This window comes from Salvia hispanica, chromosome 4 (genome assembly GCF_023119035.1).
Source record: "Salvia hispanica cultivar TCC Black 2014 chromosome 4, UniMelb_Shisp_WGS_1.0, whole genome shotgun sequence".
Lineage (NCBI taxonomy): Eukaryota > Viridiplantae > Streptophyta > Magnoliopsida > Lamiales > Lamiaceae > Salvia > Salvia hispanica.
In genome coordinates, this window is record NC_062968.1 from 39,432,655 (window position 1) to 39,536,496 (window position 103,842).

At 35.4% G+C, this 103,842-nt stretch overlaps 10 protein-coding genes, 2 long non-coding RNA genes and 1 other non-coding gene across 14 annotated transcripts; 9 read left to right on the forward strand and 4 right to left on the reverse strand.

The window, feature by feature from the left end:
* The first annotated feature begins 14,434 nt into the window (after positions 1 to 14,434).
* LOC125223907 (importin subunit beta-1-like) lies at positions 14,435 to 18,071 on the forward strand. Its single transcript, XM_048127214.1, has 3 exons — positions 14,435 to 14,669; positions 15,178 to 17,601; positions 17,697 to 18,071. The coding sequence occupies exons 2-3, from the start codon at positions 15,182 to 15,184 to the stop codon at positions 17,899 to 17,901; spliced, it is 2,625 nt and encodes an 874-aa protein (XP_047983171.1). The 5' UTR covers positions 14,435 to 14,669; positions 15,178 to 15,181; the 3' UTR covers positions 17,902 to 18,071.
* Positions 18,072 to 22,912: 4,841 nt separating this feature from the next.
* Positions 22,913 to 24,313, forward strand: LOC125221040 (protein NODULATION SIGNALING PATHWAY 2-like). The gene has a single exon (XM_048123166.1). The coding sequence runs from the start codon at positions 22,913 to 22,915 to the stop codon at positions 24,311 to 24,313; it is 1,401 nt and encodes a 466-aa protein (XP_047979123.1).
* Positions 24,314 to 24,547: 234 nt separating this feature from the next.
* LOC125218122 (protein trichome birefringence-like 34) lies at positions 24,548 to 28,577 on the reverse strand. The gene is made up of 5 exons (XM_048119725.1): positions 28,166 to 28,577; positions 27,705 to 27,879; positions 26,321 to 26,517; positions 25,148 to 25,309; positions 24,548 to 25,007 (listed from the first exon to the last, which is right to left on the reverse strand). The coding sequence occupies exons 1-5, from the start codon at positions 28,558 to 28,560 to the stop codon at positions 24,665 to 24,667; spliced, it is 1,272 nt and encodes a 423-aa protein (XP_047975682.1). The 5' UTR covers positions 28,561 to 28,577; the 3' UTR covers positions 24,548 to 24,664.
* Positions 28,578 to 30,592: 2,015 nt separating this feature from the next.
* LOC125222320 (40S ribosomal protein S4-1) lies at positions 30,593 to 46,749 on the forward strand. 2 transcript variants are annotated; one of them, XM_048124852.1, is made up of 5 exons: positions 30,593 to 30,680; positions 45,437 to 45,514; positions 45,594 to 45,774; positions 45,846 to 45,943; positions 46,135 to 46,749. In XM_048124852.1, the coding sequence occupies exons 1-5, from the start codon at positions 30,678 to 30,680 to the stop codon at positions 46,564 to 46,566; spliced, it is 792 nt and encodes a 263-aa protein (XP_047980809.1). In that variant the 5' UTR covers positions 30,593 to 30,677; the 3' UTR covers positions 46,567 to 46,749. The 2 variants fall into 2 exon arrangements, with proteins under 2 accessions (XP_047980809.1, XP_047980808.1); XM_048124851.1 differs by lacking the exon at positions 30,593 to 30,680 and adding an exon at positions 44,646 to 44,780.
* On the forward strand, positions 31,161 to 31,828 carry LOC125222322 (40S ribosomal protein S4-1-like; the record flags this gene model as incomplete). The annotated part of the gene is made up of 1 exon (XM_048124854.1): positions 31,161 to 31,828. A coding segment is annotated over one exon (483 nt), but the record flags the coding sequence as incomplete, so codon positions are not given.
* Positions 33,419 to 36,974, forward strand: LOC125222324. Its single transcript, XR_007176531.1, has 4 exons — positions 33,419 to 33,839; positions 34,059 to 34,222; positions 34,342 to 36,493; positions 36,605 to 36,974. It is a non-coding gene; the product is annotated as an uncharacterized LOC125222324 (long non-coding RNA).
* LOC125222321 lies at positions 37,551 to 38,926 on the reverse strand. Its single transcript, XM_048124853.1, has 3 exons — positions 38,452 to 38,926; positions 38,196 to 38,310; positions 37,551 to 37,856 (listed from the first exon to the last, which is right to left on the reverse strand). Exons 1-3 carry the CDS (start codon positions 38,584 to 38,586, stop codon positions 37,804 to 37,806), a joined length of 303 nt encoding a protein of 100 aa, XP_047980810.1. The 5' UTR covers positions 38,587 to 38,926; the 3' UTR covers positions 37,551 to 37,803.
* LOC125222323 lies at positions 39,864 to 42,661 on the forward strand. The gene is made up of 3 exons (XR_007176530.1): positions 39,864 to 40,235; positions 41,674 to 41,736; positions 42,464 to 42,661. It is a non-coding gene; the product is annotated as an uncharacterized LOC125222323 (long non-coding RNA).
* Positions 46,750 to 47,663: 914 nt separating the features above from the next.
* Positions 47,664 to 49,761, reverse strand: LOC125218552 (ferritin-4, chloroplastic-like). The gene is made up of 8 exons (XM_048120237.1): positions 49,340 to 49,761; positions 48,862 to 48,945; positions 48,712 to 48,772; positions 48,513 to 48,600; positions 48,373 to 48,434; positions 48,192 to 48,257; positions 48,022 to 48,085; positions 47,664 to 47,934 (listed from the first exon to the last, which is right to left on the reverse strand). Exons 1-8 carry the CDS (start codon positions 49,642 to 49,644, stop codon positions 47,885 to 47,887), a joined length of 780 nt encoding a protein of 259 aa, XP_047976194.1. The 5' UTR covers positions 49,645 to 49,761; the 3' UTR covers positions 47,664 to 47,884.
* A 7,062-nt stretch (positions 49,762 to 56,823) lies between these two features.
* Positions 56,824 to 56,894, forward strand: TRNAG-GCC. The gene has a single exon. It is a non-coding gene; the product is annotated as a tRNA-Gly (tRNA).
* Positions 56,895 to 58,003: 1,109 nt separating this feature from the next.
* Positions 58,004 to 59,968, reverse strand: LOC125217640 (uncharacterized protein At5g01610-like). Its single transcript, XM_048119161.1, has 3 exons — positions 59,721 to 59,968; positions 58,820 to 58,874; positions 58,004 to 58,501 (listed from the first exon to the last, which is right to left on the reverse strand). The coding sequence occupies exons 1-3, from the start codon at positions 59,805 to 59,807 to the stop codon at positions 58,131 to 58,133; spliced, it is 513 nt and encodes a 170-aa protein (XP_047975118.1). The 5' UTR covers positions 59,808 to 59,968; the 3' UTR covers positions 58,004 to 58,130.
* A 15,080-nt stretch (positions 59,969 to 75,048) lies between these two features.
* On the forward strand, positions 75,049 to 75,946 carry LOC125218799 (abscisic acid receptor PYL4-like). The gene has a single exon (XM_048120572.1). The coding sequence runs from the start codon at positions 75,179 to 75,181 to the stop codon at positions 75,806 to 75,808; it is 630 nt and encodes a 209-aa protein (XP_047976529.1). The 5' UTR covers positions 75,049 to 75,178; the 3' UTR covers positions 75,809 to 75,946.
* Positions 75,947 to 87,477: 11,531 nt separating this feature from the next.
* On the forward strand, positions 87,478 to 90,093 carry LOC125221041 (protein trichome birefringence-like 34). The gene is made up of 5 exons (XM_048123167.1): positions 87,478 to 87,827; positions 88,953 to 89,127; positions 89,206 to 89,408; positions 89,479 to 89,640; positions 89,757 to 90,093. Exons 1-5 carry the CDS (start codon positions 87,478 to 87,480, stop codon positions 90,091 to 90,093), a joined length of 1,227 nt encoding a protein of 408 aa, XP_047979124.1.
* Positions 90,094 to 103,842: the final 13,749 nt, after the last annotated feature.

The following is a 103,842-nucleotide window of genomic DNA, read 5'->3' on the forward strand; positions in this document are numbered from 1 at the left end:
TTGGAATTAATAACATATTAATTAATTAAGTCCATAGCAAGCATAATAATTAATTAATGGATGTTTCTATCTTAAGCGCGGGAAATAAATATAATTTATCTGAAAATGAGAGAAAAACTGGTCGAATTTGGTTAGGGTTTAGTTTCTAGAGAGAGACAACAAAAGTAGAGAGAAGGGAGAGTAAATCAGATTTCGTCGATTTGGGATTATTGGAGAGAGAAAGACGACGGTTGCTTTTCTGATGAAAAGATGGTGCGGTTGCAGGCATGATGTAAGCAACCGTACAACTTCCATAAATATCGGCCAGATTTTGAATTTCAAAATATCTTTTTCCCTCCTTGACCCCTTCCTCCAGGCTTCCCTTGACTTCTCCCTTCAGGTTCTTCTCTAGCTGATTCCCTTGACCATGTCCTACATAAAAAAAAATGAAGGTTCCAGACTCCTAGGTCAAGGTTAGAGTATAAAATATCGGTTTCCTTCGGAGTCTGGTGCTTCGAAAATATTTTTGGATTTTCTAAGTTTGAAAAGTAATTAAACTATTTACACACTTTTTTAGAGTATTCCCGAGATTCCCTGGTTCAGTTTGTATTTTCAAAATTGTTAACCTACTACTTGACCCAGGAATTCATCGGGAATATCCCCTCGTCTGTTTAGGCGATAGTAGGGAGTGCATGTAGTGGAACTTCGTCCACAACACACAACTCGGAATTATCCCTATAGACTTTCACTCTATGACCATTGACAAGGAAAGGAACAGAGTTCGGAGCACTTCCCTGGATCTCCACTGCTCCGTTTGCTCGGATGCCGATGATGGTATATGGGCCGATCCATTTAGACTTCAATTTTCCTGGCATTAGCTTGAGCCGGGACTGGAAAAGGAGCACTTTCTGTCCCACATGAAGTTCCTTGACCCGGAGATTCTTATCATGCCATAACTTCGTCCTTTCTTTGTACCACATGGCAGACTCAAATGACTCCAGCCGAAGTTCCTCCAATTCTTGCAATTGTAACTTCCGCTCTTCTTCGCAAGCTATCGGTTTCATGTTCAGTTCTTTCACTGCCCAGTACGCCTTGTGCTCAATACCAACAGGTAAGTGACACATCTTGCCAAACACAAGTCTGTAAGGCGACATTCCAATAGGCGTTTTAAAAGCAGTTCTGTAAGCCCACAATGCGTCTCCGAGCCTCTTGCTCCAGTCCTTCCTTGACGGATTAACTGTTTTCTCCAATATCGCCTTGATCTCGCGATTAGAAATCTCCGCCTGGCCATTAGACTGAGGATGGTATGGAGTCGACACTCTATGGTGAACACCATATTTCTTCATCAAAGCCTCGATGGTGCGATTACAGAAATGAGTTCCCTGATCCGAGACGATGGCCCGAGGAACTCCATATCTGTTGAAAATATTGGCCTTCAAAAATTTTGCCACCTCCTTCGATTCGCATGTTGTGGTGGCCTTAGCTTCTATCCACTTAGACACATAGTCCACTGCAACCAATATATACGTGTTCCCACAAGACGATGGGAACGGTCCCATAAAGTCCATTCCCCACACATCAAAAATTTCGCACACGATCACCGGGACCTGAGGCATCTCGTCTCTCCTTGAAATTCCCCCCGTCTGCTGGCACCTCTCGCAACATTGGCAGAAATCAAAGGCATCCCTATTTAGCGTCGGCCAATAAAAACCGCTGTCCAAGACTTTCCTCGCTGTCTTCCTTGGTCCAAAGTGGCCTCCACATGCTAAGGTGTGGCAATGAATTAACACATCTCTTTGTTCCCATTCGGGAATGCAGCGTCTAATCACTTGATCTGAGCACATTTTCCACAGGTAAGGGTCGTCCCAAAAGTAATATTTAGCTTCACTTCTAATTTTCATCCTCTGGGCCCGGGAAACTTCGTCTGAACTTGGCATCTCTCCCGTGACCAAGTAGTTGGCTAAATCAGCAAACCACGGTTCTGCATTTAGTGTGCGCTTCCCCTTATCCGATTCCCCTAGACCGGTCAGAGCCAAAACTGCTTCCCAGTTAGGTGGTCTAGGAAATTTCTCCAGAAGGTACAAATGCTCCTCGGGGAAGGCATCGGGTATGGCCTCTTCTGTTTCCCCCTGATGTATTCTGCTCAAGTGATCAGCTACTCTATTCTCCGTTCCTCTTTTGTCTCTTACTTCCCAATCAAACTCCTGCAAGAGTAACACCCAACGGATTAATCTCGGCTTAGACTCTTTCTTAGACAGCAAGTACTTAATCGCCGCGTGATCCGTGAAGACTATAACCCTCGACCCAAGGAGATACGGTCGAAATTTTTCAAACGAGTATACGACCGCCAACATTTCCTTCTCCGTGGTGTCATAATTTTTCTGAGCCTGATTCAGCGTCTTGGAAGCATAGAAGATCACATAGCTTTTTCCATCAATTTTCTGTCCTAGGACAGCTCCCACAGCAAAATCGCTCGCATCACACATTATCTCGAAAGGATGGCTCCAGTCTGGTGCCCTGATAATTGGTGCTGATACTAACCTGTCCTTAAGCAACTGGAACGCCCTTTCGCATCCTTCGTCAAAGACGAATTCCACATCATTATGTAACAACCGAGTGAGTGGTTGCGCGATTTTTGCAAAATCCTTGATAAACCTCCTATAGAACCCTGCATGGCCTAGGAAGCCTCTCACCTCTTTTTGGTTCGTAGGGTATGGTAATTTTGATATCACATCCACCTTTGCTTTGTCTACTTGAATACCTCTCTCAGAAACCACGTGACCCAGGACAATGCCTTCAGTCACCATGAAATGGCATTTCTCGAAATTCAACACTAAATGCTTCTCTTGGCATCTCTGTAACACTAGATCAAGGCTGGCTAAACAAGTATCAAATGAGTTCCCATATACGGTGAAATCGTCCATGAATATCTCAATGCATACTTCCAACAGATCCGAGAAAATGCTCATCATACACCGTTGGAAAGTTCCCGGTGCATTACACAATCCAAACGGCATTCTTCGGTATGCATAGGTACCAAAGGGGCACGTGAATGTGGTTTTCCCTTGGTCCTCTGGATTAACGTAGATTTGGAAATAGCCGCTGTATCCATCAAGGAAACAAAAGTACTGTTTGCCAGCCAGTCTTTCCAGCATCTGATCAATGAAAGGTAGGGGAAAATGATCCTTCTTTGTGGCTTCGTTCAACTTCCTGTAGTCGATGCACATCCTCCATCCTGTCACTAGTCTGGTGGGTACCAACTCATTCTTTTCATTCTTAACAACCTGTATTCCAGATTTTTTTGGTACCATATGGACAGGACTGACCCACTCACTGTCAGGAATGGAGTAGATAATCCCTAGAGCAAGCAATTTTAACACCTCCTTTAGGACCTCCTCTCGCATGTTCGGGTTCAGTTTCCGTTGTGCATCTCGATGAGCCTTCGCACCTTCTTCTAAACGAATGTGGTGCATACAAAGATCCGGACTTATTCCCACCAAATCTGAGAGAGTCCATCCTATTGCTTTCTTGTTTCTTTTGATGACTTCTAATAACTCCTTCTCTTGCTCCTTGGTCAGGTTGTTGTTGACTATTACCGGAAATGTCTCATCCTCCTCCAAGTAAGCGTACTTGAGGCCTGGTGGAAGTGTCTTCAGCTCCTTTCTTGTTCCATTCGTCTCCTGGGGCAAGGGATTTTTGTCCGCAATTTCTGGTGATGCCTCCTTCCCAGACCCAGGAGATGTTTCCAGACTAGCCACGTGAGCTAATCCCTTAGATTTGGCTGACTCAGGACTTCTGCAGAATTCCATAATGGCCTCCGTGAGTTCTTCATCTGTCAATTCCGCTGTGTTCATTGCTGCACACCATCCTACAACTTCTCTGTCAATCGAATGACTCAACTCCGAGTTGTCGATTTGTTCCTGTATCAATTCCGTCTCAAGATACTCTTGGACTAAAGGGTTAATAACATCAATAGCATAGAGATTCTCAACATCTAAAGGCCTTTTCATCCCCTCATCTATGCTAAAGGTATACTTTTCCCCGTTATAGTCCAAGCAAATTGTTCCATCAAAGACATCGATAATGGTCTTAGCGGTACGCAAAAATGGTCTCCCTAAAAGTACCCCACTGGACTCAGCAGACTCATTATCATTCATCTTGATCACATAAAAATCAGCAGGATATAGAAAATCATGCACCTTGACTATAACATTTTCCAACACTCCTTCAGGGCAGATGCAAGTTCTATCTGCTAACTGGATCACTACCTTGGTAGCAACCATTCTCACCCCAGTCAACTTCTTATAGATCGAAAGCGGTAAAACATTTATTGACGCCCCTAGATCACACATAGCATGCTCGACCTTGATATCCCCTAGAGAGATGGGTAATGTGAACATACCTGGGTCGGTGCATTTTGAGGGCATCCTTCTCTTTTGTATCACAGCAGACACAGTCTCCCCGATCACAATCTTCCCATCTGGCTTGGTCTTCCCTGCAATAAACTCCTTGATAAACTTGCTGAAGGCAGGCATTTTAAGGGCTTGCAAGAATGGCAGGTTGATTTCCAACTTGCTAAAAATCTCCATGAGATCCTCTGTATCATCCTTTTTCTTCTTTGCTTCCCCTCGGTATGGAAATGGTTTTGCTCGCTTTACTGCATTTGTGGAAGTCCCAGCCTGGGTTTCATCAACTCCCTTGTTTCCTTCCTTGCTCACTCCTTCCGGTTCTTGGTCTAGGAAGAATGGGTCTCTCGGTCGAGGTAGGGATCCCCCTAAATCTCCCTTCTGGAGGTCATCTTGAACAAGGCTTTCCCTGGGTCTAGGGTTATCCCCTTGATGCATCTGGCCTTTTTGTCCTCCACTAACCTGCACGGGTACTTCCTCGTCAATCTCCACAGTCGGCCCTTCATAACCCCGCCCAGATCTCAAGGTGATTTGACTAATGTTTGCTCGGTCTGGCGGTTTGACGGTGGCGGGAAGTTTCCCTTCATTCCCTCGCATCTCATTCAAGGAAACTGCGATCTGGGACAGTTGCTTTGCCATCATGTCCATGGCGGCTTTATGTTCAGACTGAGCGTCTTGCAATTTGTGCACCACGTCATTATTGGAGTGTAGGTTACTCTGCATGAACTGCTGTGAATTCACTAGATCATGGACCATGTCGTCCAAACTCCTCTGTGGTCTGGAGTTAAATTGACCAGAATTTGGTCCTTGACCTTGGTTCTGACGATAGTTTTCTTGATGATTGTTGTATTGGTTGTTAGACCCTTGATTTCCCTGATGGTTGTTGTACTGGCTACCAGACCCTTGATTCCCTTGATGATTTGGTTGGGAATTCTGGTAGTTCCCTTGGTTATTTCTCTGATGAGGTGGCACATAGGAACTCCCTGGATTGTTCTGATTTTTGTTTCCCCAATTAGTATGGTCCTGATTCCTGTACCCCAGCTGCAATTTCCCCTCTTGACCTTTTCCTGACCAGTTGGACTGCCTCTCCGGAGGGTGTGCATAATTCGTGAGCTGAAGTGGGGGTGGCTGGCCTTGATCATGGTCAGTCCATCTAAAGTTTGGGTGAGTCCTCCATGGAGCGTCCCTCTGTCTTCCTTGGTTCCAACTTCCCATCGAATTTGCCTGAGCTTGACACTCCCCTTCGCAGGGCTGACTGTAGTATGGTTGAAGTTGCCTTTCCTCCTGACCAGGGGGTTTCTCAATTTCCACTGGAGCATGCGGATTGTATTTCTCAATTGCATTTAGCAAGGCCTTTTCCAGTTTATCGATCCTATCTTCCACCTTCTTGTCTTCTTGTTCCATCACTGCATTGGCTGATCCTCTCCTCAATATGCTTCGCGGGTTATCATAGGCCTTCTTCGCCTCGATCAGCCTTCCCAAGGTTTCCCGAGCTTCACTTGCCTTATTCTTGGTAAAATTTCCCCCGCTCGAGGAGTTCATCAAGTCCTTTGATTCAGGGTTTGCACCTTCGTAGAACAGATAGTAAGTCTCCGCTTCTATCATCCTGTGGTTCGGACAAGCATCCAGCAGCCCCTTGAAACGGGACCAATAAGAACTCAGAGACTCATCGTATTCTTGTTTGCACTCCTGAATCTCCTTCTTCAAGGCATTCGTCTTGTTGGATGGAAAAAAGTAATCCAGAAACTCTAGTTTAAAATCCTTCCACGTGTTGATCGAGTCCGGTGAGAGCCTTAGCAGCCAAGTGTTCGCCTCCCCTTTGAGAGCAAACGGAATTGCTCGAAGACGGTAGTCCTCCTCTGTTGCCTCGTTGGGTCGCTTTTGAATGTTGCATAGTTTACTGAACTCGTTCAAAAATTCATAGGGGCATTCGTTCCTACGCCCAGAGAAAGTGGGTAGAACTCCGAGTACATTCGTCTTGATATCGATCGACCTCCGTCGTGGGTTCGAGACTATAGCATGAGCGGGTTCACCGTCGAGATGTGCGGTGAGCGACCCTATTTCCGGATCGGGATCTAGCAGATGAGCCATATTCGGGTCTTCCTCCTCCTCGGTCTCGGAATGCTCTGGTTCTGTTGACGACTCCGGGTTCTCCTCTGTCGACGAATTCCACTCCTTTTCACTTTCTGACTCGAACGGGAATGGATCCTCCGTCCTCAATCCTGATCTGGTGGTGATGGTAGATGTAGATTCCTTGACTCGCCACTTGTATTGGCCACTCCCTGACCCAGATGAGCTTGCCCAACTTCCAGAATGGAAGCCTGCTTTCATAAACTGTCAAGGAGAAAGAAAATAACAGAAATTAAAATATTTACACCAAATCCTTAAACGCAATAACAATAAACGACATCCATCCCCGGCAAACGGCGCCATTTGAAAGGTTTGCTTTTTAATTGTTCACGGTGCGCACGGAAGGAAATAAACAGGTTCCCTTGGTCCAGCAAATCCACTAGATCACGCGGTCTAGGAACTCGTTGGTCGTAGGAATTCCTGGTCGTCGGACACACAGAGCACTTCTTTCAAAAAACCCTCAACCACTTTACTAAACCTAGTATAGGGAAGTAGGGATCGATCCCACAGAGAAGGATGCGTAATAATCATGTTCAAGGATTTGGACTTGTTTTTGGTGTTGGCTGCTGCCACGCATTTTTCTTGGGTTGAGGAAAACAAATTAAACTTGACTTGGGAATCTTAAAACTCCTACGCTAATAGCTAGACTTAGGCGAAGTAACAAGAGAACGTTGCAAGAAAATTAACTGCTCAATCACCAGATCTAAGAAAACTACTCTAATTACCTAAACCTAGGAAATAAACTGACTGTGGGGACCATGACTGAAAAAGCAGAGATCATCTTCTTCAACCAAATTGCGTAAAAAACTCATAAGAAAATCAACATGAACGAAATCAGAGCAGAGCAAACTAAATCTAAATCAAATTGATGCATAACAACGAAGAACTAAACGGATCTATAGATGTTAGACGAAGTAAAACAGGAAACAAGCAGAAAACTCAAATCCATCTAATAACTTCCTTTTCTCACTTCAGATCCAACCTCAGACGCTAAATCCACTCCGGATCCAAGCGTCCGACACAAACTCCAACCAACAGAAACACTTCATCACTTCAGATTTAAACAACAACCTCCAATCAGTCAATAAACCACAGATCTATCACCCAATTCCCAGATCGAGCACCACAACATCAAAATAAAACAGAGATCGACATAATACTTGTTAAAATAAACTCTCAGCAGCGAGATCTACGTAAATCAACTCAAAATATCACAACTAAACGCAAATCAACAAAAGCGAAAAGATAACGAGTATCATCAACAGCCAAGTCGACTCCCGAAAGTGATGTTCGACCGCAAAAGTGCAAAACAACTAAAATTAAAAGAGATTGTATCTTCGTCCACACGCGGACGGTGTTACAACTGAGAACTTCTAAAGAAATGAACCTTTCGTAACCCCGAACTACCCCAGATCTTCCATTCCCAAGTGTGTGTTATGTGTGTGAGCTAAAAGAGAGTGAAAAAGTGATATGATGTGCGTTGCATGCTCTTCTATATATAGGCGTTGGAGTGGGGCCCAACGAGGTATAGATAGACTTTGTTGCCCTCAGCTACTGACTCCCTCCGTCACGCCTTCTTTTCTTTTGAATTCTGCTCACTTAACTTCATTCCTTTGCTAGACCATCTCCTTCAGCATTTCCTCGATCTGGCGATTTTTTTCACACACCTGGCTTAGGAAACGTGTTAGACCCAGCAAATTATAACGCTTTTCACCATATAACCGATGCATGAAATTAGCCTTATCACCCATCATTCTATTAACACTACTTTTCACTTACTTTTTCTCCTTCTCTCTTACTTTTTTCTCTTCTCTCTTACTTTACCAATTCTACATAAAACTCGTGCCATACACCAATTACCCTTTTTTTTGTGGACGGTAGGAGTATTTGTTTTCCATTGTCTATGAATCTATTTACAGAAATATTAATATTTATTTTTTGTTTAACGCACGCTTGTTACGTGGACAGAATTGTCTATGAAAAAAATGGTGACACCTGACAAGATGTTATCCAACAATTAAAGGATGGACGGTCGAACTTGTGAAAGAAAGACAAAGAGCAGATTTTGGTCTGGGTCATAAGTATGACCGATATAAAAAGCAACTACATGAAGAGAATGATGAAGTTGATGAATCTGAGGGTGTAGAAGCTTTGAGAGCTTTGAAGATGAATGATCATGATGAAGAGAGGACAATAGGTGGAAGTCAAGAAAAGACTTTCATAGATGAATGGAAGGAAGCTGCCGGGATGTTAAAGCCTCAATATCGAAGATGGTTAAGGTCATGGAATCGGCACTGGTAAACTCATGAGCGTTAATACTCCCTCTGTCCCCAATTAATTGTCCATTTTTGCCATTTTTGTTCGTCCCCCATTAATTGTCCACTTTCACTTTTATACTATAAATGATAGTAGGTCTCACATTCCACTAACTCATTTCACTCACAATTTATTATAAAACTAATATATCAAAGTGGGATCCACATTCCACTAACCTTTTCAACTCACTTTCCTTTATATTTTTTAGAGTGAGCATGAAAGGTTCCTAACTTTTGCATTTGTAACACTGGTGACCCCTAACAAAAAAAAATATCACCACAGGGGTCTAACAAAATATACATTCACAAACCAGGTGTTTTTAGCCATTTTCGGACGAAAATGCCCAAATGACTTGAAGGACAATTTTGTCTAATAACCGTCAACCTACTCACCCACTCTACCTTGACTTCCAGAGCTTTGTCAAATCATACAGTGTAAGTGTCATATATCCTGTGATGTTGCATTTGAAGAGTTAATTTATCTCTCTCTTCAATTTATTTCTCTATTCAATTTATTTCTCTCTAGTTAATACCTCTTCACAACTCCACTAATCTCGATCTTCATCCCCACCCCAAATGAAAAAAAAAATCAAAAATCATGGCGGGGGAAACACGTTTCGCATGCAAGAATTTACCATGTGAGAATCTTTTGAGGTCACATTTAGTCTCATATAGCTGCGAATTCAGTTGTTTTTCAGGAGAAATTAGAGTGTTTCGAGAGGGGAAAATTGTTGAGTGAATCCAAGTTTGTAGAATTGGGACACGTTTTGAGGGAGAATTCCCAGAAGACGTGGCGGGCAGTGTGGCCGCCATTGGAGGAGGAGAAAGCTTGCAGTCGATGAAGGCATTGAGTGGGCACATGTCATGACACTCAGAAAAGGATAGAGGAAGAATGGTTAGTGTTTCTTGTACGAGTCACCATGAGAGAGAAAGAAAGGAAGATGAATTAACTCTATGTAAAATATGCAGTATTCTGGAGAATTGACCCTATGTAATCATTTGTAAAATTGAAAGAAATTTGGTTATTGACGATAAGAAAGAGGGAGTGTGAAGAAGAGGGGTTGACATGTCATGTCGCCTACAACTGTCACTCACACATATTCTGCCAAATTAAAAGTGCAATCAATTTTAAACATTTCTTAAATATATATTTATATAGAGTGAAACAATATTACTTTAAGTCACATCCTCTTGATGTGTAAGTGTGCCAGTACATGAAGCAGGCTGCATGGTAGGGGCGACGTCAGCATGGTGTCTGTGTTTGAAGAGAATGCCCTTTTAGGGGTTGAGGGTGTTATGGTCCGAAAAAACCTCATTCGTGATTGTATAATTTGTTAGACCCCTGTGGTGGGATTTTTTTTTGTTAGGCGTAACTGGTGTTACAAACTGAAAAGTTAGGGACCTTTCATGCAGTTCACTCTATTTTTTAAAACCCATGTCAAAACCAAAGTGGACAATTATTGGGGGACAGATGGAGTAGCTTTAAGGTCATTTTTGATACAACCAGAAATGCAAAGGGATTGAGAGAGGAAGGTGAGAAACAAGTTATAGAAAGTAGGAAAACAATGACACGGGCAATGAGCAATGATGAAATTTATGATCTTTAATGGATCAACATCATGCTTGAGCTAACTAAAGCCACTGAGAGGACATATATCCTGAATATGATAATAGTCCTAATAAGGATCAAAATTTGAATCGGGAAAAGGAAATGGAGAAGGAAAAAGATGATGAGGTGGAGAATGAACAAGAAATGAATAATGAAACAGCTGAGAAAGAAAATGAACAAGGGAAAGAAAAGGAAAAAGTTCCAGAGAAAGAAATTGAAAATGAAGAATACAAGGTAACTTTTAAATGATACGTTTAGTGGTTAAATGATTATTTATAGGGTTTAAATGATATAGGTTTGATAATGTTTTTTGGTTGTCTTGTTTTATTAAAAAAAAATACTTTCGCATCATAAAATGATTCTTTAAGGGGATAAAATGATAGTTTCAGATGATAAAAATGATACTTTTGCATGATAAAATGATAGTTTCAGATGATAAAATGATACTTTTGACTGATAAAATATATAAATGATAGTTTAAGTGGATAAAATGATAGTTACAGAGGATAAAATAATACTTTTGGTAGATAAAATGATACTTTTGGCTGATAAAATGATTCTTTATGTTCTTTGGGTGGATAAAACGATATTTTTACATTATTAAATGATAGTTTCAGATGGTAAAATGATACTTTTGTTTCATAAAATAATAGTTTTAGACTTTTGGCAGATAAAATTATACTTTTAGCTGATAAAATAATAGTTTTAGACTTCTCTTAATTTCCTGCTTTTCATCCAAATCTACTAGGTAAAAGATAACATTATTACAGTAGATACTATCATTTCTTAGAGTGAAAAATAGAACTTTTACAAATAAGGTTCGTGAATTGACATTCCTTTGATCTCTCACAACACAGTTAAAGAAATTCATGAACTGTACAAGATTTGCACGTGGCTTTGTGTAGTTTTTAGAAAAGCTATTCTCCGATCCAAACATCGATGTAGTCCTAAGAAACGACCTCATAGGAAAATCTCAAAAATAAGTAGGAACCCAAAATTCTCCATCTTCAAACATCAATGCAAACCGGTGCACGTCTTCTAATCCATACCGTTCCATTATATCAAACTGATCAGGCTCTAACAAATCGGACACATGCATTCAACTCTTTTTCTTCATTACCAAGCAAGGATTTGGGCAACTTATCAGACACCTTAACCATAATATACCACATACACCATCGGTGTCTTGTTTGTAAAACTACTCGTTGAATTGCAACTTTGATCCCCCAATCTTGATCAGTGGTAATCAATTTAGGTGCTAACCCCATACATCGAACAAAACAATCAAACAACCAAGAATAAGAGTCCCGACCTTCATTTGATAACAAGCAAGCTCCAAATGTAACTGGTCTGGAATGGTTATCTTTTCTAGTGAATGGAGCAAAAATCATGCAATACCTTAATAACATAACATAAAAATGAATTATATTTTCATACAGAGAGAAGTATCATTTTATCAGCCAAAAGTATCATCTGCAACCATTATGTGATTATGATACTCAACAAAATGATACACCTCATAACCTCTGCCCATACCATCAGAAAAATATCTCAAGTTGAGCTTAGCAAGACATTCACACCTAAACGACCGACACCTACGCTTCTTAACAGACACTTCAGTTGATTGAGATGCATGACCAGGTGTAAAATTCTTAGAGCCTTGTATGTTGCAAGTCAAATACTGCCACTTAATAGTACCATGAACTGATTTGTTGCCTAGTTTTCGAATGCCAAACCAACTGAACGAGCATAATGTTCATAGAAATCAACTACTTCTACTAATGTATTTAATTTCTTCAAAGCATCATCGCAAACAGGAATGTACATACCTATAAAGTAGTAAAAGTATTATTTTATCAACTCAAAGTATCATTTTATCAGCTAAAACTATCATTTTATGCACCAAAACTATCTTTTTATCAACCGCATGTATCATTTTATGAACCAAAAGTATAATTTTATCATTCAAAACATTTATTAATCGATCCATTCAATATCATTCAATATGAAAATATCATTATATCTTTTTGAAACTTGAGGTATAACACATAACCGATGATACATAATATGATTAAATGAGAATTTCAGTAAATTAGATATATAACCAATCGATCAGCTAATATTAATCTAAAATCAAATTCAATACATGAAGCAAAACAAACTCAATAAACTAAAATATGGATCAGCTAATATTAATCTAAAATCAAATTCAATACATGAAGCAAAACAAACTCAATAAACTAAAATATGAACACAATCAATAAGCTAAAATAATAGATAATGATTACAATACCTTCGAACAACAAAATAAGCAAATTATGACAGCAATTAAACAGGTGATCATTGAAAATAAGAACACAACATTGAAAACATTTTCCTGATCACAATTATGTATATATATAATTTAAAAATGAATCAAATCGGAAGAAAATCTGGAGCCAGAAGTATGGAATCAAAATATGCGAGAAATATAGAAACGAAATCTCTGAAAAAATTGAGAGAAAAAGGAATCGAACAGAAAGAGAGTGAAAGAATAGAGCGAAATTAAGATCATAAATGAAGTGCAATGACAGTTTTACCCTTTGCGCGTTTTTTATGAAGGAAAGTTACGTTTGAATATGGACCACACGATTGGAAAATACTCCCTCCATCCGTCATTAGGAGTCTCATTCATGGGCGACACGAGTTTTAAGAAATGTTAAAAAAAGTAGGTGGAAAAAAGTTAGTGGAATAGGGGTCCCACTTGTATATATTAGTTTTAAATTAAAAGTGAGTTGAATGAGTTAGTGGAAGGTGGGACCCTATTACCATTTATGGTAAAAGTGAACCGGGACTCTTATTCACGGACGGACTAAAATGGAAAAACAGGACTATTATTCGCGGACGGAGGGAGTATGTATGGTCCAGATTTGGTTATATGGTTATTATGTGATTTATGGGTTATTATATGCTCACATCTCTCTCTATTATAATAGAATTTAAAAGAAAAAATCTCCGGAAATCCTACTTTTAAATATTTTATGTACAAAATATAGGTGTACCGTACTGTACTTCAGTATACAGTAAAAATGCGGTATACCACAATAACGTTAAGGTAACAGTATCAAAAATTAATCATACCGAATTTTCAGTATACCGGATCGGTATGATATTTTGTATATCGCAGTTTTCGGTATAGTATACGCACCCTTAAATTCTCATTGACAAATGTTAATGTGAATTTATAATTTAATTGCAAGGTTTGAAATTTATAATAAATTACCAAAAATTAATTTGACAGTAGTTATGATTTAAAAAATAACTTCTCCAAAATAAAATTTTAAAAAAGGAAAACCACCCAAAATATCAAATATCGGATCCTGCGAATATATATACTAATCCAAAACTAGATTAGCTTTAAAAGGGCCCACCGATGAAATATTTGGCCCAATTAGCAACATTTTAGTCTTATTGTTTACTAAGTATCTCTTTAAATCGATGATAATTTAGATAGCAATCATATATCCTGAATCCCAACTACTTCGTACACTCACTCCAAGCTCTTCAAGATAAATTAAATCTCCAATTTAATGTTTACCAAAAAGATATTAGTGTTATTCAAATATTAAAAAAAAAATAAACTTTTATACATGCACATATTAAAGGACCCCAATATCTGATAGTACTTTATCTTATTCCTGAAATTATTGAGTGGTGAATATTTAAATAAAAAACTAGAAATATTATAAGAAATTGATGATCAACAGATCAAGTACAGCTTATATGACCACATAATTAATTAGGAAACACCATTATTATCAAATCAAAGCTTATGGTAAAGATTATGGCCCACAATAACATTTTGGACTCGGCCCAAATGTTTTTATTTGCAACTTTAAAGGAAAAAGCTGAGATCAAAATTTAGGGTTTTGACGTGTCGGTATCTCGGGCAGCTCGGGCAGATTTTGTGCCGTTACCCGTGTATTTATTTTTTCATTTTATTCCTCAAACTTCCCGTCCCGCTTCTTCTCTCTATTCGAATTTCTCTCCCTTTCTCTCTCTACACGCATTTCATTTTCAAACGCCAAATTTTTGCTTGCGAAATCTGATTCGTAGAAGTTATAGAATTACTATAATTCATACCTGGAGGAGATAATCTGATCTGTAATTTGTGTTGAAGAATCGTTAAAAGAATCAGTCTAGCTGTTTGATCTGAAATCGAAGTGATATTCAATTTGCTGTTTGATTGAGGTATTGTCCCTTCATTTCGTGTTTATTCAATTCAGATCTGAGGATATTTGGAGTTGATTTGGTTTAATTTTCTGCGTATCTACGCATTTAGTATCTGGCTTCGGTTTTTGTTTATTTCTGTTTTCGTGAGATTGTTGTATAGCCCTTGATCATTTTTTCAGTTAATGTACACAATATTTTATATGTTTTGTTTAATGAGAATGAACTCAATCAAGCTTTAGGTTCGTCTATAAGATATTTGATTGATTTGCTTATCGGTGTGTGAATTTAAATTTAGGTCAGGACTGAGTATGACTCGGATTTCACCTTTGCTTTTAAATGAAACCTTTTGAAGTTGTTTACAGTTTGATTCTTCGCATTGATCTCTCTTTGTGTCGATCTATTTACTGTGTCGAGTTTAATTGTATAACCTTCATATGTGATACATATTTTTATCTTTCATGGTTTCGCTCTTATTTATATGAACATTGTGATTTATTTTCCTTAACCTCCTAGCTCATTTGTGCAGAAAAATGGCGTTGGAGATTACCCAATATCTATTGGCTGCTCAATCTCCGGATGCAAAAATACGAAATGAGGCGGAGACCGCTCTTGGTCAGTTCCGTGAACAGAATTTGCCTGGGTTTCTGCTGTCTTTATCGGTTGAACTATCCAGCGATGGAAAGCCAACTGAATCGCGAAGACTTGCTGGTATTGTACTCAAGAACTCCTTGGATGCTAAAGAAGCAGCAACCAAAGGCAACCTCGCCCAACAGTGGGTGGCAATTGACATTTCCTTCAAGTCCCAGATCAAAAACTCTCTTTTGAACACTTTGGGATCATCTGTTAGGGAGGCTAGTCATACTGCTGCCCAAGTGATTGCTAAGATAGCTTCAATCGAAGTGCCAAAAAAGGAATGGCCGGAGCTTGTTGGATTGCTGCTTTCCAATATGACTCAACCAGATACGCCTGTATTGCTGAAGCAAGCAACCTTGGAGGCACTTGGTTACATATGTGAGGAGATTTCTGATGAAGATCTTGTGCAAGAAGAAGTAAATGCTGTTCTAACAGCTGTTATTCAAGGAATGAATGTCTCTGAACAAAACTCTGATGTTCGGCTGGCAGCAACCAGAGCATTGTATAATGCCCTCAATTTTGCTCGGACGAACTTTGGTAATGAGATAGAGAGAAACTATATAATGAAAGTGATATGTGATGCTGCATTGGCAAATGAGATAGAGATCAGAAAGGCTGCTTTTGAATGTCTCGTTTCCATTGCATCAACATATTATGAGATCCTTGAACCTTATATGCAGAAGATCTTTGAGCTAACGTCGAATGCAGTCAAAGCAGATGAGGAAGCTGTTGCCCTTCAAGCATTAGAGTTCTGGAGCTCTATATGTGATGAAGAATTGGACATTCAAGATAATGAGCTGCCTGAGAGCGGAAATTCTAATCCTCCACACTCTCAGTTTATTCAGAAGGCACTATCGACATTAGTTCCTATGCTGCTAGAAACTCTGCTCAAACAGGATGAGGACCAAGACCAAGAAGATGGGATATGGAATCTGGCCATGGCTGGCGGCACCTGTCTTGGTCTTGTTGCTAAGGTTGTTGGGGATCTAGTTGTCCCACTTGTAATGCCTTTTGTAGAGGCTAACATTTCAATGAGTGACTGGCGGTCTAGGGAAGCAGCCACATTTGCCTTTGGATCTATTCTTGATGGACCTACCATGGAGAAGTTGTTACCTATGGTGAATGCTGGTCTTGATTTCATGCTCAATGCAATGAAAGATGAAAACGGTCACGTTAAAGACACAACTGCATGGACTCTTAGTCGTATATTTGAGCTGATGCACCTGCCGGCATCTGGTTTCTCTGTTGTTACTCCTTCTAACTTCCAAAAAATTTTGGTTGTTTTGTTGGAGGGTTTGAAAGATGCTCCACATATCGCAGAGAAGGTTTGTGGAGCTATTTATTTTCTTGCTCTAGGATACGAGGATGCTGGGCCGACCTCTTCGCTGATGACTCCTTTTCTTCCTGATATCTTTAGCACCTTGATTGCCACAGCTGAACGTACAGATAGCAGTGACTCTAAGCTTAGGTCTTCGGCATATGAAGCCCTGAACCAGGTTGTTAGGTGCTCAAATCTTCCTGAAACATCCCAGATAATCTACAGACTTCTCCCTGCTATCATGTCAAAGTTGGAACAGACTATCAATCTACAAATTGTGTCATCTGATGACAGGGAAAAGCAAGGGGACTTGCAAGCCTCTCTTTGTGGTGTGCTTCAGGTCATCATTCAAAAACTAAGCAGTGCTGACGACACTAAACCCATAATACTTCAAGCAGCTGACCAGATCATGGTGCTTTTCCTCAACGTGTTTGCTTGCCGTAGCTCTACTGTACATGAAGAAGCTATGCTTGCCATTGGGGCACTGGCATATGCAACTGGGCCAGATTTTGAAAAGTACATGCAAGAATTCTACAAGGTTTTAGAGATGGGTTTGCAGAACTTTGAGGAATATCAAGTTTGTGCCATTTCGGTTGGGGTTGTTGGTGACATATGCCGTGCATTGGATGGCAAGATCTTGCCATATTGTGATGGGATCATGACGCATCTTCTCAAAGATCTCTCCAGCAGTGAACTTGACCGGTTGGTTAAACCTCCCATATTCTCCTGCTTCGGGGACATTGCTCTTGCAATTGGCGAACACTTTGAAAAATACGTTACCTATGCGGTGCCAATGATGCAAGGAGCCTCAGAACTCTGTGCTCGGATTGACACCAATGATGAGGATATGGTCGACTATGGCAACCAGCTCAGGCGCAGTATTTTCGAGGCTTATTCAGGCATTCTTCAGGGATTCAAGAATGCCAAAGCTGAGCTGATGCTTCCTCATGCTCCTCATCTTCTGCAGTTCATAGAACTGGTTGCAAAAGACCAGCAGAGGTATAATAATAATACTAATAATCAATCAATGGTTTTTTATATGTTTTCGAATATTCTTTCTTATATAGTCTGATGTGGTGTGTTCTGTACTTCAGAGATGAGAGTGTTACTAAGGCAGCAGTGGCTGTTCTTGGTGACCTGGCTGATGCACTGGGTTCAAACTTGAAGATGATGATCAAAGATAGTGCTTTCTGCACTGAATTGCTAGGAGAGTGCCTTGTGTCTGGTGATGATCAGTTAAAAGAAACGGCAACGTGGACTCAGGGGATGATCGGGCGAGCCTTTTCTGTCTGCGGTTAAGCTTTGTTTCTCAGTTCATTGCTTTGTTTGAGTTTCTTAATGGAACAAGTCCTGGTCTTCAAATATGTGGTTGATGAAATTCTTTTCATCTAATTATGAAAAACGTTGCTTATCATGTTTCTGTGGCCTTGTCATTATTCTTAATGATAATAAAGTTATGCTTTTTGCCATATTGTTGCTGCTTATTTTGTTGATTTATTTTATACTGCTGAATTGATTGAACTTCTTGTGTAGCAGATTAATAATTTTGAGCATATGAGAAACTGCAATTTGATTTTCGATCAGGTGTGGTGAAGGAAATTTATTCTACTTTTATGTGGCTTCTGTAATCAATCAGAAACAGCCAAATGCAATTCAGCAAATGTGAAAATTTTTACACAAAGTTCCTATGATCAATGACTAGCAATAGCTGCACAAATAATGAATTGTTTGTTCGGTTTGATTTATGCTAATACCGAGTAAGATTAATCCTAAATTTATCTGTGTGAATTAATCAACTATTATGACAATAGTTTCCGGAATTTGCTTATTCATACCTAGTCCATAAGAGCATCCACAATAGAAATAGGTCAGCCATAGACCAGCCACTCTCTCTCCCTGCTACATCAGCAGCACTAAAAATCCACCTACCACATCAGATAAAAAATAATTCAAAAACAACTACGTTTATGGAATTAAACACAAAATACGGAATTAAATTTACGACACATATACGGGAAAAATTCGTTAATTTTATTTAAATAAAAAAAAGTACATTAACTAAAAATCAAAAAAATTACATAATAAAAAAAAATCCGGGCTTCCACACACGAGCCACCGCCCCACTCTACTCCTCACTAATTTATTAAAAAAATACATTAAAAAATGTTAGTATGCCTTGAATCCGTTATAGTTTGCCGCTAGCCGATGCTATGACATGTTTCTGTTTTAGGTCTTAATTTTGTATTGGGCCTAGTTGTTGTTGTCCATCGCTAGATGTTGCTCTTGTACAGAAATTTAGTGAGAGAGAAAATCGCGTTTATATAGTTTTTCAAAAATTAAAAAAAAAAATAAAAAATAGCGCTAGCCGATCGCTGGCCGATCGGCACGCCACAATGGCGGCCAGCGCCATCAAATCGGCTAGCCCACGCCGATTTTTTCGCCGATTTTCGGCTGGCCGATCGCAATGGTTCGGCTAGCCGACCGGCTAGCGACGCGAATCGGCTAGCCGCCATTGTGGATGCTCTAATAAGAGTCATATTTGGTGTGGGCACGAGTTTTAAAAAATGTACTCCCTCCGTCCCATAGAAGTTGGCACACTTTCCTTTTTAGTCTGTCCCACAAATGTCACATTTCCCTTTTTGGAAAAAGTTTTCTCTCACATGAATATAAAAATTATATTTTCTCTCTCCATTTAACACACAAAACAAAACCTCCTAAAATCTCGTGCCATTTTCAAAGTATGCCAACTTCTCTGGGACGGATGGAGTAAAAAACATTGGGTTGGAAAAGTTAGTGGAATATGGAGTCCACATTTTTATATTTGTTTTATAATAGAATGTGAGTGAAGTGGGTTAGTGGAATCTGAAAGTGAAATTATTGTGGGACGGACCGAAATGATAAAATGTGACTATTTTTGTAGGACGGAGGGAGTACTCCTATAGTAGTATTGATTTTAATGATTGAAAATAAGAGTACGTGAATAGAGTGATGCTAAATGGTCATATTTTATGGCTGGCCATGATCAGATTTTTTAATAAAAAATTGGGTCAATTCTAACAAATTTAATGTGCCTGCATAGCTTTATTGATATAAATATCATGCCTCATATCTCTTATACCTTTATGTGGATGATCATAATGTGACTGATATGAATACCATGCCTCATGTCTATTTTCATAGTGAAATGTTGCCTTTCAACTCATATCTCCCTAACTATTCATATTTTAGCCCTAAAAGTCTTTCTTTTTTTCTTCGTTTTTAAATCTAAGTATTTTGATGTACAGTTGAACTTGAATCTGTTAGATAAGTGTTTTCATTATTATGTTTTCATTGAGTTTGAACCTCAGTAGATTTCTTGAAGGAATTATGTTTGAGGATCAAATCATACATGATAGTACTACATATAAATAAGGGTTAACATTGGGGTGAGAGGGGAATCAATAATTGCCAGCAAATCCCAATTTAGGCATCTAATTTCTTTGCAATTTGTAAACGTACACAAGTATAATTAATTTTGAGAAAATAAATTAATTACCTTCATTTTCATTTATATTCGGTCATAGAGAGTCGGCAAACATATTCCACGAAAGATTTCAACGGATATGGTGGGGTTTATTCAGACATATTATATTAGGAAACATTGAAGATTAGATGATTAACCTTCTTTGCTTCGATTTTTCTCTCTCTTTCTTTTTCCGTGTAAAACAAACATTATAAAATATTTAATTATTTATTGTTACAGTAGATATCGATCGATATCATTGATTTTTTTCTCTGAAATTACGAGCCTGCTTCCCCCTCACTAATATAATTGTAAAAGTGGTAATCCCTCCAAATTCCAATCCAACAAAAATAAGCTCTTAAATTTTTTTCTTCGTCCAAAATTTCTTTGAAATAATATACTTTTGTCAAGATTAAATTATGTATAACTAATTAAGCCTTATTTATCATGTGTTCCTATTTTTGAGGCTGCATTTTGTAGTTGTCACAAAAAGAGAATTATTTTTAATGATCACTTTCAATCTCAATTTCATGGACATTAAATTAAACATGTCTTCTATCATAAGCCTTAATGTTTAATATTTATCTATTTCATGAAAACTACGACTTCATCTTATTCTTCGACTGACACGCGTAAATATTGAGCCCAACACATATGTGTGTGTGAGTATGTTGTCTTATTAATATAGGTTTTTAATCGTTGTTGAAAATTAATGCAATTCCATTGAAAAGCCAGTTTTTGGAATGTTGGGTTTGTTTTATTAGTATTTTAATTTTATTGAAAGAAATCAACAGTATATACATGTCCATACTTATGTATGTATGAGTGCTATTTATCAATTGATATGAAATATAATGAAAATCACTTTATCCCAAGTGTCTTTATAAGTATTTTATATAGATTGTCTCGTCCAAATTTCGAAAATAACAGGCTTCCAATTGTGCAATTTTAATCAATTCTTACTTAATACTTGTTCCAAAATGAATGAGATGTTTTGGTTATGAGAAAAGGGGTAGTATTTTTTTGGGATTAAACACACAAAGAAGATCAGCATCACTTGCAAATATAAATGAAGATCGAAAAATTGTAGATAATGGAGGTTGAATTAATGAATCAAGATTTGCAAATTCATTTATCCAACAAATTAGTAAACTAAAACTAACGACAAATTAAAGGCTGTATTTCATATCTTATCTTATAGAGTGACATTTGGCATAGTAGCTTAAGAATGGGACAACGGATGGCTGATTATGTGAAAATTAATTATTAAAACCCCCTTTTTATCCATTAGCAATCAAATTCAGAATTTGCTTGATAAAATATATGGAGTACTACATTATAGTACATTTTAAATAAATATTAAAACTATATCAGAATTCTTAAATACTCAAGTTCCGATTAATTCCAATTTAGCAGTTACTACTATAAGGATGAAAAGGAATTAACATCTGTCGTTTCTTGTCAATTAGAATAGATTGTGAAAGTCTGATTTAGATGTACTGATTAGTTTCACTATGGTTCAAGCATGATCAAATTTTTTATATATAGTTCCATGCAAGAATTAATATACATAAATGTTAATCACAACCTTGTAAAAGATGCGACAGCTCATCACAAAAATCATCGTTTTTAATTTTTAAATTCCGAGAGATTAGCATATGAATTGGAGGGCTAGCTATTGATAAGAACGAATAAAATTGTAGTCCATATATGTACATTATTTTACTCAGATTAAATTTCCAAGTAATCACTAAAAGCACCACATCACATCTTTTAATTATTCAATACTCCTAATCCTATATTAATTATTGGCCTAAAAAATATGTTTCAGTATATTTACTACATGTTATCATGTTCTGGTCCTCTGGTCAGGCCATTCAACTTCAATAACATATTTTCTCAGAATGAAAATGGTTATCAAAATTATATGGTTAATTAAAAGTGAAATCATTACAGAAACAATTCAACTGTGGTTCTGAAATTACAAAAATGGATTAAAATAGTATTACCTCTGTCCCATGATAAGAGTCTCATTTTGCCATTTCAGTCAATCCCACAATAAGAGTCCTATTTCACTTTTACCATAAATGGTAAGTAAGTCTCACGTTCTACTGACTCACTTCACTCAAATTTTATTATAGCACTAATATAAAAAAAAGCGGACCTCATATTCCACTAATTTTTTCAACCCACTATTTTTTACATTTCTTAAAACACACGTCTACACCAAATGTTACTCCTAGTATGAGACGGAGATTATATTTTATTGGCAATGAACCTTTAAACATCATTGTTACATAATTCCCTGTTAGTATAAAATTTCCGAAACTATTTGTAAGCAACATAAAACCAGAATAAATTGCTCTAATCCTGTCTTATCTGATTGACTACTAATTACAAAAGATATAATAATGGTAGGCATTTCTGATCATTTTCATGTCTACTTGTGATTTAACTGTATTATGAACTGCTAATCTAGCCATTGGTAAAAAGTTGATAGTGTAATGGAAGGGAATAAACTTGAAAGTAACAAAAAAGAAAAATTAAATATAAAAAGTAAACATCCAAGAATAATTCAAGAAAGAAAGAGGACTTCACCGGGAACCTTACCTTAATAAATTCCTTTGTAACATATGACCAACGGAGTAGTCTCTCCTCAAATTTATTTTATTTTTTGTGTCACCATCTTGATATCTACACATATATTTCTATATATATCTGTGTATAAATAAATGATTGATCATGCCTACTACCACACCTCAAATCTATCTCTTACTCTCTCTGTAAAGAGCCACCAAGATTCAAGAAATGATGATGCAACAGGAGCTGCTGCCAAGCTACAACTTGACATGCTCACCCTTTGATACAAAACTGATGTATGATGATCAAGAAATGGATCTTTGTGTGGTTGATGGTTGGGATTTTTCATCTTCATTCATCACCTCACCGGAAGACTCCTCTGTGATGTCTTCAGACTCATGCATCCGCGAAGCTGTGGTTGAAAACGAGTACTATCATGTAACGAAAGAATCGTGCAACGAGTTCCAAGCATGTTTGGACATGGAAGGATTGGAGACAATTTCAAGAGGTGACATTGAGAGCATATGTGAATGGATGAATGAAGAAGATGACACATCTTTGATCCATCTCTTGAGGGCGTATGGCGAGGCCGTGGAGAATGGGGAGGAGGAGCTAGGCGTGGTGGTTGTGGGGGCGATCAACGACAAGAGCAGCCCTGTTGGGAACACAATGGAACGCGTTGCATACAACTTGTTCGGGTTGAGGGAAGGGCATGGGGGGTACATGAGGGATGAGGCAGCGAAGAACCTGATAGCCGCGTTCAGAGTGATGTATCAGAGCCTCCCGGATGGAAGGGTAGCACATTTCACTGCGAACGCGGCTATTCTTGACTCCATCCCTGATGATGCAGGGGTGGTTAGGGTTGTGGACTTTGATATTGGAGAGGGGATTCAGTGGCCTCCGTTGATGGAGGCGTTGGGCCGAAAAGGGAAGGCCCTGAGGCTTACCTCACTAAGGACTAAAGAGGAATGCACTTATTCTTTTTGGAAATTTGAGGACACCAAGAAAATGCTTCTATCACAAGCCAAACAATGTGGGGTTAAGCTCCAAGTTGAAGAAAAGTCCATTGAAGAAATTGGTATTGAGATGATGAGAATGCAAGGAAGGGAATGGGTGGTTTTCAACTGCATGGTAGGGCTTCCACACATGGGGAGGAGACGGCCTAGAGCGAGCGTGGAAGGATTTCTAAACGAAGCCAAGGCTATGGTGGAAGGCTATGGGGGCATTGTGGTGCTTGGAGATGGAGAGGCTATGGAGAATTGTGGTGGTGGTTATGCCTCATATTTTGATTTTCTTCAAAGGCATTACCAAGCCGTGTTTGAGTCGCTTGAGAGGAATCTCCCGGTTTATATTTCGGAGGCAAGGGCCGCCATGGAGAGTCTGTTTTTGGGGCCTTTGATGTGTCCGGTTGCGTGGCTCCGGGACTGGGATGAGACAAGGAGAAGTTGCAATTTTCGGAAGGAAACTCGATTGGAAGGAAGGAAGCTTAGGTTGGAGAGCTTAACTGAAGCTAAGGAGATGGTCCGAGGGGTAAATCCGTATAGTGTTATGATCGAAGGTGTGAGCGATCACGAGATGGTTTTGCGATGGAAGGAGACAACACTAGTTCGAGTTTCTACGTGGGTGTGAACGACACCATTGGTATATACCTGCTAGCGCATGTTTGGTAGGGTAGATAACTCCTCTAAGGATGGAATTCTATGAACAAAAATGACATTGTTCATAGAATTCCATCCCTAAATGTATTAGTTGTTCTGATGATATTTGTATGATAGCTACTGGTTATGCATTTAGTATTCTACTATGGTCATGTAAAAATCCAATTCGTATCAATCTAATTCTAGCCCATTTCCTTTCCAAAAATTGAAAACAATTGACAAATCCTCCAAAACTCTCATGTTTATACATTTGATCACTGCTAAGACAAGAAACTTGCTTTGAATATAATCATTTTTTCCCCAATAATTCTATTACATTTGATTATGAATTCATAATGTAAGAATAAAGAATTTGATTCCAAACATCAGGTACTCCAGGTAAACACCAATGCAGACAATCTGAATAGCTTTTAGGGTCAGCTAATTGTGTTTGGGTTAGAGATCCATAAAATTGCTTATAAATAGATGGGTGAGCATCTTTTCTATAATCTGATAAATGTGTTATATTGAGGTATTGCACTCTCACTCCTCTCTTCTCCAACTTTTCTATGGTTGATTCAACTATGTGCATCATCCTACGATCTGCCATAACTCCCCAATATCCTTCATTCAGAATTGGCTCAGTTTCATTGTAGCAATGTTGTTGTACATCCCATCTTTCACCACTGCAATATTAGTATAGTCAATTAGTAGTAAGAAAAGTATTTTCGATAGATTTATCCAATGTTTGAGGTTGGGTCACATCATTTTTTCATGTTTTAGTAAGGGACACAAGTAGAACTAGAATGTAATTAGGATGACTTACAATGTATGAGTGGGAGAAAGACTCATGAAGAATAAATTTGTTTTAGTTCGATTAGTGTTGACCTCTAACCAATCTGACCATGTATTTAGAGCCATTTCATACAACCGCAGGTGATTGTGGACTTTCTTGTAAATTGCGTCGGAGCTCTCAAATGATCCCCACCTGAGTTTATATTGATATTAAGTAAAATATAATACTCTATACTATATAGTACTCTATCTATCCATGATTTAAAATTCCACTTTGACTCATGCGGATTTTAAGAAATATGAAGAAAAATTGGTTGAAAAAATTAGTGGGATGTATGTCTCACTTTTATATATTGATTTTATAATAGAACGTGTGAGTATAATGAGTTGGTGGAAAGTATGGTCCATCTACTGAAAAAGGAAAAAAGCAAATGTGAAAATTATTTTATGGACGGACTAAAATGGAAAATGTGGACATTATCTCCTGGACTGGACGGAGGAAGTAAAACAGAGATGGTTTGTTGACAATTTTTGTCATTTACTCGCATATGTAGACAAACAACAAGAGTTTGCAATAATGAGGATTGGGTAATTTTGATAAAATGTTAGATAGATAAGTAGGTAGCTGGTGAAAAAAATTGTTCCATGAAACAAAAAGTGTTAAAGAAAAGAAAGTAGCACAATTTTAATGGGCTCATAATGAAATCCTCGGTATGTGTCCCATTTTTTACTCGACATGATTTAAGAATACAATACTCCATCTATCTTATTAAAAATAAAACATTTTTTATTTGCATGTATTTCGAAAAAATAATATCACTAATAAATACTTAAAATGGAGAATAAGTAAAGTAAGAGAGATGATAATGTAGAGGAAAAAAAATAAAGTAAGAAAGAGAATAATGTAGAGAAATGAAGTAAAGTAAGAGAGAATAATAGGACAGACGAGTAGAAAATGAGTTGAAAAGTGGAATTTAAGTTCTACTATTATATGCATTAGGTTTAATATGAGTGAGAATGAATTAGTGAAATGTGAGGTCCTCTACTGAAATGGAAGACGTAATGGGAAGATAGATGGAGTATAATGAATGAGCTTTGAGTTGACCGATGTAAAAACCGTTGGCATAAATTGATAACACTGTATTACTATAAATTTATCTATTTCACTAGTTAAGCTACTAAAAAAAATAAATTGATAACTTACAAGATTGTCATGCTTGGCATAATCCACCACATATACGAATCAAACACAACTATGTCTGCGTCATTCCAATGTCTGGCGTGCTTTTCAATTGATGTAATCCTAACAACACGATCACTTACTTTGTGTGCAAATGGATGATCACAATTAGACTCGACTAGTAGTGGAGACCAATAAAACTCGATTGTTGCATTGTATTCCTTGGTCAAGGTAAGCAACAAAATTATTACTTTCAATTTCAATCACACATGTAAATATATGATAATGGAATGTAATCAAAATACTACTAACTATCTTAATATGCTATTTGCTAACTGAATCAACATAGTAATACTAACTATCTTAACATGCTACTGTATTTGCTAACTGAATCAACATAGTTTGTATTGACATACACATATCAAAATATTGATATTTTTAATATAATATGTTGATTAGCTAGCAAGAAGCACATTTATTAACTAGCACACTAACGCTATCCTCGCGTGCACACTATATTACTATAATTTAACCAGAAAAATCCATGAAAGTCTAAAACATAATTTGTCAAGTAGAGTTGATCTAACATGATATTTTTGATTCTATCAAACATGGCCCAATCTGACTAGGATGAACCATTTTAATTAATTTTATAACCACCCATAACCAACGGTTTTGGTTTAGCAAACTATTAGCAGTGGATTAGGTAAACCATTGCTTACTTTGATGGGAAACCACAACACCAAAAATGAGATTTGCGAATACTTTGAAAGGGTGCATTATGGTCAATAAGTGAAATCCTGTAAAAAAATCAAAAATAAATCTCATTTCTTTGATCCTTAGATTGGATGATTGTGATAATAATATTTGAGCTATATTATTACAGTAAAAGCGTTACATTATTAAACTAATACACGTTACATTATTAGCCGAGCTATATTATTAGACTGCACATTATACATTATTGGATGACATATGACATTCATCTAACGATTACAACACAAGATCCAATGACTGAGATTTGCTTTGATTTTTTGATAGAATTTCACTTATTAATCTGATCATATCCCTTTGAAAAGAATAACTTTTTTTACATAAAAATAACTTTAGTAAAAATCACTTGTCTCTTTTGTAATAATCATTTTATATCAAAATAAATTGTCATTTTTCCTTGAGAACGCACTATAAAGTTAAAGAAAATAACTTTTAATCATTATAATGATAAAAATAACAAATTTTACTTGCAGCAATAACCATTTATAACAAAATAACATTAATTATAAGAATAATAAATTTTAACAAAGTAATTTTGCATACAAGAACGAAAAAGTAACTTTTTCTTAAAGTAATTTATAGTGAGAAGAGAGTTTGCACAATAATTTATAAAGTGAGATTCAAGAGAACTTACTATAGCTTCAACGACAAACAAATTATCTCTTCTAACAACAGGTTGTAGTGAAGATTGACTGAGTGAAGACTCAATTAAGCAAAGCATCGATGTCCATTGATTCCTATTTAATGAATCTCCTACAAAGACTAGCCTTTTCCCGCGTATTTTCTCCAACAATGCCATACCATTGAACCTATGATTATCATCCCAAAAACAATCTAATTGTGATGAAATGTTAAAGAAATTACGTATACAACATACTTATATCAATTGGCTTGACAAAAAGATTAATACTCCCGTTGTCTCATAAAAATAAAACTTTTCCTTTTTGGGTTGTCCCATTAAACATGAAACATTTCACATTATCTCAATTTTTTCCTCTCTCTTCATTAAACTCACAAAACAACATTGCATAAAAATTTCATGCTGAAAGCCAAATGTTTTATATTTATTGGAACGTAAGCAAAAATATTTCTGACCTTGGAAGATTGCAACGATGAGGCTGCCATCTCCAATTCCGATATCTCATATCCTTTCTACCAAACTTCTCACAAGCATAGTCCCCCATCATGAAAGAGCATCGTCCGTCGTTGTACGATGCATTCCCCGTCTCATCGTAAATCCATTTCCCAGAAAACAAATCGCAGCTCGATGCAGTTTCATTAATATCACCACCCTCCTCGTACTTTATCTCCCCCACCAGTGATGGTGGCGGAGGACCGGCTTTCGGGGATTCCAGCTCACGGATGCTCCCGTTTTCTCCGGTCAGAAGAAGAGCGGCGGTGACGGCTAAAGATATGAGGAAGAGAGCGACGACAGAGTAGTGGGATTTGTTTCGGATTTTCGATACTCCTACATCCATTTTGTTCACCATTTCTCACTAACTCCTCTTTCTTTCTACAATGCTAAGTAAATTCAATAGTTGGTGATATACTACTAACTTATAAAGAATATTGTAGATTAAAAAATTGTTTCTATTGTCCTACACGATCATGCTGAGAAAGTCAAACTTAGGTGAGAACAAATCAATAATCTTCCACTAATTGAAATATTACCAACTACCTACTATAGATTATATGATTTTGGTAATATACCAGCTGTAATGGATGGAACGTGCATAATGCAACAAATACACATACCACACACAAATAATGAACTAACAGAAGTACATATTTATTTACATCCATTTTTATGCATTTGGTGTAACAAGACATCATATTTAAATCTACCTGTTTCGTGGATGTTGCAATATTGAGATTGGATTATATAATATGGGAAATATTGTAAAAATAGGTCAATCAATCATCCAAGAATATGTAGATGAGACATGATCGGGTTTTCAATACACTTTGCATGTGTGGACCTAAATGCGCATGCACTACATGTATTTTTTAAGGACACGAAAATTGAGATGCAATTACTAGCGTTTGAAATTTTTTAAAAATAACTATAATTTAGGATGCAAAAGAAAGTCTCCCTAAATAGAAGGTAAATTATCTTAACCTTTTGCTTTTTAGGATACTTTTATTTGTGTCCCCTAATTTTGATTGAGACAACAACAATAAGGACACTTTATGAAGCGTTGGTGGTATAATTAGACACGTAAATTATCGTCCTTACCAGCATTAAAAATCTCCTTGACCATTCTTTTTGTTATAATGATACTTCTAAACATCCAGACAAAGAGATCCTCATCAACTTAAACTCTATTTTGATTTCATATAAAAATGAGTCACTCACTTCCTTAAAGTCCTCTTAAAAGATGGCCCTCCAAAAGTATAAATAAGACAAAGATCTCGGTTCGATATGGGATAAGAATGACAACAACTACTATTTGCAATTCTTAAAATTATCACCAAAATAAATTTCAATAAGTGACATTTGAAGGTGTATTCATTTTACACTATGCACTTTTGAGAAAATTCATTATTTATACATTTTCTTCTTTTTTCTTCTTATTATTAATAACATAAAGAATTGCTACTATCAACGGAGTAACATATAAATGTGGATGAGCTAATGATATTCGGCCCGTTAATAAATAGGTTAAAACTTAGTTGGGCCTATTAAATGAATCCAGTATCCTTTTCAACTAAACCCAACAAAAACATATTGAGCTAATGACATTCGGCCCGTTAATAATAGGTTAAAACTTAGTTGGGCATATTAAATGAATCGAGTATCCTTTTTTTAAGCTGAAAAGTTGCATGATGGTTTTCATTGTTATGTTATACTCAATCGTCCCCTAAAAATAATCGTCCCCTAAAAATAGAAATTTTTTATCTAAGAAAATTTCATTCCCTCTAATTAGGTGGGATCCATATTTCACTCATATTTATTTCTATCTCTCTTACTTTACTAATTTTGTATTAAAATCCATGCCATTTCAAATGTTTCTATTTTTAGAAAACGGAACAAGCTTCTAAAAAAATGAGAAAATTCATTATTTATCAAATTACCAATTTCATTTTCTTCTTATTATTACTTCCCCCATACACGATAAATTGAGCACGTTAGACTTGGCTCGGATTTTTAAGAAATATAATGGAAAATTGATTGAAAAAGTTAGTGTAATGTGTGACCTATTAATTTTATAATAAAGTGTGAATGAGATAAGTTAGTGGAATGTTAGATCTATTATAAAAAATAATAAAAAGCAAGAGTGTAATTAATCATGAATGGACGAAAAAGAAAATTAGTCTCAATTAATTGTGAGAATGAGGATGAAGTTAATAGTAATACATAAAGAATTACTATCAACTAACATAAAAATGTGGATGAGCATAAGATATTCGGCCCGTTAATAAATGGGTTAAACTTAGTTGGGCCTATTAAATTAATCCAGTATCCTTTTTAACTAAACCCAACAAAAACATTGGAAATCCCAACATTACCCTTCCCGTAAATCATATAATTCCGTTAGGGTTTACGCTTCTTCAGTTGAGACAGAAGCAGAGGAGGCGCCGCCGTTCTACATCCACCACCTCCAACATGGTTTGTCGATTCCCATCCGTTTTACTCTTCCGATTTCACACATTAGCGCTGTTTGTTCATCTTTATGATTGCTAATTATTAACGATTTTCTTCACTGATTTTGTTCTGAATCTCGTTTCCCCAATGATCTCTTATGCAAATCTAGGCTTTCACTTCTGCGTTTATGTAGCTGTATTTTCTGATGAATCTCTGCTTATCCTGTAAAGTAAAGTTCAATTACTGGAAAAATTTTGATGAACACATCTCTTGATTAGATCTGTAGAAGTATGATTGTAATTTAGCTCTCTGTTTTACTGAAATCTGTATTTAAGGAATTGATCCCAAGAAGTATTTGGAAATATGTAACATTTATTTTGTTGCTAAACAGGCTAGATTGCCTATGTTAATTTCAAGTTGGTATCTTATGTTCTCTTTTACTAATATTTATGGTGCCTGAGTTATATTTATGGAGCAATGGTTATGTATCTATAAAAATACTCAAATACCATAGGATTTCATTGTTGTTTGAACCACTTTTTCGTGCAATTGCAGTTCAAGCTTTGCAAAGTCCGCAATATCCAGTTTGGCAAGAAAGGCATTCCTTACCTGAACACTTATGATGGCAGGACCATTCGTTACCCTGACCCTCTCATCAAGGCCAATGACACAATTAAACTCGACCTTGAGAGCAACAAGATTACTGATTTCATCAAGTTCGATGTAGGTAATGTTGTTATGGTGACTGGCGGTAGGAATAGAGGGCGTGTTGGTATTCTCAAGAACCGTGAGAAGCATAAGGGAAGCTTTGAGACTGTCCATATCCAGGATGCAACTGGGCATGAGTTTGCCACTCGATTGGGCAATGTCTACACCATTGGAAAAGGTACCAAGCCGTGGGTATCTCTACCAAAGGGTAAGGGTATTAAGCTATCTATCATCGAGGAGGCCAAGAAGAGGATTAGTGCCCAAGCTGCCACAGCTTAGAGAGATACTTACCTCCTTGATGATTGGAGTAGTTTTTAGCTCTTGTATTTTGTTGATCGGCGCTTTTCTGAGATTTAGACATTCCTATCGAGTTGGCCTTGAAAAACATAGCATTAAGTTGCTTTAGTTGGATTTCTGAATTTCGGATCTATTTTATTAATGAAAAGTATCAAATTTTGGTTGCACCTTGCCTTGATTTTTATAGTTTGTATATTTTGTTAAAAGAATGTTATAGGTGTTTGTTAGCTCCTTAATTTTTTGATATTAATTCAACAGAAAGCAACTTCTCTATTTGAACCATGCCATTTCGATGCATAAACAATTTTTTTATGTAGGGGTGTCAATGTAGTATGAAATTTGAGTAGACTATAATGAATGTGCTAGGTATGTTTTTTGTTGTTTGAGATAAAATGATTTCGAGGTGTAATGAAAGTGTGTTATGTTTTGTGTATGTTTGCTTGATCTCCGTCCCCAAAAAATAGAGCACGATCACCATTTTTTGACGTCCATAAAAAATAGAGTATATTCATTTATGGAAAGTTTTCAACAAATAATGATCCTACACATCATTTCACTAACACTATTCTCTCTTACTTTTTTCCCTTCTTTCTTACTTAACCAATTCTACATTAAAACCCGTGCCATATACAAATTGCCATATTTTTCGTGGATGGAGAGAGTATGTTATTAATACTTATTTTTAGGCCTGTCAAATCGGGTACCCGATCCGAAAATGATTTCGGGCTACCCAGATACCCGAGTCGGGTATCCAGTCCCAAAAAATCGGATATCCAATCCCGATGTTAAATTTTGATTTTAATTTTGATTTTATTTTTTTAACAAAATTAACTACAAACTTTTAGAAATACAAATTTATAATAGTTCGAATTTGATACAAACTTGAATTAGTTCGATTAAAAGAGAAAAACTAATACAAATTTTTAGAAATAAAAAATTCTTAAGTTATAGCATCCATCATTCATCAATAATAAACATCACAATATTAACCCTAAATATGACTTAAGAGTGAAAGATTTTGGGACTAGATTTAATTATTTAATTTTTTAAATAATAGAATAAATACATAATTTATTAAATTTAAATTTTTTTTAAAAAAATCCGGTAATTCGGGTAATTTGGGTATAACCCGATACCCGATAATTCAAAAATCTTATACCCGAACCCGAAAAATCGGATATCGGATATCCAATTACCCGATATTTCGGGTTCGGATATTGGGTATCCAATACCCGATATCCATTTTAACACCCCTATTTATTTTCATCCATCTTTCCTAAGTTAATACACTGTCTATAATAACGTCTAATCTTTTTATTGCTGTTTTTTTTTTTTCTCTCATGCTTTTTTTATAAGACAATCAACTAATTAAGTTTAAGGGTTGCTAACACATGTTTATATGTTTTAAAATGTTAGATTTATGTTGTTTTGAATGCAAATTACGTGAATTACATGAGCTTTCGTCTATATTCCTTTCAATTGATTATGTAACTAAAAAAGTACTCCCTCCGTTCCATTGTAGTAGAGTCATTTTTCCATTTCCGTCCGTTCCATTATAGTAGAGTCATTTCTACAAAAGGAAATAATTAGGGCAGTTAATGACAAATTAAAGATTTTAATTAAAAACCCCTTATTACACTTAACAATTAAAAAAACAAAATTAAAAAAAAATGGAAAATGCGGAACCCAAAAGTCTAATTCATTTGCACAATACCCTTCTCTCTCTTAATCTCAAATCCTTCTCTCTCTTCGTTTGACTCTCTCCATCTCAAACCCTTCTCCCTCTTCATCTCAAACCCTTCTCTCTCTCAACCTCACCCAAAAATTCCGACGATTCGACTGTCGTTCTACTTAGAGAACTCCAATCTAACGCTTTATGTCACGGTCGCCTTCTCTCGCCTCCGCCGTGCCGATAAACCTGCGATTCCCAAGATGGTCAAACCCACGCAGCCCCCTCGCCGACGCATTGGGAAATTGGTGGCCGATCCCGCGGCAGAGGTCGTATTCGAGGAGGTTCCCGCCGCGGTAGAGATCGTGGAGCCTCCTCAGCCTCGTGATTGAGTCTGACAATATTTCCCCATTTCTATCCTAGAGAGAAAATGAGATATAAGGTTTGCTTTGGTGCTGATTTATTTCTGGGCTACTAGCGTTGGATCTTCCAGACTCCTTTTGCATGAGGTTATTAGTGTTTGTTTTATTTTTGTTTACAAATTTTACACACCACACCAGATTTTCATAAATGCCCACCATACCAATTGTAGCAATATACATTAGGAATATAGACTTCTAAATTTCAAAATCCAAACCAAGCTTCTAGCACTTTGAATTTCTTCCGATTGGATGATTTTGATAGTGTGTCGCATGGTCCTTGGTTGACACCAATCCTCTTTGATCTAGCCTCGGAAATGGATTTGGAAGGAACGGAGAGACTTGAAAGCAGAGCTGGCATTGGGCTTGGAAGGAACGGAGAGGCGTCTAGGAGGCCTGGCAGACTTCTCCTTGCCGGAGAGATCGAGAACACTCACACTCTTAGTTTTTTGCCTATTGAATCATTGATGAATGTAGCTATGCTTTCTCCCACTTTTATTTGTTTATCAATATCATTGAACTAGATTTGAGACCCCCCTATGTTCTAACAGAAATGAATCTGTTATAACCTGTTCCTTCGTATTTTTTGCAGGCTAACCTAGATATGAGCCCTATAAGGAGGTCGACGCCAAGTTTTTGATGTCAATGTGCACAAACAATTATTTGGGTGAGATCTTTCTATACTATCTTTCCTTGAACTGTTGTGTCCCTGGTTTAGAGGATAAAATTGTGATTTGCTTGAACTATGGTGTCTCTGCCTCATTTAATTTATGTGGTGTACATTGTGGGCTGGTTGCTTGGAAAGTTGTTTGGAGTTTTGTTGATTGCTGCTTAGTTGTTGGTTTATGTACATTTTTGGCTGGCTGTTGGCTATTTGTTGGGTTCTATGTATTGTTGGCTGGATGTTGGCTTATTGTTGGATGGTTGTTGATTGGTTAAGCATGTCATGTGTGTTATATGTGCATTATTGGGGGATTTTGTAAAGCTATTTGATGGGAAGTTTTTGTAAAGCTATTTGATGGGTGGGTTGAACAAGTTTTGCTTTGCCATTTCATGCCTGCATACAAAATAATTTACATTCAAAAAGTTTTACAAAAATATGCATGATTTATGCATTATGTTTGTCAACATAATGCAATACTCATGCAACCCTTTAGCTTAACAAAATCTAACATGCACCGTCATTTTTCACAAAAAAAACCACATAATGTGCATTGCCATAGCTTAAACCTCTTCAGTCTCTTCAACGTCTTCAGCCCCTTCAATCACTTTAGCTCCTTTAATATGCTCAGCCCCTGCAATCACTTCAGTCCCTGCAATATGCTCAGCCCCTACAATATTCTCAACCCTTGCTTCAGCCCCTTCAACGTTTGCAGCCACTTCAATCACTTTAGCCCCTTCAATATGCTCAGCCCTTCAATCACTTCAGCTCCTGCAATCACTTCAGCCTCTGCAATATGCTCAACCCCTTCAAAAACTTCAGCCCCTGCAATGACACCTGCCCTTCCTATCTGTTGAATACCCAAAGCTTGGGATATTATATGAAGCCCATCAGTACAACCCATAGTCTTCAAGTATTCAATTGCCTCAATGGCCAGGTCCACGGGAACCTCCAGATTGGTTGGAAGTTGGGCATATCTCCTGAGGCTCGCCTTTCCCATATGTGGGATTTTGTATTTGTTTTGTCCCTGGACCTTCATTATCTCCACCATACAGCCTTGCAGGGATAGGAAAACATTATCCAATGTCTGAGGAGCTAAATCATGGAAAGATTTCTCCACAGCTTGAACTAATTCATCTAAATTGTTGCATGCAGTCTGATGTTGCAATGACTGTATTGCCCTGAACCACCCTAAGTCGTTCACATTAGTGTCAGGTGAGTTTGGTGGTTGTTGAACTAGTGACATTGTGAACCCATTCTGATTGGCAGCCTGTATAAAATCTGGATCATCATTTGAAATGTGTGGCTTTGCATTATCTTGTTGTATCTTGATACACTTGGATGCCCCATCTGGCCATTTTGCCATGATGGCAGGGATTATCTGAGTAAATACATGAAAATGATTGAAATGGGGTCATAAATGAAACTGGAAATAAATATTCTTGCACATTTGCATTAAAATTAGTGGGTCATGAAGTTGTAGGCCCATTGGAATGCATTTAAAGTGTGCATATAGTAAAGGCATTAGGTTAATGCATACATACATTTGTTATTAGACAATCCTTGATCACAATCTTTGTGATACTCTCTATGGGCTTTGTCTCTATTGTGCCTGCGGGTCTATTCTTGCTTGACCTTTGGGCTGCAACTTGTTTTGTATAGGGAAAAATCCCAATTTTTCCGTCAAATAAGCATTCACCGTTTGATCCAAATAGTGGCCTGCTCACTGCACACATGAACATTATCTTTGAAATAAATTTCTTATTGCTACATGTCCTATGTGGTTCTTCCTCCCCTGGTGCGAGATAGTATCGGTCTGAACCTTTTGTGATATAAAACCATTTTTCATCAATGTGAATGGTATTGTGCATGTTTTTGAATATGATCCTATTCAAGATCATATCCAATTCTAATGCTTCCAAGCTGAATCTCATGCGTAGCAGCTTATTATCAGCTGATAAATCTGGCCGGTTGGCCGAAGTATGTGGCTTGATCAAACCTGCTTTGACCCATCTCCAAACTGTAGTTTTGGAACATTTTAACCTAGCACTCAAGCTCAAGAGGTTGCTCCTCTAAGAGTAAGGTAGGCTCATGAACAGATCAACATCGAAAGTAACTCTCTTAGGATAATACCTGGTCTTTTTGTTGTTTACCAACTGAATTGCCTGACCTGTAGCTTGTTGTTTTTTGGCAGCATTCCACAGCCTTGTGCATGATTGACATGAAATCTTGAACTTCAGTTGCGCCGCCTTCATCGTACCCCGGGGTGGTTTTCCATTGATGCACTTCCCGATTATGAACTGCACAACCTGGTTTTTAAACTCGGGACGGAATTCAATTCGAGCCATTTATTGCATTAAAGAAGTTATGAAAACTTGAGGTTGTTGGAGCATTGAATTTGAAGTATTGAATGTGAAGAAGTTGAAGTGAATGTATTTATAAAAGTTGTTGAACACAAATTTCAATGTGTATTCATTCACTTCTGCCGCCCATTTTTTGGTGGCAAAACTGGCGCCTCATTTTTTTGTAAAAATTTGATCTTATTTTCAGTTTCCAAGAGTTTCATAAGCTAATTAAACATATTTGTATTTTTGTGCATATTTCTGGAATTAATGGAAGTGAGATCTAGTAATAAGTGTCTATATTAATAAGTGTTGGTAAATGCATAACCTGTTACTAGTAGCATTAATTGCGTTTATTGCATTAATCATTTGTGCATTATCTCAAATCACAGGTTTGCATTATGACATTAATAAATGTTGGAAAATGATTTGAATCATTTATTTCATTAAATGTTTTAAAGAGTATGGAAAATTGATTATGAAAATAAATATGCATACCTTTTATCACCTCTATAAATATAGCATTAACACGATTAATGATCAAATCCAGAAATTTGCATTTAATGATTTGAATGATATATGGAAAATTGTATCAATAAAATACGTGCACATTTCACACATCCAAAAATGAGGAGTGAATTGAGGGGAATTAGACTTAATTAATCTAAATTTTTTATAAGATGACCAAATAACAAAAAAATAAGTAGCCATCTATAAAGAGCCTTTACAAGTCATTCCATAAGTGCCTTTCCATATAAAAAGTCATTCCATAATAATTTTCCATACACCAAATTCATTACATAAATATTCAATACAACAAGAGCCAGAAGTTAAGTCTCCATTCTATACTAGAAACATTCAATACAACAACAAGAGCCATTAGAAGTCAAGTCTCCATTCTATACTGCCAAACTATATTAGCCTAAAAAACATCATTGATGTAACCATGGACCAAAAAATGAAATAGCATAGTTTGGAGTCAAAAGTGGCAGCAGCAGAAGTAGCAGCAGAATTTGGAGTCAAAAGTAGTAGCAGCAACAACAACACTTGTTTATGGATCACAAGCAAAACTTGAAACCCATTGTTGTTCACATTTGGCAGCAGCTGTGGAACAAGTTAGAAAAGGAGAGCCAATAACATTTTATGTCAAAGAAGAAAGGTCGAATCCAGATTATATGAAGATAGTAGTCCGGTCATTATCGGTGTTCCAATGATCAACCATACGAAAGATGGATATAATTGCAAATGTTTGCATCATCAAATATTTTGTTACCTAATTGCAAACCTCTAAACATAATGAACAAATATTAAACAGATTCATCATATTGAACATACATTGAACAGATTCATCATATTGAACAAATTCATCTGATTCAAATAATGAATAAACCTCTAAATATTTTAGACAACCTCAAAAAAGCCAACATTTAGAATCAAACTAACCTGATTCTGGTGAGATGAACATCCCAGGCCAATATATTGCCAGAAATTCCATGACAACTCTCTCTGAATTATAAATAATCGGTTTTTTAATCCTGTTATCACCTGCTTCAGAAATCTGTGGACAAAACTCAGATTTTTTGCAATATACACAAAGGGAAAATTCAATTAATGGTTATTCTACAATTGAAATTAAAGAGATAATCGTTCAACACAAACAAAGAAACCTAAATATTATTGAAACAAGAGACTAAAATACCTTTGTGGATGTGGCAAAAAACGAGTGCGAGAAGTCAAATGGGAGTTTCATCTCCTGCACCACCATGTCAGATTCGTCACAAGGAGGAATCATCTCTGGCACTACCATGTCGGAATCGTCAAACAGAAGAACCATCTCCGGCACTACCGCAGTCGAGTCTTCAAATGGCAGAACGATCTCCACCGTACCAGAGTCCTCAAACGGAATCGGAGTTTCCGGCACCACCGTTTTTTATTCCTTCACTGAAACAACCGGATCAGACCCTGAACTTTCAAAATCCGAAATGGGGGCGACAAGAACACTTCTGAACAAAGAGCGATTCACGTTTCGCCGGAGTGGAGGGCTGCGGCTGCGGTAACGCCAGGGGGGAGTATCCGGCACGATGGTGTTCATTTCGGATTCCATTGACAGAAAAGATGGAGGGAGATGAGAAGGAGAGAAGATAGATGAACTAGGGTTTTGATTTATTTTGGGGTGTCTGCCCAAATTGTTTAGGAAGGTTTTGATTTAGTTTGAATCTAGAATGGTGTCTCGATTGTTTTAGCTTTTGGGACTTTCAATTTAAGTAAAAAGAAAATAAATTCTTTATCTACTTTATTAACAATCCCACTTAATACACTAAACATCCCTTTCTTATTCTCCGCGCCGGAAAGAAGTACCCCCTACTACAAAGGAACGGAGGGAGTAGTAGTGTAGTACTATCTAATTAACGTTGTTTGCATATTTGTTGTACCTCATGAAATTTACGAGCACTGGAAGTATATGGTGAAATGGTTTATTATCTCAACCTGGTAAAAAGTTGAAAGCAACATAAAACCTTAAAAACCTTGTTTCTAATTCATCACCAACAATTATTCAAGTTTACCTGCTCTCCCAAGAATTCACTCTCAACAAAATCTGCTAGTTGGAGATCATTATTGGTGTAACGCCCCGAATTTTCGTTCCCTTCCTTCGGGATAAATCGGATTTAGTAGCTTAATCTATTCCCTTTAAGATGCCGTGTAATCGTAGTTATCGTGGTAATTTTCAACTTTGGGATAATCTAAGTATTTTCGTTGGAAGAAATAAAGTGTAAGGAAATTTACATTTCGAGGATAAAAGTAAATGCCATAATTTTATTAGATAAGTACTTGGAGGAATTTAAATACAAGTAGTACATATTTACATATGTGAGAGTGACAATACACACATCTATTCTACACCCTTTATCCTACAACACTAATCAACAAGTTTGGAAGCTAGCTATTTTGGTGATGGAGCCAAGGGATCTCTAGAGGAGCATCTTCTTTCTTTCTCCCTCACCCTCTTTCTCGATTAGGGAGCAGCCACAAGACTCCAAAGCTCCAACCCATATACCTACAAATTAGCACCGAGAAGGATATTAGAAATAGGCTTCACAAAGACTCAAGGTTGGAGACTTCTCCAAAATAGCAAGTATGACCCAACTTACACCAAAATGGCATACAATTAGATAAGCACAAGGGAGAGATGAGATGGCAGCCCCAAAAATAGGAGCCTTTGCCCCCAAGACTTTCTCAATTAGGTAAAGGAACATGATGCCAAGAAAGAGATGGAGCTGGCAGCCAAAAAATAGGAGGCTTTGCCCCCAAGTTTCCACACAAGAGGCCTATATAAACTTCCTCCCCACCTCCTTTTTCCTCCACCACTTTGACACCCCAAATTCCACAAACTTAGAACTTTCGGTGAGGAGTAGAGAGGAGGGCGAGGAGAAGCAGCGACAACGCGGAGGAACAGCCGCATAAACCGAGGATCCACCGAGTGAGGTAAATACCTCATCACCCCAACACCATCCTCTGCATCATGATAGAATCCCATGATTAGGAAGGAACTTAGAAAATTTAGAAGCCTCAACAGTAGCAAAGAATAGAATTTCCATGTTAAGCTCAAGAACTTAGAGCTTTAGAGATCTTTCAATCACAAGATAAAATAAGAATCGATCATAAGCTGCCTTAGCTAATTAAATGCCAAAAGATGCACCAAGGTTTCACCAAACGATAAACTTTAAGAGACTTTAATACCACAAAGCTACTGCCCAAAGAGGAACTCAAGATACTAACTAGATAATGGAAGTTAAAGAACTTAGCTTTAGGCTGATCGAGAAGCTGTCCGACAATGGTCGAGCGACGACGGACATCCCGTCGGAGGGAGCCGGGGAGAGCGCACGCAGCAGCGCCGCTTGCCGGAGGGAAAGCTCGGCGGAAAGCTCGACGCAGAGAGCTGATGCAGGGCGCTGGCAGCAGCGACGGAGATCCGGCGAGCGGCGAACGGCAAGAAACGTCGGCGGCGGTGCCGTGAGCTCTCCGAGCGAGAGTGAGAGGAACCGGCGGAAGGGAAAGGCGACGCCTTCTTCCCCATCGGTGAAATCGCTGGAGAAAGCGAGAGGTGGAGAGAGGTTCCGTCTCTGTCAGAAGAAGAGGGAGTTCGATAGAGATAAAGCTCGACGGAGAAAGGGACCGGTGTCCGACGACGGTGCTGTGATCGCCGGAGACGAGCGGCGACGGAGAGGGAAGACGACGCTGTTTCTTCTTCTTTTAGGGATTTCAATTTGTGAAGAATGTGATTTGGGGAAGGAACAGTGACGATGGGAAGGGAGTACTGCTGATTTTAAGTAATGGTTTGGGCCAAGTAATTTAATGAGAATTGGGCCAGTAAGCTAATTAAGGATTTGAGCCAAGAATTAATTTAGTTGCTGGGCCTTAGTGAATTAATGGACTAGACTTAAGAAATTGGTAAAAGAAAGGGATCCATTAACTCTAGTCAAGAAATGGACTATGGATTTGGGCTGGGAATTATTCATGTTGGAGTGGAATTAATTTAAGGGTTGAGTTGGAGCTCAATTAATTAATTCTCAAATAAATATCGAGTTGGAGCTTGATGAATTAATCCCCGGATAATTTATTCTATTTCCGAAGATGGGAGAAATTTAACTGCGAGATGCGAAGGGCCGACCGACGTCGCCCCGCGATGCCTTGGGCGGCCACTAAGAAAATAGGAGGAAGGAGAGACGACGTTCTCGAGCCACGAAAATAATTAAGTTTAATAAAGAAGTGCTATTAATTAAATTTCCCGATTTAATTAATATGCGAGTTCCTAAAAATTTCCTAGAAGTGAACGGAGGATAAGAGAATTAATTAGGGGCATGCATTCCTATAAGTATGAGAACTTCTTGAGTCTTATTAGTACGTTGTTTGCTTTCAAAAGGCTATATCTGCGAGTAAAGGCGGAGTGAGGAAAAATCAATTTAAGGAGTTTTAAGCGAACGAGGTGGGCTTTCTATTTAAGATACGATTGTTGCCTTAATGTTTAAAGTATGGTTTTTATGAAGAGTGCCAAGGTGATATGAAAAGTACAGTTTACGTTTACAGTTTCATGAACAATATTTTATGATGAGTGCTATTTACATCAAGTGAAAGTGATGTTATTTAGTTATGTGACATTATGTGTTGCTTTACGGGTGCTTGTGAACTGTCAGCCTTCGTTGATATTTTGTTCGGCTTTGACCGATATAAATGAGTTTTAGTCGAAAATGATTAAGAGGAAAGGAAGTTTTTGAAAGTTATGTCAAGCCATGTTATGTTTTGAACTTTTCCTATCTGATTGTCTAGCAAGGGCGATGTCCCTAGTAGACCAGGAGTTCGTGAATTAGTTTCACCAGGAGTTTGTGAATTCATTTCACCAGGAGTTGTGAATTGGTTTCACCAGGAGTTGTGAATTCGTTTCACCAGGAGTTTGTGAATTTATTTCACCAGGAGTTGTGACTTTGTCTCACCAGGAGTTAGTTCAGATATGGCATAAGTTCCAGCAAAATAGAACAGCAGATCGCTTTTGATAATGACAAGGAAAATGTTTTAGTGCTCTCGGAATTTTTCCTAAAACCCCGAGTTTACTTAGGAGTGACTTGACAAAATCAGTTTTTAGAAAAATATATTTCGGCACGTGTCCACTGAGTACACCAAGTACTCAGCCCTGCATATGTTTTAAAAATGTGCAGGTTGAGCAGTGATGACGGCGGGCGGTGTTGAGTATAGACGATGAAGATCCTTCGATAGAATAGTACTTGGATGCGTCGTGTCTCCATACACGATGTCATCTGCTCTTGACTCTTTCGCTGCAATGTAAAAGTCGAGATTTCATTCTTTTGTACCATGCACTCTGATTTATATATATATTCCAAGTTATTTCAGTTCAAGTTCAGTTGTGCCACAGTTTTCCCCTTTCTTCCCCGCTTCTTTCATCCTCCCCTAGTCACGGTCAACCGGGCTTTCTATCCTTAGAAAGTGCGGTCGTGACAATTGGCATCAGCAACCTGTTGAAGGAAACAAAAAATGCATACTTATTCGCCCGTAAATTCAAACTTAGCATTTGGAGTATCAAATAGATAGAGCAATACTCTATGAAGTTTCAAAAGCTTCTCATTGGTTAACTTCTCCAACGACAACGCTAGTTCCATGGCTGAGACAGGACAAACATAGTAGATCTGTAAGAGATCAATTCTCCTAGGGCTGTCAAATCGTGCGGGTTGGGTCGTTATCGTGTCAACCCATTATCGACCCAACCCAATCGTGTCCAACCCAACCCAACCCGAAATCATCGGGTTCTTATCGTGTCCCAACCCAACGGATTCGTGTCAGATTCGTGCGTGTTATCGACTTATCGTGTACCAAAAAAAAAGTCAACTCTCTGTTAATGATAGTAAGTTAGCTTGACACGACACGATAACGATTAAAACATGATGTTATTATACGATTTAAACCTGATATATTGATATTACACGATAAATAAAAAATTACCAAATTAAAATAATTATTTTCTTAATCAAATAATAAAATTAAAGTATAGTAATATTAAATCTATATAATAAAGTTAAATAATTAAAAAAAATAGTTTTTAATAAAATCTAAGCATAATATTTTCTTAAAATGCATAAAAAATTAATTAATACTCCATTTTTTTAATTAATAAAATTTAGGTACAGTATTTTTTAATCAATTAAAATTAAAGTATAATATTTTTAATTAAAAAAAATAACTAAAAATTAAAGTTTAATAATTTTTTAATTAATAAAAAATAATTACTCCCTCCGTCCCACTTTAGGAGTCCCGATTTATCATTTTTGGGTGTCCCACTTTAAAAGTCCCGGTTGGAATATTCCATAAATGGTATTAGGCCTCTCATTCCACTAACCTTTTTCCACTCACATTTTATTATAAAACTAATATAAAAAAGTAGGACCCACATTCCACTATCTATTTTCACCAACTTTCATTTACATTTCTTAAAACCTGTGCCGAACTCAACCGAGACTCCTAAAGTGGGACGGAGGGAGTATTTGTTTTCTTAATGTATAACCCAAACCCGACCAAAACACGACCCGACCCAACCCGTTATCTTCATGTTCTTATTGGGTCGACCCTATAAGGATCCAAATCCTGAACGTGCGTGTTCGTGTTGTATAATCGTGTTGTGTTATTCCCCCCTCGTCTGACTGGCTTCGTTGTTATGTTATACTACCTCCGTCCCACAATAAGTGTCACATTTTGCCATTTCGGTCAGTCCCATAATAAGAGTCACATTTCACTTTTACATAAATGATAAGTAGACCTCTTATTCTACCAACCAATTCTACTCACATTTTATTATAAAACTAATATATATAAGTGAGACTCACAATATATTACTACCTCCGTCCACCAAAATTTGTCCCACTTTGACCCAACACGAGTTTTAAGAAATGTAATGGAAAGTGAGTTGAGAAAGTTAGTGGATTGTGAGTCCTACTTTTATATATTAGTTTTATAATAAAATGTGAGTAGGAATGAGTTAGTGGAAGATGAGGTCCACTACCAAAAATGGTAAAAGTGAAATGAGACAAATTTTGGGGACGGACGGAAATGAAAAAATGGGACAAATTTTGTTACGGAGGTAGTAACTTATTCAATCTACTTTTTTTACATTTCTTAAAACTCGCACCCATACTAAATGTGACACTTACTATGGGACGGAACCATCTTCTGAAAAAATTGAGAAAATTCATTATTATCAAACTTCCAATTTCATTTTCTTCTTCTTCTTCGTGTTGATGAGCTAATGATATTCGGCCCGTTGATAAATGGGTTAAAACTTAGTTGGGCCTATTAAATTAATTGAGTCTCCCTTCTAAATAAACCCAACAAGAACATATTGCAATCCCAATATAACCCTTTCCGTAAATCTTATAACTCCTCCGTTAGGGTTTACGTTTCTTCAGTTGAGACAGAAGCAGAGGAGGAGGCGCCGCCGCCCGTTCTGCATCTTCCACCTCCAACATGGTTTGTTGATTCCCATCCATTTTGCTCTTCCGATATCATACATTAGCGCTGTTTCTTCATGTCTATGATTGCTAATTTTTAAGGCTTTTCTTCACCGATTTGGTTCTGAATTCCGTTTCCTAAATGATCTCTTATGCAGCTTTGTTTGGTGTCGCAAATCTAGGTTTTAATTTCTGCGTTTCTTTCCGACTTGTTTTTATGTTATTTAATTAGTATTGCAGTTTTTTCAATCAATTGTTCAAATTTTCAGTTTCGAACCTTTAGTTGTACGCATATGTTTAGGAGATGTCAGAATGATTTTGGAACTTTTTCAATCTGCTATGGTTTTAATTGTTTGCTGCTTCACACTGTTTCATTTTCTTTTGCATCTTCTAAGCCGAGGCTGATTTCTTTGCCTATTAGTTTACATGAAAAATTATCAACATTATTACCCTCTCTGTAGTTTAATTTGAATAAATTTGAGCCTGATGCATATGTTCCTTAATTTTTCTGCAATGAATCTCTGCAATGAATCTCTGCTTATCCAGTAAAGGAAAGTTCAATTACTGGAAAATTTTGGCTTAACTCATCTCTTTATTAGATCTTTAGAATCACTATTGTCATTTTGCCAGATGTTATTTTTGGAAATATGTAACATTTATTTTGTTGCTAAACAGGCTAGAGGATTGAAGAAACACTTGAAGAGGCTCAATGCCCCAAAGCACTGGATGTTGGATAAACTGGGTGGTGCCTTTGTAAGTATATCCTTACATTTCATGAATGTGTTTTGCATTTAGTTTTAGTTTTGACATTTGGGTGAAAATGTGTAAACAGGCCCCCAAACCATCATCTGGTCCCCACAAATCGAGGGAGTGCTTGCCCTTGATTCTCATCTTGCGAAACAGGTTGAAGTATGCTTTAACTTACCGTGAGGTTATTGCTATTCTGATGCAACGCCATATCCTTGTTGATGGGAAAGTGAGGACGGACAAGACCTACCCTGCTGGATTCATGGGTATGCAATGCTCTTAATTCTTTGCGTGTTGGTTGTTGTTGTTTCCTGATATTGAAATTTTCTACTTTTAGATGTTGTCTCGATTCCCAAGACCAATGAAAACTTCCGTCTACTTTATGACACCAAGGGACGGTTCAGGCTCCACTCTATCAGGGATGAGGAAGCAAAGGTCTGTTTTCAATTTACGTTGTGGGTTTGGCATTTGCCTATGTTAATTTCAAGTTGGTATCTTATGTTCTCTTTTACTAATATTTATGGTGCCTGAGTTATATTTGTGGAGCAATGGTTATGTATCTATAAAAATAATCAAATACCATAGGATTTCATTGTTGTTTGAACCACTTTTTCGTGCAATTGCAGTTCAAGCTTTGCAAAGTCCGCAATATCCAGTTTGGCAAGAAAGGCATTCCTTACCTGAACACTTATGATGGCAGGACCATTCGTTACCCTGACCCTCTCATCAAGGCCAATGACACAATTAAACTCGACCTTGAGAGCAACAAGATTACTGATTTCATCAAGTTCGATGTAGGTAATGTTGTTATGGTGACTGGCGGTAGGAATAGAGGGCGTGTTGGTATTCTCAAGAACCGTGAGAAGCATAAGGGAAGCTTTGAGACTGTCCATATCCAGGATGCAACTGGGCATGAGTTTGCCACTCGATTGGGCAATGTCTACACCATTGGAAAAGGTACCAAGCCGTGGGTATCTCTACCAAAGGGTAAGGGTATTAAGCTATCTATCATCGAGGAGGCCAAGAAGAGGATTAGTGCCCAAGCTGCCACAGCTTAGAGAGATACTTACCTCCTTGATGATTGGAGTAGTTTTTAGCTCTTGTATTTTGTTGATCGGCTCTTTTCTGAGATTTAGACATTCCTATCGAGTTGGCCTTGAGAAACGTAGCTTTAAGTTTGTTTAGTTGGATTTCTGAATTTCGGATATATTTTATTTATGAAAAGTATCAAATTTTGGTCACCTTGCCTTGATTTTGTAGTTTGTATATTTAGTTAAAAGAATATCTATTATAAGTGTTTTTTAGCTCCTTAATTTTCAGATATTAATTCAAGAGAAAGCAACTTCTCATTTTAACCATACCATTTCGATGCATTACCAAAATCTGATGTAGCGGTGTCAATGTAGTATGAAATTTGAGTATGATTAACTTTGTTAGGTAAACTTTAAGTGCAACTATAGGCATATTTTTCATTGTTTGAGATACAATAATTTCAAGGTGATTTAAGGTTTATAATGAAAATGTGTTATGTTTTGTGTAGCTTTGCTTGATAGATTTTCATCCATCTTTTCCAAGATAATACACAATAATGACATCTAATATTTGCATTTGTGTTTTTTTTTTCTGTCTTGCGTTTTTTTTAAGACAATCAACTAATTAAGCTTAAGGGTTGATAAACACGTATTTATATATTTTAAAAGGTTAGATTTATGTTGTTTTGAATGCAAATCACGTTAATTACGTGCACTATCGTCTATATTCCTTTCAATTGATTATGTAACTATAAAAAAAAGTATCTAATTAATGTTGTTTGCATATTTGCGGTACCTCATGAAAATTATGAGCACTAGAGGTAAGGTGAAATAGTTTATTATCTCGATGAAATTTTTTATTGTTTTGGGCTATTTTGGCCCTTTTTAAATTTTTTCTCATTAGTGGATGGTTTGGTACATCAAAATTATTTGATTTTTGTGTCCTCTTGCACTTCATTTGTTATTTATAACAAATCCGAAATCCGATTAGTCTATTGGATTAATCAAAATACATAACTTTTAGGATTGTAAATTTCAACCTGATAAAATTCTAACATGATTAAATTGTATCCGATTAGAACTAATCGAAAACCTAATGAAGAAAACAAATTTAGCCACATAAATGAGTATGCAAAAGATGTGAAGATTGAAGAATCTTCCACACAAAATCTTATTGAAAACTAAACATAGCACAACCTCCAACTGCTGTTGCTTCTTGATATACTCTTACAATAGAGCTCCATGCTCAAGCAAATAAGGTAATCAACCATATACCCCCATTCTAATCTTATACTAAAATGACATTCCCTTACAGCCTAATCTAGCACGAAACGGCACCTGACTCTCACACCGCGCCTTCTCCTTGAAGGAGCATCTGATCGAAGTGCCATACTCCTGCACCACCAAAACACAATTGCAAGTTCAAACGAAGAACACTTAGCAACATGAATTGCAAGAAAACGATGCTTGAATATTTCTTACCGTGTCCCTTTCCAACCCTCCTCAGCTGTGAGATGTATTCTGAGATCATCTTGATGGCCTCAACCTGGTAAAAAGTTGACAGCAACATAAAACCTCAAAAACTTCGTTTCTAAGTAGTACATTTTTGCTATTTTCATCGTCACCATTCACCAAGAATCATTCAAGTTTACCTGCTCTCCCAAGAATTCACTCTCAACAAAATCTGCTAGCTGGGGATCATTGTTGGCATCAGCAACCTGTTGAAGGAAACAAAAAAACGCAGACTCATTCACTCGTAAATTCAAACTCAGAATTTGGAGAAAACTACCGAAAAAATTATATAGCAGAGCTCGTTTTAAGTTAGAGCAATACACTGTGAAGTTTCAAAAGCTTCTCATTGGTTAATTTCTCCAACGACAACGCTAGTTCCATGGCTGAGACAAGACACAGATTTGTAAGAGAAAAATCAAAGCACAAAAATCACAGGACGCGGGAATGGAGAAGAGACGAACCATGTAGTGCATCGCCCTTCTCAACATGATCAAACTCTGTAGGCGGCATCTGTAAGGAGAGCAGCTTCACTCTCCCTCCTCGTTTATTCTACAAACGCATCCCAAATCAGAAACAAAGCACACCAAATTACCTAAAGGCTAATGTACAACAATCCTTGGCTTCTTGTTTTATTTCAAGATCATGTTAAGCAATTACTACCTGATATTCCATTAGCTTTTCAGCATGTTCTCTCTCTTCTATGCTCGCCTCCTTGAAAAATCTGTTGAAAGATGACACCATAAGCACGCGTAATAGGCAAGGAAAGCCAAGGGCAACGATACTGAAACATCGGAGTGTTCCTAAACTTACTTAGCAAGGCCCCTTAGCGCGACATTATCTCTGTCGAAGTAAGCATACAGGGCGTGGTAAACGTAGGAAACACAGTACTCAACACTGCAAAAAACGTAGTTAAATCAATAACTATAGCATCACAACTAGTAGTTAATTATTCACACATCACTTTTTCCTTCATTTTTGGTTGTGAAAACTGATAAATCATGAGACTGAGAGAACATAGAGTGATACACACTCTTAATCATAGCAAAAAAGGGTCTAAAGCAGTAAAACTCCAGCTAAAATTAACTCTCGAACTTGGCACCTCATACAATAATGTCTAAGCTCTTTGCTGCTAGGACAAAGGCTCTACACACACATGCGGGGCATTATAAAATGTTTAAATCTTGTCCCATGTCGACTTGTTTATAAGCTAATCCAAACCATCTATTAATAGCATTAAATCCAATCAACCCTTGAATGTAACACACGCAGTGAGAGAGAGAGAGCTTACTTGATCTGCTCATTAATGGCAGATTCACACTCTTGAGAAAATTTCTGTCTGGCAACGGAAAGATCTGGAGCAATAGGAACAGCAAGCTCCTCTTTCTTGACCTCCTCGAATGGATGAAACACCACCCCAGCCAGCGGCATACTCACCGCGTCGTTCGAAGACGCGCTCGCCACGAACCCATTTTCACTCTTCTTCGCAAAAACCAAGCCTCCTCGGAAACGCAAATTCGGAGTCGCATTCGACAAGGGTCCGAGACTAGCAGCAGCAGAAGGCAGAGAAACGGCAGAAATTGCTTCAAGAAACATCTCTTTGTCTCTGCAAACAATCAAATGGGAATCAAGCAGTGATTGGAATCGGAGAAAGATGATTCGGGACTGAAAAAGAAATGATTTTGGGATTTGGGTGTGTGATTTCTTGAATGTTGAGTGGTTCTGATTAAATAGAAGTGGCGAATATCGATACGGAGGGGGAGCGGCCAATGAGAGTGAGACACGTAGAGAGGGAGAAGAGATCCATCTAGACAGAGGCGTGTGGCGAGCTCGTGGCCAAATCCGATTTTTTTGGGAGCATTATCTACAACATTCAAATGGTATCAAGGCTTATTTTAGCACATTCACACGATGTGGATTCATTGCGTTTTTAAATTTCAAATAATCAATATGGATGGTGACAACAAACTAAATTTCAATAAAGTTTAGCCAACTTTTAGAAATTAACAAAAATTTTCTCTATATAATGGTTAATTTTCAAATGTTTTATTGGTTCAGAATTGCAATTTCATTTTTCTCATCACCATTTAATTTGATGAAATTTCTTCTTTAGAATAAGAACTATACCTTCAAAATCCTAATTATTTTTGTCACCTTATGTTAAGTTTCTCATTCCAGGGTAGGGGTGGAGTTGGAAAAAAATACTCCATACAACACGGAATTTTAAGAGTTTGAGGTGGCCACATATATGTAGCAAATTGAAAAATTTATTAATTAAAGAATAAAATGGTATAAAGAAAAGATGTTGAGAGGGAGTAAAAATTTCATGGTCCTTTCACACCATGGTGACATAGTGATTTGATGTGCCTCACCAATAATTCTTTGACAATTGAAAATAAAAAGGGTCCATATACCACATCACTTGACATAAATTTGGCAACCTTATATCTAAATTTAAAAGCATCCATTATGAGCATTTTATGAAAAGTGTAATAAATTAAATATAGAAATTGTACTTTTCATATGAATAATGAAATATGATAATCAATTGACGTTAATATACGGAGTACAATTTATACATGTATATTTATCTCATAATATAATAGTACTAATATACAAGGCATCTCTCTTATAAAATAATAATGTTTTTAGATTATATGAATATTTCATTTTATTTTCCTGTGTTAAAATTTTTTGAATTTTTTACATGCTAATAAATATAATGAAAATTACAATATATATACTAGTATATGCTAACAAAATATAATTTCAGTCATAATTTTTATTTAAGTGAATTTTTTCTTATATATATAATACTAAAACAATTAAAAAAGATATTTTTTTTTACAGGAAAAGTAATGCAATATGATTACTTTTATGTGCATAATATTATTGTATTACGAAATTAAGGGAGTGATCAATTGCTAACTCATCATTTAATTGCTAACTATAACTAATTTAAGGTCATAAGATTTTAGAAAACATGTGGTCTACAATTTGCCACGTGTAATTTTCGTTTTAATTAATTAAATCGATTAAGATAAAAAAGAAGAAGTTCCAATTAGGTTTTTGGATGAAAATGTCAATATAGTGTTCCGAAAATATTAACGCAATGCTTTGAGAATGTCAACACAATGCTTTAAGAATGTTAACTCATTGCTTATATTGACATTCTACATGTATTATATTGACATATTTTATATAGTATGTTGACATTTCTGCTTGTACGAAAAAATTAAAAAATTTTGAATTTTTTTTCAAATTTTGACGTCGGAACATATGCATGTATGATATCGTTGAAATCCTTATGAAATTATCCTTAATTTGATATATGTTATATGAATTTAAAGTTTTGGGATTTCTTTTAAAAGTTAGTTATAACTAAACATGTAGTTAACTGACATTAATACCCCTATTGATATTTTTTGAAATTAATCCTATGGCTTTATTGACGTTTTTCTTTGATCGTATTGACATTTAAGGATTAATGATCTAAGCCCTTAATTTGAATATCTAATGGCTATTATTTAGTTGTAGGTAGCAATTAAGTTATGAGTTAGCAATATAACACTCCCCTATGAAATTAATATGCATATAAAAATTGTACTAGTATATTAATGTTAATTCATTATTCATATGATATACTTTCTATATTTAATTTATTACACTTTCCATAAAATGATTAAATAGATGTCTTTAAATTTAGATATAAGGTTGCCAAATTTATGTCAAGTGATGTGGCATGTATTTCCAATTGTCAAGAAGTTATTGGTGAGACACAGCAAATCACTATGCCACCATGGTGTGGAAGGACTATGGAATTTTTACTCGTTGAGAGGGGGCATTTGCCCCTTGTGCTCCTCAAATGTGCCACCCTTGTTCTGAAGGATCTCGGAATATACACAGTTGCTCTCATTGCCAATGACATTTATTGAAAGCAAATAGATTTCTACACTCCATGGAGGGGGCGGATATGCTATTTTTGGCTTGATTCAAGAAAAAGTTTAGGCTCTCCGAACAGGGCAACTACCCCCTCTTGCCCCCTATATCCGCCATTGACTAAGTTGCACCACTCCTTTGCTACGAACCTCCAACAAAACCACTAGAACACTTCTCAACCTATCATTCTCGAATCTCGATGCCTCCTCACTCCGACCTCCTCTCTCTCTCTCAACTTCGCACGACCTCGATAGGTTAGATCATATAATGCCCTCTTTTCTCGTCCTACCATCACAAATCTTGTCTTGTGCTTACCAATTAATTATATTGCTCTTTTTCATGCATCTCCTCCACAACCCTCCTTCTCAAGTCTCCGCTCTTCTCACTTTGCGCGCACCTTCATTTTCCGACACATCTTAATCCACCGAAGCCTTCACGTCGCCATCACTCTTCTTTTCTGATGTACCCTCGTCAAACCTTAGAGTTTAATGTGGTTGGGCGGCGTCACACATTAACCAAATCCACTTGGAACAATCATTAGAATCGTTTGGGTAACTAATTCTGATTTGCCTCATACTCCCTCCGTCCACCATTAGGAGTCCCATTTATAGGCGACACGTGTTTTAAGAAATGTTAAGAAAAGTGGGTGGAAAAAAGTTAGTGGAATAGGGATCCCACATGTATATATTAGTTTTAAATGAAATGTGAGTGGAATGAGTTAGTAGAAGGTGTGACCTTATTACCATTTATAGTAAAAGTGAACCGGGACTCCTATTCGCGGATGGACTAAAATGGAAAAATGGGACTCCTATTCGCGTACAGAGGGAGTAATTATTTTCCTCGTTTTTTATAAATTAATAAAGAATTATAATTATGTAAAGTAGTAAGTTGCCATGTGACAGACTAAGGTTGAATTTGCTCCTAAATCTAAGGGTTCTCCACGGTGCTACATTGTCATTGTCAATCTTAACCCAACCCTAATTGTAAATGTTTTGAAATAAATAAGTGCTAAACCCTCATACTTCGTTTAATCAGTATACAAGTATTTGTCTATTTGCGATTCAGTTCAGTATCATATCACATCCAATATCATCAATCATCTAAGATAAGAATTGAGTTCAGAATCAACTCTGCAACATTTCACTATTGTACATCTATGTAGGTTGTGAATATTTTTTTATAACCATGAGGCTATTGATCAGTATAAAATGTATTTGTTTGTTCAATTAATTACTCCATCGTTCCCTCATAGTTGAGGCATAACTTTTTGGTATGGACTTTAAGAAAATGATGTTTAGATGTCAAGTAGATAGATAAAAAAGTAAAAAAGAGAATATAGTAGGAAAACGAATGAAGTAAAGATAATAAAGTAAAAGAGAGTAAAATAAGAGTGAGAAAAAGAGTTTGGAAATGACTCAACTATGGAGGAACTTCCCAAAATGAAAAAATGACTCAACTATGAGTGAACAGAGAGAGTAATATTTTATAAATTTAATCAATAATAATACTAAATTATCAATTCATGTGATGTAAATAATTCCATCTCATTAATTTGAGAAATAAGAATTATAGAATACAAAATATGTTTTTTTTACTATGAATCCTAATAATTTTATGTGAAAAAAATTGAGTTATACATTTAGGAAATCAAATAATATTTCTTTCGTTTTTATTAACTGAGGCGCTTCTTTTCAGAACATAATTTTAGAAAATGAAATTTTGTTAGTTAAGTGAATAAAAAATAAAGTAGAAAAGAATAAATTAGAGGTGAGTAGGTACGATATATCTTACCGAAACCATCATATCGTATATCTTACCGTAAATTTGATATGCGAGAAAATCATACCTTTACCTTACCAAAATTTTCTGTATACCTTATTTTCGGTATGACGAATTTCCATACCGATATCGTACCTCATTTTATGTGTGTCGTACCAAAGTTCGGTATACCTTACTTTTGCGGTATACCTTACTTTCATCATCAATGAAAATAGATAATTTGAGTTTTTAGAATATTATTTATATTTTATAATTGGGATATTGGCACCTAAATATCATGGAACTTTCAAAAAGTTGGGTTTTTCTCACGAACTTTGAAATTGACAAATAATATCATGAACTTAACCCTGAGTTTGTTATTTCCCACCAGTGAAAAAATTACGGGTGTATTAATAGATCGAAGAACAAATTTGGAAGGTGTGCTTCAAGAAAAACTATTTTCAAAGATTGAAAATCTTGAAACTCTGGAAGTTGTTGTCAAGAAATTACGAAAAAAAAATCTTTATCATGGTATTATTTGCCTGAATATTTTCATTGGTGTGAAATAACAAACTCGAGGTAAAGTTCGTGATATTATATGCCAATTTCAAAGTTCATGAGAAAAAACTAACTTTTTAAAAGGTCCATGATATTAGGTGTCAATATCCCTTTGTAATTTAAAAATATTTTGTTCATAATTTTATTAATATTTTATAGTAAAAATTTTATAATTTAAAAATATATAAAATATATTTATATATAATTATATTTACATTTTACAGTATATATCTTAATTTCGGTATGCAGCGGTATACCGCGGTATATGAAAATTCATATTGTTACCTTACCGAAATCTTTCGGTAAGGTATCATACCGTACCAAAAATTACGGTATCCAAAAATTTGGTATTTCTTTTACTTTTTCGGTATGATACGGCTGGTATTTCAGTATTTTTTCCTAGCCCTAGATAAAATAGAGAGTATAAAATAAGAAAGAGAATTACATAAAAGCATTCAATTTTTTCCAAAAATAAAGAAATACTCCCTCCATCCCACTTACATGAAATATTTGGGAATTGACACGAGATTTTATGCAGTGTTATTTTGTGAGTTAATGAAGAGAGAGTAAAGTACGAGAGATGAAAAAATAGAGATAGAGTTTTTTGATATGTGCATAAGATGCACTAAAATGCTCAAACCCCGGCGAGAGGCGAGCATAGAGCTACAGGCCAAAAACAAAGAAAACAAAACAACATACCACAGTCACTAGGAGCACTCCGCACACCAAGCAAAGAAAACGAAGACAAAGAAACAACTCCTATCCATCCTTAGAAATTGTTTTCATTTTAGAAAACGTTTCATTTTTAATGGAACAATCCAAAAAGAAAAACGTTTATTTTTAACGGGACAACGGGAATAACTTATTTATTTTAGAATGTGTCAAGAAGAAATATGAACCACTTGCCAAAGTACACGGAGAGAATACAATTTTTGTATAAGAAAGAGATGTTATTATTTCCACTAAGCAGAAAAACGAAGTAATGATTCTCTTTTAGAATATTCATAAATTTGGATCAATAATGCTTTATGCAGCTAGCAAGATAGAAATGTTACGTTGCTTGTAAAAGATGAAACTGACGTGATCTATTGTCAATATTATTACCCTCAGTACATCTCTACCAAGGAAAAGATAGATGAAAAGAATATACTCATGTATTTATCTTTTTAAAAAATAAATATATATTTCTAAAAAGTATACATTCCAAAATAAAAAAATACACAGAAAGATAAGTATTTTTTTTAAATTAAAATATTGTATATGTAAAAAATACATTAAAAAATATAAAAATGTAATTACCTTCTCAAATACATTCTTCTTTGTCTTCTCAAATACCTTCTTCCTTAGAGAATGGTTTTTCATAAAAAGAAGACAAATATGGTAGTTATAAGATCTTAATGAATAGGTAAAGATAGGGATGTCAATTGGGCTAACCCGCTCGGGTTCGGGCCAATCCACTCGGATTGTCGGGCTATTTTGGTGCGGGTTATTCAGGTAGTGAATTTTTCGGGTTATAAATTTTCGGCCATAACCCTAAATCATCGGGTTTCGAGCTAACCCACGGGCTATTCGGGTCAATTAATAGTGATCTTATGGGTTACTTTCTATCAAATCCAATATTCTAACTTATAAAAAAATATATTGTCACAAATAGTAAATTATTATCAAAGTTATCAAGAGAGAGAAAATAATAGCATTTGAAAAATGAAACAAAATACATAAACACATCATGAATCTGACAACAATTAAATGAAAATCATGCATTATTATTAATTGTGTACCCAAAAATAAATTCTAAGTAGTCCAAAAAGATAGTATAGATAGTAGTACGTTAAAAAATAAACTCTATGGAGTTGAATGACATTCTTCTACATCAATAACTTTTGAAGCTTCAACCGGATCATTGTCTTCGAGAGGAAACACGTAATGCAACGTTGTATATGAGTACATATTAATAACATTTATATTTCATATAACTCTAGCTTTCAATTTGAGAGAAAAGACATAATTACCATACATACTTCGTATCAATTCTGCGAAGCATATAATCCAAAATTTTAATTATATTTTTATTTTAAATGCTCAACCTATGGGCTAACCCGAAACCCACTCGGGCCAGCCTGCATAACCCGTTGATCCTAACGGGTCAGCCCATATAGCCCTATTTTGCATTTGGGTTGCCATTTTGCTGCCCTAATCCTATGATTTTATCGGATTATTCGGGTCTACCCGCTGGTTTTGAGCTAGATTGACATCCCTAGATAAAGATATCTTTTCAAAATAAAAAAAATACTATAATACCTTTTTAAATACCGTTCTTTTTAAAAAATATTTTTCATAAAAAAAAAATGAATATGATAGTTATATAACTATTATCTCCATTTACATGCATTCTTCCCGTGGATTGAGGGTCGTCCAAATTTAGCTTCACCTTTTGGTATTGTTAATCCTGCTCGGTATATCTATTTGATGAAAAAAGAAATGGTTATATTATTAAAAAGTTTACTACATAAGTAAGATGCACTAGTGGTCTAGTGGTAGAATAGTACCCTGCCACGGTACAGACCCGGGTTCGATTCCCGGCCGGTGCACTTATATTTTTTGTTTTTTCCATTACCTTAATAAATTTCTTGCCACTTGCATTCTTTCATTCCTTTGGGTGAACTTGACTTGGAAAAATCATACCTAGCCATCTCGATGCAAAGATTCACTTTCACACATTAACTTCACCAATCAAGAAGGGTTGATGTGGGTTTTAAATTTTAATCACACGACCATAATAACTCATCTCTAGGTAGCTGTGATATTTGAAAATGGGTGGTTATGTTGTTGAATTCTTTCTATGTCATTGGTGCCAAGTTCTGCGATTTCTAGCAATTGCCAGATCTATTACCCTTTTTAGAAGAAGACTACGTCAATTCTAGCAATTGACAACCTTTTTAGAAGGGGATGACATCAATAGAATTGAACGAACAAGGGCAGCTATGTCTATTAATTATACTACTCCCTCCGTTCCACGGTAGTAGATGCGTTTCTTTTCAGGACGGGATTTAAGAAAAATTGTGTTAAGTGGGTTAAATAAAGGAAGAATAAAGTAAAAAGTAAAAAAAGATAGAGAGATGAAAAAATAATAAATTAAGAGAGAGTAAAGTAAGAGATAAGAAATGTGTTGACTTTTGCTATAAAAAAAATGACTCAACTACTATGGAACGTACCGAAATGACAAAATGACTCAACTACCGCAGAACGGAGGGAGTAATATTTTTTATGAGCGTATGGATTATACTCCCTCCGTCCCACTTAAAATGCAACATTTGTGAATCGGCACGGGATTTTATGTAGTGTTGTTTTGTGAGTTGATGAAGAGAGAGTAAAGTAAGAGAGATAAAAAAGTGGAGATAGAGTTGTTTCCATTTTAGGAAACGTTTCATTTTTATTGGGACAACCAAAAAAGGAAAACGTTTCATTTTTAATGGGATACTAGACTTCAACTTTAGGTTAACGTTACCTAAACATAAGATTAATTTGTCAATTTAACAAGTCTTATTGGAGTATTCTCAAAGGTACTGCCGCCAATGATAGGTATATTAGTAAATGCATATCAAATATACTGGAGTAGTACCTTTCATCGACTGCGAGCAATTAAAAAAAATAATTTCAATTTTCAGATCCATATTTTTATCAATCTTTGCATTCAGCATTCACAAAAAATTATTTACCACATCAATTAATTAGAGTCGAGCATTAAGCACTAAATTCATAAGAGTCGAAATTCTCAAAAACGTATTACAACATGGGGCAATTGATTCATTAACTGCAGAATAGTGTTAGAACTTGTCTATGCCGATTCCATCTCTAAGAACCTCGTATGCATCTCTGCTTCTCGATTTTTTCACCCCGGCAGTGAAGCAGACCTTCGACTTTTCGGATGAGATGCAAGTAACTTTCACCCATACAATCACCTTTGTCTTGATCCCTTCAATGTCCACCAGCTTGCCTTTCTCTAGATATCCAGTCACCATGGTCGAGAAACGCAGTACAGATGAATCCTTGTAGCCCACTTCACACACCGCTGGAATGTAAACAGTGAGCTTACCAGTCTCCTCATTGAACTCGTAGTTTGTTGCATCACGGGGGAATATGCCTACAGGTAGATCATACTCCTTTAAGAGTTCAGGCAGTGGTTTCTGCATTTTACCTGAAAAAGGACGAGCTTTGTCACGCCTTAACTCCACAAGACGATGGAAAAATGCATAAAACCAAAAATTTTCAACATTTATAAAGTGATCAAACTACATGGTGATGATTTATATATTCACATGCCCAAGATCCTCGTGAATATTGCTGTGAGTAGACACCAAATAGTTAGCTCATTCATAATTATCATAGAGCAGATGACATTAATCAAAATTGCATTCAGAAATATCAATTATATGAGAAACACAATTATGCTGCGCATGGAAGCTGATTACATATAACAACAGATGCAGAGTATAAAAGAGGAGAAAGAAGCAACCTTTTAACTTATTCACCAGCCATTTGGCACCTCCCTCAATACTAGAACCCAATGACTAACAAAAATAGAAAGACAAGATAATTAGTAAAAACGGCCAAAATGCAAAGAGGAAAGCATACAACTTGCGCAATGGTAAGTTATAATCAGTCATTGCTTGTACATCTTAACACGCACACGAACTTGCATATGTGCTCTACAAGCACTTACACTGAAACAGCAATAAGAAGCGAGAGGAAAAATAAAACTTGACATAAAAATCAGTGAAGAACCCTAACCAAGTTGGCGGATAACGTTTTCGATTATCAGAGTAACAACAGAGATGAAACAGACAAAAAAACTGAAATAGACCTAACTAGACGGAAAATTCTCCACAAAAACTCCCAAATTTTTCCTACAACCAAAATCTAGAGAAGACACCCAATTCACTTCCATTCACAGTCTGCAATTGAAATTTTGGTGCAACAATCCAGATTCTCAGAATTCCTAAAATTGTACAAGGAAGCCATGATGTTCTTAATTTTCAACATAATCATTCTACTATCAGAATTATACTAGTATATAAATGAGTTTGCAATGATTTTTCATAAACTTCTAATTTAAGAAGTTTATGGATTAGGAAAATTGATCAACCAAAATAATTTCCAAACAAACCAATCATAATGTAACATACCCAAAAATTAAATTAAATATCACATAAAATCCCCAAATAACCCCAATATTAATCGCCCTTCCTTAAAAGCAACTAGAAAATACCACGAAACAGAAACCCTAAATCATCATTTGATCAAAAACTACATAATAGTAAGATTTTCAGAGACGATCATAATAACTGCTTATCAGAAATCAAACTACTAATTGAACAAATTAAAGAAACATATAGACAGAGGATGAGGAGAATTACGTTGATATCATCGCCAACGGAGTTGATTTCCTTGTTCGCTTTTTGACCCAACCAGTAGGATCCCACCTTGTTCAGAATTTGATCCATCTACAAAACTCAAAACGATTACCCTGTAAAAGATTTATATCGAATTCCCCAAAATTTCAGATCTAAAGACTAAATCTTGGCTCCTCTCTTCCAAAATCTGAGTTAACCCCCAATTTCGAGAGCGAGAAGACTTTGATTTATTCTCTGCGACAGTGAAGTCATTTTCGTTATAATTATAGGGAATATGATTAAAATAAATATTTTAGAATCAAATAATAAAAATAAAATGGATTTCTTTTACTCTTTTTTTCCTGTACAAAGTGAATTTAGTTAGTTGGATTTGGATGGAGTACTAGTACTATATTGTATATATCTCGTTCGTCATAATTACTCCATTCGTTTCACATATTGAGGTGTTTCATTTTGGTATGATATTTAAAAACATGAAATTTTATTAGTTAAATGGAAAAGAAAAAAACATGAGAAAACAATAAAGAGATGATAAAGTAAGTGTTAATTTTTATGGTAACTTGTCTCATAACGTCGTATACATCATTAAAAAGAGAGAATATGTACATTTTTCTTAACATTTAAGGATAGACAATTTCAAAAGAGGGAATTACATATTTAGGCTATATACTTTCAGCGACGAATATTTGTGGTATCTATACTTGCAAAATATTATTTGTGGTATCCAGACTATACTACTTACTCGTTTCAAGTGTTTTTTCACTTTTTGATCAATTTTTCAGACAAAAACACCCCAAAGACCTAAAGGGCATTTTTGTACATCACTCTTTAAAAGTAGGCGTCATTTACTGACATTGAAATACGTGTATATTATTTCAAATTCCTACTTCCTCTATTTCCTTTGTTCTTTCTCGTCTCTTATTCATTATTAAGTCTTCTTTTTCATTCTTCTTTTACCTCCATCTTTCTTCTTCTTTATAAATCTTATTTCTTCATTTCTTTTTCATAATTTTTCTTTCTTCTTATTTATAAAGTCTTATTTCTTTACCTTTCCACTCTCATATTCCTATGTCTTCTATTATGTACGAATTCTTTTTTTCTCCATATTTCTTCTTCTATATAAATCTTATTTCTTCATTTCTCTTTCCTAAATTTTCTCTCAAATAAAGTCTTATTTCTTCTACCTTTCCACTCCCATAACTTCTTCTCCACTTTTTCCAAAACTTCTCCACATTTCACGCCAAATCATTAAGTACTGAACATATATGCCTGCCTAAATCATAGTAATTAAATATCTTGGTTGGGAAATCAAACAGTCGGAAAATGGCGCCTAAAGTAATGTACAAAAATGCCCTTTAGGCCTTTGAGGGTGTTTTTGTCTGAAAAATTAGTCAAAAAGTGAAAAAGCACCTGAAATGAGCAAGTAGTATAATCTGGATACCACAAATGATATTTTGCAAGTATAAGTACCGCAAATGTTCGTCGCTGAAAGTATAGAGCCTAAAAATGTAATTCACTCATTCCAAAAGCACACTATAGTCCTAGGTAAGGCATTGAGTACGAATTTTGTTCCCATTTAAAAAACTTTAAAAAAATGATGTAACCATTGAACAAATTTGCCTTTGAAACATAAATATCTCGTATTTAAAGTTTCTTCTCCGCCTTTTTTTAACTTCTAGTACTCCCTCAGTCCTAAAAGAGATTATTTATTTTTAAGTGACACAGATTTTAATAATATTGTTTCGATTTTAGGCGGAGAAGTAATAAAATTGGAAAAATAAAATTGATATAAACGTATTTTTATTTTTAACAATGTTCATCTCTATCGGAACAGATAAAAATAAAATAAAGAAAACATTTTCATCCTAACCAATGGAGTACTAATACAAGAACCATTGGTTTGAAATTTGAATCCATTTCAACATGCAGATCCTAAGCTTCGAATAATCTTGATACAATATCTTGAAGAACTATTGGTTTGAACTTTGATTTCATTTCAACTTGCACATCGTATGCTTTCTCACTACTTTCAACAATTTCCATGTTAAGGGAGAATAGTCTAAGGGACCATGGCACCACCCATGGATCCATATTAAATTTATTTCTATGGTGAGTGAAATTAGTTTCAAAGGACCATGGCACCATGGATACATATTAAATTTATTTCTATGTTGAGTGAAAATAGTCTCAAGGGACCATGGCAATTATGGATCCATATTAAAGTTATTTCTATGTTAAGTGAAAATAGTCTCAAAGGACCATGGCACACACATGTATCTATATTAAAATATGAATGTAGTATAATTTTTAAAGATAATAGTTATTTAAATTATTGATTTTGTCCAAATGCTACTTCGAGCGAACTGCCTTAGTCCCTAACGTTTTGGATTGTGACATCTTAGACCCCTAACAAAAAAAGTAGCACCAGAGGACCCTAACGTTTAATATAATCACGAATAATATTTCTCGGACTAAAACATCCTCAGGCCCTATAAGGGCATTTTCGTTACTTTATTATATTGCTAACATATGATTTTTGTTAGCAACTTCATATGTAATTTCCTAAAAAGTCCTGGTACTTCATTCCGTAATTAAAATTTTGCCATTATTTACAATTTATAATATTTTTATAATATACAGATTTATCATTATCTGCATTAATTAATATGAAAATAACAAAATGACACCCTTTCTTCCTTATAAAACTCATTTTCTAGTATTTTTTCATGTTTCTATTTTCCCTATTTTTTATTTATTTTTTACCGTGATTTACAATTAATTTTATTTATTATGAAAATATCCTAATTTTGTGGTATTAATTTATAAATTTACATTATCTTAATTTCAAATACTATTATTAATAAAAAAAAATCTCCAAGGACTATATAGCTAATATCACATGCTTGAATATTTTCAAAATATTACTCATGTTTCAATTTTATCATGAATGACAAGAAACTATGCAAATTTATATATAAAGATTGAATGTTCAAATGATGTTCAAAGTTCTAGTTTGAACTAAATTAAAATTTTCAATAAAATATCAATCATAAAAATCGTCTTAAAGTTAGGCTTAGAGTAACAAACTAATTCGATGATATATAATGAAATAATATTTTCAATGTTAGTGTTTTCAAGAAAATAATTACTCTCCCGTCCCATTTTAGGAGTGTCAATTAGTTATGACACGAGTTTTAAGAAATTGGTGGAGTGTGTAATAAATTAATTGAGTTAGTGGAAAGTGAGATGGTATGACTTAGCTTTTGGGTTTTTTTTTTTTTGGGTTTAGTTTTATGTTATTTATTGCCGTTTGGGTGTAATTTTGATGAATAATGGGGTAAAATTTTATGTCCAAATATGGAAGATTCTAAATGTGACTCCTAAACTAGGACGGACTTTTATGGCAAAATGTGACTCTTAAACTTGGACGGAGGGAATATTATATAATCTAATTAAACGTGAAACATTTTTTACTTTGTGTATTATTGATTCAGATTTTATTGCATAAACATCTTCACTTTTCCATATTTTTGGTTGTTTCTCAATGAATTTCCAACATGATTGATACGTTCGGATTTTGCATGGTTTTAATGTCATTATTTGGTCCGTTTTGAATGTCAAAGTTGCATTACATGTCCATTATTTGAATATTTTATCTATTTTGACATGTTTTGTGATAAATGTGCATATTTGAACCTAAAAAGGGAGTCAAAACGCGAAGTTGGAAATTTGGAGATTCTGGGAGCGTCCAGCGACCGCTGCAACACCGCCGGCAACCAACGACCGCTAAGTCCATAGCGGCCAGCTCCGGGAAAGTTGTGCATGAAATGAAGACAAGCCCAACGACCGCTACAAAGGGTCCAAAAAGTTATGGGATGATAGGCATCGACTGCTGAAACAAGTGCAACGACCTCTGCTCAAGAGTTAGAAGCCTCGGACCAACCCATAACGACCGCTGGCCAAGGTGCAGCGGCCCGCTGGGAAAAAGCTGCGAGCAGTTTTTGCCCTACTCTCTCTCCAAAATTTACCATATTTTACAACTCTTGTCCTTAATTGAAGAGCTCGATTTTTCCTCTATATATACCCCCTCAAGCTTCATCATTAGAATCCTCTTTTTGCAACATATTTTCCAGAGATTAAAAGTTAGAATACTTCATTGTACAAGAAGTTGAAAAAGGATTCAAAATCATCAAAGCTACAATGTTCCAACCTTTGGGTTTTATTTGTTTTAGTTTTATGATTTCATTGTCTTCCTTTTAATCTATGTTTTAGATTATTCTATCATGTGTAACTAAATTCATAGGATTATAGGGGTGTATTAGTAACGACTTTGGTTACACAATTCCTTTCCCTATTTAATATCTGTTTGTTCTTACTTTGTTTCTTCCTTAAGTTAATGGATAATGCTTCACGTTTGAGTGACACATTCTGTGATGATTTAATAAACCTTGCTACATAATCGTGAGAGGAGGTTGTCGAGTTAGGTCCACATAATAGACAGTACAATTAGTTTACTTTAAAACGACACTGTAAATTGAGAGTGAGGACTTTTCTAGGGTCTTAGGAGCTTTTAGGAGTTACTGAAACGCTCGGATTTTGCACTGTTTTAAGGCCCTTATTTGGTCCGTTTTTTATGTCAAAGTCACTCTACACGTCCATTATTTGCATATTTGATCTATTTTGGTATTTTGACGTGTTTTGTGAGAATTGTGCATAATTGAGCCGAAAAAGGGAGCCAAAACGCAAAGTCTGGAACTCTGGAGGCAGATGGCGACCAACGACCACGCGAAGTTGTACGGCGACCGCCGGCGCCTGGCGGTCTGAGCAGTGCAGGGGCCCGCCTCGGAAAATTACACTTGGAAGAGAGTCGTCCGGCGACCTCCGGAAGTCATGCGGCGGTCTGCCGCCAAAGGAACAGAGACTCTGGACTCCAATGCGGCGACCGCCGGCCAAGGTGCGGCGGCTCGCCGGAGAAAGGCGGCGAATCCGAATAGCCCTAGATCTACTCCAAGATTTACCATATTTTGAAGATCTTTTCCTTCTACAATGAGAATTGGCTTTCCCCTACAAATAGGACCTCAAGCTTCATCAACCATAGAGCTTCTTTTTGCAAAACAAATTCCTAGAGATTAAAAGCTTGAGTACTTCAATTGCGCAAGGAGTTGAAGAAGGATTTCAAGAACATCAAGAACGACTAGGATTCAACCTACGGGTTTTATTAGCTTTAGTTTTATGTTCAAATTGTCTTCCCTTCAATCTTTGTGTTTAGCTTATTCCATTATGTGTAACTAAACCCATAGGATTCGAGGGATGTGTTAGTAACGACTTTGGTTATACAATTTCTTTTTCTATTTAATATCCGTTTTGTTTTTACTTTGTTTCTTCCCTAAGTTAATCTTGATGCTTCATGATTGAGTGACACAACCGTGTATAATTTAATATAGCTTGCTTCATAACTGTGACAGAGTTCTAGCGAGTTAGATCCACTTAGTAGACGCTACAGTTAGCTTCCCTTAAAACGACACTGTTGATTGAGAGTGAGGACTTTTCAAGGGTCTTAGGAGCTTTATGGAGTTACGTGTTAGGATTGACAATCCTAATTTTGTAATCAACGTTTGCATCGCATGAGCATAAGCTAGGTGACTCGTCCTATCAAAGTAATAACTGTGCTAGGGTATTGTAGTTTGGAATTTGTATAACAATAACTGTGAACGCACATCCCTGGAATTCCCTTATCTCTATAATTTATCTCTGTGTTTTAATTGCATCTAGTTGTTATTTGCTTTCTATTGCTTTTAGTTTTCAAAAAGTTTTCAACATCTTTCGTTTTTCCAAATAGTAATTGAGTCTTAGTAGGAGATAGACAGTCCGTGTTTGCCTTCCCCGTGTTCAATATCCGGTACTGACCTTTAGCTATACTATATATACTTTGTATACGTGCAGGTTTATTTAGTGCTAAAAAAATAGTGGATCAGTTACGTATTTAGGATTGACAACCCTAATGTTTGTAACCAACGTTTGCATCGCATGAGCATAAACTAGGTGACTCGTTCTATCAAAGTAAGAACTGTGCTAGGATATTGTAGTTGAAATTTGTATAACCATAACTGTGAATGCACATCCCTGGAATTCCCTTATCTCTATACTTTTATCTTCGTAATTTATTTGCAATTAGTTGTTTATTGCTTCAACTTTTCTTTGTTTTCAAAAATTCAAAAATCTTTCGGTTTTCAAAATAGTAGTGGAGTTTTAGTAGAAGATAGACAGTCTGTGTCTATTTTCCCGTGATTGATATCTGGTACTAACCTTTAGCTATACTATTCCTACTCTGTATACTTGCAGGTATTTATAGTGCTAGTAAAAGTGCATCAATGATATAACTAGTATTGTTACAACTAACTAGAAATAGAGGGATATATGAGAAGTTTTTTTTTTGTGTGCAAATAATGACAAAACTTTAATCACGTATGAAATACTACCTAAACTTATTAGGAAATTCCATAAGGAGTTGATGACATTAATGTAACAAAACTCATATGTCAGCGAATTTAGAGATTGTCAAAAATGGCCTTCAAGTCATTTCGGCATTTTCATCTGAAAAGTGGATAGAAACACTGCATTCGTGATTATATTAAACGTTAAGATCCTCTGCCGCTATTTTTTTTTATTAAGAGTCTATGGTGTCATAGTTCAAAATGTTAGGGATTAATAGGACAGTTCACTCTAAATTTATTTCTATGTTTGTGTGAAAATAGTCTCAAAGGGACCATGGCAATTATGGATCTATATTAGATCTATTTCTATGTTGAGTGAAAATAGTCTAAAAGAACCATGACACACGCATTGGATCCATATTAAAATATGATTGGAGTATAATTTTTAAAGATAATTGTTATTTAAATTATTGACTTTGTTTAAATGTTAATTGATCTTATAAAATTTTAAAACTACGAACTGCGTCCGTCTATGAAAAATAGTTTTGGACGTATAGGGCTGCTTAATCAGGAACTAGATCAGGAATCAACCGGTTAATGAGGAACCGACAACTAGTTTTTGTCTGGTACCGATTCTGATATTTTTTTAACAGGTTCTTGGTTCTAATCGGAACCGACTAATTTTCAACGGTGAATTGAATTATATTTTAACTTTAGTTTTAGTTTCAATATTGTAATTTATTACTAATATTATACTATGTCAATGATGAGTGAAGTGAGTTAATATGATGTGAAACATATTTACTATTTAATAAAAATAATAAAAATATTTTATTATTATAAGGACGCATAGAAATGATAAAAATGGATGCTCCCTCTGTCCGCGAATAAGAGTCTCGTTTTTCCATTTTAGTCTGTTCGCAAATAGGAGTCCCAGTTCAATTTTACCATATATGGTAATAGGATCTCACCTTCTACTAACTCATTTCACTCACATTTCATTTAAAAATAATATATGCAAATGAGACTTTTATTCCACTAATTTTTTCCACTCAATTTTCTTAATATTTCTTAAAAATCATGCCGTCCGTATTTAGGACTTCTAACTGCGTGCAGAGGGAGTATTTAATAAAGAACTGAGAAATTATTAAAAGTCAAAGTGGAATAAACAAATGATAATGCTCTGTCAAATTAAGTGGGCGGCGATTTATAGGCACATGCAATGACTGGCTTCTAATGTAACATACTATGTTACTATAATATTCGAAGATGTCTGCGAAAACTATTTTATTAATCAAATATTCTTACCAAAACTTAACCAGAGAATATAGTTCACGTATATTGTAGTCAATATTCAACCTCTCTGTTACGGCTATCCCTACTAAGCAACACTAAAAAGAACTTGGGCAGTTTTAAATTTATATAAAGTGGACAATTTAATCATTTTCAAGATTTCCAAAAATTAAGGAATTTGCATTTTAATTGATATACTCCACACAGATATATAGAGAATGGGTATTGTATATTCCATTTCCGATTTTAAGAAGGATATGCTTAATTTATTCCAAACAAAATATTAATACTCCCGCTGTCCCAAAGAAGATGTCCCCTTTCTTGGACCGCACGAGATTTTATGCAGTTATATTTTGTGTGTTAAGAGGAGAGAGTAAGAGAGAGAGAATAAAGTAGAGATGAATGTGTTTCCATTTTAAGTAACGTATCATCTTAATTGAGACAAATAAAAAAAAAAAGTGGATCATCTTCAATAAGGAGGGAGTACTAAATTAAATAAGTTCATAAAATTTATTTATGAAACGACCAACTCTAAGTATTACTCCCTCCATTCATCAATAATTGGCTTAATTTGACATGTCACAAGTTTTATGAAATGTACTTAATTCATAGTGGAATGTGAGCTCTACTGTTATATATTAACTAGTATCTCCCCCGTGCTATGCACGACCCAAGTAATTTTCTATTTGAACTTATTCAAAATTGTGAATTCATATTTAAGATATGAGAAACAAAATCGTTACATCAATTTTAAACCCAAAATTAAATACAATAACAATTCATTATACCAATAAAAACTATATAATCAAATAATGTGTGGGTGGCTAAGATCTACTCTACTTCAACAACATATAACAGAAAAGGTATCAAATGCTTTATCTGCATATCAAACAAAATCAATATAAAGGTTTAGGTCTTATATATTACCCTAATAGATGCATATAAATCACTATACATCATAAAATTACATTATCCTCTACTCCTTATCTCAGAGCATAGTGTTAGATCCGAAGCATGTAATCTCTCGCAATTTGCAAATAAAAATGATAAAATCAACAATATGCCAACGATTTGCAAATAAAAACTATAAAGTTTTGCGTTATAAACCTACTCTGGTTTTGAAAAACCTACTGCATGTTTTATATATTATTTTATTTTTATACAATAATTGAATAACACATTTCTTCCTAAAATAGTCAGAAAGTTTTAACTTGCAGAAAATAAAAACATTTATCCATTTGAGAATTGTAGAATTTAAATCTATTTTCCAATTTGTTAATGCTAGAATAACAACTCCATTTGGAGAAATTAATTTTGCATTTGGACTAAGACTTGGGAGTGAAGCATTCTATATTAAAACGAATTTATGACACTTACAAATTTTGAGTAATATCAGTGGAAAATCCATCCAATTCTGAAATATTTCTATTTTTGTTATCAAATTCTAGGTTCAGTTAGATCATAGAAAAATCATTGCAAGAAAAAGGAAATTCCATAAAATACAGAAATTCTTAGATAACAAATTCGAGAAATAAAGCAGGAGTGTTACCCAAAATCTCATTGGAAACAACTACAGCCAGTTAAGCTATTTTACAGCTTTCAATTCAACTAAAAAAACCTGAAATTCTAAAATTAGAATACGAAATCAGAAAAGGGGAAGAGAGCCAGAGATGTATCGTGGCCGAAGCGTGAAAGAGAAAGAGAGAAGAAAGTCGGAATGTAATACTGGAAAAATTCCATGCACTCCACTACTCCAATAAACCAACTAAACAACAGTTATAATTTATGATTTACAATTATAAAGTTTTTATTTTATTTTATTTTAGTATAACAATTATAAAGTTTTTATTTTATTTTATTTTAGTATAATATTCATAATGGCAGTTTTGTAAATATCTTCAAAACTCCCATTTTATATATTTATAGAGTAACATATAAAATGAGACTCATATTTCACTAACATTTTCAATTCACTTTTTTTTATATTTCTTACAATTTTGGCCAACTCAAATATGGACATTTAATGGGCCCAAAGCATACTATATTAGAAAATTAACTACAGATAGAAAATTGACTACACATTTCACATGATTTACAGTACTTTCTTTGCTCTTAAGAAACAAAATAGTTTGATATTAAAGTTCACATTATCCTAACTCAACAAGTATATAGTATTACCTGCGTTCTATAATAAGTCACATTTCACTTGTACTAAATGGTAACTAGATCTCATATTCCACTGATTCACATTATATTATAAAATTAATATTAATATAAATAAAATGGACCACATACTCAACTAAATTTTCAAACCTTCTACTCCCTCTGTCCCATTAAAAATGAAACGTTTTCCTTTTTTGTTTGTCCCATTAAAAATGAAACGTTTCCTAAAATAGAAACAACTCTATCTCTACTTTTTCATCTCTTTTACTTTACTCTCTCCTCATCAACTCACAAAACAACATTACATAAAATCCCGTGCCGATTTCCAAATGTTTCATTTTAAGTGGGACGGAGGGAGTATTCTTTACGGAGGTAGACCTACATGGTAGGGTGGGGGGGGGGGGGGCACTAAATCCCCACCAATTTTCAGATTATGTATATATTACAGTAGGTCTGCTTATTCGTCCGATTCCGGTTCTAATCGAACCGGTTGATCGGTTTTAAATTTTCATAAATCCTAGAACTGGAACCGAAACCGATCGGTTCCGGTTTGGAACCGGCCGGGGTTAAGAACCGGACGATTTCGGTTCCGAACCGGAACCGATATGTAATTTTAATATGAATTTATTTATAATTTTAAATAGCTCAATACTAAAAAATTAATAATCCAACATCTAGAAATATAACAAATAATAACTAAAAATTTAAATATATACACAAAAAATACAATCCAACAATACAATAATATTCATAGATGGATAAGAGTGATGCCAAGTGTAGTAGGTCAGACTAGTTTATATTAGCAATTTTTTAATACAAAAATAGGAGTTCTAAACTTTAGCAATTTTTAAAAAATATTAGTTTTATAATTGAATTCCATTTTCCCTTTTTTGGCTTAACAAATATTCAATAGAAAATTTCCAATACTAATTGATCTTGTTGTGACTCTTTGGTTTATAATGGAACAATTAATAAATTACTCACAAATATGTTAAAATCGTATGTTAAATGAATTGTTACATAAATTTATTATAAAGTTAAATTTCTATCATATGAAATGATATTTTATTTGTATAAGTTCTTTTAGAAATTAAAAATAAACTTATGATGTCCTACTCATTGTAGTTAGTTCATAAAAAATGGATTAGGGAAATAATAGTAGATTCCAAGTATCACGGTTTAAACATTTTAAATACTTTAGAAAACAGAGCTTGCAAATCTAACACTGTTTAAATCTAAAAATAACTCAATGTTTTAAATTATTTTACTTTATTTCAAAATTAATTCAATTAAATTAGATTTATTTGTGTATTAAATTATATAAAAAAAATTGAATTATATCCGGTTTCCGGTTAGGAACCGGTCGGTTCCGGTTCGGAACCGGAACCTGTTTTATCTAAAAAGTTGGAACGGTACCGGAACTGGAACCAGAACCAATTTTTCCGGTTCCGATTCCTTGATGCACTTTTTATTAGCACTAAAAATACCTGCAAGTATACAGGGTAGATCTAGTATAGCTAAAGGTCAGTACCGAGATATCGAACACGGGAAATATAATTGCAACTGGCTATTATGTACTAAGCGTCAAATAGTATCTAGAGAAACAAGAGAATTATGAAAACTTTGGAAACTGAAAACAATTGAAAGCAATCAAACAACTAAATGCAATTAAATCACAAAGATAAAATATGAGAGATAAGAATTATAGGGATGTGCGTTCACAATTATGGTTATACAAATTCCAACTACAATACCCTAGCACAGTTTATACCTTGAAAGGACGAGTCACCTAGCTTATGCTCATGCGATACAAACGTTGATTACAACATTAGGGTTGTCAATCCTAACACGTAACTTCAAAAAGCTCCTAAGACCCTTGAAAAGTCCTCACTCTCAATTAACAGTGCCGTTTTAAGGGAAGCTAACTATAGCGTCTACTAAGTGGATCTAACTCGCTAGAACTCTGTCACAGTTATGAAACAAGTTATATTAAATCATACACAATTGTGTCACTCAATCATGCAGCATCAAGACTAACTTAGGGAAGAAACAAAGTAAAAACAAAACGGATATTAAATAGAAAAAGGAATTGTATAAACCAATAAAAGTTACTAACACATCCAAAGAATCCTATGAATTTAGTTAGACATAATTGAATAAGCTAAAAACATAGATTGAAGTGAAAACAATTGGAACATAAAACTAAAGCAAATAAAACCCGTAGGTTGAATCCTTGTCGTTCTTGATGTTCTTGCTTCTTTCTCCAACCCCTTGCACAATGAAGAACTCTCAAATTTATGCTATGGAAGTAATTGGCAAAATGATGATGAAGAATTAGGGTTGGAGGAGGAGCTATGAAAGCTCCCCCTTTGGGGGCTAAGAAAGGGTTGGATTCTATGAATGAGGTTATGAGGTATATATAAGCTTGAGAAGGATTTAAATTTGGTAATAAATTTCCTCCAAGTATTAGGAAAGATGTAATTTTCGTTCCCATAGTAGAAGGAAAAGATTTGGCTTCACAAGGTAATATCTTCTTTCCTTCTTCAAATTTTCGCCTAGACTGCAGCTGGAAGCTTTGCGTGACTTTGGTAGAACAGCCATAACTCTCTCCAAAGAACTCCGATTGAGGTGATTCATGTTCCATCTTGAAGCTCTTTTCAAGAAGAAGAGAATGGTGTGTAGAACGCTCTGATCAGACTTCAGGATCGCTAGAAAATTGAGTTTGAAAACAGCTGTCGGCGCGCCGCGTTTTTGTGGCGGGCCGCCGCACCTTGGCTGCGGTCGCCGCGCGTAGTCCAGAAGCTTCTGACTCCTTGTGGCGGTCGCCACGCACTTCCCGGCGGTCGCCGGGCGTGTCTTTGTCTCCGCTAAGCACCAGCGATCGCCGGAAGTGTTGCGGCGGTCGGCGGACGCCACCTGAAGCTCTCCAGATTTCCTACTTCGTGTTTTAACTCTATTTTTAGGCTCATATATGCACATTTCTCACAAAACATGTCAAAATACCAAAATAGATAAAATATGCAAATAATAGACATGTAATGCAACTTTGACATTAAAAACGGACCACAAAATGACCTTAAAATAGTATAAAATGCGAGCATATCATTTCTCAATTAACCGGTCGGTTCCGGTTCTAATTCCGATTAACCGAGAAACAGATAACTATTTAAGCACCCCTACTTGTTGGCTTGAGTTTGAATCCTACGAGATGCAATGTTTTGATATTTCTATCTTTTCTTATTTAAATTTTTTGTATTGCTCATTTTTCTTGTATTATATGGTTTGTAATCCCAGTATTTTTTCTTATTTAATTTTTTTTGTATTACTCATTTTTCTTGTGTGGTTTGGAACCCTATTTTTTCTTATTTAAATTTTTTGTATTACTCATTTTTATTGTGTTATATGGTTTGCAACTCTGGTATTTTTTCTTATTTAATTTTTTTGTATTACTCATTTTTCTTGTGTTATATGGTTTGAAACCCTATTTTTTCTTTTTTACTTTTTTTAGTGTTATGTGGTTTGGAATCCTAGTGTAAAATTTCTGCGTTCGCCACTGATTTTTTATATATTTTTTAAAACTTGTGCCCACACTAAATGTAAATCATATTAATTAAGTTTAAAATTTAAGAAAAAATTTAAATCTATCAACAGTGAAAAAAAATCAGGTTTAATTAGATAACAGAGTTATAGAAAAGCGCGGCTGCGCTCTTTTCTTCTTCTCTTTCCAAACTTGCAAACTCAAGAAACTCTCATCTTCAAAACAAATCTTCACCTCCTCTACTCTATATTCCTCTAATTCTCTTCCATAGCGTGGGGTCGGAGCTGGAGCAGCCATGGGTCGGCGGCCGATTCTGGGAGATTCTCAGGGATACTCACGGACCGGCGGCGCCAACTCCCACTAGATTCGTCATAAAAACCAAAAGTGCATACTCTTGTAACACAAATTGAGTAATAAATAAAATTTGGACTACCTTGCAAAACCTGGAGTTGACCGATCAACACATCTAACGTTCATAATTTGATACATATATATCCTAAAGTTGAGTTATGTTTTCATATTTTCCCATATATTCATAACATACATGGGGAATTTGAAAATTGCAAATATATAATTTAAATTATCCAACTTGTGAATTTTGTGATATCTTGATTTAATCGAACAAGTTGATCATCACAACCTTAATAATGTAAACTAGTTGATTGGGCGACAGTTGTGATATTTCCTCTTATTAATTTTATCATCCACCAAATAGGCCTAGTGGTAAATAATATAAGTAAATTATACTGTGGCTCTACTTTCTTTTAAAGAAACGACAGCCTCATCAACCCCACTTGGCATCAGAAAACGATAATAAATTAATTGTTGCAACCTTATTGCCTTTGATGTGGATGGAGAGTTGCTCTATTTTGTCAAGTTGATTGCAACAGTTTATAACAATAAAACAATATTTCTAGTCCCTTCTAGACTAATTTTTTAATGAAAAGTTGTTTTCAACGTTGGTAATAAATACAACCTCTGAATATATATTCAGTAAAAGTCGCAACTTCCGTGACAGGAAAATATATGCACTGGCTTCTTTGGTAAAATTCATTAATTTGGACCAAATAATTTTTATTTGAATGACTCCGGCCTAATATGTACGCTAAGGCATGCCATAAATTTTTCGCAACTCGAAAAATACTCACGAGTTTTTTTACAATCCATATGGCCAAATTGCAGTTGAATCAATATTAAGGCGAAGACTTTCTTCTTTTGTTTTATTATACCAAAGATTCGATGACTATTTTTCGTGCTGATTTATAGAAATTAAGGCTGTTCTATACAAAAATATAATAACATAAATTCCTTACAATTTGTTTACAATAGACGTGTCACGTGCCACTCGATCGCACACCTTGAGTTTCGAGACCTGATCTCTCTTGATACACTATCTTCATCCCACTCTAAGTAGTATATTTTCCTTTTTTGGATGTTATACTTTGATACTCGGTATACATTTCATAAAATGAAAACACTATTATCTTTATTTTATTCGTTTTCTACTCAATTCACAAAAAAGAAACCGTATAAAATTCTATGATAAGTAAGAAATGCTCCGCTTAAAGTGATATAAATGGAGTGGTTAGTTACTTCCTACTCCCTCAGTTCATGAAATAATGTCTCATTTTGCTATTTTAGATTTTCTGTGATTTAAAGTCTTATTTGTTTTTTTTCCATATTAAGTAATGGAACTCAGCTTTCACCAAATTATTATATTCATATTTTATTATAAAGCCAATGTATAAAGTAGAGTCCATTTTCTAGTAATTCATTTTCCGTGCTAAATCAAAATGAGACTATAAATGAACGACGGATAGAGTATTAAATAACTCCAAGCAACAATAAATCCCCGCTTTCACTCTCCACAACTCAATACATATATATACACTAAATTCCAACTCAATCCCACTAATCAAACCCACAGAAACACCCACCACATTTCTTTCCACACACAAAAAAACACACCCAAAACACCAGATTCATCATCATCAATCAAAAACCCTAAACCAAAACAAAAATCACAAAAAAAAATGCCTTCCGATCATCCGAATTCCTCCCTCCTCCTCCAACGCATCAACACCACCACCCCTTCCACCACCACATGTAAACAACAACAACAATCCTATTCCTACCGCCTCCCCACCGCGGCGAAGCACGTCCCCGACCACGTGGCGCGCTACCACACCCACGCGGTGGGGCCCAACCAGTGCTTCTCCGCGGTGAGCCAGCGCATCGCCGCCCCCGCCTCGACCGCGTGGTCGGTGCTGCGGCGCTTCGACAACCCGCAGGCCTACAAGCACTTCGTCAAGAGCTGCCACGTGGTCGTCGGGGACGGCGACGTCGGCACCCTCCGCGAGGTCCGCGTCGTCTCCGGGCTGCCCGCGGTCAGCAGCACGGAGCGGCTCGAGATCCTCGACGACGAGCGCCACGTCATCAGCTTCAGCGTCGTCGGCGGGGACCACCGCCTCGCCAATTACAGATCCGTCACCACCATCCACGCCGCCGCCGGGGGAGGAGGATCCGTGGTGGTGGAGTCGTACGTCGTCGACGTGCCTCAAGGTAACACTAAGGAGGAAACGTGCGTTTTTGTGGACACCATTGTTAGATGCAATCTGCAGTCGTTAGCTCAGATCGCTGAGAATATTGCCTCACCTAAATGAATTTTTTTTTAAAGAAAAAAAATAATGATGAGGAAGAAAAAAACAAAGTTCGATTGTGGATTCGTATTGTGAATTTCGGAGGTTTGTTTTTTTATTATACGGATCATGTGATATGGAATATTTCTGATTTCATGATCTTGTTTATTTCTCAAACTCAAGAAATTACATATGAATTAGAGTATTTAATTTGGTAAATTATATCGAATTCAAAATTGAATTATTTTTAGAAGGTCAGGGTATTAGTATTTGCTAGTAATTGCGGAGGGTCGTGTGAGGGGGTTATTTTTTTCTTTATCAATGTGTTTGAGTGTAATCAAATGAGTTTTGGAAAACATTGTATTCAGTTGCATTGCAAGTTGACGGTTTCGTTTAAAAAAATTTAGCTTTATTAAGCCATGAAGAATATAAGAGAGAAATTGGTGTTTTATATATTCCGAGTTCCAGATTCCCTAAAAATGAAAGGCCAACAAAAAGAAGGAAATAATTTGAAATTAACGATTTATGCGATTTACCCATGTATATGAGCCATCTTATGGATTTTTATCATAGATAAAAAAAATCTTGTTTCACCAATTTGATTAATATTTTATTTAATTTTTCGAAACTTAGATTTTTGCAACTTAATAGTGATTTTGGTAAAGCAACAAAAATAGAAAATTTGCAGTCTGAGGTATTGCATTGAGAGTTTTAGGGGACTGGATCTTGTATCGTGTAAGTTTATTATTCATTATAACAATTTAAATATTTATTTTAATAGTATTAGTATTTCTTCCGTACTTAAATCATTTTTACTTTATTTTATTAGCTATTTGCTGAGTACTTATCTTTTATCTCATCTAGTTTTATTTTGTTTTTATTTAATATATTTTATAAAACTTCTACATTTCCGTGTCTAAAAATTTTCTCCAAACTTAATAAGCACCGAAAGAGCATATATTAATTCAACGGAATCACACAACTACCCATCCTTGCAAGTTGGCCTTCAAGTGACACCAACTAGTTGTTAAAGAAAGAAAAGAGAAAACAGTAGTTGTACGTTATATAGCAACTTGCACAACTTGCCATATAAATTTATATTATCCTAAAATAGGATGCAAGTTGCTCTTACATATCTTGATTTGTAGTTTTGCGCTTTGCGACGAACCATGAAATTACTACTCCATTTGAATAAAGTGCAGAATTATTAGATGCTATACAAACAGTATTACAAAAGAGAAATGCCGAAAGCTTTGATATATTTGAGTTTTCCTGTAAAAGTTCTGGAATGACATGAGAATTAATGCACATTTGATAAAATAAGAGAGAGATAAAAAGAAAAAATAACTATAGAATTATTAATGGAGAATGAGCACACCTGATCAGAGAGAAGAAAGTTAAAAAAATAGAAGATGATTTTTTATGGAATATCCTAAAATAGAAAATGTCCTTATTTTTATGGGACGGATGAAGTACTTTAACAAAAATTATCGAGCATGCGGTTAGCTGTGCTTACACGCCTCAAAAAAATTATACTTCCTTCGTCCTACAAGAATGTGTACTTTTGATTTGATTGACACGGATTTTAATGTATAATTAATAAATAAGAAAGACTAGAAAGAAAAAATAATTAAAGTATTATTAGTGGAGAATACATCTCATCTCATTAGAAAGAAAAAGAGTTTCCAAATATAAAAAGTACGTATTCTTTTGGGACGAGCTAAAAAGGAAATAGTGTATATTCTTGTAGGACGAATGTATTTCTAGAAAGTAGTATATAAATTTTTTGAAACAAATCTCTGAAATTATGATTGTCAGTTTCATTAATAGTTCGTGATTATAGGTGAATTTGATGAGTGTGATAAAATATTTGACTAAAACAGTGAACATTCAAAATTGGACTAGGAGAAAATACTGTATAAAACTTAATGAAAGTTGAACACCTACATGAGTGTTGTGGTTATGCTAGCGTTACATTTGTAAATGACACATATTAAATTGTAACGTAATAGATTGTAAATGACATATGAATAAATAATCCGAATTAAATTGGAATTGATTAATTAGGGTTTGCAAGGGGCATTTAATAATCCCGTGCCGTCTTGTCTACCTTTGTTGCACTGTGTTCACGTTATCCGCATCCCGATCTTCGACCTTATCATTCTTTCTACAGTTACGACTTTTTCTTATTTTTGAATAGTAAATTCCTGCAACTTGCAACTTGCAACATGCAATATTTTGGTTTATGTAAAATAAATTGCTATAGACCTTTTATCTTATTTACACAATTTTGATTGGCTCTTGAAGGTGGCAAAGGGCAGTATGCATGATTCTTTTTAACGAAAATTTGGGACGAGACTATTAAAAATAATAAAATGCTAAGAGCAGACCGTTGGACGAGGCTAGGCATGCACAAACCGAACCGAACACCGCCGGTTCATAAACCGAAACCGGCGGCGGCAATTCGAACCGGTAGACGGTTCGACGATTCTAGCGGGCCGGTTCAGATTCAAAGAAATGTGAAACAGGAACCGCTAATTCCGAACTACTGGTTCAACGGTTAAATCGACAGTTTAATTAAAATTTTAAAAAAATAATTTTTTATTTATAAAAATTGGTTTTTGTATTTAAAAAACAATTTTTATAAATAAATGAATACACAAAATTCATAATAGCCCATATATATTTGATGAGCTTGTGAATTCTATGAAACAATTCTTGGTTATTTCTCTTTTTATAGAGACATCCTTGAATGTTTTATGTTTCATTCTCGATGTGGGACAAAATAGGTTGAAGTGTTTTCTTTTATAACATGTTTAGACTATTCATTCATCTTTTTTCAATGTGGGATACAAAACTTTCTTTTGTCTTCTACTTTTCTTCATTTTTTGTATAATATATATAAACAAAATTATTATTTGAATACATTCTTGATTGATAAAAATAAATAATTATTAAGAAATATGATTTGTATATAGAAAAATAATTATTTGTATAATAGTTATTGTTAGACTTATACAATTTGTATTGTAATTATTCTTTTAATGTGTATAATAGTATTTATTAGTTAACATATACATAAATTTAAACATAAGCAAATCGATAATGATAAAAAACTAATGAATAATAGTCCATGTAATAATATTTGTTGTTAATTGAGGCTTTAGGGTTTAGGGTACTAATATAGACAAAGAATGATGGGAGATCTATCATATATTTTCTTTTAATTGAGGCTTTAATTTGGAAGAAAATGTATTGAATTACTCTTGGATGTGTTACTCTTACTTTCAATGCGGGATAAAAGTTATTATTTATAACTATATATGATAGATCTTCCATCATTCTTTGTCTATATTAGTACTCTATCTTCTATTATTATAATTTAACAACAAATATTATTACATGAATTATTATTCAATAGTTTTTATCACTATCGATTTACTATTCAATAGTTCTTTATCATTATCGATTTGCTTATGTTTATAAATTTATATGTTAACTAATAAATACTATTATACACATTAAAAGAATAATTATTATGCAAATTGTATAAACCTAATGATAACTATTATACAAATAAATATTTTTCTATATACAAATTATATTTCTCAATAATTATTTATTTTTATCTGTCAAGAATAAATTCAAATAATTTTTGGTTTATATATATACTCCCTCCGTCCTGGCTAAGATGACACATTCCTTAGCCGGCACGAGATTTTAGGAGTTATGGTTAAAGTGTTTAATTGGAGAGAGAAAATGTGGTTATAAGTATTAAAATCGAGAGAGAAAGAAAGATGAATACTTTAATAGAAGTGAGAAAAAGTGGTGAGTGTATTAATTGGAGAAAGAAAGTTTTCAAAAAAAGAAAAATGTGTCATCTTAGTTGGGACAAACTAAAAAGGAAAAGGTGTTATCTTAAGCGGGGCGGAGGGAGTATATTATACAAAAAATGAAGAAAAGTAGAAGACAAAAGAAAGTTTTGTATCCCACATTGGAAAAAGATGAATGAATGTGATGCACTATTTTTTAGCACTAAATAAACCTGCAAGTATATAGAGTATATATAGTATAGCTAAAGGTCAGTACCGGATATCGAACACGGGGAAGGCAAACACAGAGTGTCTATCCTCTACTAGAACTCAATTACTATCTGGAAGAACAGAAGGTTTTGGAAACTTTTGAAAACTGAAACAATAAAAAGCAATTAACAACTAAATGCGAATAAAACATGGAGACAATCGATAGGGATAAGGAATCCCAGGGATGTGCGTTCACAGTTATGGTTATACAAATTCCAAACTACAATACCCTACCACAGTTATTACTTTGATAGGACGAGTCACCTAGCTTATGCTCATGCGATGCAAACGTTGATTACAAAATTAGGATTGTCAATCCTAACACGTAACTCCATAAAGCTCCTAAGACCCTTGAAAAGTCCCCACTCTCAATTAACAGTGTCGTTTTAAGGGAAGCTAACTGTAGCGTCTACTAAGTGGATCTAACTCGCTAGAACTCTCTCACAGTTATGAAGCTAGCTATATTAAATTATATACGATTGTGTCACTCAATCATGAAGCATCAAGATTAACTTAGGGAAGAAACAAAGTAAAAACAAAACGGATATTAAATAGAAAAAGAAATTGTATAACCAAAGTCGTTACTAACACTAGGCCTGCTTATTCGGCCGGTTTCGGTTCTAACCGGACCGGTTGACCGGTTAACCGGTTTTAAATTTTCATAAATCCTAGAACCGGAATCGGAACCGAACCGATCGGTTTCGGTTTGGAACCGGCCTGTTAAGAACCGGTTCCGAACCAGAACCGATGTGTAATTTTAATCCGAATTTATTTATAATTTAAAATAGTTCAATACTAAAAAAATAATAATTCCACATCTAGAAATATAATAAATACTCCCTAAAAATTCAAATAAATACACAAAAAATAAAAACAACAATACAATAATATTCATATATGGATAAGAGTAATGCCAAGTGTAGTAGGTCGGACTAGTTTATGTTAGCAATTTTTTAATACAAAAATAGGAGTTCTAAACTTTAGCAATTTCTTTTAAAAATGAGTTTTAAAATTGAATTCCATTTTCCCTTTTTTTTGGCTAAACATGTATACTATAGAATTTCCAATACTAATTGATCTTGTTGTGACTTTTTGGTTTATAACGGAACAGTTAATAAATTATTCACAAACAAGTTAAAATCGTATGTTAAATAAATTGTTACATAAATTTGTTATAAAGTTAAATTTCTATCATATGTAATGATTTTGTATTTGTATAAGTTCTTTTCACTGAGGTATAAATCCCTTCCCAAAATTCTAAGTTATGAATTTTTAGTATCTTGTTCACCTTACATCACTCTCCAGTTTCCACCCAAGTAATTTAATCAATCAATCAAACAACTCCAACTACTGAACACCCCTACAATTAATCGGAAAAATACGAAAGAACGGTTGATCGAGTTTTATGTTGAAATCACCTATTATTGATCGAGTTTATGTACTTGTCGAGATGATACTCTGATTATTCAAGTAATTTTCCAGTATTTCGAGCAAAGTTCAATTATCCCTTTGTTTTTCCCCTTCTTTCCCGCTTCTTCAATCCCACCCCAGTCGCGATCAACCGTTCTTTCTATCCTTAGAAAGGGCGGGCGTGACATTATCACTTATACCATTACCATTAGCAACTTGTACTATTATAATAATATGGACCACACTCTCCACTAAAATTCTTTCCACTACCCTTTTCTCTCTTACTTTTACCCTTATTTTTTAAAACCCATGCCGAATCCATTGTTCATATTCTTTGGGACTGAGGGAGTATTAAGTTTATAAAACAATATCATTGTTCCTATCTTATAATATCTTTTTTTCATCTTTAAATATAATACCATGCAATTAGGATATCGTTAAAATCCTTATAAATTGCCTTTAATTTGATACTCCCTCCCCCCATAAAAGATGTCTCACTTTCCTTTTTAGTTTATGAAAGTTCGACCTAAATCTCAGAGTTCACATGCAAATTAAAAGCAGGTAGGATTTACGAACTTGATCAAGTTAAACAGTCATGGGATCAAGAAGACTGCCTACTGGTCGTTGGATATACAAACAGAGAGACTAATGGCTTTCAAGACCTGAAGAAGTCGCACTGAATCCGACCTTGAGCTACGAGGAGAGACCGAATCTATTTTGGATCGAAAGATCCAGAAAGTAAGAAATAAATCTATAGTTTGCGTGAAAGTACTTTGGAGGAATCATGGGCACAAATAAGCCACGTGGGAGAACGAGGACAAGATGGAGGAATTGTACCCTGAACTCTTTACTTGAGGGTTGTAAATTTCGAGATGAAATTTTTGTTAAGATGGATAGGATGTAACGCCCCACTTTTTGAACCCTAATTTTCGAATCTTAAATTTTTTTGCATTTAATGCTTTTACTGTTGTGAAGTACGTGAGTTAAATATCGAGTGGAATTGTTATTTGATATTTTTGTGACCTAATTTGATTGGAAAATTTTTGTTTGTGCATTGACTGGGTCAATTCCGTTTACTAAGTGACGTGACATGTTGGACAATTGATACTTGAGAAATTAAATTATTATTCATATGACTGGTTTCATAGCCAAGGAGAAATAACTTTTTACGAATTTGGAGAAATAACTTTTTACGAATTTGAATTTGCAATGGCGATCTTACAATATAAAATTTAAATAATTTCTTTCCATAAGGAATATTTATTGGACTCAATTCCGTGTTGGATACATTAGATTAAATAAATAATACAAAATTCAATATTGTGGAAAATGAATTGTGGGCTGCACAATTTAAATAAAATACAAGGATTTGAATCCCAAATTTTATTAAATCCCTTTTCCTTGTCTTGGCCTCCAAGACTTTCCTTGGTTACAAATTTTTAAAAAAAATATATTCTGTAGAGATCTTCCGCGTCTCCCTTTACGCTTCTTTTTCTCTTCTCCCCTTTGATCTGCAAATGAAATCCCAATGAAATAAAATTAGTCAATCCCAATTAATTTGTGAAATCAATTTCACGCAATAACAGTATTTCAAGTTAAAAAAAAGGAGAAGAAGTTCTCAGTTTTCACGCGTTACTCCTCCACTCCTCAATCTGCTCCAAAATTAAACCTCTAATCAGCCTTTAATTTCATTTATCGGATGATCAAATTATACAATCTTTACTTATTTAATTTTATGTTTTGCTAGTTCTACTTTTATCATCTTTGCATGCGAAGTGGATTTCAGCTATTATTCCGTTTTGAACACTTTGTGCCTTGAATCTCATTTCAATGGAAGTTTTATGTTTATTTGTTTCGTGCTTCAGCCTTGTTAAGTTTTTTCTGCCTACTTAATTAGATCTAGTAATTTAATGTCCGATCTTTCCTTTTCATGTTGAATCTGTTTAAGAAGTAGATCTGGTGATTTACTCTTTTATACAAAATTCCGCAAGTTTAATCTTCGAAAAATGCATGAGATCTATTAGGTTTCGCACTTGTCACCTTGCATGTTAGCCAGTGCACACAACCGTAGAGTTTTGCGTGTTTAGTCGTTCGAATTTTAAAGGTATGTCCACATCTGAAGGTTCCGTGAGTTTATTTCAAGCTTTAATCTATGGAGATTCGATTCTCTGCATTTTCATGTTACTTAGTGCGGAAGACAACGCCGCCATCTGAATTCAGAACGACTTAATGCTTTTAGCCACCTGTTACCTTTTGTACTTTTGCTTTTCAGCTTTTCCTGTAGATCCAGTAGTTAGACAACTAACATGTCCTTTAATTCCCTTTACCTTTTGTCTAGCCATTTTTAGTATGTTCCCACTTTTCACATGCACACTAGTAGTACAAATTTTGTATGCACGTAACAACCTCAACATGTTATAGTTAGAGCTCTACTGTTCAGGATAAGCGTAGCTTTGTTTAAATTTAGTTTAGTTTGCTCAACCCCAAAAGCGTGGTAGAACCAGCCCTTCCAGATTGTCGTCACAAGTGTATCTCGCATACATCCATCTCTGTGGGATCGATCCTTTACTCCGTTATATTAGCCAGTAGAAGTGGATTGAGGTTTTGATAACAGGTTAGGTTTGAGGCACAGACCCAACGACACGACTAGGTCTAGGCGCACTCCTGACTAGTTCAACACCTTACACTTAAACCTGCTCTTTCAGTAGGTTCCTCTACAAACAATTCGAGCGAAAATAGATTTTAAGATAATATAACGGAGAATGGATGGAAGAAAGATACTTTTCTCTTTTTTCATTATATTCAATAAAAAATGAAAGTCTCTTTTTTTTCTAAGAAATAAAATTCAATAAAAAAATATTTGAAGCGAGTTGTGCATTTAACTTTCACTCTATTGTGTCATATTCACCTTAGTGTTTGTTGATAATGATATAAACATATTATTAGAAACATGATTTATATACCACATTCGAGAAATGTAGTGTTCAACTGTGATAGGGAGGTCATATTGGTTTATACACTAATTTTATATCTTATTCAATGGCTATGATTATTAATAATAATGTTATGATTAATTTTATCTCATGTTTAATTACAATTAATAATACCCATTTTCACAATACCAAGATTAGATTGTAACGGTAGCCACCTAAAAATATGCATTTCCTAAATTCCATGTAAATTCATCTCTTCAGCGACATGCCAAACACTATGCTATGTGGCAGCTGGTCACGCGTGATGCAAAGGACTAAACTGTAGACTCTCATAATTTTTCTTAGGCATAGATTTTTCAATAATTTAATCCATATGGAGTATTACTTTTTCTGATCCCCATTAAATATCCCGTACAGGTGTGAATTTGAAGAAATTATTTGATGCTATGTTAATATAAGTATATGTAGAAAAGTTAGTACAATATGAGTTCAACTTTTATATTATATAGAGTACTAATGTTATAGTAAAATATGAGTAATAATATATTAGCAGAACATAGAGTCCACTATTAAAAATAGCAAAATGTAGGAGAATATTTATTGAAGACGTGCAAAATAATAAAATATGGGATGGTGATTTGCAACCTGAAAAAAGGGGCAAAAATATTTTTTATATATGTGGTATTCATGATATTCTCCCTCTAATTTACAACATGAATTTGTCAATTTCTTGCATTAATTTATATGAGTAATTATTGATTAGCTATTGCTTTAGTTAACATTGGAAATGTATTTGCTAGACAAGGGAAAGTGCGATTTACATTTGTTAAGTTGAATTGAAATAGTATTATATCAGGCCAATGTTTTTTTTATGGGTAACAAATTTAATTTCAATGATCGTATCACGGAGGACTTAAATATGAGATCTTTAATCAATTGTCTTTCTACCGCTTGGCCAACTTACGCACACATTCGACTAATGTTCTTGAATTCAGATTGAGTCATTCGTTCGGATTTCGGGTATTATCCAACCTATTACCAAAAATGTTGGTAGACTACCCAAATTATTGGACGAGCTATATTTAAGTTTTGGCTAGAATCAGTGGCGGATGGAGGAGGGGTCGAGTGGGGTCGACTGACCCCACCACCATCCATATATAGTAACCGGAAATATCCATGGTCAGAGTTTTTCGAAGCTGCCGGCGACCCTACGGTCGGCAGCTCTGGCCCAAACTATCAATAGCCAATCGATGAATTAGATCTGCAACTCAGCCCAGATAAGACTAATTATGAAACAAATTTTGTGTTGGATTAGGGAAGAAAACCGATAACCGTAAGAATAAAATATCACGTGGAAGTACTAAGAAAGTAGGGAAATACCGGTAAAAGGAAGTGTCTAGTCAAAAGAATATGTGGGCCCTAAGTAAAATATTTAAAACTAAAACAAATGTGAAGTTCCTATATAGCTTTGATGCTAGTAGTTTATTTGCTGTAATTCTTTTTCCTAGTTTTTTAATAGATATCCTAAATAAATTGTGCAATTTAATTTTCATTTTGCGCTAAAAAGTTTTGTTATATATAAATTTGTACTTTTCTACTATATTAGACTATTTAAATTCTGCCATATAGCTTTAGTAGTTTAAATTTTGCAAAATGTGTGTATACTTTATTATAATTATTACTCCTATTATACTAATACCTCCGTATTTTGAAAATATAAACATTTGAAACGGCACGGATTTTAATGCATAATTAGTAAAGTAAGAGATAATTAGAGAAAAAATTCGTAAAGTAAGAGAGAAGAAGAGAAAAAGTAATTGAGTTAATGTTAGTGGATTGTGGGGTCCACTTCTTAAAATCGAAAGTTTAGAAACTTTCTATTTTTAAGAGACGTAGTAAAATGGAAAGAGTTGTTATTTTTAAAATACGAATGTAGTAGCATATTTTATGGCCAGTCTCCTATAATTTTAATTTTATTTAATAAAGATAATACTCTCTCCGTCCCAATAAATATGAAACGTTTGTTTTTCGGCACAGGATTTTATGTAGTGTTGTTTTGTGAGTTAAAGAAGAGAGAGGGAAAAGTAGAGATAAAGTTATTTCTATCTTAAGAAACGTTTCATTTTTAATGGGACAACCCAAAAAGGAAAACGTTTCATTTCTAGTGGGACAGAGGGAGTACTATATAGTTACAAGTAATTTTCTAAATAATACTCCCTCCGTTCCATAGTAATGGGGGCGTTTCTTTTCGGCACATAGATTAAGAAAAATTATGTTAGGTGGGTTAAGTAAAGGGAAAGTAAAGTGAAAAAAAAAGGTAGATAGATGAAGAGAGAATAAAGTAAGAGAGAGTAAAGTAGTGTGGAAAAATGTGTTGACATTTACTAAAAATGGAAATGACTCTATTACTATAAAACGTACCAAAATGACAAAATGACTCTATTACTATAAAACGGAGAGAGTAATTATTTAAATATTATTTTATTATTAATTTTTTACTATTTTCAACCCCTACGATAAAAGTTTTCTGAATCTGCCGTTAGCAAGAAGAGCTCATGCTGGTCTTTGAAATTGTCGGCATTTATTTACTATTTTTATAATGTTAAATCATAAGTAACTTACTGAGTTAATGATTTCAAAACTTGCCAATACGTATCTTTAAAATTAGGGAAGGAAACACGTTCTTTAATTAATATGATAATATCTTTAGTTGTGATTATCAGCGCTAAGTCCACAAATGAAACTTATCAATATTTTACTCCCTCCGTCTCAACTAAGATAATACACTTCCTTTTTTATTTGTCCTAATCAAATGACATATTTCTATTTTTGGTAATTTTCTAACTTCAACTAATACACTTAATCACTTTTTTCTCGCTCCAATTAAATATTCAACTCTCTTTCTCACTCTATTTAAAACTTACACTCACTATTTCTCTCTCCAATTAAACACATTGACCAACAACTCTTAAAATAACGTGTCGACTATATCATATGAGTCGGGACGGAGGGAGTACTACGTTTTCTCCATGTTTCTATTACTTTATTACTTTTTCTCTCTCTTTCTTACTTTACAAATTTTTCATTAAAATTAGTAATGTTCACAAATGCGATTATTATTTTTTTGGACAGAATATGATTTAAATGCCAACTATCACAAAAAGAAAATAGAAACACGAGATATAGAACGTGTATATAAGTCGCAGCATATATGCTTCTTAATAAAAAACTAAGGTACATATCATTGACTTCTTCAAGCAGACACAAAATGCATTTTGAATTGAGGAAAACTGTAGCCAACTATGCAGGTTTCTTCACCTTCCTCGTAGCTTTCATGATAATCGCCGTTGCTTTTCACCGAGCAGGCGACAACGGGAGCTTCAAGCTGCCACAACGCCAAGAAAAAACTAAGTACGATGAGACTGCAAAGATATTTAGTTGGAGCAAAAATTGCAGCTTATTTTCAGGCAGATGGATTTTTGACAACGTTTCGTACCCATTGTACGAGGAGAGAGCATGCTCGTTCATGATGGACTACTACGCGTGTCTAAAGTTTGGAAGAGAAGATGTTCAATATCAGAACTGGAGATGGCAACCTCATCACTGCAATCTTCCAAGGTTTGTCCTATATTTCTCAAAACTATAAAAAAAACAAACTATTTTTATTTAGGACAAATTGCAAATTAATCATAAAGAATAATCAAATTGTGGTTTGTCCTACATTTTTCAAAACGAGGATGATAAATCATCGAATTTTAGAATTTCGCAATTTTCCCTGGATTTATCTATGTGAAAAACACGGTGGTGACATATAACGACGTTGTGTTGTTTACCTTAAACGATGGTTGGGTAATTGTGAAATTTGGTTTCCACATCATCTCGGGTTATGTCGGAAAAATGGCCTATGAGATGATTGCAAACTTCTAAAACATAGTGGTTTATTGTTCCAATTTTGAAAAGTATGAGACAAACCATAATTTAACTATTCCCGTGATTTATTTCGCAATTTATCCTTTTATTTAATATTTTGGCCCTTAAAAATTGATGATTATACTAAAATAAATACTCCCTCCGTTCCACAGTAATAGAGGCGTTTCGTTTTGAGCTCTCGTTTTGAAAAAATGATAATAAATAGTTAAAGTGGAGATAGAGTAAAGTAAGAGAGATAATAATGTAGTGAAGAGTCTTATCTACAATATTCTCTCTCTTACTTTACTCTTTCTTCACTTTAACTATTTATTATTATTTTTTCAAAATGAGTGCTCAAAACGAAACGCCTCTGTTACTGTGGAACAGAGGGAGTAATAAATAGTGTGATTATAAAACACTACACAAATTCTTGTTACATGAAAAGTCAAAAAATATTACTACTGCTATTTCCATAAAGAACACTACACAAAAATTAAGGAACAACATTGAAAAAAAAATATAAACTTAAAAACATTCTATAGTTATACTAGTAACAATATCAATGTTAAAGGAGTTGGTCAAATAATGAAACAGTTGTATATTAGTAAATAAGTTAAAAAAAATATTACATCTCTATGGAAACAATGAATAAGACCATATATGTACTAAATGTTTAAGACATCTGAAAAATAAAAATAATTGTATGTAATTACGACGACAAATAGTAATTTCGATAAAATTTTATTTTTACAATGAATATTATCTAAATTAGAAATTGACACTGTCTGATTGTCTCGTATAGATGATTGTACATATAATTTTATGTTTGAATAGGTTCAATGGAACAACATTACTGGAGAAAATAAGGGGGAAAAGGTTAGTGTTTGTGGGAGATTCATTAAATAGGAATCAATGGGTTTCGATGCTTTGCCTAATCGAGTCTGCTCTTTCTCCATCTTCTCCAAAATCAGTGATCAATAAAGGCAATTTATTCATTTTCAAGGCTACCGTAAGTTTTTATTTTAATTTACAACCCTACCAATACATATATATAATACGAAATTGTAATATAAAAATTTCATTGAAGGAATACAATGCAACGATCGAATTCTATTGGTCGCCGTATCTAGTAGAATCTGACTGCGACAATCCATTTGATCACTCGAATCTTCACAATCGTACGGTCAGGATAACGACAATCGAGAAGCATGCTACAAGATGGCATGATGCAGATTTCCTCGTCTTCGATTCCTATGCATGGTGGATTGATGACCCAAACATCACACTCTCGTAACTTCTCTACTTTTTTCTCTCTCTTTCTCTCTGTCAGACACACGTCCTAATTATTTTGCATGATCAGATGGGGATCTTTTGGGAGTTCCGACAAAAGAGTTTATGCGGATTCGATGATCCGTCGCTACGAGATGGCCTTAAATGTATGGTCGGATTGGTTGGAAAGCAACATTAATCGAACAAGAACTAAGTTGCTCTTTATGAGCCCTTCGCCTTTTCACGTGTCTCGGTGCGTTCTTTTTATTATTATTATGGTTATTGTCGTCATTGCAATAATTTATTTTATATGTTAATTGAAAGTGACATATGAGTCGCGGTCGAGGTAGTTAAAAATTTGGATTTCAGGGGCGGCAACGGGGATGTTGTGTCGATATGTCACAGTAAAGTCGAGCCGGTTTTGGAAATAGAGGAGACAAAAACTGGTCTTGATCGAGATATGATGCATATAGTCGACGCTGTCATACAACAAATGAAGGCGCGAGGTCTAAATATCGAATATTTGAATATATCGCATATGTCGGATTACAGATTAGATGCCCATCCATCAATCTACAGAAAGTTTCCTCATAATTTTAGTAAAGAACGACTTAAGATCTTTGCAGATTGTCTCCACTGGTGTCTTCCCGGATTGCCTGATATTTGGAACCAAATTCTTTATTCCTATATTGTTACACCCGCATAAAGGTAAATATATTTTCATAATTGCATTTCATTTCACCAATATTACTTCATTTATATGTTGAGTTAAGTTAACATGCTACTCCGTATTAATTTTTTCCATTAAATTTCATATATATCACAACCACCATCATCGAATTGTTAATTAAATGAAAATCAAAGTTGAATTTATATACATTTTGTACGCATGCATATGTAGATTTTAATAATCGACTAGTCCCTTTATTCCAATCCTCATCAACCGGAGTAGTATGATCTACTATTACGAAAGAAACTTAAACTAATCTCTACTTTGCTTCGATTATAATCCGTGCTTGGCGTTAATATATAGATACATACTGTTACAATTTTACTTAGCACGATTATAGCATGCGAAGGTTGAGTATGATTTTATTAAGGAGAGTCAAACTATTTTTTAATTTTTTTATACGTATAACCCTCGAAATTTATGGGAATTCACAAATTTACATTTTATAGTTATAATATATGAAATGTAATCAAATGAAAACTCTAAATATTGTACAAATTCAAAATTATGATCTGGACCATTGAAAAATGTCAACAGATAAAATAAAACATTCATAGGAAAATGTCAATAGAATTTTAACGATAGTCAATGATTGATGTTGTGTTGATATTGTGTTGACATTAAAATCTTGAAATTTTACACTGTGTTGATATTGTATTGAAACTATGTTGAAGCTGTGTTGATAAGTTTTGAGTTTGTACAATATATAAGTTTGCATTTTCCATAATATACAAAATAGAACTTTTTTTTATAAATCATAATTTTATTAACTTGACTAATATAATAGTTGGTGCATTTCGAATGATACTCCCTCCCTTTTGTTCCTAGGTAGATATCATACTTGACTATAAGACGTGATTTTAGGAAATAGTATTGTTTTGTGTGTTAATTAAAATATATTAATGTGACAGAATTTTTTTTTAAAGAAAATGTGACATCGGAAAAATAAAAAACGAAATATGACAATGGAGGAAGTACTAATCAACACCACTTTCGCCAATCAAATGATACCTAATGAGACCATATAAATACTACATATAATTCCTGGTGATTACAAAAGGTATCCCACCGATGGATCCAATGACTATTTCCCGCCTTAATTTGTAAGTACTTCAATGGGTGAGACAGTATTACATCTAAATTTTTAGAGTCGAACATTTGAATGTCACCCTTTGAAGGTTGCGAAAACTGATTTATAACGTATAAGCGTAACCTCATTTAGCAACAAGTAATATCACAACTAAATTTTGAGCTTCGTCTAGAGCCTTTGTCCTAGTGGCAAGGAGCTTAGATATCAATTTATGAGGTGCCGAGTTCGAGCTCTCTTGACATCAGTTATAATTTTCTTTTCTTTAGGAGTTTATTTGTAATTTCCTCCAATATATAGGAGTCAATTTTTTATTTTTTTATTAAAAGAATAAAAACAACTAAATTTTGAGCTTCAACTCATCTAGAGTTTTGAATATCAAAATTTGGATCTCAATGGAAAAGTGATGCAAACCATAGAAAAATAGGGCTAATTAACTAAATACCTCTCCAAAACTGAACCAGCTCATGGGTGTGGAAGCGGGTCAGGTCGGCCGAGATTTACTTGAGGCTAAATGGGCTTGGGTTAGCATTCTTTTGGGCTTCGGACTTGGGCATGAGTAATGGGCCACAAGGATTCACACTACCCTCATTCACTATGAAAATTTAACCCATGACTTTTATTAGGAATTGAAGTTTAGTTGTCCTATTTGAAAACCTAAGTAGACCAAAAAAATTATCTAAACAATTTTAATAAAATTTCATGTGATTGAACAATAGTACAATATACATTTAAAAACCCGGGGAGTGTTATATTGCTAACTCAATGCTTAATTGTTAACTACAACTTAATAATAGCCATTAGATATTCAAATTAAAGGCCTAGATCATTAACCACAAAATGTCAATACGATAAAAAAAAACGTCAATAAAGCTATAGGATTAATTCCAATAAAAATCAATAGGGGTATTAATGTCAAGTTAGTTATAACTAACTTTTAAAAGAAATCCCAAAACTTTAAATTCATATAACATATATCAAATTAAAGATAATTTTATAAGGATTCCAACGATATACTACATGCATATGTTCCGACGTCAAAATTTGAAAAAAAAATCTAGAATTTTCTTATTTTTCGTACACAGGCTAATGTCAATATATCTAAGATAATATGTCAATATAAAGCATATACAATGTCAATCCTAAATTTATGTTGACATTCTCAAAGCATTGTTTTGATATTTTCGAAACACTATATTGACATTTTCATCCAAAACCCTAATTTGACGTTTTTTTTAAATCTTTTTCGATTTAATTAATAAAAACGAAAATTACACGTGGCAAATTGTAGACCACACGTTTTTAAAAATTATATGGCCTTAAATTAATTGTAGTTAGCAATTAAATAATGAATTAGTAATTGATCACTCCTCTGAAAACCTTGGTTTAATTCAATCTTGTTCCATCCGCATTCTTTGCTGAATAGTGAATTTGAATCTTCCGTTTTAGATTTTGGATTTTGGATTTTGGATTTTGAATTTTGGAATTGATGATTTGTGCATGTGACCGTCTACACTTACCAAGGAAAATAACAAACTTCAATGATTTAATAAAGAAAATATGCGATGAAGATTCTGCAACGCGAAAAGAAGGGGCAAAAACATTTTACGGAGAATAAGCGTTACTGTATACATCTAAATCCTCTCTCTGTTATTTCCTCCGCCGAAAAATAGATACTACCTCCGTCCCTCAAAATTTGTTACACTTTGACCCGACACGGGTTTTAAGAAATGTAATGGAAAGTGAGTTAAAAAAGTTGGTGGGATGTGGGTCCTACTTTAAAGTATTAGTTTTATAATAAAATGTGAGTAGGAATGAGTTAGTGGAATATGAGGTCCACTACCAAAAATGATAAAAGTGAAGTGTATCAAATTTTCAGGGACGGACCGAAATAGTAAATTGTATCAAATTTTCAGGGACAGAGGTAGTAATTTTTAAAATCACTCGGTTATTCAATTGATAAAATAAGATAGAGATAAAAAGGAAAAAGTGATTAGAGTATTGCTTAGGGATGTCAATCTAGCCCGAAACCCATGGATCGACCTGAATTACCCTGTAAAATCACAGGGTTAGGGCCGGAAAATCGCAACCCATATTCAGAAGCGGGCTACACGGGCTAACCCGTTTTGGTCGGCGGGTTATGCGGGCTGGCCCGGGTGGGTTGCGGGTTAGCCCACGGGTTGAGCATTTAATATAAAAATATAATTAAAATTTTGGATTATATACTTATATGAAGTATATTTGGTAATATAAATATTAAATACAACATTGATACGAAGAATATATGATAATTATGTCTTCTCTTTCAACTTGAAAGTTATGGTTATATGAAATGTATGATTTCCATTTAATCGTAGTAAGATTCATGTGTGCTATTAATTAAATGATATGTTTATCTATTTTGTTTCAATTTTCAATTGCTATTATTTTCTCTTGATCACTTTGATATACTTTTAGGGATGTCAATCGGGCTAACCCGTTCGGGTTCGGGCCAACCCACTCGGGTTGCCGGGTTATTTGGGTGCGGGCTATTCGGGTCATGAATTTTTCGGGTTATAAATTTTCGACCCTAACCCTAAACCGCCGGGTTTTGGGCTAATCCATCGGGCTATTCGGGTCTAAAAGCTTTCGAAAATAATTTCTTGTATCGAAATTTTCTTCTATAAAATGATTTTAAATTTTAGATATTTTTTTTCTTTTTAGATAGAATCATATAAAATCTTCATATTTTCATAGTATTCTACAATAATACTTGGAAAGAAGCATTTCATCTCGATCAACTACAACATAAATTAAAGCTTGTGTTCGTGTCATTATTTTGGCATTGTTCGTAACTAATTCTTTGTGAAAATTAAAAATCATATCTTACATGAATCATTACTAAAATGATAAATATATTAAGATTTTGATAAGTTATTTCTTAATTTTGTCTTGATTGACATTGGTGGTGGTAAGACACTAGTGGCAGATGATGGGACGGTGGAATAATGAGTTGAGGTGGAACTTAAAAGCTGATATTGTGGGATCGAGTGGAAAAGTACAGAATGAAGATTGAATAAGACTAATGATTATGTAGAAAGATTGAGTATTAAAAAATATTTTAAAAAAAATTCTAAAACTTAATAATCTTTAACTAAAAGTTACAACTCATCGGGCCGACCCACAATCCGTTCGGGCCAACCCGTTTAACTCGCCAACCCATTCGGGCCAACCCGTTTAGCCCGTTTTGTATCGGGTATAAAATTACAACCCTAACCCGCTCATTTTACCGGGTTGTTCGGGCCTGCCCACGGATTTCGGGTTAAATTGACATCCCTATATATTTTACTATTTGCGACAATCTGCTTTTAAATAATTTAGAATATTGGATTGGATAGAAAGTAATATATAAGATTACTATTGACCCGAATAGCCCGTGGGTTAGCTCGAAACCAGAAGATTTAGGGTTAGGGTCGAAAATTTATAACCCGAAAAATTCACAGCCCGAATAACCCGCACCCAAATAGCCCGACAACCTGAGTGGATTGGCACGAACCCGAGCGGGTTAGCCCAATTGACATCAAAAAAAGAAAATTCTTAAACAGAATTGATCCATTTTTAAGGAATATCTCAAAATGGCAGTATATTTTTGAATGACGGACGGAGTATATGTCACGATAAGGCATTCTACATTACGACATGAATTTGCCGATTTCTTACTTTACTTTATGAGTAATTTAAGTATACGATTATTGATTAGCTATTACGTTGGTTAATACTCCCTCCATCCATCCCACTTAAGATGTCCTCAATCTTAAATCACACAGATATTTACAAAAATATTTAGTGTATTGTAGAAAGAGGAAGGATAGTTAAGTGTTTTAACAATGAGAGACGAGAGATGAATTTGTTAAAGTTGACATCTTTAAGTTAGAAAAACTAAATGGAAATGTGATCATCTTGAGTTGTGGGAATATAGTATTGGATATGTATTGCTAACAAGGGAAGGTGTTACAATCCGATTATACTAGTTAAGTTAAAAATTGAAATAGTCTCATATCAGTATAAAGTTCTTGCATGCATTCAGATTGGGATGTCCATTCAGATTTCGGTTATCCTATTTATTACGAATAATGTTGGTATTGACTACCCAATAATTTGACGATTTATATTTTAATTTGCATCCGAATAGCTCATGTTTGTCCGGTTTTCAATATAATTTAGGCTGTTCAACTTTGAATTCTCCACATTTATTTATTATTTTTAGCATGGTGATAATAAACATACATAAATTGTACGTATATAATTAAATTTTGAGATTTTTTTATTGAAAATCAACTTAAAATTTTAATTAAAATTTAAAATAAATAACATACTTACTAATCATTCTACAATAATTATGGGTCAAAAGTATCATTTTTATTAAAAATGATATTTATACACGATAAAATGATATTTTTTCAGTATGCATAATGATACTTTTATTCCATAAGATGATATTCTGTTCTATAAAATGATATTTACTCAACTTATTTTTAACACAAGTATACCCACAAGTGTATGGGGCTAATGTAGCAAATAGTAAGCAAAGAGTATCGTATCCACAGAGACAATGAGTGTCAACCTAATTACCACGAACCAACCTCAACTACTATCTAGATGAATCGGAATTTTGGTTTTTCTAAATCTATTTAAAAGCAAGGTAAAAACAATTAAAAACAACTAGAGAACTAAAAGCAAATAAGAAAACGGATGTAGATCAAAGATGAGAAGGGTAGAATCCTACGGGATCGATAACAACTATCCTATGCTCAACTAACTTCCTAACTATGCCAACAAAGGGTCTCAAGGGTTATTAAGCTATCACTAAGGTAAAACTATATCTTTTCTCAAAGCATATAATTTGTAGATTGCTACCTAGAACCGAAGTCTCCTTCCTAGAACTAAGGCAACAACTCCTAATAGCTCCTAAGATACTTAGCTTCATTCAAAGGCTCAAATCTCTCGATTATATTGGCAAAGACGTCAATTTCTTCTCTTTCAAATTAAACTACTCACTTCTCAGTTCTTGTAGTAAAATCCACATGCATTTATAAGGTGATCAGTCAAATAAATGTATAAGCACAGAAGAAATCAAAATAACCACATGAGCCAAGGCATAGAAAAAGGAAATCAATTAAACATAAGAATCATTGTATCTCCCCCGTAGAACTCTACGAAGGATTTAGCTACTCATGTTCATCACAAAAGTCAAAGAAATATTCAAAGAAATATTCAAAAACATTGTTTGAACAAGAATAAAACTAAAAGTAGAAACTCCTAGAATTGGATTGGGCGGATTGGAGGTCTCGTCTTCAATCTTGCGATGAATACTCGTCCTCTGCTCGTTCTTCTCTTCTTCCTAGGTGAAAAAGTAGTATTTTTGGGGTTGAAGGCGTGTAGAATGTTGTAGGAGGCGTCCCATGCACATTAGGTTAAATAGGGCTCGAAATTTCCTTGTTTGGATCTGTCGGCCGAACCTGGCGGGTCGCCAGGTTCGTTGTACGGTGAAGCTGGCGAGTCGCCAGCTGCTCTCGGCAATTCTGGGCGAAGGACCTGGCGAGTCGCCAGGTTGGTACTGATGCGAAGCTGGCGAGTCGCCAGCCTCGTGCTGCAATTTCGTCCTTTTTCCACCTTTCGCCATTTAAGCTCATTTTCGACCCTTTTTCTACACATTCTTCACAAAATGGTCAAAATACCAATAACATAGAGAAGTAGCTATAAACCATGTCTCAAAATACACAATATACGATCAAATTCAAGTAAAACTACCCTCTAAAATAATGTAAAATCCAAGTGAATCAACTCCCCCAAACTTAAACAATTGCAAGTCCTCGAGCAATGAAGAAAAAGAACTAGAAGAAACTTGGATTCAAAAGAGTTTTAGACATCATCATCGTCTCAAATAATACGGAATAAAGGAGCATATCACAATACAAATTCCATTAAGTTAAGCCGTCGAATGCACTTTTACTACTAACTCGTATATCACCTTGGATTCATGCTTCACTTGGGATGTATATATGTGTGTATAATCACCTCACTCAAAGTGTATAAGATATAAAGTAACACTCAAATCAATCAAAAATGCATGGTTTACCATAGGCTTGCTCAATATCTAACCTCTCCTCTACTTCGTGTGACAATAAAGCTAGAGTCCGAAAGGTCTTTTGTTTAGGTTGCAATGTAGGCTCTTTGGTAAGGTGAGGTAATATTTGGCTAAAGTGACTCAATTCCCAATAAGATAAATATCCCAAGAAATCACAACAAACAACTTTTAACTTCAACCATTCGCCAAAACACTTTTCCACAATAACTAGACTTTGTCTAATTTCTTCCCAACTTCCAAAGACCTTGAATTATTCTCTATATACTAAATTTTTTTTTCTTTCTTTTCTTTTCTTTTTTTTTTTTTTTTTTTTTTTTTTTTTTTCTAAGTACAACCAATTTCCAACTTGATAAGCTAAACACGACCAATTTCTTTCAACAACTAAACTCTCCAAATTCTTCTTTTCATAGCTCAACAATTCTAGAGTCTAGGATTCCCAACCCCTTTGATTAGCTTGACAAAAGAAAAGGCAATAGGCTCAAACTTGGCTATCAAGGGTATTATTACATAATAAGGTTAGTGTTTAGGTAAAAATGAGGCTAACAACAATAGCCTAACATCTTCCCCTATCTTTAAGGTCACTATGTAGACTCAAGAAGACAAGGAGCAAGTTCTAGAAACACATACACCATTGATGATAAATCACACATGAAAGAATTAAAAGCTCAAGTCTCACTGGGCAAATAGCATGAATCAAGGCAAACAAGCAATTCGTTACTTATGCATCCTATTACTCAAACTCTCAAGTCAATGGTCAAGTGATAGCTCAAAGTGGAAGGTTCTTTTATCATAGACGACTAGTCTTCACCCAAATTACTACCAAATTTTCCAATTCAATTTCAAATTTTTTTTTTTTTCAATAAATCCCAACCAATCAAAGCAAAATTCATGGAGTTCTATCAAACTAAAACAAAATAAAGCTAAAAGTCAATTAAACGACTAAGGCAAAAATAAATCTAAAAAAAAAACGTACCTCGTAAGTGTCACTATCCACCATATCACCCCCCAAACTTATTCAAAGCTGCGCAAAGAATGAGTTTGAAACGTTGGTGGAGAAGTTATACTTACCTTGCACTAGTGTGGTGGTGGATGCGGCGGGTAGTTAGAGAAAAAGTTGGTGTTCCATTGGTTCATCATGGCAGTCAGCTGGTCTAACTGCTCTCTACTCTCTCGTTGCTCCCTTTGCACTTCCTCCAAAACTCGTGCTGCGTGCATATCCCGATCATACATCGCATTCCATTGATTAGTTTGGAACTGCTGCCACTGGTCATGGTTTTGCTGATGCTGATCCCAAGTTTGGTTCCACTCTCCATGCCACTGTTGATGCTGCACCCACTGAGATTGTTGTTGATCCCACCGCTCATCCACTCGATTAGACAAGTCGGTGTAGGAGTTTTGCAACTGCTCCAGCTGGTGAGTGACAGACTCTTGAAACTCTGCATCTCGGGCATTTTGGTTCCTTCTTCTGTTTCGATTCCTTTGTTGATACCTATGAGAGGTTCCCAAAGGTTCGACCATCTCATCTTCTTCCTCCTCCGCATCCTCATGAATGGCTATATGCTGGCTCGAACCAGCTTCAACTCCCGGGTCAAGAAATGGACCTGCAAGTGGATACTGTCTCATCTTCCAAGGTAGGCATGCAGGGAAGGCCGCCACCACTCGGCGGTGTGCAGATGTATCCATCTTCCAATTAGCTTGGAAGCTCCATCCATCAACATGTGTCAAATCTGGGCTAGGCAGGGGAAAATGATCACCTCGTGAGCCTTGGTAGAGATAGGCGTAACAGTTCTGATCCCTCTTGAGTACGTCCATTTGGTGAAGGACATCATAAGTCAAGTACATCTCTCCTGGAATTATATGATTTGGGTTGAGCTCGATGTTGAAGAAATTGCAGATAGCAGTGATGTGTCCCCCACAGCAGATCGTCCCTGTGTTATTCCTAGCAACTCTTTCCCAATACAAAGGGACATACTGATTGAGATGGATGAGTTTTCCACGAAGAAGGCTGTATAGTAGGAAAATCTCGGTACTGTTAATGCTTCCACTGTCGGAGCGGGCAAAGATCGAATTCGAGATCCCTCTGTGGCACAGTCGCAGCACTGGATTTCGAATGGCACTCGCCTTGGAGGTGCCGGCTGTGTAGTGCTCTTCTAATGTGATCAACTTCCAAAAAGAATCATGGTTAAAGTTTTCTTGATCTCCATCCATTGCAGTTTTAAACACAACATCGAAATCGGCTAAGGTGAGAACTCGGTTTTGATTGTCTAACCGAAATTCTACTCTATCTATCAGCTCGTGTCTGCCAACATTCCTCTTGATGACCCTTAGGGAGCTCAAAAACTCCAATGTATATCTGCGGAAGGACGGGTAAGCTCGAAATAGGAATCCATGGACTCCTTGCTCTGGTTCGCCCACTAAGCTCAACTTTACTACGTCTGCTTCTACTCCTAAGTAGTTTAGCATATGCTCCTTCAAATATCGAGTAGGCACAGTTGGCCTGCGGGATAGTCTGTCCCATGCTTGCTTCTGTTCTTGATCGAGCCCTCGAACACCATATTTGCTCGGTGCCTCGGCTTTTCCTGTGGAAGACATGTACCTATAAAAAGAATGTGTGAGTTCACCAAAGAATAAAGTATGAGGGGTGGGTTCTCGAACTCCCCCAAACTTTCATCTACTTCATGTCTCTATGTAACAAAAACAATAACTCAGTTAAAAGACACATCATGAAGTAGGCATAAACTAAATTAACATAGGAAGATAGACTCAATTCCTATAGAACTAGGGAGATAGACTCGATCCCTAAAACATCATTAACTAACAAACGAGGGAGATAGACTCAATCCCTATAACCATTAACCACAATTTAGGGAGATAGACTCGATCCCTATAGCAATTCCCAACAATTCATCACACAATATCCCCCATTAAGAAACATGTCATCCTTGAACCAATTATACCTCCCAACACAATTATTCTACTGAAACCAAGTCTAGAAGCATCCAAATCTTAGTAATCAACAAGAACACCTCAATAAAACTCAATTCAACAATAATCCACCAATGCTTCAAAGAATTTCACCGTAAAACAAGTTCTAGCATATCAAAAGTTCAACTTTAACACAAACCCATCAACAATAATGGAGATTAGAGTGAAGGAACGTACCTTTTGAGTTTAATATTCACAATTTCGAGCAAAAGTAAGAGTTCACTTGTCTTCTTGAATAAATACTCAAAATCAACAAATTACATGGTGGATCTCTTCTAATAGGCAAGAATAGCGAATGGGTGGAAGGAATTTGAGATTAATTGGTAGAATGTAGTAAAAGAAAGGAAGAAATTTGGTGTTGGGGGTGTTAGGGTTCGAAATTGGGGAAGAGAAGGTAAAAAAAAGTAAAAAAAACGAAACTTACCTTTTGAATTTACCGCTGCACGTGTCTGGCGAGTCGCCAGGTTGGGCGAGGAACGAAGCTGGCGAGGCGCCAGCTAGCTACGGCAATTTTTTAAAACATACCTGGCGAGTCGCCAGGTTGGGTTTTGACGAATCTGGCGAGACGCCAGCACCTACAGAGAGATACGACACGCCTGGCGAGTCGCTAGGTTCGTGTTACTGCGAACTTGGCGACCCGCCAGTTACCTACGGGATTTTTTGATTTTTTGGTGTTTTTTTTTAAATTGAAATTCGAAACTAGCTACCGATGGACTAAAAAAAACAAACTAAAAGACTAAGGAAAAATGAAATAAAAACAAGGATTACCTACTAGGGGTTACCTCCCCTTAAGTGCCTTTGTTTTACGTCGTTGGCTCGACGTCTTGAAGCTTGCACTTAGGCCAATTTGAGGACGAACACTTCCCTCGCCTGATCCGGACTGTAGAATCTCTTGACATATTGTCCATTCACCTTGAACACTTTTCCATCTGCCCCTAGTAACTCCAATGTGCCATTTTGCATCACTTCTTTAACAATGTAAGGCCCCGACCATTTAGACTTCAACTTTCCGGCGAAAAGCTTAAGTTTAGCATTGAAAAGCAACACTGCTTCCCCCGGAATGAACTCTCTCTTTTCAATCATTCTATCATGATATGCCTTCATTCGTTCCTTGAGAATAGAAGAATTTTCAAAGGCTTCGTGTCTAAACTCGTCAAGCATATTCAACTGTAGCATTCTTTCTTTGCCTGCCTTAGCGAAATCTAAGTTCAACTTCTTCACTGCCCAATGTGAGCGATGTTCCATCTCCACTGGAAGGTGACATGATTTTCCAAACACCAATTGATATGGTGACATCCCTATCGGGGTTTTATATGCCGTCCTATACGCCCAAAGTGCATCATCGAGCTTGAGTGACCAATCCTTCCGATTTGAGCTCACTGTCTTTTGTAAGATTTGCTTGATCTCTCTATTGGCCAACTCGGTTTGGCCATTGGCTTGAGGATGGTATGGTGTCGTCACCCTATGCTTCACTCCATATTTCGCAAGCACGCTTTCCAGCCATCGATTGTTGAAGTGTGAACCTCCTAAAAGCATAAACTCCGTATGGACACACAAATGCGGACTTATGTTGATCTTCTGGGGCAATTAAAATTTGATTATAACCCGAATACCCATCAAGAAAACAGTAGTACTCATATCCTGCCAACCTATCTAATATTTGATCTATAAAAGGGAGTGGGAAGTGATCTTTCCTAGTGGCTGCGTTCAAAGCACGGTAATCAATACAAACTCTCCACCCGGACACAACTCTAGTGGCTATCAATTCATCATTCTTTCCTTGTACAACTGTCATACCACCCTTCTTAGCTACAACTTGAGTTGGACTAACCCATTCACTGTCAGATATGGCATAAACAATTCCTGCATCTAACCACTTTATGACCTCTTTCCTAACCACATCTTGCATAATTGGATTAAGTCTTTGATTTTGAACCTTAGGTTTATACCCTTCTTCTAACAAAATTTTATGCATGCACAAAGTTGGGCTTATCCCTTTAATGTCAGAAATAGACCATCCAATAGCACTTCTATGTTTCCTAAGGACTCTCACCAATTTATCAAGCTCAGATACAGATAGGGAAGAAGATACAATTACCGGATATGTTTCATTTTCTCCAAGGAATGCATACTTTAAGTGAGTTGGCAATGGCTTTAGCTCAACTTTGTTTCCCTTTTCGTTCTCCTTTTCTTTCTCTTCATCCTCGTTCCTTAATGGAAGGAATTTTTGATGACGACGAGGGATCTCTTTGGCGGAATCAATTGCACCTACAAAATCAAGTAATTCAGAGTTAGCATCAGTTATTTCATTAATACAAGAAGAATAAAGAGATTGAAATAGGCATCGCACAAGTTGATCATGTGAAGAGTTGATCTCGGCCACTCCTTCAACACAATCTTCCACCACTTGCACATAGTTGCAATGCTCTATCATCTCCACTTCTTCATCATCATGTACTTTCATCGCCTTGTAGATGGAAAAAGTAATGCTCTCATTGTCAAGGCGAAGTGTAAGTTCTCCTTTTGCCACATCTATCATTGCCTTCCCCGTAGCAAGGAAAGGTCTTCCCAAAATCAATGGGATCTTTTGGTCCTCCTCCATATCTAGCACAACAAAGTCCACCGGATAGATAAAGTTATTGACTTTCACTAGAATATCTTCCACAATGCCTTTAGGATATGTGACTGTCCTGTCTGCCATTTGTAGTGTGATAGTAGTAGGCTTCAATGTTCCAATCTTAAGCTTTCTGAAGAATGATAGGGGCATAAGATTAATGCTTGCCCCTAAATCACATAATGCTCTCCTGATACGCCCGGATTTTGCACTGTTTTAAGGCCATTATTTGGTCCGTTTTTGTTATCAAAATCACTCTACATGTCCATTATTTGCATATTCTATACATTTTGGTATTTTGACGTGTTTTGTGAGAAATGTGCATATTTGAGCCGAAAAGGGGAGTAAAAACGCATAGTCTGGAAATCTGGAGTCAGACGGCGACCGGCGACCGCCGCGAAGTTGTACGGCGACCGCCGGCGCCCGGCGGTCAAAGCTATGTGGCGGCCCGCCTCGGAAATTTACGCTAGGAGAAGAGTCTCGCCCGGCGACCGCCGGAGGACATGTGGCGGTCCACCACCGAAGGGTCAGAGTCTCTGGACTCCAACGCGGCGACCGCCGGCCAAGGTGCGGCGGCCCGCCGGAGAAAGGCGGCGAATCCGACCAGCCCTAGATTTGCTCCAAGATTTACCAAATTTTGAAGATCTTTTCCTTCTATGATGAGGAATAATCTTCCCCTATAAATAGGACCTCAAGCTTCATCAAGAAGGGAGTTTTTTTTTCCGACACACAACAAGAACACATTCATAGAGATCAAAAGCTAGAGTACTTCAATTTTGCAAGGAGTTGAAGAAGGATTTCAAGAACATCAAGAATGACAAGGATTCAACCTACGGGTTTTATTTGCTTTAGTTTTATGTTCAAATTGCTTTCCCTTCAATCTATGTTTTTAGTTTATTCAGTCATGTGTAA

Coding starts and splice junctions, on each gene's coding strand:
- LOC125223907 (XM_048127214.1), top strand. CDS start 15,182: ATGGCGTTGGAGATTACCCAATATCTATTGGCTGCTCAATCTCCGGAT. Junction 17,602..17,696: donor GTTGCAAAAGACCAGCAGAG/GTATAATAATAA, acceptor TCTGTACTTCAG/AGATGAGAGTGTTACTAAGG.
- LOC125221040 (XM_048123166.1), top strand. CDS start 22,913: ATGATGATGCAACAGGAGCTGCTGCCAAGCTACAACTTGACATGCTCA.
- LOC125218122 (XM_048119725.1), bottom strand. CDS start 28,560: ATGGTGAACAAAATGGATGTAGGAGTATCGAAAATCCGAAACAAATCC. Junction 27,880..28,165: donor CATCGTTGCAATCTTCCAAG/GTCAGAAATATT, acceptor TGATAATCATAG/GTTCAATGGTATGGCATTGT. Junction 25,008..25,147: donor CTTTCTCCCACTCATACATT/GTAAGTCATCCT, acceptor CTAATATTGCAG/TGGTGAAAGATGGGATGTAC.
- LOC125222320 (XM_048124852.1), top strand. Junction 45,515..45,593: donor ATAAACTGGGTGGTGCCTTT/GTAAGTATATCC, acceptor ATGTGTAAACAG/GCCCCCAAACCATCATCTGG. Junction 45,775..45,845: donor CTACCCTGCTGGATTCATGG/GTATGCAATGCT, acceptor TTCTACTTTTAG/ATGTTGTCTCGATTCCCAAG.
- LOC125222321 (XM_048124853.1), bottom strand. CDS start 38,586: ATGGTTCTTCTGTTTGACGATTCCGACATGGTAGTGCCAGAGATGATT. Junction 38,311..38,451: donor TTTTTGCCACATCCACAAAG/GTATTTTAGTCT, acceptor TTTTGTCCACAG/ATTTCTGAAGCAGGTGATAA. Junction 37,857..38,195: donor GTTCATCTCACCAGAATCAG/GTTAGTTTGATT, acceptor CTTGTTCCACAG/CTGCTGCCAAATGTGAACAA.
- LOC125218552 (XM_048120237.1), bottom strand. CDS start 49,644: ATGTTTCTTGAAGCAATTTCTGCCGTTTCTCTGCCTTCTGCTGCTGCT. Junction 48,773..48,861: donor GCGCTAAGGGGCCTTGCTAA/GTAAGTTTAGGA, acceptor ATCTTTCAACAG/ATTTTTCAAGGAGGCGAGCA. Junction 48,601..48,711: donor AAAAGCTAATGGAATATCAG/GTAGTAATTGCT, acceptor ATGCGTTTGTAG/AATAAACGAGGAGGGAGAGT.
- LOC125217640 (XM_048119161.1), bottom strand. CDS start 59,807: ATGGATCAAATTCTGAACAAGGTGGGATCCTACTGGTTGGGTCAAAAA. Junction 58,875..59,720: donor CCGTTGGCGATGATATCAAC/GTAATTCTCCTC, acceptor TATTTTTGTTAG/TCATTGGGTTCTAGTATTGA. Junction 58,502..58,819: donor GCTGGTGAATAAGTTAAAAG/GTTGCTTCTTTC, acceptor GTCCTTTTTCAG/GTAAAATGCAGAAACCACTG.
- LOC125218799 (XM_048120572.1), top strand. CDS start 75,179: ATGCCTTCCGATCATCCGAATTCCTCCCTCCTCCTCCAACGCATCAAC.
- LOC125221041 (XM_048123167.1), top strand. CDS start 87,478: ATGCATTTTGAATTGAGGAAAACTGTAGCCAACTATGCAGGTTTCTTC. Junction 89,128..89,205: donor TATTCATTTTCAAGGCTACC/GTAAGTTTTTAT, acceptor ATTTCATTGAAG/GAATACAATGCAACGATCGA. Junction 89,409..89,478: donor GACCCAAACATCACACTCTC/GTAACTTCTCTA, acceptor TTGCATGATCAG/ATGGGGATCTTTTGGGAGTT.